The following is a 143,026-nucleotide window of genomic DNA, read 5'->3' as shown; positions in this document are numbered from 1 at the left end:
CTCAGCAATCTAACATTCCCTAAGGTAATCTAACATACATTTTGTGAACCAAACGCCCCCTAGCTAGATTTCTTCATTTTCTTCGCGTCAATTAATGACCAACCCTAGCTAGGAGAATGTCTTTATCCACCACTATTAGTAACGTGGGGTGTGATTAAGTGAAAAGAATTTATCCATCCTTAACCAAACGACAAAGGAGCATCCCTAAATCTCCATGTCATCTGTCATACTTATTAAAGGTGCCTCCAATTCACCATAAGTTTTTTTTTTTGAATGTCAATTCACCATAAGTTAATCAGCAAACAACCCAAATTAAAGAATCTTAACCAAAAAAAAAAAAAAAAAAAAAAAAAGATTATTTCCAGGCATTTAATTTGTTGCAATATTAGTCGGTTGCTGCACACAGCAGCGTATATATCTTTAGGATTCTTCTGAGTGTTAAGGATTTTGGAGGAGATTATTGTTGCTTTAGTGCCGAATCCACTAACATCAAATGAGACATTACATAAGCTAACGATTTTAGTAGTGAGAACGTGAAATAGTCCGAGCGATCGAGTGCGTATGTATACTCGAACTCATTATATTATATCCCTAAACCTACGTCGTCATCTTTCAATAGTTTAATTATAATGTTTGTTGACCATGGATGACCGGATCGGATAACCTTGCCACTTTGAGCATATAATATAAGGGTCAAATAGGTCACTAAACTGCATACTAAGTTGCAATTAGGTCATCGAACTCAAAAAAGTATAATTGAGTTCTTGAATTACACAAATTCATACAATTAGGTCTAAAATGACTTGTTTACCTAATACTTTGCTGATGTGGAGGTTATGAATTTTAAAATTAAATTTAAACAAAAAATTAATTAAAAATTAAAAAAATTTAAAAAAAGAAAAAAAAAAAAAAAAAAAAAAAGAACGGCCGGAGACGAAGAACTTCATCTCTAGCCATGGAGACGAAGACCAGGAGACGAAGGGACCTTCGCCTCCTGGCCATGGAGACGAAGGGTCTTCGTCTCTCCGGCCAGGGAGACGAAGATCGTCTCCCTGGCGGGTGAAGTTCTTCGTCTTTGGCCGTTCTGTTTTTTTTTTTTTTTTTAATTAATTTTTTGTTTAAAATTATTTAAAAATTAAAATTCATAACCTGCATAGCAGGTAAACATGTCATTTTAGATCTAATTGTATAAATTTGTGTAGTTCAGGGACTTAATTGTATTTTTTTTGAGTTAGATGGCCTAATTGTAGTTTGGTGTGCAGTTCAGTGGCATATTTAACCCTTATTCCTATAATATATATAAACATAAATGTGCAGTCCAACTATTAACTTAGGCTTTTAGTTGAGATGGAGCAAATGCTTCAATTTGGTATACCCGATAAAAAAAAAGAGACTATGGTCATGTGTTGCTTGGAGCCCACACGTGAAAGGCGTGTTGAGCATATAATATATATAAACATAAATGTGCAGTTCAACTATTAGTTTAGACTTTTAATTAGTTGAGATGGAACACATGCTCTCAATTTTAACCAGCAACGAGATCAACAAAAGTATATACTCCGTATATGATTTGATAGTGTTTGGGTGGCGATGGGCAATTTGTGGTGGTTGAATTGATGAATAACAATAACGTAAGGTTACTTCTCCATGGTCTTTGACGATACAAATACTCATATATACTCGCAAGTTTTAACCATTTGGTACAAAAACACCTACCTATGTGAATGAGGCAAAATTTTGTGTGAAACTGTCTCACAGATCATTATCCAGCAAGATGGATCAAATTGTAGATAATTGAGTGTGTAAGTATCACAATTTTAATTATCTTTATAACAATCATTTTATCTTAAATAGTATCATAATTTCACATATAAATATTATAATATTTATTATAAGTAACAGTTTATTTATTTTAAAGGGAAAATGGCACTTTTTCCCCCTATGTTATATACTTATAGCACTTTTTCCCCCTCAATTATTTATGTAAGCACACTAGCCCCCTCAATTATTTTAAAAGTGGTGGTTTTCTCCCCTAATATATTAAATTGACATTTCTACCCTTAAAGTAAACATTTTATTTATTTTACTTCTCCAACAAATTATTGCGTATATGTAGCGATTACCACGGTTCGGTTCGAACTGAACCAGACACTATAGCAATCGAATTAAAAGTTTTCAGTTATGATTCAGATCTAGAACCCAATATTTGGATTTCAATTTATTAAATTTAAGAATAAAAAAAAAACTGGATCATGAACCGACGGTTCCGGATCCCGTTCGCGATTTTGAACCGTCTTTATTTTAAAATTTTATTTTTTATTTTAAAATAGTTTAAATTCAACAATAAATGTATTTTATTTTTTCAGTTTCGAACATGAACCGCCCATTTCAGTTCGTGATTTTAATAAACTCTAAATATCGCGTTTTGATTATAAATTGTAATTGGAATATTTTGGTTTGGTTACTATAGTATCTGGTTTGAACCAAATTATAGTAATAATTTATTGGAGAATAAAAATAAATGAAATATTTATTTTAAGGGTAAATATGTCCATTTAACATTTCAGGGGGAAAAAGAGTCACTTAAATAATTGAGGGGGAAAAAGTGCTATAAGTATATAACATAGGGGGAAAAAGTGCCATTTTCCCTATTTTAAATTGGTATTATATTTTTCACAATAAATATTATAATTTCTATCCTAAATAATAAATAATTATCATAGATTCAACCTATTCGTCTTACGAATTAAGATCCGTGATTTGGTCTCACACAATTGTTGACTTTAGATCATACTTGCTTGAATTTCTATCGCATCCTTTGAATTCCTTTGCCGCTAAGCCTCATTGTTTTTTTTTTCGTTTTTTTATTTTTATTTTTTTTATTTTTATTTTTTTTTTAGTCATTGGTGTCGATCGTTTGAAATTATGCACGTGGTGGTAATTATTATTGGAAATTTCGATTTTATAGCCGCATAATTGCCATAATGATGGAAAGGTCAAATATTTTGATTTCTTATTAACTAAACAGAGTTGGTATAATTGTTGAATATTTCTATTTTATTGGCCCGTATTGACAGCTCTATATGAACATAAGAGACTGAGAAAAAAATGAAAAATAGAAACTGCACACACACACACACTAGGGTTTCTACCGTCATCCAAACACGAGATTGTGTGCACTCATGCTTGTTCGCACATTTTCACATAAGGAAGCTATTTAATTCGGAATTGCATTGATCACGATAGTGGTGTGTAATCCCCGAATTGGTGATTGATGATCTTGGAACTCGATATTGTGTTTGTCTCTCCTTAATTCTTAGCCATGACATTACAATCACATATTTTTTCACCCCATATCCTTTATTATTTTGAATATAATATTTGTTTGTGTTTGTTTGCCTATTTTCCCAATTCTAATTATTGCGGGCTTAGCTTTTGCCAGTTTCATTATCTTTGTGGTTAGATTGCTCTTACAAGATCATGCTATAGACGCCATCCAAGAAAATGACCAAAACAAATTCTTTCTTAGAATTTCACCCGAATCTAAACAACTAAGGTGATTAGAACGAAAAAAGACAAATGTCAGGTCGCTTACAAGATTATGAGGTAAGTTGTGATGATGAAATCAATTATATATGATGGTGAATTCGCTCAGTATGCTTTGTTAGCAGAAATTGAACATGAAAGTTAAAGGTTGAAGAAGTTTGATAGGGAATATTCATCGGGTATACCTACTAGTGGGTATACACCTAATCAGATCCGACTCCATGCGTAGAGAGGGACATTTTCTAACTACGTCCAACTTCGTGGGGATTCGCCCGACTCGACCTGAGACAAGGCTCTTTCTTAGCTTAATGAGTTTCTGCTCGACGATTTTTAGGCTCAGTCTTGACCCGACTGCTGGCTAGGGTTCCGCGAGCCCATATATAAGTACTAATGGACATATATATATATATATATATATATATATATATATATATATATATATATATATATATATATATATATATAAAACCTTCAACCCGACCACGCCTATTATAAGTCAGTCAAATACTCCATCACACGCACGTGGACTCCGCTTAGCCTTCAAGGCCGCCGAGTGCATGAGGAACACGTGTCACACATGCTGACTTCCCGGCATGTGTCTACCCCCCCCCCCCCCCCACCCCCCGCTCCTATAAATACCACATTAAATGCTTGTAAAAGGGAATTGTTGAGCATTTTCTCTCGAGAGTACTTATAAGCTCGGGACCCTCCAACCCTCGATCTAGACTACTCGAGCTACTATACTATAATTCCTACTCGTATTCGTATACTCGAGAGGATTTGCCACATCAACGTTATTCAAAATCCTAAATGGAAGAAATCTATGGATGAAGAGATGGCATCAATTGAGGAAAATAGAGTATGGAGCTAGTAGATCAGATCTTCCATAGAGCCACAAGCTCATTGATGTGAAATGAGTTTTCAAGATCAAATAAAGTCAAATGGTGAGATTGAAAGGTGCAAGAAATTTGGTGGCAAAAGGGATTGAACAACTACAAGGTTATGACTATGACGAGATTTTTTATATAGATCGAATAGACACAATGAGATTAATCATTGCTTTAGCAGTCCAAAAGCAAAGGAGGATTCACTAGATGGATGTCAAGTCAGCCTTCTTCAATGAGCCACTTGAAGATGTTTATGTAAAGCAACAACCTGACTTTATACAACATGAAAAAGAAGATAGTGTACAAACTCAAAAGGTTTTATATAACCTTAAGCAAGCTCCTCGAACATGGAACAAGAGAATTGATCCTATTCATTCAACAAGCAAGTTTACAAAAGTGTATCTGCTCATGGTTTATATGTAAAGGTTAACTCTAGAGATTTTTAGTTGTTATGCCTTTATGTTGATGATGTGATTTTTACATGTAATAATCACAAAATTTTATATTTCAAGAAATCAATGATGAGGGTATTTGAGATGTCAGATCTCAGCCTCATGTCTTATAACCTAGGAGTAAACACATAGACATATAATTCCAATATCATTTCTTATGAGATCAAGTTAACAATGAATGATCAAATTAGAGTATTGCAAGATTGAAGATCAAGTAGTAGGCATTCTAACAAAACCAATGAAGTTTGAGATCTACATTAAGCTAAGGAATCAACTTGAAGTGAACGTCAGTCCGAATCAGAATTAAGAGGAATGTTGGACTAACATAATAATAATAATAATAATAATAATAATAATAATAATAATAATAACATCATAATAATAATTGATAGGGGTGAGAACCCCGGCCCAAGAAAAGAGGCCCAGAAAGAATGCATGGGCCGAATCCAGGACTCGGCCCAGGTCCAAAGAGGGAGGCCCAGTTCAGAGATCGGAAGGACGGCCCAATACCAAACGGGGACGAGGAGTCGGCCCAGGTCCGACCTAGGAGAGGACTCGGTCCAGAGAGCCGTTGAGGGAGCCTTCGACGCAGTTAAGACAAGGAGCCGTTGAGGCATTAAAGGCCGGGCTCGGTCCGCCAGTTACTAGCCAAAGAGAGCCGTTGGCAGAGTCTGTAACGTCGCCCAACGGCTCGGCGCATTGAATGTACCCTTTAAGTCGGCCATCATGAGCCTTTAAGACGGTAGAGGAGGAGCCACTATAAAAAGGGCTCCTCCACCATTGTATGAGACAGATTTCAAGAACCCGGAGAGGGAATAGACAAGTACTATTAAGCATCATATTTTACTACCCTTTTGTGAAAGGTGTATCCACCAGCTTAAGGTTGTGTTGGACCTCCTTGGGCCCGAAAACCCTAAAACCATCAATAATAATAATAATAATAATAATAATAATAATAATAATAATATTATTATTATTATTATTATTATTATTATTGAATAATTCAATTTGTTTAAAGTCAGTCAATATCCTATCTTAAGAAAATCATATTTCTATGCTTGATCATATTTTCTAGTTGTCTTAAACATTAAGTCAATACATTGTTATTAAAAATTTTATTTCATGTATTAATTTAATTTTTTTACTTCTACTGTCCTATTTTATTTGTCCTACTTACTATTCATTAATCAAACTAACTTTTTTTAGTTTATTTTTTTAGTATTTTTTAAAATTATTTTTAAATTTAATTTTTTGTGTTTAATAGTATTTTTAGTGTAATTTTTAAATATATAAGTTTTATAAATTAATACTAAACTTAATATTATGAAAAATTGAATTAAAAATAACTTCAATCAAGCCTGGTTAATCGAACCAGACACATAAAATGGGATGGACAGAGTAATATACCACAAAATAATTTGTTACTCCCTTTGTCCCATTTTATTTATCATACTTACTATTCATTGGTCAAACCAACTCTTTCCTCTTTGCTTATTTTCTTTAATATTTTGGGTGTTTAATATTACTTTTAGTGTAGTTTCTAAATATAAATTTTATATATTAATACTAAACTTAATATTATGAAAAATTTGATTAAAAATAACTTCAATCTAGACTCGTTAAGTGAACTAGACGCATAAAATGTGAGGAGGGAGTATAAAATTTGGTGAAATAAATAAAATATTGGGAATGGGAAGAAGTGTGAAGTATTTTGTCTTGAAAGACTTGCAAGTATTTCCAAATCGCTGAAAAATCTGGGGCTGTGACAAATGAAAGAAAATGAGTGGATTAGGATTTAGGATTAACCATGCATTAACACCTGGCGATTACTCGCACCGACTATGCACAGCCGATCGATTTGACCGGGAATCCGGGATATAGTGACGCCATTAGCCTAGCCGAGCCGAGCCCATGCAAGCGGCTTACCTGCAGTAACCGGTCACCTAACCCGAATTTGCATTTAGACCGAATTAAAGTTTCATTTGGATTTTGGAATGTAACTCCGGTCAGATTCTAACCCTCAATCTCACCCCAGTTTGGTTTTATTTAAACACACAAGTTGTGGAAGGCCAGCTGGGATCTGAACTAGTTTTTTCTTTTTTCTATTTCTTTTTTTTTTTTTGCTCCTCTCTCTCTCTCCCTTTCTAAACTTCTCTCTAGAACATTAACAATTCTGTTGTTGAACAATTGATTGAGTGATGATTCGCATAAAGAAAGATGAGAGAGAGAGAGAGATGGGAAAAGAGGGTGTTTGGGTTTAGCAATTCTTATTGGTAACTAGCTAGCTATCATTCCAGATTTTCTTGTTTCTTGTTTCTTGTTTCTTTGATGGGTTCAGAGGTGGATGAAGTAGCACAAAGATGGAGTTTTTTGTACTCGAAGGAGACAAAAATGGCTTCCATAATTCCACACTATAGTGTCGTCTTCTTTTTTCTCTGTAAAAAGATGGAGTCTTTTAGTTTGCTGTACTTCTAAACACCTAAAGAATCCAAGCAAAAAGCATATTATATTATATGTATATATAAGGGGTGACCTGATCTGATCTAAATTTGTAAAACTGTGTTCAAGAAGTGGAACCACTTGGTACTACATACTTCACTGATCAATTATAGCCATGAAGAGATCACTTGGTAGCTCTGATTCCTTGGGTGCTTTGATGTCCATCTGTCCAACCACCGCAGGTGCTTAATTAATTCTCCAAAATTATATTCCCTATGTTTAATGATGTTCTTTCTACTCTGTTCAGTGATTTTAATGTTTCTCATTATTATTAGAAATTTGAGATGTTTTTGGTAATTGAAGCATGTGTTCCATCTCAACTAAAAGCTTAAGCTGATAGTTGGATTGCATGACTATATGCTCACATTGGTGGTTGGATTTGGTTGCGGATTTGGTTGCAGATGAGCCCGGCCATGTGTACTCGAGGGAGTTCCAGACGATGCTGGAGGGGTTTGAAGAAGAAGAATCAGGAGGAGGGGCAATGACGATGATGGAGAAGAAGAGGCGTCTGAGTGTGGAGCAGGTGAAGGCTTTGGAGAAGAACTTTGAGGTGGAGAACAAGCTGGAACCGGAGAGGAAAGTGAAGCTGGCTCAAGAGCTCGGCCTGCAGCCTAGACAGGTGGCTGTTTGGTTCCAGAACCGCCGCGCGCGGTGGAAGACGAAGCAGTTGGAGAGAGATTACGGTGTCCTCAAAACCAACTATGATTCCCTCAAGCTTAAGTTTGAAGCTCTCCAGCATGACAATGAATCTCTCCTCAAAGAGGTATATATATATATATATATATATATATATATATATATATATATATATATATATTTATATATGGAAAGAATAATATTGTTTATATATTTATCTAATTTCTATATTCTAATAATAGTTTCAAACTTTCAGATCGGCGAGCTGAAGGCGAAGCTGGACGGAGAAAATGGAGAGAGCAAAGTTACGGTTAAGGAAGAGGCGGTGGAGTCGGAGAGCGACGAGGAGGCGAAGCAGGACGAAACTGCAGAACTCAACCTCGAGGATTTTCATGGCGGCGGCGGTTTAGTCACCGCCTCACTTTTCGCCGACTTCAAAGACGGGTCGTCGGACAGCGACTCCAGCGCCATCTTGAACGAGGATAACAGCCCCAAAGCTGGCGCCGCCGCCAACGCCGCAGGCGGTGCCATCTTTATGATATCAAACGCCGCCTCTTTCTCCTCGCCGCCATCAATCAACTGCTACCAATTCTCGGAGAATCCGAAGACGGCGGCCGCCTTTCTCGGCGATGTTTGTGGGAAGGCGGCGGCGGCGTATCAGCCGCAGATGGTGAAGATCGAGGAGCATAATTTTTTCGGAGGCGAAGACTCATGCAGTAGTCTGTTCTCAGACGAGCAAGCTCCCATACTCCATTGGTACTCACCGGAAGTAGACTGGAATTGCACCTCATGATCATCATTAAGATCCCAGAAAGAAGAAATAAGAGATCGAAAAACAAATTAAATTTGTAAAAAATGAAAAATTAATCATGTGAATTATGGTGGGTGTATTGTAGAAACGAAACGAAACGAAGCTGTCTTGGTTCTTGAATTCAAAAATCATAATCATAGGTAAAGCCAAGAATGAAGATTGAAGATTGAAGAAGATGACAGAAATGGCAGGGGGAGTTCACGTGGGGCGTAGGGGTGAGTGGGCCAGGATGATGGGGGGAAGAAAAGTAGGATGGATCATGGATGGGCATTGCAGATTTGCAGGCAAGGAGGGAGGAGATGATGATTAGATCGTCATTTGAATCTCTTTTATCTTTTCACCCTCCAAACAGAAGAAACAAAGAAATCATCCCAAATTATCAAAGCTTTCCTGTAATAATGCTTATAAAGGTGGATCGTCTACACCCATGCATCCAATAATTACACCATCGTTTTTTTACTAATTTCATCTTAATCAACTAATCCTACTTTTTAATAATATATATATACTGGTTCAAATGGGGAATGCTGATAGCGCTTTCTGTGTTTGTGGTGTCTTTATACGCATCTAATGGTGAGCAACCGTTGAGCTCCATGAGAAGCACTGTGTGCACGAAATTTTTTTTCATATGGTCCGACTTTTTTTTTTTTTTTGAAGACCGAAATTGTCTTGTATTTAAGTACATTTAAATGATTTTGTGTCAATGATCTTGAGGTCTAGTGTCATAAAGTGACTTTCTCTCTCTCAAATGAGAGGTCATGGGCTTGCCTTTAGTAAGGACGGTATTGACTCTTTGTGTTTCAGTAAGATGCGAAAGTAACTATGAATAAATACTACTACATTGTAACCGAGTCACTAGTCCTCATAAAAATGATTTTATTGATAAAAGACAAAAAATATTCATATTACAACCAAAGGTGAATGTCCTAAAAAAACATACTAAAAGTTTATTGCCACATAAATCTAGTACCAAAAATTGAATTAACTCATACATTTTACTTCATTTCTTTTACATAATTTATATTCAAACAATATAGCTAGGAAATAAGATGTATGAAAAATCCTATAATGTCGATTAAGCATAGTAACATTATAAATAGCGGACAAAATTTTCTATGACGCTGTCTCACATATCTTTATTTATGAAATGAATTAAATTTTTCATAAATATACATTTTTCTTCATAAGTATTACGGAGTATAATTTTTCACATAAGTAACTCTTCAACCACTAATATTATATTTTTATTTAAAAGCATTACATTTTATTATATATATATATATATATATATATATATATATATGTGTGTGTGTGTGTGTGTGTGTGTGTGTGTGTGTGTGTGTGTGTGTGTGTGTGTGTTTGTGTGTGTGTGTGTGTGTGTGTATTACACTTAATCTTATGAGTAACAGTCAATCAATTTATCAATCAATAATTGATATTACACATTTTCTCATAAGTACATAACCCTTCAGTCCCTAAATATTACATTTTTTATTATAAGTAACAAATAATTTTTTTTTATAATTATTATTACATTTTTCAGCATAAGTATTACATTTTCATCTTGATTTGACCCGCTCACAAATAAAGTCATAACGATCTGTAAAACAGTTTCACATGAGACTCACCCTAAATAGAAATAGGTGATTGTATTTTTATAAATAACTAGAGTTTTACTTATGCGGTGATATTGATGGATATATTATGCTTGGAGCGAACCGACCCGAGGAGACGGATCCAAGGCGCCACGACCTGAGCCACCTCGGGCCAAGGTGCTGGGGTCGTGGAGGTTTCGGCCTAAGGAGCTCGGCCATGGGCTGAGCCCAGCCTGTGACGAGCTCGACCATGCTATGGACCCAGTCCGCGTGGGACCCGGTCAACGTGGAGATGTAACCACCCCTGGTTTTGGGGGTGGGGGTTGAGGGTGGGGTGTGTATAAAAATCACCCACCTTGTCTCATTAAGACATGTTCAATCTATTTATAGCGACATTGTCCTAACGAATCATTGTAATAGCCTATTTACGGCGACATTGTCCTAACGAATCATTCAATCTATTTCTAGCGACCTTATGACATCGTTCCGTTCGTTCTATCTTTTTGTTATCTACGTTCTTAATTGGGTTTAGTCATTCGGGTCCACCCCGAGTAATTAAATCCATCACATATATTGATATTTTTTTAAACACAACACTAGAAAATTTTAAATTAATTTCAATCAATTAAATCTACAAGTAATTAATTACAAATTAATTTTCTTCTAAATAGTTCTTACGTAAATAGATTATTATTCTATAACTATTTATAGAAATGTCACAGCTGGAAATTATGAAATTTCCGACCACCTGAAAGTGATCTTAAATCGAGTTGAAAGCCTTGTTCCGACCACTTTTGGTATCCGGAAAAACATTTTTTGCTATTTCCGACCACTTTTTGTTTTTTACTTGATTTAAGATCACTTTCAGGTGATCAGAAATTCCATAATTTCCAGCAGTGTGTCACAGTCAAATTATAGTTATTTTCAAAAAATATATATATATAATTAGAGATTTTTATTTACCATAGTAGGTAAAGTGCTTTCTCCCCACTTTAGAATTTGCCTAAAAAGTTTCAATGTGTATTTATAAGATCCAAGTTACTTGAGTTGTTAATATAAATTTAAAACACAAATGGGACCTACAATTTAAGGTTTAGTTTTCTTTTTTTCCTTCTTTTTTCTTTTCTAGAATGTCTAGATTAACTCCATAGAGTTTCTCAAAAAAGATATATATATATATATATATATATTTCATAATTTGAAAATGAAAAGCTTTTTTTTTTTTTTTTTTTTGGGGGTTATTAGAAGGTTGGTGGTGTCAAAAAAAAAAAAAAAAAGTTGGAAATTTCCTAATATTTTACAAAGTGGAAAATTTATTTTATGTATAATTGGTAGAGCATTTGATTTTAAAAAGTTCAAATAAATTAGGAATTAGATTCATTAAAATCAAAGTAAATAAATCTTGCTTAGGGGTTTGATTCTTTTTCCTGAATAACTAGATTTCATTAATCGGTTGGTTACCTTTTGTAACCTATTAAATATGTGAATTACATATTTTTAACATGTTTAAGGGTTTAATTGGAAGATTTTTTAGTTCAAAGGTGTAATTGCACTTTAATATATAATTAGAGGATCTATTTGACCCTTATCCCAAATAAATTTTTAAGTAATGTAATTTTATGTTTATAGGGTAACACGAAATATATTAATTACTTTTTCGAAGAAATTTATTCCTTGCAAACATATGCTTAGAAAATTAATTGAGTTAATTCTATTTTTGGTCCTAGCAAGATTTATAGGTGGTATTTCACTTCTAGTCTTTTTTTTTTTTTTTTTTAACATCACCTTTGATCCTAGTATTATTTTCATATTGTGGCATTATCATGTTTAGTTCTTTATCAAAAATAAAAATAAAAATAAAAATAAAAATCATTCAGGATGGCTACCAACTATCGGCCACCCTGACGTGCAAAACACGGAATTACCTTAATCTTTTTTTTTTTTTTTAGTATAACACGCAGACACAAAATTCTAATTTTTGTAACATGCCTGCAATTCTCTCTTACACTATACGGTTAATTAATTATTTAAATAATATTAAATATTTTATTGAAACACATGTATTGTGTTTGAATGTCACTCGTCTAATTCGTCTCGCATAAAAAACTAGAAATTAAACTTAACAAAAGTTTACTCAAACTAATATGAAAAAAGTACATCATTTTTTTTTGTTTGCATTTAATACACATTGATTTGATAAGATCATAACTAAAATTGTTGAATATGCTTTTGAATCTGAACAGGATTATTTACCAAATTAAGAGACGTCTAATTTCACAATTAAAATTTTCACAAATTGTTTATGCTAAAAAAAAAAAAAAAAGGAAAAGAAAAGAAGAAACAAAAAGACAAAGATTATAGGAGAGACATGAAAAGAAGTGAAGCATGATTGGATCCCAAATATCCTTTTCCCTTTCCAAAGCCGCAGCTTTTGGGGCATCATTACATTGTTTACTTTTTATATTAAAGTTTGCACCCATGTCAGTATTGTTTTCCAATCATACCCCTTCCAACTCGGCTTAATGTCGATTTTGCCCCTCACCTTTTCATTACTAATCCTTTTATTTTTTTAATATAATAAAATCAAATACTGGATTAGTAGATTATTACGCACAAAAATCCAGAAATAAAATAAAATCGTGTATCACTAATTAATAGAAATTCAAAAATAAAACGTTAAAGTTTAGAAACATAATTATAACATTTCATTCATAAAAGGCATGATTGAAAAAAAAAAACAAAGTATATATACAATATTAAATTGTATCTCGATAGTTAAATCAATAATTCAATATAAATATTTTGAAACATGTGTACAATTATATATATTTCTAGCATTTTATTATACCAAATTGTATTAGTCTTCAACCCGTTACATCAAATTTTATTGCTACAATAAAATAATTTGTTTCTCATAAATTAAAATTTTATTTTTTACTTTGTTTTTAATATAAATTTAACTATAATGCAAATAATATTTTTATTCCACAATAATATAACATATAACAACTATTTCATTTAATTTTTAAAATTATTATATCGTTCCGACATATGTTCCATCAATGCATTACGAAGTGCATAATACGCTTCTTTGATTAATTTATGATGTATTTAGTTTAATTTTATGAAAATTTTTATGTATTTTATGTTTTTAATTATTAATTTATATATATATATGGTATTAGTCTTGTTTTAATTGTCTTGATGAGATCTTATGTTAAATTATTTAACAATATATGTAAATACATAAAAATAAAATAAGGATACAAAAAGAATTAACAAAAAACCAAGGGCAAAATAGGAATTAAATCCTTTTACACCAAAATGCCGTTCATTTATAGTGCAACGCTGTATGACGCTGCATTGTAGACAAACGCTATTTTGGCGGAGGATTTGGCGCCTTCGTTGGAGAAGAATCTGTGCCAAATCCTACACCAAAATATTGTTTGCCGTCTTTGTTGGAGACGGCATTAATGTGCTTTATATAGGGATCTGGAGAGGATACATGCCAAGTGCTTAGCATGGTGGCCACGTATCCTCTACGCACCGGTCATGATAACGGCGATCGTAATAGTTCCATGTGGTTTGAGATTCCTAACACCTACATAAACATCATGTGACCAGACAATGCGATCGGGTTGTGCTTCTCCTTTAGTAATAGAGTCCTTTTGATTGGGAAATGGGAACCGTCTTTCCCGACCAGAAGTGGTCAGGAAGCCTATTATGGGTGAAAAATGTGTTTAGTTATCTTGGGTACCTAACTCCCGACCAAGTTCAGGTCAAACAAAACATAAGATGGTCGGATATGCTTGAGAAACGAACCTCATAGTCTCCCGTACAAATACTGATCACATGTATAAACATAGGAGTAAGGTATAATCCCTAATTCCCTATCAGTTACCATATATTCGTATACCTTTACAAAAAAGAAAAAAAATTTAAAATCTCTAATATACCTTTACCATATAAACACAACACACAAACTTACAACATTAATACATAATGATCTCACAAAAAAAATAAAAAATACATAATGATGAAATGGATAAACTCTTTTATATATACACTACAATTAGAAGAACACATTATTTTGTTCAATATATATATATATATATATATATATATATATATATATATAGAGAGAGAGAGAGAGAGAGAGAGAGTTTGGATCGAATACAAATTAAAGAGACACCAAAGTAAAAATGGGAAATTATTTATAAAAGAAAAAAAAAGTGGTGTATGTATGTGTGTGTGTATTGGAAATAGAATAATAGGTTCGGCAACAAAATATGTATAAGATAAAATTTGTATTTTTTTGATGAGTTGCAATAGTTGAGATCTTATTTTTAATGGTGGAGTCTTATAATGTTTCAAATAGGTATAGTAGTAGCAAGCATGACTAGATCCGGTGATAAATATGATGTATTTATAAGAAAGGTTTTTTTATTTTGTTTGTTTTTTTTTTTAAATAACACAAAAAATGATAAATATGTAATTGAATAAGTTTTATACATTCTTAGTTACCTTATAAAAAGATTCATATATTTCATGGGCGATTTTTTTTTTTTTTTTTTGATGCCCTCAAGGGCGATTTATTTTTCTTGATTTTAAGGAATCTAATTCGTAGTTGACGTTCAATTTTTATAAGTTAAAAAACTTCACCAAACATGAAATGGTTAACGGAATTACTATTTCCTTATTCTCTGTTCATTCAATAACACAAATATAATCAATGTTTTAATTAAATATATAAAGGGGCCGGGGTTAGTAATACGACTAGTATTAGGTACTACTAAAAGTGAAGAATCAAGTCATGAACCAATGGTAAAGGATCTCCACGTCCTCCAAATCCCCATAAAAGCAAATCGTATATCGTTTGTTCTTTAAAACAAAAAAAAAAAATATTTGCCAAAACATCGTTTTGAGTGGCTAATTGTACTGTGGACCGCGGTTCACAATGTATTATGATTCAAGTATCAAATATGCACTGCAGTTTCATTTTAACACAATTGCAATATCATTTTGATATAATTATAGTTTTGTTGGAGAATAACACTCAAATATGTGAAATGGTTATTCATTTTCATTTTGTATACACAGCAGTTTCATTTCAACACAACTACAATTTTCTTTTATTTCAATTATAATTTCATTTGATAATATAATAAAAATAATACATGAGACAATATACACTATAGGATATGTGGTTTTGGACCATGATCCATAGTATAATTGCTGGTTTTGAGTATACGGTTTTGGCAACTGGAAAATCTACCCCGTACACATCCCTGTGAATCTGTGATCTAATTCCCAGAAAGCGCACATGGAGGCTGCACAACCATCTGATCGCCATCTTTGTCTGTTATGATTAGCATGACACACATGCATGTATATATATATATATATATATATATATATATATATATATATATATTAGTTTGACTTTGTGCTTAGAACAATCTTAAATCTCCAAAATAATTGTTTTACTGAATAGATGTGTTTACAATTCAACGAGGGGATTAAATGACCGATGCTGAAATGTGGTGGCAGCTATATATGGTAGCATCTTTGGTGGGAGACAAGGTCACATAAAGAGATTCCAGTTGCTTTCTTCCCCACCTTGCCATGGCTATGGCGTATATATATCATCCATACAGTTGTTGAGGGTGAGCTCCAGGGAGAGATAGAAGTGTGGTCCCCTGTCTCCTGTGGGCTCCACTCCTACTCCACACAACCAAAGGACCTGAGTGGGTGGTGGGGGCATGTGACCTGGGTCCCACCCTGACTCCAACAACTCATCAATCCTCATCAACGTCGTCACTTCACCCATTAAATCAAATATATTTCAAGGATGCATGCAACAACACAAACAACCAAATGTCTACTCTTTTGTCTATCAGTTAATTTACGAGAATTATACTCAACTCACTTAATCAATTTTTTTGAGATTTAATTAGATTAATTATTTATATTGGTTATATATTATAGTGAAGTGAATTTAATTAAAATGATAGAGACAGGAGTGGTTGAATTCCATTACCACTTAAAAAGAGCATCCAAACAATTCCAAGAAAAACAATACAGGTAAAGATGCTTGGTCATGCCGGCAGGTCCCATGTCTTTTTTTTTTTTTTTTGGTGTATTTAGAATTTCACAGTGATTAATCCTCTTACTGAATTATAGGTTTTTTTTTTTTTTTTTTTGGAGTGGGACCCATGCCATTCTTAATTATATATTTTAAACATGATCAGGTGCCCCAAATTTGCTTAAGTAATTAAAGTAGTGCTTATTTCTCTAATCCACTTAACCTAGTCTTTGCTTTATATAATCCCCACTTTAGTCACCTTTAATCATGATTTTCTCTGTTGTTTAATTGCTCCATAATACCCCGGCCTCATCGCTTCAATTGTTTCTACTTTACGTGGTTGTTCCATGTAAGCGGTAGCTAGCTACCACCCAAGGTGGCATGTTCCTCTTTCCTCCCTCAATTTATATAATACTACCACTATCACTATTATATCTCAGAAAATTAAAGTCTAAAATATTGATGATATTAGGTATAATTATGTATTTTTTTTTTTGTTCTATTGGGTACTATTAGTATGGGTCTAATAGTATATAGTATAATCAAATATATCAGTGTTATAGAAAAATTCATACTCATATATGTATTTTCTGTCTTTACTTTTCTTTTTTCTTAAAAAACAAAAACAAAAACAAAAAAAAAAACAATTGTATAACATGTTATAGTGAAATACTTAATAGATACTTGCTCCTTATCTTTGTATTGTAAAATATAAGAATGAATAACTAGGTTTATTCGCCTTTAACATATTGTGTATATTTAATTTATTTATAAATACATATTTTTTAACACATGTATAAAATATATTAATTGTAAACACAAATTTTTTGTGTTATTTTAGATCAGAATCTACAATATAGGATGAATCTAAATCCAAGGTATAATTTGACAATCATTATTCTGTGGACCATGATCTATACAAGATGTGTAGACCATATTTTGTCTATTGTAAAATAATATACATTCAATACAACAATAATGTATATTTAATATATTAAAAATGTACATTTTTATTATGGTGCATATAACATTGTGTGGACTATAATTTGCCATAATTTGGCATTTGAATTACTAATAAAGACAAGGGGAATTTAATCCCATTTTTCCCCCCATAAAACACAACCAGCGTGACCCTCGTGAGATATGGAAGTGTCACCGTGTGAACGCATGGACAGATCCAACGGCTATTTTTCAGCAAAAGTGGCGTGGAAGGACCTACATCGTGGGATGGAAAGTGATGGAAAAAGGCGACAGATCCGCGAAACGGCGAAAACGACGTGGCGTGCGAGACAAAACCCAGATGGTGACGGAGAGTTTTTTTTTTTTTTTTTTTTTGAGTTTTATTAGATGTACTTTTAAATTATATTTTTTAAATTTTATATATGACAGGCTCTAATAAACTATTTTTTTCATGTGGATCTTAATGTAAGTGTCTATATTAAAATTTTGTGTCTGAAAATATAATTTGAGAATAAAAAATGAGAATACCAACATAGTATTTTCCTTTTGTTTTTCTTTTTATTTTTGAGGGGTCTGTCTGTGTAGCGTGTGCTACTGAAAATGTTAATAGCACCGCTATATGTGGGGTCCATTATCTACACGAACTAATACAGTGTAACTGATAAGCTACTTCTACTTTTTTATGCTGGGCCCACGCGTATGTACCATTAGCAAACTGTCACGTGTCTAGACCCGAAAATTTCCGTGTCTTCACACTATATAATATTCCTCACACAATGAACCCTATGTTACTCAATTGTTTCATCCACTTCACAACTTAAGAGGCGTTTGGTGGGAGGGATTTTAAATTCCTTTCTCACTTAATTCCCACTTAATTACAGAGATCATTAAATTCTGTAGTTTAGTTGGAAGGAATTTCAATTTCATAGAATTGCAATTCCTTCATTTTTATGGAATTAAAATCCCATGTCCACCTCTAGGATTTTAATTCCTGAGAAAAAAAGATAATGATGAGTCAAAATGACCCCTTCCTTTTTTAACCTAAAACTAATGTCTAACAACAATAATGGACATTTTTGACTTTATACTACTTATTCCCTTTCAATTCCCATGTATACCAAACATTGGAATTGAAATTCCTAGTAATTCTATTCCTGTCAACCAAACACTGGAATTTAAATTTTCACTTTATTCCCAGTAATTCAACTCCCATGGAATTACAATTCCTTTCCCACATAATTCCTCCCCTCCAACCAAACGCCCTGTTAGTGTGAAAAATTAAATTTTAATAAACAAATACAAAAATTCAATCAAAAAATTATCATATCGCAGAATAGTAAGGAATAATTGTAAAAGAAAAATGTTATGAAATTTACTAATAATTACAATACCAGAATATCTTAATAATTTTAGCAACTTGTTAAAATATCAATGTCTTCCTAAACAGCCAAAATTTAAAATACCCTATTGATTTAGGTCATGTTTGGTAAATGGTTGTTAGCTGATAGCTGATTGTGTTAATTAGAGGATATAACTAGTTAATAACATTAGCTGTTGTAGAAAAGTGTTTGGTAAATTAGCTATTAGTTGATAGTTGTTTGGTATAGTTTTTTTTCTCAAAAAACTAATTGAAAAAGTTGTTTGGAGTAATTTTTTAAATCTTAGCATTTTGGAGTTGTAAAAATCTAATTAACCAAACACTTATATTAATATTTTAACTAAATCAAACAATTAATAGTGAGTTAGTGGTCAAATAAGCTAAAATCGACCTATATGCCAATGTTTTACAAAACAGGGCCTTAGTTGAGTTTGTGATGTTACTATTTTTTAAAAAAAAATTGCAAAGAAAATTCATTAATTCAAATTGAACCTAAAATTATTCAAAATGATAGCGGGCGGAACATCGAACCGAACATTACATTTAGTAAAAAAAAAAAGCAGCGATAGCAAGGACATGTACTACTGTGTTCGCTGAACTGGAACTACAAGTTCTGATTCATAATTAAAAAAAGCTAAAATTCTATTTTCTAAAAAGATACGTGAGCCTTGTTTCTTATTGAAATTTTAATAAAATACATACACGATTTAATTTTGATAAAATTAAGTGCAAGTTTAAAATTATTTTTATTTTGTAGTTTAACTTTAAAATTTAAATATTTGATATAACTATTCAAAAAAAATCCAAAAACTTACAAAAATAAAAGTTAGAATTTACCTAAAAAAAGTTTGAACAAACAGTTTCAATTTGCCATTTTCAGAATCGTGAACCGCGGATTTAGAACTAAAATAAAATCAGAACTAAACCATGGTAACACCTACTCATGATAATCTTAGAGTCACACATAATTATCACTCGTTCGTGTCTCAATTGGAAAAAGATTATGGCCCTGTTTGATAAAATAGTTAATATGAGTGTTTAATTAATTAGTTTTTTTGTAACGACTTATTGATTCAAAATGCTAAAATTTAAAAAGTTGTTCAAAGTAATTTTTTCGATTACTCTTTTGAGAAAGTCATTTTCGCATCGGAAACTATTATAGGAGAAGTTCGAATCCGTTCCGTTCAGATATTGATTTACATGTAATCAGCTATCAGCTAATTTACCAACCACTTTTCTACAACCGATTAATGCTATCAACTAGTCAATTTCACTAACTCAATCAACTAACAGTTATTTACCAAACACGCATATTTAAAAATAGTACTCCGTAGTATATTAGCTATTATAAATAATTAGTCAATGCATGCTATTACAATTGCATATTTAGCCAGCCATGTATTTGCTAACCTGCACTAGTTATCAAACTAACCCGCAAACAACTATTCTGCAAGTTTTAAATCCCATTTCAATAAAATAAAATGTGTAGTATAATTCATAAGTCAAAAGTAACGATGAAATTTTTGTTCAAGGCCAAATTAAATCATATGTATTCAGTTTAAATTAAGACTAAAATGCTCTCATAGTATTATAAACTTATTTACTATTTAAAAAAAAAAAGGTTTGGTGTTATAATAATGTATTGGCTGTCTTAGATTCTTCCCATTGAAAATAGCATTATGTTCACATGCAATGATCGGCCGATTTGCTAAACATTCATAATATGATGCCGGAACATATGTGGACATGAGACCCTTAAAAAAGTTGTTGTTTTTCCCATATAATAATAATTACAACACTAAATTATATGTAAATAATATCATTGAAAATATATAACATATATAAATGTTGTATTATAAAGATAGAAAAACCTCTTGGTCTCATTCAGGGACAGCTTTAGGCTCTGCATGTAATACAAGCACAATTTATTTAAATATCTATTATTCGAAATAATCAAAATATTAGAAATTGAAGTTAAGTAGATAATGGTTTCGAAGTTGCATTGAAATTTCATGGGCCTAATATGCTAAGATATTACAGATCTTAATTAATGTCGTATTAGTAGAACCTAATCCTATGTTTATTCCTCAGAATCCTATATCTTTTGCAATAATTGAATTTTCAGCAATTTATTTATTTATGCAAAACTAAACTAGGTGGTTTTCATTTCTGGAAAACAAAACATAAAAAGCTATTATTATGGCTGGCCATGTGTCATGTGTGTTACACCTTCGACAAAATGAGATTCTCTCGGCCACATTTTGTTCCGTGTTTCCCTTTAAATATCGATTACTTTTAGGCAAACTTTTTTGTTTTAAATTTATAAAATTTCAAATTTTGAATCAAGGAGTTATTTCTATGTAATTTCATAAATATAAATAGAAGAATCTTACATTAAATATTTAATACATGAAAATTGAAGTTTAGCCCAAAGTGATTTAGAACTTAGAAGTGCAGAAGAAAAAAGAGGAGTTGTATTACATGTATTTTATATTTTACTATTTTCTGTTTTGGTGATGAGAGAAATCTCTAATCACTATTTGAATGTGTGTACTGAGAGGTAAATCAAGTTAGGTGCCACGAGCTCGACTGAGACCGGGAGGGTCACAAGTGATGAGTTATCAAAGTGCAATTGTTATATCGTGGACCAGAGTTGACAGTGTACTGTGGATCCTGTTCCAATATACATAAATTAACTTCATAATGTTCAGAATTTATGTTAATAATGCACAGAATTTATGTTCATAATACAAATACACATAAACATGATATAATGAACATGAACTATGTACATTATAAATATGAATTCTGTGTATTATGTTAAGTGTTTATGTGTATGTATGTGTATTACAAATATAAATTCTGCACATTATGAACATAAATTTCTATACATTATAAAATCAAATTATGTATATTCGACCAGGGTCCACGATATAAATTGCCATCAAAGTGGTGGTGGTCGAAAGGCAAGGCAGCCAGGATTGTTTGTGATGAGGCAGATAATGACCCAGGGAGTGTTTGAAGGAGGGCCAGCCCACCACCTAAAGCTCACTTTCAAGCCATCACAGCACAACCACCCTACCAAAACAACGGCTCTATTTTACCTCCTAGACCCAAAACTCCTTTATATCATGGATCATGATTCACCTTACATGACAAATTTTGATCCAAACAATATTCAAATTATATGTTTGTAATTAATATTTTATGTACTTTCAGTTAATAAATTATGTGTCTACTGCAATTAGTGGAGGGAATTAGAAAAATATATAGGGAATTCAAGTCAAGTCCCCTGGCCTAACTAAATGGTTCGTTGGTAGTCATAAATGTATAATATATATAGTTGCATGAGGATCAAACTAAGGATGATGAAGAAGAAGAAGAAGTGGGGATGAGAAAAGGCAGAAACCCCTTTATAGAGGAGTCACATGGTTGGCAGAAAGTAGGCCCCAAAATACAAATCAAGCCAAAACTTGGCATCTCCATCTCCATCTCCAAAGTTAGCATAAAAAGAGGATGATCGACAAACAGGAAACGGCTTTTGTATCCACCCAACAGACCATCTCGTTTTTCATCCCGACAGAACATTTAAAAAGATTCAGTAACTCAGTAGACAGGATCACATTTAAAAAGATTCAATAGCTCAGCAGACATGATCAAATGTTGGTGCGCACAAGAATCATAACATTATTAACGACGAAAATATTTGTCACAAAAATTACTAAGCAATTTCCTTTGAAGATAGAGTCGCATAAGTGCCAAAAATAAACAGGGATTAATTGGGTCCCACATTTCGCAATCGCAATGCTCTTCATGTCTTAAAACTGGGTCCCACTCTCCACTGTTGGGTCGTCACCCATGTTTGACTCTCTCCGCTCGGATCACTGTGAATATCACGACCCGAAACCGGGAGTTCAAGCCGCGCTCCATTAGCCAGCCGTTATTACGGAGCTGAGCCGATCTCGCTTCAAGCCACACCGTGTTGTGTCTACTGTCTACGTCGTATTTATGCCCATAACATTTTCCTTTTCAGAATAAAGAAAAATGTATATATCGTATTTTATTATTAATATATGAATTAACACAAGCTTACAACTATTTTGTGACATCATATACTCTTAATTAATTCGTTTACGAATAATTAAGCTAATATTTGATCCCAACGTTGTAACAAAATTGAATTGAGAAAAGGGATGATTAATGAGTCTACAGAAATTAATCAGAGTTAAAAATTACTTTGTATAATTTTGTACTGATTTCAGTGATTTGTATTCCCTTAATAATATAGCAAATTTATATTTATTCAATTAGAAGTAACCTAGGAGACTTTTATGAAACTCCAATTCCAAGTGCCTTGTTGCCCAGAACTAACTTTCTTTATTTATTGATACAGTTGCCACTGGTATTGTGGGGGTGGGGGAATTAGCTGGTCAGCCTTAAACTGCTCAGGTGCTTACTACAATTAACATATGTATATGACATTAACATATTATGTGTCTTTAATTAACAATTTATGTCTATGTAGTTAATATATTATGTGTCATTAATTATTTATAGGCACATAATCCATTTAGTGCATACATATAATATGTTAACGACAGACACATATTTTGAATGTAATTTTGAATCAGAATCTACAATACAAGAGGTGGACCATGGTATAATTTGCCTAGTACTACCAAAGCAAGTTGACCCGTGTGCTAAGGTTCAAGTAACTCTATTTTTCCACCCCATCCGGGTTAATTGGGCACAATTTTTCTTGGGAAAATGGCACTTTTCCCCCTAAGTTATATACTTATAGCACTTTTTCCCCCTCAATTATTTATGTAAGCACATTAGCCCCCTCAATTATTTTAAAAGTGGTGGTTTTTCCCCCTTGATATATTAAATTGACATTTCTACCCTTAAAGTAAACATTTTATTTATTTTATTTCTCCAACAAATTATTGTGTATATGTAGCAATGACCACGGTTCGGTTCGAACTGAACCGGACACTATAGCAATCGAATTAAAAGTTTTCGGATATGATTCAGATCTAGAATCCAATATTTAGATTTCAATTTATTAAATTTATGAACCAAAAAAACTGGATCATGAACCGTGAACTGGCGGTTCCGGATCCGGTTCGCGATTTTGAACCGTCTTTATTTTAAATTTTATTTTAAAATAGTCTAAATTCAACAATAAATGTATTTTATTTTTTCAGTTCGGAACATGAACCGGCCATTTCGATTTGCGATTTTAATAAACTCTAAATATCGCGTTTTGATTCTAAATTGTAATTGGAATATTTTGGTTTGGTTGCTATAGTATCTGTTTGGTTTGAACCAAATTATAGTAATAATTTGTTGGAGAAGAAAAATAAATGAAATATTTATTTTAAATATTTATTTTAAGGGTAAATATGTCCATTTAACATTTTAGGGGGAAAAGAGCCACTTAAATAATTGAGGGGGAAAAAGTACTATAAGTATATAACTCAGGGGGAAAAAGTGCCATTTTCCCATTTTTCTTTTTCTTGCAAAAAATTTCCAACAAACAAAATCATGATTCATGAATAAACAAAAACAAATTATAAATATAAAAGACACTAACAATAAATACGTTAAAATCATGTCTAACCTCGAAATTTTAAAATCCAAAATACACTACAATATTAATGTTCGAAATTCATATGGATGGTAGGCAACATCAATCAAATTGGTCAGGTTGTTGACTTGGTAATAAACATAATATTACAAGTTTAACTTCCAGCAAAGCAGTCTATTGACCTTCTTGGTTTGAGCCGATTAGTTATGGACAACCTAAGTAGGTTTACACCTTTGTAGTTATTTATCGGATATAGTCACAAGTTGACATTTATCAAATGCATACTTTCAGATAATAATTGTAGATTTATCTCTTTCACTAAAAAAAATCATAGCAATTCATTACAGACATTACTGCCTAGTTGCGTACACTTTAGAAAATTCACTAAAAAAAATCATATCAATTCATTACAGACATTACTGCCTAGTTGCGTACACTTTAGAAAATTCAGTTGAAACGAGAACATCAGTATCACCATCGTCACCTATAAAAAAATTTAGAAAATCAAAACATATTAATAATGATAATTAACTCTAAAAATATAAGAAATAATATATTTTTTTAATTTAAAAGGGCTTGCATGCCCTGCGTGGTCAATACTTTTGTGGCCCTAAGGTTAATCTTATCCCTTAAATAATACTCTCATTTTCAAAAATAAGTCCTACATTCACATTATCAATTTTGCATGCAATTCCTTCACTATTTTTTCTACATCTCTACAATACTTTCTCACTTTTAAAAGTATTTCACTTTCATATCGCAATAAATTAATATATTTTTTCAATAAACATATACATATATAAAATAAAATAAATGTACAAAGCTGCAATACACCGAGAAAAAAAAAATTATATGCAGCCACATCAACTTGAAAGTGTGCCTCTTTCAGTGTTAAGGACAGCCTAACCTAGTAACCTGTCCTATCGCGGACAGGCGCGGACCAACCCGTAAATTTTGACTCAGTTTGACACCCCTATTGACACGATCTACTAGCTAGCCGTGTCCGGGACAATACAGTTATCGCTAAAAGCCTAAAAACCTTCCCTTGATGTGCAAGTACATAAAATGAAGCATGCAACAAGCTAAGAGACTTTTGTTGATCACATCCATGAAGAAATAATGGGTGAAGAAAACTTGGTGAATTTGGAGGCATATGTTATCTAGGCTAGAGATGAGGGGTTGATATATAGGATAGGAAGAGTCGAAGAGAGCACCATAAACATAAAGAATTAAAAAAAAAAAAATGACAATACAAGACAAATGATTAACTCAGCACCTAAAAATGGACCCAGTTGAATTTTCAAGAACTTACTACATATGGGACACGAAAAGACTTGGTTGATCGAACTACAAGTGATTATAACAAGTTTGTTTCATTCAGGGCCATGTGATATGATGCTGACTCAATTTTAACATTCACAATCCCCCTCTTCCATACAACTTGCCTTCTTTTAATTTTGATTAAACATGTCGCCCTAACCCATCAATCATTCCTATTTTACTCACACTTCAAATTCCCATTTAATTTTGCAACACCTTAGCACATATATAGTTTCTAATGAAAAATCAGAATAATTCCAATGTAGCATCTTGGACCGACTAACGGACCACGTAAATATTAATAGAATAATGAATTAAGTATATATGAGTCCAAAAATATAACATCGATCAACTCAAATATCTATATAGCCCCATGACGGTTGCTACTGAGCCATCCAACACCACATAAAAACATTGAGTCATATTCTCAGTTGTCGTGAAAGCTACTGCTCATACCTCTTTTCATTCTCAACACTCCAAAACCTAAAATTATATTGTTAAGCATCAAAGAATATAATAATATAGGTAGGTTTCATTGGTAGCCGTAAAAATTTTACAACTTCTTTATTCGAATCCTCTAAGGTGTAGAGCTGAGGAATCTAATGACACACAAATCAAATTACTCATCTGATCTCTCACCAATTCAAACCCAAAAGGAATCTTGGACTTCCTTATATACAAGAAAGAAATTCTGTTAGTATGTATGGACCAAGGGAGTTGGATGAGACAATTCATGTGCCCACCTATTTAAGATGCATGGTAACAGTCATCACACTACTTAGTAATTGACGAGTTCCTGTAGTTTTAGATCAGATTAGATAGCGGAGTAAAATAGAAAGCTTCAATTGGGAGGGAACAATCGTTATACCGTGCACCAGGGCGCACATAGCAATGTGCGTCCCGCGTCTCCTAAAACAACGTCGTTTTGTTAATTGCAGGTATAAAATTCTGTGCATTCTATTATATAATTTTGTACATTCAAAACATGAGAATTTTCAGTTATAAAATTCTGTGTTTCCAGGTATAAAATTCTGTATTTTTAGGCATAAAATTCTGTACATTCTATTATATAATTCTGTACATTTAAAATATGGATATTTTTTTTAAAGAGCTAAGAGTTTATGTATATTATGTTAAGAGTTTATGTATATTATGTATTATGTTAGATTATGTGTATTATCCTTTTAAAAAAAATTATGTGTATTCAGTCATAAAATTCTGTATTTTTAGATATAAAATTCTGTGTATTCTATTATATAATTCTGTACATTCGTAACATGATTTTTTTTTAAGGAGTTAACAACAGACACGCGAAAAGGTACAAAATGACGTCATTTTGGGCCAAGGCGCACAACGCATTGTGCATTTGTGCGCCCTGGTGCACGGTATAATTTGCGGCAAATTATGCCCTGGAAACGTGTTCACCGAGAATGGTGAACACAAGACCAAACGACGTCGTTTTTAGGCAAAAAAAATAAAAAATTCGCGGATGTAGAGTTAACGGCGCGAGTTGATCAAATTATGAATTTTCTGTTATGAGATTATGAATTTTCATAAAATTCATAATCTCATAACAGAAAATTCATAATCGCATAACAGAAAATTCATAATCGCATAACAGAAAATTCATAATCGCATAACAGAAAATTCATAATCGCATAACAGAAAATTCATAATCGCATAACAGGAAATTCATAATCTCATAACAGAAAATTCATAATCTCATAACTGAAAATTCATAATCTTATAACAGAAAATTCATAATCTCATGGTTCCAAAGTGAATGTGTAGGCATGGTTCCAAAGTGAATGTGCAGGCATGGATTCATAATTTATAAACGTCCGTGATTTCGGACGGGAATGTGTAGGCATAGTTCCAAAGTGAATGTGCAGGCATGAATTCATAATTTATGAATGTCCGAAATCATTGTTCACCTCAAATTAAAGTGAAACCGCAAAATGTGAAAATGAAGAAGAAAAGTCACGCAATTAATTAAAAAAAAAAAAAAAAAAAAAAAAACAAAGAAGAAAGAAAGAAGATAACGGTGTACTAACACCGTTGGAACCGTGTTCACCATGAATGGTGAACACGGTTCCATGGCATAACGCTCCATAATTTGCCGGGAGGGAAATTCTCATGTAAAATCAATTTGAGGCTATACTCAATTTGTGTCCGAATGGGAAATGAAATTGAATGGGCTATGCTCATTTTGGGCTACACTGAATCTGGGTTTAATTTTAAAGTAAATATAGAGGAATAAAAAGTTTAGATCACACTGCCATGGCTGTTTTCAATCATTATTGGTCCACACAAGTTGTATGGACCATATTTTGTATACTATAAAATAATGTACATTCAGTACAAAAATAATGTACATTCAATATAAAAATAATGTACATTATATTCAGGGGATGTACATTACTTGTATACTGAGTGTACATTATATTATATAATGTACATTCAGTACAAAAATAATATACATTTAGTATATTAAGAATGTACTTTTTGTAATGGTCCATACAAAATTGTGTGCACCATGGTCCATACAATAATTTGCCGACTGTTTTCGCCCAAATTTAGACAAAGATATATAGTTAGATAGGTATGGATGGTGATGGGGTTTGGATCTAATGAGCAACAAGAAAGGCCCAAGTTAAGCCTAGGAGGAGGTAAGGATCAAATTATATCATGCACCGAGCTTCTAAACGATGTCGTTTTGTTTAATGAAAAAAAACGGTACTCGTTTCGCGCCGTTCTGCAAAAAGTAACTATGTTATTCAGTTTCATTTTGTATACACTGCAGTTTCATTTCGATATAACTACAGTTTCATTTGATATTTGTACACTCAAATATGTGAAAATGTTAATTAATTTAATTTTATATAGTTTCATTAAAACACAACTACATTAACATTTCGATATAACTACAGTTTCATTGCACAATATACACTCAAATATGTGAAATATTATTCAGTTTCATTTTATATACACTACAGTTTCATTTCAACACAACTAAAGTTTCATTTCAATTCAATTGTAGTTTCATTTGATAATATAAAAATAATACGTGAGGAAGTGTCAGTTTAGATACATTGTAGTTTCAGTTGATAATTAATACACCAAATATGTGCGCCCCGTTAACTGTAACGGCGTCATTTTTGGACCGCGGTCCACAGTATAATTGCTGGAGCTAAGGGGAAAATTATATCGTGCACCAAGACGCACAATGCATTGTGCGTCCTGACCCAAAACGACGTCGTTTATATAAGTTGGGGGAGTTGACGCGACAGAACCGTTCCGTCTGTCCAATCCCGTTACTTTTTTTTTTTTTTTTTTTTTTTTTTTTTTTTGTGTTTATGTGTATTATGTTAAGAGTTCATGTGTATTATGTTAAGAGTTTATGTGTATTATATTATGAGTTTATGTGTATTGTGTATTATTTATTATGTTAAATTATGTGTATTACATGTTAGGAGTTTATATGTATTTTGCTATACAATTATGTGCATTGTGCGCCCTGGTGCATGATATAACGATTGGAGCTAAGGAAAAGAGAGAAATTATATTGTGGATTACTTGTAATATACTACTATAGATAGCTTTCAAAAAAAAAAAAAAAAAATACTACTATAGATAGATTGTCAAATTAACAAACTTAAATATCTGCCTAAGTAGTTACAGGAGCATGACGGGTTAACAATGTCAATTATACGATTTTTTCAAATTTGTTTCTTTAGATTTTTCAAAAGTTAGATGGTCTAATTACTATTACCTACAATGGATAATGATTTTGATGAGTTTATTGACCCATGGCTTTTGTTATTAAGCACTCACGCTTAGATGATTAAACTTGTTTATCACATGTAATAAAGTGAAATTTAAGCAGTAAAAATGACACAAGATTTTTATGTCAAAATCCAAAACGAAAAAATTACAGACATTTTTCGATTAAGTCAAGCCAAAGCGGGTTCCATTATTTGTTTTCTAAAGTTATATATATATATATATATATATATATATATATATATATATATATATATATGGTTTAGCTCATAGAAACCATCAATGGAGGCCATTCTTTGTGATGAAAATAAGGTTCAAAACACACAATTTATATACTGAATATTCGCATTTTGCATATTTAATGTTCACAATTTACTTTTATAAATTTGTCAACATTCGGTAAGTAAATTGTGTATTTTGGACTCGGATAATCCACCTTGTAATTAAGATGATCCCGGGTGCATAGAATAATTTGTCAACTTATTATAACCCCAATAAATTTATTTAATTAATCATCTATTTTCTCGTATAATTAGATTCTAATCTTGACAAATTTTGCACAGCTAAATTTCAATATCAATAAATAGTTTATTTAAATGAATGTAACATGAGACAATATCCTAATACACAAAACATTAATATTTTGTCATTCCAGATAGTGGACCAGCGCGCTTTCTCTTTGACTAATCTATCATTTAATGTAGGATCATATCTTTCGCCCAAGAATAACAATCTTAACCAAATCTTCGGCTGCTTAGTTTAGTTTAAAGGCCCTTTAATCATACCGAATAGCCAATGGACAATGGTTGGACGTTGGCTGTTAGTACATAGTCCGCTACACTTCCAAAATTATGGATGTACTATGTACAATGTACATGTACCCATAAGTTAACCTATAATTAAAATATACTAGTAAATAATGATGGATATATTATTGAAAACGGTCCAAGAATGGAGACTCGAGATCTAGGAGTACAGAGCCTGAAGCCTAAGGAGAGGGATCGGACCTCGAGGCACAAGATGAAGGATTGAGATTAGACGACCCGAACATGGGTGGCCCGAACCTAGGAGCGCCGACCCGAGGCTTAAGTCCCAAGTTCGGGGCTTGGCCTTTGCGGTTAGCGCCGGATGACTCGTCGTCTCGCCTCAGAGCCCGTCTTCGAGATCAATTTGGTGAGATTTGACCCAACCCGCGACTCACCGTGTAGGCTCTGATCCGGTCATGCAGCCCACCACAAAGTTAATTAAGTTGGTTGGATTTTCCTTAGCTTGTATAAATAGCATTTGTCCTAATTTAGACAAATCATGTTCTATTCTTACAAACTCCTTGTAATATTCTTACATTAATCCACTCAATATTGTCACTACAACTCTTCTTGTTTACTATTTTACACATTTAATTTATGCGAGTATAGTTGATTCGTATAAGATGTTTAAGACTTGTTTGGTAGGTTGTAGTTGTAATTCAACTAGATCCTAATTCTTTGGGTCAAATTACCTATGAAGTCCCTAATCTATCGTGTTTTGTTTAATTTAGTCATTGTATCTTTATTCTATTCAATTTAGTCCACTAGTTTAAAAAGTGGTGAAATTAAAGACAATAGTTAACGGTGTAAATATTTCCGAGGACTTAGGTTACGTGGCGTTGACGATATTTATATTCCTACTCATATATTACTTTATAAATATTTAAAATTAATTATTTTTACCACCAATATTTAAATTAGTATGTCCAAAATAAATAATTACAATCATGTTCCTAATAAGATTTGGACAATTGTCCTTAATTTCACCACTTTATAAAGTAGAGAGACTAAATTGAACAGAATAAATGTACAAGGACTAAATTGAACAAAACATAATAGTACAGAGACCTCGTATATAATTTACCAATTCTTCGTGGAGCACAATTACATAATTGTTTGGTTGAAAATAATATTCCCTCTATTTGTGGAATTGAAATTCATAGGGCTCCCCTATGAATTTCAATTTGCACGGTGGTGGATGGAAAGGAGAAAAAAAAAAGATGATGAAATTACATCATTACTCTTGATTTTATTATTATTATTATTATTATTATTATTATTATTATTATTATTAAAGCATTTTAGTCATTTTAATTTTCTTTCAATTTTTAAAAATTATATTCATGCCTACCAAATAATTTAATTTATATTCTTATTTTATTTTCACCTTTTTTTTTTCTACAAAATTACAATTCATTTTTCCCTAATTTCTTACTTCTAACTAAACACCCTATAAAGGTTCTAGATTTATTTTCCACTGTGTACGTTTGACTTGCTGAACTATGAATTTACGTTATGCAGCACGGCAGTAGATAGGTTGTATAACGTGAAAGCATCAAACACGTGGGCAGAAATTATTATTATAAGAATAATAAGAAAATTTACCATGTCAAACCTTAAAATATTATATTCACCTGTCAAACCTTAAAATATTATATTCACCAATGCAACTCAACTACTCAAGTTAATTAGGTACCACAAGGTTATAAATTCTTCATGAATAATTACTTAGACTAGTATATCTCGTTATGATTCTTTATCAACTAAAATTACAAAGTGAAATTTACCTAGTGCATACTATCGGATAATAGTTGAAATTTTTTTTCATCACTAAAAAATATTGTATTCACAGAATGTAAAGTAGTGTATGTATATTTGTAATTTTTTTTTTTTTTTTTTTGAGTACGTATGTATATTTGTATATAATTATTTATAAATTGTGTATGCGGTTTAAACATGTATTGTGTTTTACTTTTAAAATATGAACCTTTTTTTTTATTATTATTTTTACGTTCGTATACCATTATAGTGCAGTATTTTTCAAAAAATAATAATGCAATAATTTTATTTGTATTTTTTAGTGTCGGCCGTCCAACAAACATACACGCAGAAACGTGCATGGAAGGATCCAATTAACAATTATCTAAGGTGGATCACGGATTATAGAGTTAATAATAATGAAAATATTATTATTTCATTAATAAATATTATTAGTACATTAATTAAAATAACATCTTTTGTAGTTTGTTCAATGGACAGACCACGTGCTCGGAATGTCTTTTGAAGCTCACCACATATTTCAAAGTTGAACAGATTATGACACGTACACCAGCCTCTTTACCTATTTAATTGTTTTGAGCAATAGAAATACAATTTATACACACAATTATTAATAACAAATTGTATAGTTATTAGAAATAAAATGTACACAATATCATATTTCAAGCCATCTGGATTTTAAAACAAATTAAAACAAAAAAATTCAACTCAGTTTGCAAATGCCCCAAATTTATGGGATAAAATTAGCCTTACTTGTCCCCAACCCAATGTGAGATACACAAAAATTTATATCATGGACCAAGTTAAACAGTATTATGGACTATAAACGGAAACAACGAGATACACAATTTAAATTTTTAAAGTATAAAATTTCATAACACAAGACAGATATACATGTGTATATTTATTTATTTTTTAAATCTGATTAATTTAGATACATAATTTGTGTTCATAGACACAGAATTTCACAGCACAAGACACAGAAATTTATAACATATCACTACTACAGGAATGATATACTACGTCGCTTAATAGAAGGCGGTTTTTTAAATAACCGCCTTCTATTATGTTTTGTTATACTACGACACATAAAAGACGTCGGTTTTCTAAATAACCGCCTTCTATTATATACTACGGCACATAATAGACGGCGGTCTTTAAATAACCGCATTCTATTATATACTACGACACTTAATAGACGGCGGTCTTTAAATAACCGCCGTCTATTATATACGGCGTCACTTAATAGATGACAGTTGTTAAATAATCGCCTTCTAATATATATTTACGTCACTTAATAGACGGCGGTTTTAAATAACCGCCTTCTAATATATATTTACGCCACATAATAGACGGCGGTTTTAAATAACCGCCGTCTAATATATATTTACGTCAATTAATAGACGGCGGTTCTTAAATAACCGCCGTCTAATATATATTTACGTCACTTAATAGACGGTGGTTGTAAATAATCGCCTTCTAATATATATTTACGTCACTTAATAGACGGTGGTTTTAAATAACCGCCTTCTAATATATATTTACGCCACTTAATAGACGGCGGTTTTAAATAATCGCCTCCTAATATATATTTACGTCAATTAATAGACGGCGGTTCTTAAATAACCGCCGTCTAATTTATATTTACGTCACTTAATAGACGGCGGTTGTAAATAACCGCCTTCTAATATATATTTACGTCACTTAATAGACGGCAGTTTTAAATAACCGCCTTCTAATATATATTTACGTCAATTAATAGACTGCGGTTCTTAAATAACCGCCTTCTAATATATATTTACGTCACTTAATAGACGGCGGTCGCCGTGTAAAGGTGTGATACTCCATATTTTTTTGGGCATTGTACGAGGACCGTATGTGCATACGACTAATTTTATTAAATTTTCCTAAATCAATATTATTCATTAAGCTTAATAGTTTCTTAATCCAAGAAAACCTAGTATTTTCTAATTATATACATGTTCACATATATTATGTTCCTACATAGCATAATTAACCATTTCCCTTATGGTTTGATGGTATCTGGTATGGACCTTCAAAAAGGTAGGCCCGGGGTCGATTCCCATCCCAAGCATGGGTTGGAATATTGTTTATAAATATGATCCTCCCTGAGCCCCACTGAACCCTGAGCTGCGCTGCGCGGAACCCGCTGTGATCTGGTGGGTGACACATAAATGAGATGAACCAAGCGACCCCAGGAGCCATCGAATATATAATGTAATTTTATTTTATTTTCTTTTAAGGTGAAAAATATATGTATAGACGGCGGTTCCTCAAGACAACCGCCGTCTATACATATATATAGACGGCGGTTCCTCAAGACAACCGCCGTCTATACATATGTATAGACGGCGGTTCTTACATTGAACCGCCGTCTACTCATATGTATTGACGGCGGTTCTTACATTGAACCGCCGTCTATTCATATGTATAGACAGCGGTTCAATGCCGTCTACTCATATGTATTGACGGCGGTTCTTACATTGAACCGCCGTCTATTCATATGTATAGACGGCGGTTCTTATATTGAACCACTGTCTATACATATGAATAGACGGTGGTTCCTCAAGAAAAGCGCCGTCTATACATATAATTATTGAGATTACACGACATACATCGTGAGATTAGACGTCGGTTAGCAACTGCCGTGTTTTAGAAGTATACACGGCGGTTCAAATAACCGCCGTAGAAAGTTTTTATTTACAAAGGCGGTCACTTACACAGCACTTCAAGAACCGCTGTGTATTTATAAAAATAACCGCCGTGGTAAGTGTGTTTTGTAGTAGTGTTATGACACAATTACTAATTTGTTTTAGGTACGTAATTCATACTCTTAAGTTACATAATTCATACAAAAGCTCACAACATAAGACACACACACACACACACACACACACACACACACACACACACACACACATATATATATATATATATATATATATTAGGATCCACGGTAAATAACCCTGGTCAATGATATAAAAATGGGAAATACACGTAAAATTAGAGAAACCTTTTTAGGTTATATATACTAAATTATACACTCCGTAACAATTAATATTGCCAAGATTCTAATCAAAATTTAAAATATGTCAGTATAATCATGTACATTGATAACTTGTAGTTTTGTACATTTTGATTTCTTTCTTGTTAATGATAAAATGTTTTCAAAATTACACTATTTCCTTTTTAGTAACATAATATTCTTTAACTTATTATTATTCTTAATTTGACTTATTATAAAATATTTGTTCAACATTTTAATAATAATATAATAGTAATAATGGCCATTTGATTTTTATATTATTACTATATAACATTTAAATTAATATACACTAAAGGAACTCGTAACATTTAAAAAAAAATTATTTTCTAATCTTTTTATGACTATTTTCTTCTTTGTGGTAAGAATTAAATATAATAATAGCGAGATAATTAGTTACTGTGTCCGATGGTGGAAGCTCTGGGTGTATTGCAATAAGTCAGTCTAGTAGCCTTTAAGAGGTAGGCTTTCTTATCCGTTCATCCCATCAAACGATTAGCTTAGATTGCACAATAAGCATGTCAAAAATTAGATTGGATTGGGATGATTTCCCCGAACGTGAAGCATGAGAATAACAACACACATAAAACCAAAGTCGGTTGCGTCCCACACGGTGTAATGTCATGTCATATTGTCATGTACGCTAACGCATAACGTTTGACTCATCCCCCGCCTAATTTCACACGCACTACACCATAATATTGGACCGACGAACCATCCTCGAAACTCGAAACCGAACACACCCCCACGTTGTACTCCTCCCACTCTGTCGCTATAAATCTTCTGTTTCTCATCTTCTGCCAAACACCCACACGTTTGAACCCAAAACTTTCTAAAACAACCAAAAAAGTTTCACTTTAATTAGGAATCGGAAAGAAGAAGAAAATGGCGTGGTCTGAAGCGGAAGCGTTGTGCAAGAGCCACCCGGAGCACAAGCAGCCGGCGGGGGTCTGTTCGTGTTGCCTTCGAGAACGCCTCTCCAAGATCTCCGGCGCCGTTATGGATTCCTCCACCATGTCGTCTCCGGCCGCCGCCGCCGCGCCCTACAACTACTCCTCCGCCTCCTCTTCTTGTTCTTCCGGCTGCGTTTCCCCTCGCGGCCACCGCCGGATAACCTCCGACGTGGCCGGCCGGTTCTCGTTTATTACCGTCGGCGGAGGTGACGGCGGGTTGAAGAAGAGCAGATCCATCGCTTTCGCTGCGAGACGGCCGGCAAGAGTGCTCGCCGGCGGGAAGAAGAAAGAAGGGTTCTGGTCAAAGCTGATTAAATCCACGGGTAGAAGGACCAAGAAGGCAATCTAGTCAAGATAGATTGAAATCTGTGTATGAATTTGGTGAAAATTAACGTTTGCTCCTTGTTATTAGGGATCAAATAATTAATATGAAAAAACACGCACAAACTTACAATCAAGTTTTTTTCACTTATTATTATTCCATCTTTTCATATTTATCTCAATTTTAGCTATTTTATATTTCGTAAACATTAACCCGCCCTGCAGAAATCATTTTTATTTCCACAATATAAGACAAAATCAATTAGTAAAATCTTAACTCGCATAGTTATATTTTCTTGATGGACATTAAATTCTTACGCAATAAATATTTATTTAATTCAAAGTAAATGACATGTATATTTATGAACATTTATTAGTTTGAAATTGTAATATCAGTTATAATATTATATTAGCCATATATATATTCGAGTATTATTAACTCTATTATGTTCTATGCTCTCATTGTAGCTGTCAAATTTTGAATTTTAATTTTTTCTCTTAAATACTGTCATCTGAATCAGTGTCTTAAAATCGTGCAATTTTTTTTTCTCTCTTAATGAGAATATATGAAGTTGAGGAGTCGTTGTGGACCCGGTGGTGGTGAGTGGTGACCAGAGAACATTCAAAGTATACGAATCTATAGAATTGATTACATAATCTTCGCCTCCTTTGGTGCCGCAATCGATAGGAATTGTCCAGGCAATTTAACTCATTTTAGCAAAGACTCTTTCTTTGCGTGGGTTGAACGATAGCGGTCAACCAAAGGCATTTCATATTCAAGTTTGAATTTTTGATAACTTTAGGTGATATTAGTTGAATTACCATTTCAATTACACATTTATATTTGTATTATTCTTCCAAAAGCTGAACCCCAACCCTAAGGGCCCCCCACACCCCGACCCGACAGAGTATTTGAGAGGATTTATATTTGTATTATTAATAGACTTCTATGATGACTAAGATCACATATTGGTTTATACCCTATAGTTCAAATATAATTTCTTTTTCGGTATCATACTTTAATTTAGAAAATCTACAGTCATTACCTGAAGGTTCAAGCTACTTAGAACCACGGAAAAATTCAGAACCATTACCTGAAAATTGTGACTACTTAAAACCTTGTCATTCAAGCTAACAACCTGACTAGCTGAATTAGAGTTGCCCTATTTACAATATTAAAGCCTCTTTTACTTGAATAGTGACGTGATTAGTGATGACAAAGACAATAAGTTCTATAGATTACAAAAATTGCATGTTGTATTAGGCTTATGTGTATTTACATTAGGTATATGTCACTTGCAGAATTGCATCGCAAAAGAAATTAAAGCACACACTACAGCTCTCTGATGTGCTGACTATCTGTATTAATCTCATCAGTCATTGTCTTCCATCAACCAGATTGAGTCGTCTTATCCGTTTTACACCTTGTTTTAGTACAAAATTTTAAATTTTGAAAAATTTCATCGATCAACAACAATATTGAGCTTGTCTCATAGAAACATAAAATGCAGGCTAAGAAGAGACTAAATGAAGATATCAACGAGTTAATTCTTAATTGAGATAAAATACAGTTAACTTGTAGTGTTTTATTCTTTTCTTAGAGATGTAAAATAATTACATTAGATTTTGACTAATTTATACTTCTCCTATCTCAGTTTATATGTTTTAATTTGTTTACTATTTATAATTTTTTTTTTCGGTGAGGAAAGAGAAGCGGCGCCTCAGGTTAAGAGATTCCACGAGATCTGGCCCCTCCCGCGTCACGAACCAGTAGAGGGATGAGACTTTCCATCGCTTCTGTGAACACCCAAGTACCCTAATTATTAGCTTGTGCGAGATTAGCCAAGAAGTCTGCGCAACTTGTTACTATTTATTAATCAATCAATCAATTAAATTAAACAAACTCTTCAATTCTTTCTTATTTATTCTCTTTAGCATTTTATAATAATTTTTAAATATATAAATTTTATATACTAACATTATATTAAATAAAATATTTTAAAAAAGTAATTATAATTTATTTAAGCCTAACTACGTTAACGCAATATATTATATAAAATGGGATGAAAATAGATCAATTTATTATCCAATGTCATATGAGATAATTGTTGGTTGTGAATAAGTCGATTTACCATATATATATATATATATATATATATATATATATATATATATCATATGAAAAATAGAATTTAATTTATAGAAAATTAATTCCAAACAAAGTTTGGTACGAATCTAATTAAAATTTATTTATATAAAATAAGTAAATATAAAAATAAGGGTTTTATAATTTGAGTACAAACCTAACGAGAAGAAAGAACAATGAAAGATCCCTGTTATGTGTAACACCTTCCGAGAGTGCTAGGAGTGTCTCTCATGATAAAATGAATAACAACTTTAATATGGCGTTTGGTTGGAAGGAAGGAATTAGGGGGAAATGAATTGTAATTCAGTTGTAAAAGAATAATGTGGGAATAAAGTAGAAATTCAAATTACGTTGTTTGGTAGGGAGAAATAGAATTATTGGAATTGAGAAGAAAAGAAGTGGTATAAAGATTAAAATACTCTTGTGTAATAATAATAGTAAATAACCAGGGGTAGTAGTGTCATTTCATTTATTTTTCCTTTCTCGCATCCATTGAATTGTAATTCATAGGGGTACCCCATGAATTGCAATTCAACAAAATGAGGGAATTGCAATTCCCTCCAACCAAACAATGTAATTTAAGCATCTGTTGAATTTCAATTTCAATTCAACTACAGCTAAATTACAGTGAACCAAACGACGCCAGGTAAGTTTGAGTACAGTGAACCAAACGCCCTGTAAGTTTGGGTAAGTTTGAGTACTCAAACAATAACAGGCGAGCAACAGAAAAAACAAACATAATTTTATGATGCATGAAAGAGGCTAGAACCTTTATACTATACAATTCAACTTTTTTTTTTTTTTTAAAGGCTCTTGTATGTATATTAGTGCAAATCCACTTACCAAACCAATGTGAGACAAGTGTTTTTACAAAGTCTTTTCACCTCTATTTTCTAACTCAAATGAACTTATGTTGAGAATCAATTTCTCATTCATACATTATCCGTTTTGAGCGTATAATATATCGATTTCTTCGTCTTACTACAAAGAGTGCAAATCCACATCAACCCGACCAAAATCAAAAGTGAACTACACATATATTTGAACCCCAAAATTCCAACAATAACTTATTTCATTAGTAAAGTTTAAACACGAGATTTAATTAAAAGATAATGTGACGTTTAAGTTTAGAAACATTCCATTTGCATGATGCAACAACTAATAAAGCTAGTTGTTAATTAACAAACATCCCATTGCCCATGAAATTAAACAGCAGAAATTGCGGTTGCATGGAGCTATAAATATTGGTTATTTATATGTCAAATAATTTAAGCACCAAACAATTAAGAGGAAAATTATTATATATATAAATAAGCAATTAAGCATGATGTACTCGGTGAGAAGCATGATGGATGATGCAATAACTATATTCCAATACACAAAATGGGTAGCATTTTGGGTAGAGTATTGGGCTATATTTCTGGGTGTGATTTTGAGTGAAGTTTGGGTTTTGTTGAAGAAGATGATAGGCAGTGCAACAAGGATTGATGTACTCTGGCCTGTTAACATTTGCAGAAGATTATGGAGGAGATTACAGTGGGCCATTCTTGTGTGGGAGATGGAAGCCATTGATCCACAGCTTATTATCACGTCTGATGAAACACTTTATCAATCCCTCTTCTCGTGACAACAAAATATCGATCATCACCTCCGATCCTGCCCGGGACTTTGGTGCAGTATAATGGTGTCAATAGTATCAAATACAATTAATTATTTCATTATTATTATATATATATGTGTAATAGTATGATAACAAATTCACGTGCCCTACTGTAGGGGCCAAAATGGGTGATGAGTTTTCTCATTACCAAAACACAGCAGAAAATGACTAAGCGCTTATGTATATATTATCTGGCAGATTTATTTTCTAAGACAAACAATTATAATACATACTTTATGTATATTCCGCATTAAGAGATAGAAGGCACAAATAACGGGAATTAATTGAATTGAACTGAATGGAATGGAGTATATTTAATTATTTATTCAGTTGTTTTCTTCCAACGTTGTATTAATCTAGACCTCCTCTTCCAGGTTAATTTCATCTTAACTTTGCCCAGATTTCATAATTTCACAGGTGATTTTTTTTTCTTCCACCCTTAAATTCATCTTTTTTGTTTTTGTTTTGTTTGGTTTTTTTCTTTTCCTTCAATTTATCGTGTGTAATATATGTATATATCTTTTTCTTTTTGCATGGATGATATGTTTTCATGTCAGATCTTATATTATTATGCCATTGAATTAATCCATCTTAGTAAGAGTAATTAGATTCATTGATTTACAGTTAAATTTGTGAGCATACATACATTCACCTAACATACAGTGCAGGATTGCCTCAAAACTTCATTTCCAATACCGTCAAAGTTTTCATGTATTTAATGATCAGACAACTGATCGAATTAATTGGAGGAGCCAATTTTTAATTTCTTTCCGTTTTTAGATGGATAATTTTTGTTTATTCCACCATTAATTAATTTTTTTCCACCGTACTTTCCGTCCCTAAGTTATACAATAATCGTAGAATTCATACCTAATTGTTGATTATTCTCACTTTTCATCCCTAAGTTATCGTTGGCGTTGCATTTTTCGTCCCTTTACTAACAAAACATTAGCGATGAAATTTGCAACTTTAGTATAGCTTAGAGACGAAAAGTTAATAAAATGATGAAAAGTGTAACACCAATAATAACTTAAGAGCGAAAAGTGAGTACGGCTAACACTTAATGACGAATCCTAAAATTACATATAACTTAGGAACGAAAAGTGCAATTTTTTCTTATTATTATTGTTACTATTATTACTATTGGAAGTCATTTCCACATCAATTTATAATGTCATATATTAAAAAGGGTCAAATGCACCCCTGAACTTTATACAATAAGTCGATTAGGCCCCTTAATTTTTAAAAGTTGTAAACTTATAATTAAGTCTATCAATTTGATAATTTCATGCACTTAGACCCAACAACAGGTTAATTACTTGTAATAGCAAGTAAATTGCTGATGTGACATTTTTCAATTAAATAATAATAAATAATTAATATAAAATTTTAAAGAATAAAAAGATGATAGACACTAGAAAGTATTTAAAAGTGTGTCACGGACGTGCCAAAATGACCTTATTTTCCTCACGAAAAATATTTTCTGTTGACTGAATTTTACATGTTGATCCAAACACCGGAATTCGGAAAAATTTTCTGAGTTTCCAAACATACCTTTAGTCAACATCAATTGAATCGCTTATGATTCGTATTTATGTGTATGCAAATGCAATAATACTTTTGAGAGATGACTCCTTAAATGAGGTCAGACCAAGATTTGTCTGAATTAGTCTTACTACGGGTGTGGATATCAATGTTGTATGACAATAGCCACGCAAATCAAACGTGTAATAAGGCCACTACTTCGTTTGCTTGCTTGTTTCACGTCCAAGTGTCTAATTAAAAGAACATATATACGTATATACCAACTTTGTTCTTGAATTGATGTATCTTTAATTTTGCAGTTTTGTTCTTAAGATTCACGTAGTAGTAGTAGAATAAAACACGAAACAAAAGAGAATTATATATCGAAGGAAGATCAGAGAAAAATGGGGTTCTGGAGATTATTGGAGGTGGCATCTATGCCAATATTGCAGCTGCTGATAATAAGTGGATTAGGTGCTACGTTGGCCACTGATTATATCAAGATTCTCCCTGCTGATGCTCGACGCTACCTTAACAAGGTAACTTAATTCTAATCAATTCTTCATCACATACATTTAGTTTCAGATCAGAGGTTATATACATTTGAAGTGTTCAGCAGCTTAATTACATTTTTTTTTTGTTCTTCAGTGACCTAATTGTATTTTCAGGTTACGTTAAGTGGCCAATTTGAATCTTATTCCTATGTATATATATATAACACTGAAAGATCAGATCAGATGGTAATTGCTGCATTGTTTGATGTTATGTGATTGCCCGCAGGTAGTGTTTGTGGCATTTACACCATCCCTCACGTTTGCAAGCTTGGCAAGGACGGTCAAACTTGAAGACATCATTTCATGGTAGCATCATACATACATCCATACATGCATCTCTATCATATCATTCCCAGGAAATAAAAAGGGCGGCAACCCCAGTCATGTTGGTCCGACTGTAAACTTGATAACTCTATTGGTCTTCTTAATTGGTTTGAGTCTGTCAGCTATGGACAACCTAAACTAATTTACCTTTTAGTGGTCCTTTGCTCGGCAAGGGTCACAAAACAGGTTCACCCCAACCAAGTTGATCAGGCTGTTAACTTGGTAACGCCTATTGGAAACCTAGGGCTAGTTTACTTTGTCGACTAGGGTTCCGAAAGAAGGGCTGACTATTCAAATTCAAATTCTGGTGTTCAGGTGGTTTATGCCGGTTAACATTGGGTTAACGTTTCTGGTGGGAACAATTCTTGGATGGATTGTAATAAAACTACTGAAACCAAAACCACATTTGGAGGGTCTCATCCTTGCTTCCTGTGCAGCAGGTATCCATTATCATATCTACTAAAAACTTTAATTGTATTTCACATTAAACTTTGTAATTATAGCTGGTTTGATTTATGTCATTGTTTATATAACTAAAGGAAATCTGGGAAATCTTCCATTAATCATTGTTCCTGCAATCTGCGCTGAGGAAGCAAGCCCCTTTGGTGATAGAGCAATTTGTTCCAGGCTTGGTTTGTCATATGTATCCTTCTCAATGGCGGTCAGCCTCTCATCTCTCTTAGCTTTATTCACTGTTGGAAATTATGGAATCACCTGAAAGTGATCTTAAATCAAGTCGAAAGCCTTGTTCCGACCACTTTTAGTATTGGGAAAAACCTTTGTTGCTATTTTACTTTCGACTTGATTTAAGATCACTTTCAGGTGGTCGGGAATTCCATAATTTCCAACAGTGATTATATTTTTCAACTCAACCACAATATAATTTATGTATGTATATATGGTCATCATCATCTTGCATGAATGCAGCTTGGAGGTTTCTACATATGGACTATTGGTTACCATATGATACGAAGCTCTGCCAAGAAACTGGAAGCACAAGAAGCATTATCCAAGGCAATTAAGGAAGCAAACAACGATGTGGATGCAGATCTCAGGGCTCAACTCATTCACAACACCAATGACCCTGAAAACCCGAATAATGTAAGCACACGTACTCTCTGATCTTACTGCTGGAAATTATGAAATTTTCGACCACCTGAGAGTGATCTTAAATCAAGTCGAAAGCAAAAAGTGGTCGGAAATAGTAACGAAGGTTTTTTTGGATACCAAAAGTTGTCGGAACAAGGCTTTCAACTTGATTAAAGATCACTTTCAGGTGGTCGGAAGTTTCATAATTTCTAATAGTGTCTGTATGTAAAGGTTTAGTATGTATTTAGTCTGGGATGGCCATGTTTCGTTCTAAGAATTTTAGGTGCAGAATGGATCTGGGAAAGCGGGTAGGGATCAGCGAAATAACAATCAAGACGAAGGGGCATCGTTCTTGAGCCAAACGCTGGAGTTTCTCCATACAATCTTGGAGGAGCTATTGTCTCCTCCAATTGTGGGAGCTGTAAGTTAATTGTTTTAATTTCATGCTTCACTTTACTTAATTGGTTTATTTTAGGGTATGTAGTTTGTTGGAAATAATTGTTTTTGCATATGTATATGTACATGTTTTGCAGATTTTTGGACTTATATTTGGAGCAATAACATGGCTTAGGAATCTATTGATTGGTGACAAAGCTCCCCTCAGGGTCATCCAAGATTCCATCCAATTACTTGGGTACATAAAAATTTTGTCCACAATCTGTCACTCAAGAACCAGTTATCTCATTTATAACTTATTCCCAATGTAGGAACGGAACAATACCATGTATCACTCTTATCCTAGGTGGAAACCTGATCGAAGGTAAGGTGTTTTGAATTTGTTGAAGGGTGAAGGAAATGTTAATTTGAAGAGATATAAACTTATGAACAGGATTGCGCGGCAAAGCGTTGGTGCCAAAGCAGATAATCATAGGAATAATCTGCGTGAAATTTGTGTTTTGTCCCATAATTGGGATCGGCGTGGTTCAAGGCGCTGCCGAGTTAGGGCTCCTTCCAGACGATCCACTCTTCCTTTTTGTGCTCATGCTTCAGTTCACTGTTCCACCTGCCATGAATCTTGGTACAATAGCACAACTGTTTAATGTAGGAGAAGCTGAGTGTTCTATGATGTTCTTGTGGACTTATGTTGCAGCAGCTTTTGCACTCACAATATGGTCAACAGTGTTCATGTGGATCTTGACATAACCCCAAATTTATTTTCTAATTCATTGTATTTTCATGTATGTAGACAATAAATGAGATTAGGATTTTATAAAATAGGATGTCAAAAAGTAACAGATATCCTGTGTTTTATTTATTTATTTTTTTGGTCCTTTTCAAAATTTTGGCCCATATTCTTTTTGAAATAAATAAATAAATTATTATTGTAGAGGTGTGGCAAATTATGCCCTGAAAACGTGTTCACCATGAATGGTGAACATGGGTCAAACGGCGCCGTTTTTACGTTAAAAAAAAAAAATCGCTAATGTGGTATTAACTGTGCGCGTTTGGTCAGATTATGAATTTTTTGTTATGAGATTATGAATGTATTGTAAATTCATAATCTCATATTCTCATAACAGAAAATTCATAATCGCATAAAAGAAAAACATTTATTAAATTATGAATTTTCTGTTATGAGATTATGAATTTACTGTAAATTCATAATCTCATAACAGAAAATTCATAATCTATGAATGTTGAAGAAGCTTGCGCTACAGAGGAGCAGCCATGGTTACAGACGGGAATGTGTAGGCATGGGTCCAAAGTGAATATGCAGGCATGATTTCATAATTTATGAATGTCTGAAATCATTGCTCACTTCAAATTAAAGTGAAATCGCGAAATGTGAAAAATGAAGAAGAAAAGTCACGCGATTAATTAAGGAAAAAAAAAAAAAGAAGATAACGGTGTACTAACACCGTTGGGACCGTGTTCACCATAGATGATGAACACGATTCCATGGCATAACGATTGGTTAGAATGCAGTATAGAGTCAATATTGTCTTCAGCCACTAGACCACAAGATCATTGACAATAGTTGTTATCAGTTAGTTGATTGCATTAATTAATGATTTAAAGGGTTGATAGCATTAGCTACTTACAAAACCCCATTCATTTCTGGTGAACTCTTGGCCTACAATACAGAATTCGCAGTGGGTTGAGAAGAAGAGTTCCACAAAAGCACGTTCGTCTATTACAGCTGCAACACCGCCTTTAATTTACTGGGACCATCCGTTAAAGTTTTAATTGTCTTGATGTATGTATAGTGTGCTCACAAATCTTCTGTCACGTTAAAAGGAACAAGTCATGGGGTCGTTTGTTGGTAATTGCGAACAAACGAACCACATTGGTAACCAATGGGGTCGTTTGTTGCAAACAAAGTATCAATTTCTTTGTTCTTCATTCCACCCTTAAATTCATCTTTTTTGTTTTTGTTTTGTTTGAGTAAATATATGTATATAAATATTTTTCTTTTTGGATGGATGATTTACGAACGTAAGATTTTTTTCTTAATCACAAGTGATATACTGATATGTTTTCATGTCAGAACTTAGGGTGTGTTTGGTTGATGGGTTTTGCCCATAGGAATGTATATGAAAGTGATTGTTATTGTTTGGTTGATAGGTTTGTAGAACACTATTATGGGTTTCGAATACCCCCATCAAATGAAAAATTTATACCCAAATAAAATAAGGGTTTCATTCCCTTATTCATTTTCAAGCACTACTATTAGTAACCATTCTCATTCCACCCCATTACCAAACATGTTAAATACTTACACCAAAATGTCTTACCATTATCAAGTATTTGATACTCATTCCGATTCCGATTCTCATGTGCGAACCAAACACACCCTTATTATGCGTAAGAGTAATTAGATTCATTGATTTCCAGTTAAATTTGTGAGCACACTATACATACATTCACCTAACATACAGTGCAGGATTGCCTCAAAAGTTTATTTCCAATAATACCGTCAAAGTTTTCATGTATTTAAATGAATTCGAGGAGCCAATTTTTTATTTCTTTCTGTTTTTAGATGGATAATAATAATTCTTTGTTTTTTCCACCATTAATTAATTTTTTACACTTTTAGTTCCTAAATTATACAATATTTGTAGAATTCCTACAAAATTGTTGGTCATATTTCGTTCCTAAAATTAGAGACGATCCCTATTTTTATTCTTTCAAAAGGCTGAACCCCAACCCTAAGGGCAACGATCCCTATTTTTATTGTTACTATTATTAGTATTGGAAGTCATTTCCACATCAAGTTATAATGTCATACACTAAAAAAATAAAAATCAAAATAGACTTCATTTTATAATTTGACAAAATTAACACATTTAATTTTGTCAAATAATAAAATTTATACATTTCTTATTAATTATTTTTAATATTTAGTGTTGTTACGAATAAGTAATACCAGAAAACTAACCAAAGAAATTAAAGCATTATATTTAGTTGAGAAGGGAGCTTCACTCACAATTACTAGTACAGTAGTAGTAAAGGTTTTTTTTTTTTTTTTAAATCACGCGATTAGTTTTATAAATATTATAAAATTAAACATTTGCAATAAATATAAAAATTAATCCATATTAACTTTACTAATTAAACTAATCTTAATGGATGACTAAAACCAATCATTACTTTTTTGTATAGGCCCCACTATTTAATTTATATATATACATATTTTCTTGAAATTTTCCAAATTTGAATAACTCATAATGAGGATTACCAATTTAAGAATAGGCAATAATGAATTAATTTTTTTTTCTAATTAAGTATTATATACTCATTCGTTCCATTTTATGGATCGAGTTCAATTAACGAGACTTCACTGAAATTATTTATAATTTAAATTTTCATAATATTAAGTTTAAAATTAGTGTGTAAAATTTATATATTTAGAAACTACATTAAAAGTATTACTAAACATAAAAAAAAATCAAATTTAAAAATTTTAATAAAATACTAATAGAAACAAGCAAAGAAGAAAGAGTTGATTTGACCAATGAATAATAGGTAGGAGATATAAAATGGTACAAGGAAGTAATAAATAATACTCCGTATCACTTTAGAGTTAGAGTTAAATCATATTTTTCTTCTTACTTTCGATTAAAATCAGATAAAAATGGGGTTCTGGACATTATTGGAGGTGGCATCTACACCAATATTGCAGCTGCTGATAATAAGTGGATTAGGTGCTACAATGGCCACTGATTATTTCAAGATTCTCCCTGCTGATGCTCGACGCTACCTTAACAAGGTAACTTAATTCTAATCAGTTCTTCATCACATACACTTTGATTCAGATCAGAGGTTATATATATATATATATATATATATATCACTGAAAGATCAGATCAGATGGTAATTGCTGCATTGTTTGCTGTTATGTGATTGCAGGTAGTGTTTGTGGCATTTACACCCTCCCTCACGTTTGCAAGCCTGGCAAGGACGGTCACACTTCAAGACATCATTTCATGGTATGTAGGATCATACATACATCTATCATATCATTCCCAGAAAATAAAAAGGGCGGAGTCAACCTCTCCAAGTTGGTCAGGTTGTTAACTTGGTAACCACAATGGCTTATTGGTTTTCTTGGTTTGGGCCGTTCAGGTATGAACAACCTAGGTTAGTTTACCTTGTAGTAGTCGTCCTTTGCCTGGCTAGGGTCACAAGGCAAGTTCACTCGTTCACCCCAGCGGCCCATCCAAGTTGGTCAGCTTTTAACTTGATAACTACAAGTGGTCTATTGGCCTTTTTGGTTTGAACTGATGACAACTTAAATTAATATAATTTACTTAGTAGTAGTTCTTTGCCGGCTAGGGTTACAAGGAGGGTTTATCCCATCCAAAAGAAGGGCTGACCATATATATATGAGTGTGTGTGTAATTCAAATTCAAATTCTGTTGTTCAGGTGGTTTATGCCGGTTAACATTGGGTTAATGTTTCTGGTGGGAACAATTCTTGGATGGATTGCAGTAAAACTACTGAAACCAAAACCATATTTGGAGGGTATCATCGTTGCTGCCTGTGCAGCAGGTATCCATTATCACATCCACTAAAAACTTTATATTTCATATTAAACTTTGTAATTACTGGTTTCATTTATGTCATTGTTTATATAACTAAGGAAATTTGGGAAATCTTCCATTAATCATTGTTCCTGCAATCTGCGGTGAGGATGCAAGCCCCTTTGGTGATAGAGCAACTTGTTCCTCTCGTGGTTTGTCATATGTATCCTTCTCAATGGCGGTCAGCCTCTCATCTCTCTTAGCTTTATTTCTGTTTTACATTATTATAATTTATGTATGTATATATGGTCATCATCATCTTGCATGAATGCAGCTTGGAGGTTTCTACATATGGACTTTTGGGTACCAAATGGTACGAAACTCTGCCAAGAAACTGCAAGCACAAGAAGCATTATCCGAGGCAATTAAGGAAGCAAACAACGACTTGGATGCAGATCTGAGGGCTCAACTCTTTCACAATAGCAATGACGACCCTGAAAACCCGAATAATAATGTAAGCACACTCTCTGATCTGTATGTAAAGGTTTAGTATTTAGTCTGGCGGCCATGTTTCGTTCTAAGAATTTTAGGTGCAGAATGGATCTGGGAAAGCAGGTAGGGATCAACAAAATAGCAATCAAGACGACGTGTCGTTCTTGAGCCAAATGCTGGGGGTTTTCAACACAATCTTGAAGGAGCTAATGTCTCCTCCAGTTGTGGGAGCTGTAAGTTGTTTTCATACTTGGCTTATTTTAAGGTAGTTAGTACGAAATAATTGTTTTTGCATATACATATGTACATGTTTTGCAGATTCTAGGACTTGTGTTTGGAGCAGTAACATGGCTTAGGAGACTATTGAATGGTGACAAAGCTCCCCTCAGAGTCATCCAAGACTCCATCCAATTACTTGGGTATGTACCACTATAATAATAGTCAGAATGTTAAATTCTTGCCCACGATCTGCCACCCAAAAACCAACTGAAAAACTACCCAGAATGTTGAATCCCTCACAATAATAACTTGTAGGAACGGAACAATACCATGTACCACACTAATCCTAGGAGGAAACCTCATCGAAGGTAAGATGATGTCCTTCCCGTAACTGTGTTTTTTGTTTCTTTGTTGAAGGAAATGTTAATTTGAATATATGAACTTAACAGGATTGCGCGGCAAAGCGTCGTTGTCAAAGCAGATTATCGTAGCAATGATCTGCGTGAAATATGTGTTTTGTCCCATAATTGGGATTGGCGTGGTTAAAGGCGCTGCCCATTTAGGGCTCCTTCCACCCGATCCACTCTTCCATTTTGTGCTCATGATTCAGTTCACTGTTCCACCTGCCATGAATATTGGTACGTCCAACACTTCAACTCCTATTCACAACTAATTTTCGCTCCAGCCCACACTCGCTTAACTCACTGGTTCAATAGACAGTATTTGAAAAAAGAGATCAAGATTCAAACTTCGCCAGCTACAGTGCAAGAATTATGCCCAAAACGGGCAGATCCCTTGTATTTGGGCCTGTATGCTGAGCCCATTAAGTCATCATGATTTACATCCTCCCGAATGCTCTGTCGAGCTAGGATGTGGAGACCCTTGGGGTTAAAGATTCAATTTTTTGGGAGAAAAAACTAATTTTCGCTCCGTTTGATCGAATGTGGGTGCAGGTACAATAGCACAACTGTTTGATATAGGAGAAGCTGAGTGCTCTGTGATGTTATTGTGGACTTATGTTGCAGCAGCTTTTGCACTCACAATATGGTCAACAGTGTTCATGTGGATCTTGTCATAAGCCCAAATTTCATTTGTAATTCATTATATTTTGATATTAGGATTATAGAATAGGATGTCAAAAAGTAACAGATACCCTGTATTTTTTTGGTCTTTTTTCAAAAATATTATGTCAAAGATACACTAAATATTATTGTGTCATTATAGAATAGGATGTCAAAGACAGACTACTGCTATATATATATATATATATATATGTGTGTGTGTGTGTGTGGGTGTACATACAACTTTATGCTGTCATGATTCATAGTAATCATTCAGTACGCACCTTCATCAGTACTTCTTGAAGAACCCCCTTCAAGTTGCCTTCTTTTGGACCGACATTTTACCGAGCTTTCCTTTTCATCGACGAACGAAAGGAATGTCTGGAGGCGTGCTGACCGCGATGAGCTTACGCTGGAAGACGGCTCGGGCTCATCGTAGTATTGCATGAACTGGCGTATTACGAGAACAAGGTACACCAGCAGGGCTAAAAGGCATGCAAATCCGCACATAAAGAAGAGACCCGAGAAGCTCTTCAGTTCAAGCCGGTTCACTTCAAGCTTTGTGTTTTGCGATGTACAAGCGCTCCTCAACAGCCATTTGTCGTGGATCCTTTGAAGCTCCCCATTCTCCGACAGTTTCAGAATCACGGTTGACAGGTCGACCGCCAGAGGAGAGTCCTTCGGGAAGGCCTTACGTTAAGAAACAAAGGCTTTCAGTTCAAGACAATTAAAGCATGTACTCCATCTCAACTAAAAGCTGAGTGGCGCTGAGATTCGAACCCATGACCTTTGGTCTGGCTGTGCTCCATCTCAACTAAAAGCTTAAGCTGATAATTGGATTGCACATTAATGGCTATATGGTCAACAAAGACCATTAGACCAAGATATGTGAGGAAATAAACAGCGAAAGATATATATAGAGGCTACTTACAAAACCCCATCCATTTCTCGTGAACTCTTGGCCTACGATACAGAATTCGCAGTGGGTTGAGAGGAAGAGTTCCACAAAAGCACGCTCGTCTACCACAGCTGCAACACCGCCTTTACTGGGACCATCCTTTAAAGCTTTAGCATAATCTTCGGTCACGTTAAAAGGAACAAGCCTGGATTCATGAAACCCGAGTTCCTCAATCAGATAATTGCGAACAAACGAACCACGTTGGTAACCAATCGGGTCATTTGTTGTTAACAACGTATCAATTCCTTTGATTGGGGAAAAAAGATGTTGAACCGTGAGGATTGAGGTAAGGCTCGCAGTGTAACTAGAGTTTATTATTAAAACCACAAATAGCCATATCATAAGGACAAGACGGCCTAAGCAGCTGATAGTGTTTTCTCCTGCATGGTTACAAAATAGTCTCAATATAAAGCTTTAAAAAAAAAAAAGTCGCATAAGAATCTAACACAAACAAGAAAATCCACTCACTGTTGGCAGAGAAGAACGTTGAAATGCCAAACCTGAAATAGAAAATTCACAACACGTTACTCTAAAGTTTCGATGGTCCATCTCAGTACAGAATGTATTTCTTGGACACTCACCAAAAAATAGTTTCGATTTGCTTTCTAGGAGGTCCACGAAAATCATCATTCATTCTGTGCTCCAAAATCCAAACCGCTACCCCAATCACAAGAAAAAACAAGCCAGTGAGACACCATAGCATAGGAGAAAATGGCCTAAGAAAAGCCCAAGCATTAGAGCCCCGCTCTCTAAACGGTGCGACCACAACTAGGCCCGACTCAATATAAGGTTGAGTGAAATCAACCATTAATGTCCGATTAGTTGTGATTGCAATGCTACCCACAGCTGCACCATAAACCTGAATTGACAGTACTCATAGTTAAGTGTACAACAAAGCCCAACGAACAATAATATTGCTACAAAAGAATCTTTTTTCCCTAAACTCACCCCTTCAGTGATTCTGTGCACAAGTTCTGTATCGTCTGCATCTTCAACGGGGACAAATTTGTACGGTACAGCATATGGCAAATAGTTTAGCGCAGTTGTGAAGACCTCAATACAGTACCCTTTGAACATATCAGTACCTGGTACTTGTTCCACAAATTCATTAAATCCAGCTCGGATAGGGACTCCAACTTTCAGTGGCTTCCCATAGTTCGGAAAGACCCACCCTCGAGGCTTCTGAACTGTGTCTCCCGTCCAGACTACAGGATTTAGCTCTTGAATGGAAAGTTTACGACTTTGTGGATAAGGGTAGAGAGAGTCAGAAGGCACTTTCGATAACCCAGCGTAATTAGACCAGTAACCAACTTTCTTGGTTCCAGTTCCAATCACATTAATAACTTCAAACGCAGGGTGAGAGAGTTCCCTGTCCGGGGTAAAGTTGAATAGCCCCGTCACCCCAGTTATATTGGTCTTCAAAATGTTGTCGAGCAATAACTTCCCTCCATCAAAGACGTTCATAGAATGAAGATCTAACCCCGCTCTATGTGTATCTAGCATATGATCTATAGAAAATGAAATGTTTCCACCCTGTTTAAAGAACGCATCAAGAGCACGAGCAAGTAGCCAGACAGTGTCGTATGCATATAAACCATAAGTGCACATCCCTAAAGTGATATTACTATCAATTCTTTTGGCCAAATCGCTCCACCTAGAAACAAACTTCCTCTTTGCTTCTGAATCTGGAACATATGCGCGTAATGTAAGAGTTCCTTGAATACTGTCCATTACATCTGACGAAAGGGGACCTTTTGTGTCAAAGATAGTGGAGAGCCAATGCGTAGCAATCCACACATATCCACTTTCTGTCATTCCTAAATTCTTCGCCAGAGAAAATATATCCAGTCCCCTATAAGGATAAGTGTGAACAATAATAATTCTTGATTCCGTTAAAGCCACCTGAACTAACATATCCCTTATTTCATCCAATGTTGCTTGAGGTTTCAGAGCCGCTTTAAAAGATATCCGACATCGCCTCATAGCCAGTTTATCCGCTAATGCAGCGATTCCACTCCTTCCATATTCATCATCTACATATATAGCAATCACCGCTTTCCATTGATAGAATTCAACAATCGATGCTATAGCAGCCATCTGAAACATATCATTTGGCGACGTTCTGACAAAGAATGGGTACTGAAGTGAAGTGAGAGCAGGATCGGTGGCAGAGAAAGACAATAGAGGGACATGGATCTCATTCGCAATGTGGGAAATCACATGAGCTATGACCGAAGATTGGGGGCCAATTATGGCCACGGTGTCAGTCTCCAAGAAGCGTATAGCTGTTCATGAAAATGCTTCTCATCAAATTCTAAAAGCTAGTCAACTTAATTCACAAATATATATATTTGCAGCGAATTTAATTACCTTCAACTATCCCCATCAATCCACTAGAATTGTTATCGAGGATCGTGACATTCAACTTTGTTCCTCCAAGAACAGCCGGATTAGAATTGATATCTTTTACTGCAGTTTCTATTACCAATTTCGTAATTTTACCAACGTCAGACCTCAACGTGAGAATACACCCAATGTTCAAAACACTAGGCCTTGCAGAAAGAGTTGAGTTAACTCCTTCACACAAATACCCACAGTACAAAACTGGCAATATCAATGCCCAAAACAGTTTCATGATGAATTGAGTTATCAAAACCCCAGATTCCACCCTGTTATGCACAGAAAGTAATTATAATTCAAAGTTCAAACTTCAAGAACAAGCATTAGTACGATACAGAGTAATAATGAAATTAAACATCAATGGAATATCAAAAACATACAATTAGCTAGAATACAAGTGCAGGCGTTATTCAAATAATCAAAGCTCAGAAATTTCAGCTCAAACAAACAGGAAAAAAAAAAATTGTAAATTTACAGGATAAACAAATGAGCATACCTATCTACACAGCACTGGGAGAGTTTTAAAGACTTCTCATAATTCAACAATGAGTGAAAGAAAAGAAAGGCATATTCTCTGTATTCAATAGAGCAGACAAAAGTACTTAATAGTTGTAGAATACCAGAAATGAAAGGTTTAAAGCTCAAAACTATTTGAGAAGGGGATAAATCCAGGCATGTAGGGACTAGAAATAGCCCTACACAAAATGAAACCTCCTTTTCTTTGCAAAACAAAACAACCACATCTATTAAAGCCACTCCTTGCAAAATGAAATTTCCTATATCCTACCAACCTCCATTAACAAATAGGGAGTTTTAAACTTTTAAACTTTAAAGTGACATACAAGGGTTTCCAGAAATGTGCAGAAAAACCAATTCTTTTTCCACGTCGCAAGAAAACAAGGATGGAAAAGAAAAGCAAACAGATGAGCTTTCAAGGTAGGACGGTGAAGCGTAGAGTAGAGTTGGGTACTTTTACGGGATTGTCTTCTTTACTCCCCTTTTCTTTCTTGAAACTCCATGAGATTCCTGGTTCGACTAAACTTAATATGGGTTCCCTCCTGTTTGTATAGAAAGATGAAATTGACAGTTCTGTGAATGTTTGATACAGACAGGATTATTGTTCATATTTGCTTTGTCAGTGGAATATGATACTGCAAAATAATGACGGATTGACAACAAAAGCAATCCAAGCCACTCTCGCTATGTGGTTTTAACTTTTCTTAAGAAATTAACTATTTTTTTTTTTTTTTGAAGACAGAAATTAACTATCGTTAATGGAGTATCTCCCAAATAGGAAAACATGAGTTCGATCTTCAGTAGAAACAATATTAACTTTTTATGTTTTAATAGATTGAAAAAGTAATAATGAACATATATTATATTGTAATAGAGTTAATAATATTAAAAAAATTATCGTTAAAGAAAATGTTGGAGAATTTTTGTTATTTTATTTTTAAAGAAAGAGAATAAAGCATTGCATGGAATTCGTGGCAGAATAATATAAAGCGGCAACTACTCTTATTCTTACCGGATAATATAAAAATTGCATTTTGGTTATTTAGTTATATTTATGGTACGTATTTAGTTTTTGGATTATATGTGTGATTATATTTAACTCTTAAATTATGTGTAAAATAATGATTTTAGTCTATAGAGATTATTTCTATTATCGATATGTCTCTTAATGAAGTGGTTAATTTGATTATTCAATAATTAAAGTCGGCATTTTGTTCATAACTTAAAAGTTAAAGATGATCTTGTATATAACTCATAAACTAAATTTGTATCACAAATATAATTGGACAAACAACTATGATTTAACCTATATAATTAAGTGATTTGTTGACAAAGAGAGTATTCAAATCACACAACAAATTGAAGTGAGAATTACCTCGCAATGTCCTTAGCTTGTTTGACAATCAGCAGTTAGTGGTTAGTGTTAGCGAATTTGATCAGTGAATTATATCAACGGTTGGTAAAAAGATATTTGAAAAGTTAATTGTTTAGATTAACATGAAAGATGACCTAAGGATATAATAATAATAATAATAATAATAATAATAATAATAGTAATAGTAATAGTAATAGTAATAGTAATAGTAATAGTAATAGTAATAATAATAAGAATTGTTTTTTAAAAAATTAAATAAAAAATAAAAAAATATAATTAATCTAATCATATTAACTATTTGGTGGATTTATTGACAAAAAGAGTATTCAAATCACACAACAAATTGAAGTGGGAAACTACCTCGCAATGTCCTTGTTTGGCAATCAGCAATTAGCTCTTTAATATTAGTATAAATCTAATATTTTATGCCCTAATTTTTATTTGCTCTCTCTTATGTCCCGTATTTGGTTTCAATCATACTTATACAATTATTTTATTGACAATTATAATCAATCTTGATTATATTATCTTGCATTTGTAAATTTAGAATTACCTATTTAAATACGCAAATTTAACATTCAATTATCTATGCATGAACAATTCTCATATAATCTTGTCTTGATATACTTTAAAGTACTTATTTAAAAAAAAAAAAAAAACATTGGACATCATCCTAATCGTGCAATGTGTATAAAAAAACTAGTAATAAAATATGATTGGGATCCATGTTGCAAGGCATAGGCAGTAGAAGTTGATGTTGGTGAATGCAAAGAAGCTAATTAAGTGTCTTTAATGGTGTTTGTTTGTGCCTAGAAATTTATATATATAGTACCCTGATCTCTTTGGGTCTTTTGGGTAAGTTTAAGGCACAAACACTTCACATATACGTATGGACCACGACAAAGTACATAGACCAAGACCAAGACCAAGACCATGGTCCTACAAGGGGATGGACTAGTCGCTCTCTAATAAAGGACAGTGGACACCATAGAACAGTGTCTTGTTTAATTTCTTCATAAAAAGGGTAAAATTAAAAATATCATTTATAAGGATAAAATTTCAAACGAATTGAATGGACCAATGATTTGCTAATTACAAAATTTTGAATTTCTCTCTATAGACATGTCTATTAGCTTTCTTGGTTTAAGAAGATGAAAGATTTAAAATAGTAACAAATTAAATTTGTATAAGTGTTTGGAAAATAACATTTCCTTATTGATATAAATATCAGCATACCACACCCTTACATGAAGATTATGGAGACATAAGTCAACCTCTACAAATCACACTCAAAAACTAGGATTAAAGTCATATCCAAAGTAGTTGACACATAATTAATTTACTAATTAGTGGTATTTGGTTCAAAAATTGGAATTAAATTCGTTTATATTAGAAGTATTTTTTACTAGAAGTTCATAGTAATATCGTTAGTATTACCTTTTTTTTTTTTTTTTTTTTTTTTTTTAACTTCAAGTTAGGGGTGTAAACAAGTCGAGCCGAGCTCGTTAATGGAAGCTCGGCTCGAGCTCGAGCTCAAGCTCAATCGAACTCAAGAACTGATGCTCAAGCTCGAGCTTAGCAATTTTCGAGCTGCTCGAGCTCGAACTCAATCTTGAACTCGAGTTCGAGCTTGATTTTGAACTTTTTAATTGTTATTTTTATATATTATAATTATATTATATATTATACGGCTCGACGAGCTACGAGCCTAGAATATCTAGGCTCAGCTCGAGCTCGATTATTAAACGAGCTGTTCGAGCTTGATTTTGACCAAGCCGCTCGCGAGCGGCTCGGCTCATTTACACCCCTACTTCAAGTTCTTAAAAAAAAAAACAAATACTTTGCATTGTTTCATATAAATAGTTTTGTTTGTAGGTACTATTTATTACTGTTAGTTCAAAAAATATTTTTATTGGTTATATCATTTAATGGAAATTGATTGATATTGTTTTTATGTATAATATACTCTTTTTTGGCAATATATTTTTATTTATTTATTTTTGCAATACATCAATTTATTTATGATTTATAAAAATATATTATATATTATAAAAATATTTGTAAGAAAAGTATAAATAATATATTAATAGAAGTTATGAAATTTTTGTAAGAGTGCATTTAATTTAAAATTTTAATATGAAAAAGTTTTTAAGAAGTATTGCTTCGGTGTACAAACCCACAACCTCCAACTTGCCAACTTGTCAAAGTAGGGATGGGCGTCGGTTCGGTTTGAGTGATATCCGAATTTTATTTAGATATCTAAAAATTTTGGGTGATGTTTTTGACACTCAATATTTGAACTAAATTTAATTCAGATATGTTTGGTTCAAGTGAAATTATTTTGAGTTTATTTCGGGTTAGTTTGGCTAGCTATACCCAAAATTTTATTTTTATCAATTTTGAGTTCTTTTTAATGATTTTATTATTTTTGCATTTATATTTTTTGTATACTATCAAACTAAAAATAAAACAAAATACTAATAATTAATTAAGAGACTTTTGAAATTTAATATATTATTAATTATGGAATACATTTAAAACTAAATATATAATTTATATTTATAATAAAATTTCGATTAGTTCATATTTCGACAAGTATAGATAAAATTTTAATATCCGATATTCGAAAAGAATTTATATTTAGATATAGTAAATTTAACTATTAAGGTTCACTCGAAATTTAAAATTTAAAATTTAATTCGGGTTTTGGATGTTAGTTCGGATAATTCAAATTACGCCACCCTTACCGACAAGCTACTCTATATCTTATATATCAAATGGTAGGATGCTCTACTTTATTCAGGTGAAAGGTGCTGACAACAAGGTAGTGGAGGAACACATGTATGGTGTAAATGAAAGGAAAATTAATATCATAATTAAACTTGTCAAGTATTTGGAGGATTCTTTGCATTATATAAAGGGCTTCATGTCTCAGCTCATTTTAGGCATCATCCTTGATTCACTATATATAATCTTTCTAGTCCCATGGCTATATTACTTGGACTATAATATTTATTGTTTCAGCTGCTAGTTTGGATTGTTAAATCACTATTTTCATATCTACATTTTGCACTTTCATACCTCATTTAATTTATAGTGGACTTTGTGTCAACAAAACTATCAACTTTAAAAGTTTTTATAAATACACTCAATATTTTTTAAAGTACTATTCTGTTACAAGTCTTGTAATACACACCTTAAGTTTGATTCTTATCATTTTTAAATGAAAAAACGAAGTGTTAAATTGATGAAAGCTATCAGAAACGTTTACTTAAATTAATAATATAATACTCCTTTCTAATAAAGTATGGAATCACGTGAAACACGGCTAACTTATCAAAGTGTCTTTATTACTATTTTATTCATAAATCTGATGGAATATAGTTAGGATAATAAATAAAACAACACACACAACAATTTGGGGGAGAAGAAAGCATTGCAATTCATAGCAGAATGATATAAAATGTGGCAACTAACTGCTCCCTTATGCATACAGGAAAAGTAGAATAATAAAAATTTATTGTTAAATTTAAAAATTAAATTATTTTGATTTATCTATTGTGACTCTATGAGAGGTTCATGGAATACATGATATAGTCAATAATGATGGAAGGTGTGGATTGGATCTTTTATACGTGCATGAAAATTAGGATATTTATTTATACAATGGCTCTAGAAGAAAGGTTATGTGAATTTAAGATTACTCTAGTGAAGCTACATTCTTAATATATTAAAAGTAATTATTTCCATTCATCACTTTTTTTATTGTATATACTAATATACCGAACAAATAATGTTGACCCTTGAATGAGATGAGATTCGAACCTAAGATCTTCCTTATAAAAAGTAACAATCATTAAACCATAAAATTTGGTACGTATTGAGCGATCAGTTAAGTTTATAATATATACTCTGTATATATGTATATGTGTATATGTGTGTGTGTGTGTGTGTGTGTGTGTATATATATATATATATATATATATATATATATATATATAGAATTGCACTCAGGTGCGCATGAAGTGCCTAGGAAGGAATATGCGAACTAATCCGCGCGCGACACGTGTCCAGATTTAATGGATTAAAAAACGCGGTGACATTTTCGTAAATAATTGAACATCGAAGTGCAAGTAAAATGTATTATAGGTGCGAGTAAAATTTATACTGAGCATCAATACGAAGTGCATCTATAGTTATAAGTAGTTGCACCTATAGTTATAAGTAAGTGCACCCAGGTGAATGAATGGTTGCGGGAAGTGAATGTTAACAAGACAAAATTACATGCACTTATAGGTGAAAGTAGGTGCACCTATAGTTATAAGTAGTTGCACATATAGTTATAAGTAGGTGCACCCAGGTGAATGAATGGGTGCGGGAAGTGGATGTTAACAAGACAAAATTACATGCACTTATAAGTGAAAGTAGGTGCACTTAGGGGGCGTTTGGTTCAGGTTATATAACATAACCAAGGGAATGTGACATTCCAAAGCTCACATTCCGGTGTTTGGTTCATATTATCTTAGGGAATCTGACATTCCCAAGGAATGTCATATTCCCTCCACATAGGATTTTGAAGGGAATGTGATTCCCTTCAAAATCTTAGGTAATGTAAGATAACCTTGGTTATCTTAAGGATATTATAGTGTGTGTAAAAGATAACCCTAAACCAAACATGATTATATTACATACCCCAATTTTAACCAAACACAGGTATCTAACATTCCCAGTAATCTAATATTCCCAGCAATCTAACATTCCCTAAGGTAATCTGACATTCCGTGAACCAAACGACCCCTTATAGTTATAAGTAGTTGCACCTATAGTTAGGTGAATGAATGGTTGCGGGAAGTGAATGTTAACAAGGCAAAATTACATGCACTTATAGGTGAAAGTAGGTGCACTTGCAAGTGATTTTACTTACACTTTGATGTTCAATTATTTACGAAAATGTCACCGCATTTTTTTAATCTATTAGATCTGAACATGTATCGCACGCTGATTCGTTCACATATTTCCTCCTGGACACTTATTCGCACCTGAGTGCATCCCTATATATTTATGGACCTGATTCATGTTGATGGTGTGCGTAAATTTAAAGCACAAACACCTCACATATACGTACTGAGCAGGACAATAATGTCCGCGGTCCTACACAAAGATAGACTACTCCTCCAATACAACGTTAGCTTATGGAAATTAGGGAAAGGGAGGCAAATTATGATGTGGAACCGTGTCCACCTTATATGGACAGAGTTTTAAAATGGTATCGTTTTGGTGAAAAATGACGTCGTGTCAGTTAAAAAAAAAGTTGACTTTAATTAAAATTTGTTGTTTGTCGGGCTTGGTTTGTACGAACGTTTCTATGTTTTAATGAAGTTATGTGGTTGTTTGTTTTCAAAAAAAAAAAAAAAAATTGCTTTCTTTCGTCGTTAACGACGTTTGTCTTTAGGAAGTCTATGTTCATAATTACTAAAATCTGTGTTCTATAATATAGAACTCTATGTTCATAAATTTTTAACTTCATATTCACAATTATTGAACTCTGATCTATATTCACAATTATAGAAGTCTATGTTCATAATTACTGAACTCTATATCCATAATTATAGAACTCTATATTTATAATTATTTTTAAACTTCATATTCACAATTATTGAACTCTATATTCACAATTACTGAATTATATATTTACAATTACAGAACTCTATGTTCATAATTATAGAACTCTATGTTCATAATTTTTGAACTCTATATTCATAATTCTTGAAGGATGATAAGTGTCGAAGTTATATAATTTATATTGCTCATAATTTTGAAGTTATTATTATTACTATGTATGTGGGAAAATGGACGGACCATGGTTGCAAATTCCACATTTCAAATCATTAAGTGAAAGAAAATGTTGTGCTAATTGCAATGAGTGGGTTGTTATGAGCAAATTATTCTGGTGTGTACCTTGCATTGTAGATCTTGATTTAAAAATAATTTTTAGATTCTGTATCTGTAGTTGATAATTTTTGTATATGTAACTATCATATTATGTATTTATGTGTTAGCAATTATTAAGTAAGATTCTGTATCCATAGTTAACACATTCTGTACCTGCAGTTGATAATTTCTGTACCTGTAGCTATCATATTATGTGCCAACAATTATCAAGTTATTTATTTACATATACAAAAATTTGTTAATTGTATGTACAAAATATGTTAACTAAAAGTACATAATCTTTGTATCTGGATTCACAATACAATATGAACCCATATTACTGGTATAACAATCGGTTGTTATGTGGAAGGAAAATGTAGCTGCTCTTTTACATGTAATAATTAAGGGAGAATTTGGAAGTTAAACAAGTATGATGTCAAGTGCGACAAAAAATATAAAATGGAAGCATATTCTATTATTCTTTTCTGGAAGGAGCTAATTTTCCTTTTCAAAGAAAATTAGCAGTAATTTTGTTTTTTTTTTTTTTTCACCTTTACGACAGAATCAGGAAAAAAAAAAAAAAAAAGCATGATAAGATTGACGTCAATTATTTTGTGTTTAATTTTTAATTTTTATTAAAATAATTAATTTCACTTTTTGTCTCACCATTTTTAAAATCTTATCACTTTTAGTGCATAACTTTAAATTTTGTCAGTTTTGGTGCATAATTTTGTTATATTTATCAATTTTAGTCTTTCCAACTAAACGGCGAAATATTGTCAGATTTTATATTTTTAGAGGTAAAATCGTCATCCCAAGTACGGAGGACAATTTCAATCCGCCCCGCGGATATCCACTCGAATCCACCCGCGTGGGTCGAGTTTTTTTGGGTGGTAGCGGGTTGTGCGGGTGTGGATCTTAAAAAAGTAAATCTGCGGAGGGTCGGGTTGGATTCAGGTTCTATGTACAAAACTCGTCTAGAACCCCACCCGACCCACCATGTAGTTATTTATAAGAGTTTCTATAACTTCATGTAAATTTTTACTATTTTTATATTTAAACTACTAAGTTTATTTTTAAAAATTAAAAATTTAGTTATTATATTTAAATATTTTTATTATTTTATGTTTTAGTTTAACTAATAAATTTTATTATTTTATTATGTGTAAGTAATTTAAATATTATTTTTTTACAAAAATTAATAAGATTATAAGTGGTGGGTACCCGCACTCGGTGAGGGTGGAGGTGAGTTTTGAAAAAGTCCACCTGATGCGGGTTAAGGGTGAGGTGAGTGGAGAAAATATAAGGTCGGTCGGGTGATGGATGTAGCCCTCCCCAACCCACCCTACCCATTGCCATCCCTAATCCCAAGTTAATAAATTGATATAGGCCATGTTTGGTAAAATAGTTAGCTATAGGTCAATTTTGACTTATTTGACCACTATTAGTTGTTTGACTTGGTTTAAAAATCAATATAATTGTTTGGTTAATTAGCTTTTTGTACTCCAAAATACTAAAATTCAAAAAGTCACTCAAAGCAACTTTTTCAATTAGCTTTTTGAGAAAAAAAAATTACATCAACAGCTATCAGCTAACAGCTAATTTACCAAACACCTTTCTAGAATCAGCTAATGTTATTAACTAATTATACTCTCTAATTAACCCAATCAACTAACCGCTAACACCTACCAGCTACCAGTCATTTATCAAACAGGGCCATAAATTTGATTTAAAACAAAAATTCAATATTGATAGAGCAATTGTCTAAAATTCTGAATTAATTTGAGTCTTGTGAAACAAAAACCTTAACAACTACCCACTCTGATAATTTGTTTTGCATCTTATATATACCAGCGTTGCAAAAAATCAATCGGCGCCTAGCATATCACTATAATCGATGGTCTAGGCGGCCGACTAGGCGCTAACCGCCTAAGCCTCCTAGGTCGCCTAATATGTCGATTAGCTATTGTTTTTTTTTTTTTTTTTTTAAATGAGTTATTTCACTTAAAATGATATCGTTTTGGGCAAAATAACTCTATAAATTGTTTAAACTCTAGATGTTTTTTAGGTTACTATTTAATATTTTATTATAAGTTAATAACCGATTTGGTCCTCTGACTATTGTGAAACTACCAATTTGATCCTCGACTATAATCCTTACTCAATTAAGTCCTTAACTATTAAAATCTTACTCGATTTAGTCCTCCGTTAAAATTTTATCCACAAGCTATTTAATAATGTAATTTCACATTTCTCTTTAATGATCAATATTTCGGCAAAATGTGGGCGCAGGATTGAAGGCTTGAAGCCATGAAGCCTCTGTTCTACCATTCCAGGTTAGATATATATGGAGTAATGTCAACATGAATATCAGATTATTAAATTGCTACTTTTGCATGCATTGTATCAAGCTGATGACTCATTTATATATGTATGCATCTAACTAAGCATTCTTGTCTGCAAAATTTTCCACAACTCACGAAGACAGCTTACAATCATCACACTGCTTGGCTACTCCGCAGAGCTTGGCAACTGCTGCTTCCTTGTTTATGAGTATGTAAGAACACGCCCCGTAATTTAAATTCACACATCACGCCGGAAAAGCCATCCAATTCCAGAAAATCATACATTCTTCATTCAACATTCAAAGCAAAGAGGAGCGAGCCACCATGTCGCAAAAAATCCACATCCATTGAAGCTCCTCTCCGGTCACCGTGAAACATGGAGAGACCAAGAAGGAGAAACAGGGGAACTCGTCCTGCCTTGAACTGGAAGCTTTGGAGGCCAGTTGTGGTGGCCACCGGAACAAAAACCAACTGGGAACTCCAAACAACAACCACCGGACGGAGGAGAATCAGTCGCGCCCATCAAATTTGTTGTTCGGTGAAGTCGCCGTCCAGAGGAAGCAACGTTCATGTCTCGTCCGAGAAGCACGCACTTGTCAGCAATGGGAGGGAACACCAGGAGACGTTGAAGAAGATAGAGAAATGTGAAATTACATATTTGCCCTTTAATTTAACAGCCTATGGATGGAATTTTAACGAAGGAGTAAATCGAGTAAGATTTTAATAGTTAGGGACTTAATTGGGTAAGGATTATAGTTGGAGGACCAAATTGGTTATTAACTCTTTTATTATTAACAATTAAATTATTAAATAGTTTATAATTATCAAGTCTTAAAAAATTTAAACAAATTTTTTAAATGTAAAAAATAAAAGAGTTAAATGTAAAAAATATACGGGCACCTAACGATTTTTTCAACCATGATATATATACACATGCATACCAAAAGGCCGGTTTCAAATTTTGAGGTAAACTATACCATGGACCACTGTATACCTTGCATTGTAGACACTGGTCCAAAAATAATCTTCCAATTTTGTATCTATAGCTGACACATTCTGTACTTATAGTTGATAGTTTATGTACCTGTAGCTATCATATTATGTGTCAACAATTATCAAATTATTTATTTACATGTACAAAAACTGTTAACTATAAGTACAAAATGTGTTAACTGAATGTTCAAAATTATATTATGTCTAAGCAATTATCAAGTTATTTGTTTATATGTACGAAAAGTACGTGTTAACTATAGGTATAATGTGTAAACGGAAGGTACAAAATTTTGCATCAAAGTTCACAATGCAATATCAATCCTGGTCCATAGTATAATAATTGAAATTTTGATAAAAGATGCATGTAGCATGCATTTAAAATATAATCTTATATGTACTCTACTATATATTATACACATACCCTTATATATACGCATGAAAATTTGATTCTCTCTATATAAATTATTTTGCATGCATCTTATATATTATACACATACCCTTATATATACACTACTAGCTAGATAGCTAGCTTGAAGTAATCAAGTGGCGTATTGCCATAATGAAGTGCAGCAGCAAAGCTAAAAGGCATGCAAATCCACACATTAAGAAAAGCCCTAAGAAGCTCTTCACTTCAAACTGCTTCACTTGAAGCTTTGTGTTTTGCGACATGCAAGCCCTTCCCAGCAGCCACTTGTCATGGATCATTTGAAGCTCTCCATTCTCTGACAATTCCAGAATTGCAGTTGACATGTCAACTGCCAGAGGAGAGTCTTTGGGAAAGGCCTAATTTTTAATTTATTATTAACAAATCAAGATCGAGTAAGGTAGGTGCAGTGATCGAGTGAGTAAAAAGTTGAAAAACAAAAAGAAATGATAGATCGAGCTGAGCTGAGCTACTTACAAATCCCCATCCGTTTCTGGTGAACTCATCGCCAACGATACAGAATTCACAGTGGGTTGAGAGGAAGAGTTCCATATAAGCACGGTAGCCTACGACAGCCACAACACCGCCTTTTTTGGGACCATTTCTTAAAGCTTTAGCAAAATCTTGTATCCCGTTAAAAGGAACTAGCCTGGATTCATGAATGTGGAGTTCTTGAATCATATAATCGCGAGCAATTGAACCGCGGTGGTAGCCAATGGGGTCATTTGTTGTTAACAAACTTTCAATTCCTTTGATTGGGGAAGAAAGATGTTGAGCCATGAGGATTGAGGTAAGGTTGGCTGTGTAACTAGAGTTTATTATTAAAACCACAAATAGCCATACCATAAGGACAAGCCGTCCTAAGCTGCTCACAATTCTAAATGTGTTTTCTTCTGCATTATATATAAGAAAATAGACTCAACATAAAACTTACCAAAAGATATATCCAATCTAAAGTCTAAACAAACAAAAATCCACTTACTGTTGGCAGAGAAAAATGTCAAAAAACCAAACCTGCAGAAATGGAAAATTCACAAATTGAATAGTAAGATTTGTGTTCTGATTGTCTATTTCAGTACAAATTAAATATATATATTTCTTGGATACTCACCAAACAATAATTTCAATTTGCTTTCTACGAGGTCCACGAAAATCGTCATTCATTCTGTGCTCCAAAATCCAAATCGCTGCACCAATGAGAAGAAAAAACATTCCGGTGACACACCACATCGTAGGAGTAAATGGCCTAAGAAAAGCCCAATAAGCACTAGAGCCACTCTCTCGAAATGGTGCCACCACAACTAGGCCTGACTCCATATAAGGTTGTGTAAAATCAACCATTTCTATCCGACTAGTTGTGATTGTAATGATACCCACACCTGCATCATAAACCTGAATTCACACAACGCAACACATATATAGTTAAGTTTACAACAAATCAAAGCCCAATAATTACTTTGTTTCGCAAACTAACTCACCCCTTGAGTGATTTGGCGCAGGAGTTGTGTATTGTTAGATTCTCCAAAGGGGACAAATTTGTATGGTACAGCATATGGCAAATAGTTTAGTGCAGTTGTGAAGACCTCAATACAGTACCCTTGGAACATATCAGTACCTGGTATTTGTTCAACAAATTCATTAAGGCCGGCTTGGATAGAGACCCCTATGTTCAGTGGCCTCCCAGAGTTTGGAAAGACCCACCCTCGAGGTTTCTGTACTGTTTCTCCAGTCCAGACCACGGGATATAGTTTTTGAGAAGGTAAACGACTTGACGGATAAGAGTCGAGAGAGTCAGGATGCACTACTGATAACCCAGAGTCATTAGACCAGTAACCAACTCTCCTCATTCCACTTCCAATCACATTAATAACTTCAAACGCAGGGCGATAGAGTTCCCTATCCGAGGTAAATTTGAATAGTCCTGTCACCCCGGTTATATTGGTCTTCAAAATGCTGTCCACCAATAACTTCCCTCCATCAAAGACGTTCATAGAATAAAGATTAAAGTCCTCTCGAGGATCTATAGAAAATGAAATGTTTCCACCCTGTTTAAAGAATGCATCAAGAGCACGAGCAAGCAGCCACACAGTGTCATAAGCATATAAACCATAAGTGCACATCCCTAAAGTAGTATTACTATCATTAATTCTTTTGGCCAAATCGCTCCACCTAGAGACGAACTTCCTCTTTCCTTCTGAATCTGGAACATATGTGCGTAATGTAATAGTTCCTTGAATATTGTCCATTACGTCTGGAGAAAGGGGACCTATGGTGTCAAAGATAGTGGAGAGCCAATGCGTAGCAATCCACACATACCCACTTTCTGTCATTCCTAAACTCTTCGCCTGAGAAAATATATCCAGTCCCCTATAAGGATAAGTGTGAACAACAATGATTCGTGATTCAGTTAAAGCCAGCTGAGATAAGGTATCCCTCACTTCTTCCAATGTTGCTCGAGGTTTCAGAGGCGCTTTACAAGAGATCCGACATCGCCTCATAGCCAGTTGATCGGATAATGCAGCAATGCCACTCCTTCCATACTCATCGTCTACATATATAGCAATCACTGCTTTCCAGTTATAGTATTCGACAATTGATGCTATTGCAGCCATCTGAAACATATCATTTGGTGACGTCCTGACAAAGAATGGATACTGAAGGGAAGAGAGAGCAGGATCAGTGGCAGAGAAAGACAATAGAGGGACATGGATCTCATTCGCGATGTGGGAAATCGCATGAGCTATGACTGAAGATTGGGGCCCAATTATGGCCACGGTGTCGGTCCCCATGTAGTGTATAGCTGTTCATGAAAATTCGATCGATAAGATAAGCTAGCTAGCTAGCTACTCAACTTAATTCACAAATACATATATATATTTGCAGTGAATTTAGTTACCTTCAATTATCCCCAGCAATCCATTGGAGTTGTTATCAAGGAAGGTGATATTCAATTTGGTTCCTCCAAGAACAGCTGGATTAGAATTGATATCTTCTACTGCAGTTTCTATTACCAATTTTGTAATTTTACCGACGGGAGACCTCAACGTAAGAATACACCCAATGTTCACAACCCTAGGCCTTGCAGAAAGAATTGAGTTAACCCCTTGGCCTTGGGGCAAATACCCACAGTATAAAACTGCCAATATCAATGCCCAAAACACTTTCATATTGAATCAAACCCCAGATTCTACCCTGTTTCAATTCGCACAGAAAGTAAATATAACTCAAACTTCAAGAATAAGCTAGGAAATCAAACATCAATGGAATATCAAAATCATAGCATAGCCCAGATCAGAATATTATAAGTGTAGGAGTTATTCCAGTAATTCAAAGCTCAGAATAGGCAATTCAATTTCAATTCAAACAAACAGAAAAAAGTAATGAATTGGAAGTTTACAGAATCAACGAATAAGCATATCTATCTACACAGCACGGGGAGAGTTAAAAGTCTTATCATAATCCAATAAACACTACTTTTAATGTACTCCCTACTTCCCTAGCTTTTAAGCATAAATTACAATCAACAATAGTACCTTTCATACACTAAGCTAAATATTTCAAAAATATGAATTTTGAGTCAACGGAATCAAGCATATAAAATGGGACAAAAAAAGTGCATGCTTGAATATAATGATAGGAAGTGTATGCATGCATGCTTTATGCTTACCTGGAAAAGAAGAAGTTGATATTTGGTGTATGTTTGAGTGATAATATATATGATTGAAGAAGTTGCCCAGAATTTATAAACTTATCCAACAATGGAGGGCATCAACGTACCCTCATCTCATCACTTTTAGTCCTCTGCGTAAATTTGAAGCACAATTACGGAGCAGGACAAAGTACAACCGAAGACAAGGGACCTCTGCTGGAATTAACTCATCTCGAAAATAAATTTTAAAAAATTGAAGAGACGAAAATATCCTTACCTAAAATAGTGTTTCACCTAAAAGTCATCATATCGGAAGGACCAAAAACATCCAAAATATGATAATTTGAAGTATTAAATAAAAAAAACAATAATTTGAGATTAAATTCGAAATTGTCATCAAAGACAAGGGACCTCCGTTGCATTTAACTCTTTTACAATACATGTATTACAATTTTCTTCATAAATAACTATTAACCTCTAATATTACATTTTAATTTTAAAATATTATATTTTTTCTCAAAAGTATTACGTTTTCTCTAATAAGTAATAATAAATTAATTTATCATTTATTAATATTTTATTTTTCTTATAATTAATTGTTCAACTCCTAAATATTACATTTTGATTTTAAAGTATTATATTATTTTTCTTCAAAAGTATTATACTTTTCTTTATAAGTAACAATTAATTTATTCATCATAGAATTAATATTACATTTTTCAACATAAGTATTACATTTTCATATTGATCCGACCTGTTTCACAAGAGACTCACTCTTTTACTTCTTGTTAACTTAGTTGGGTGGACTATAATTTTGATTCAATTTTTTCTTTCTAATCAAATTTTTGAAAATATAACGAGAATTTTACCGTTTAAGATTATATTTATTATTACCTTTTTTTTTTTTTCTTTTTTCTTGTAGGGGAAAGAAGAAGATAGGAGAGAAAAGTGGTAGCTAAACAAGGACTAGATGCTGTTGTCTTTACAAAAGTGGAATGAGAGCTCAGGGAGAAGCAACTCTATATTAGGAGATCGATCGAGTCTAGTCGACTTGGCCTAAAAATATAAGAAATCCTTCTATCAAGAATATAACACAATAATTTATATTCGTATATATGTCACTTTATAAATCTAACAAGTGTTACCATATATAGAAAATATTTCTCTCTTTATTTAGAATAAAAAAATTTACATTTCGCTCTTAATAATCATCCAAACCTAAATCTTTAAAAAGAACAAATATATACTTTAAATTAAAAAGTGTCAATATTTTTTTTTGCTGCATATAAATTTTTAAAATCTCCGATTTTATTTGAATTTAAATTTACCTGAACTCATCTATTTTACAAAAATCAATCAAGTCTATTCACTCCCCTCCCTTCTAGACTTGAATGATCCCAACAACCTCTCGACCCTCGGGGCCAACATTTCATGATTTGAATCACATCCAAATACACATAAAATATTGAAACAGACACAATAATGGAATTTGAATTCAGTGGTAGAATTCAAAACCCATGAACCAAACACCCCCTCAGTATTTTTAATTTAACTGTTTATTAAGAAGCATATATATTGAGAAGTAAGTTGATGTAAATATTAAGAGATACAAACCTAATTCATGCAAAAGTATTAGACAATTAAGTATTTTGGTTGAATGCTAGAGTTGTTCACACACACATAACGTGCGCACATACATATACATACATACATATAATGTTACTTAAAGATAAGTAATAAATTGATATAGGTTTGATTTAGTTTGAAAAAGCGTATGAAACACGTTAAGAAATTTTACCGTCACATGAATAAAAAAAAATTAATATTGATAAGTAATTGTTTAAAATTCTAAATTAATTTGAGTCAGTGAAACAAAAACCTTTAACAACTAACCAATCTGATCTTCTTATGTGTTTGAAAATTTGATTCTCTCCACAATTGGTAAGCATAGTAAGAAATCTGTACTTCGTAGCAACCCTTTCACACCTTTTATCAAACTATTGTGAGGCACACGAGAATTCTTCTCAGCAATGGCGTTTGTAGTCCAACGGTTAGGATAATTGCCTTCCAAGCAATAGACCCGGGTTCAACTCCCGGCAGACGCAGGTGTTTTACTATCTTTTTTCATGCTTTGTGATACTCTGTATTGAATCATTTTATTATGCAAGCAAGAAATGCATTATGCTGTTATTATTGGGCCAAAGTCAGAGCTGAAATACCCATTCTTTACTTTTTGGATCTCACACCTCCAGAGGCATTGAGATCAGAAAGAATGCAAGCAACATTTACTGGACAAAACAACACAAAGAACACATTGTTAAAACTTAAAAGATGGAAATTTGTCCCACATCGTAAACCTATTAAGCCGGATACCCCAATATAAGTGCTGAAGAAGATAAATTGGTACGACCTTGCTTGAACTGAATCTATTTTATAGGCTCGTACTCTTGAGCATGATTAACAGCTCCAATCCTTTACTGGGAAACTATTTGGCTAGTTCTCTACAACTTAGTGTGCTAACAGTAAGGATGGAGATTAGTCTTATGGATATCGATTGGAGGGATACTTTTCTGGCTTCTCCGAGGAGGGATACTTTTCTGGCTTCTCTGATCTGCAGTGAATCTTTGTAATCTGCTTGCAAGTAATGAAGGGATACAAAAGAATTTTGTGTACATAAGGATGATATTTACTGAATTAGGTATCTTGTCATTAAAAATCAAAATAAAGAATAAACTTTATTTTTTTTTTCAATTTTATGACGTCATTACTGATGTATTTATTCGGATATCAGTAATTTTTTATTTTTATTTTTAGAATTCATGAACATCATTGAAAGTTGGTAATTACCAACAACATTTGGTACGTCGGAAAAGTATATCGATAATTTCTTGTTTGGTAATGATGAATTTATTTAATTTGAAATATTATTTCAATTTAAAATAAAAATAAAATAAATGATGCTAACCCTTCAAATATTTGGTTGAAGAATATTTATTATTATTAGATATAAGGTGATGATGTTATGGAGAAATATCTCCATTACATTGTGTATGTGGAAATGCAATTATACTTGTCTAAATATTTTAAATTTAGGTGAACTTTTAGAAATATAAAAAATCTACAAATTAGACTAATTGTATGAAATATGTTAGTTTAATTTAGAGATTCAATTGCATTATCGTGTGCTTCGATGACCTATTTAACCCTATTCCAAAATTTATGTATCTTTATATATATGTGATACGAGTTGAGTATTTCATAAGTATTACATTTTCGTTCATAAGAATTATAATTTCCCTCATAAGTAACATCTTCAACCCTTAAATATTACATTTTAATTTAAAACTATAAAATTTTTCATAAATATATCATATTTTCTTCATGAATAAAAATCAATTTATCTCTAATTATTAATTCATTTAAAAAAAATCGCACTTTTGGTCCCTCAATTGTTCTCCAATCTGCAATGTGGTCCCTCACTATCAATTTTATGAAATTGGGTCGCTCAAATTTTTAAAACGTAGTCAATGTGACCCTCCGGTCAAATTTCTCTCAAACTAGAGTTAATACCATGGACACTTTGGTAATTTCACAATAGCCTTAGTTACCTCCATTCTCCTCCCACGCCATTTACACCCAAATTCATTTCAATCCTAGCTTTACCCCCCATCTGCAATTAACATTTTTTACCTCCAAATCATTGATCCTACTGCTGCGAAGAAGACGACGAGGCACGGGCACGAGCATGACTAGTAGGAGAATTAATGGCTCCAATACAACTCCTACGTGTAAGTATTCGAAGCTCACCTATGCTTTATTTTTTTGTAGTTGAAAAGTTGATTTTTGTCTTGTTTGTATTACTTAAAGAGATTCCAACATGTGCAATGTGTTGGGTTCGGAGATTATTTCTTAGTGGAGACCAGTTCTACTTTAATAAATGTACATATCCGAACTCGAACCAGGGTTCTATATTTCTTTTCGCATGTGCAATGTGTTGGGTTCTGGGGTTATTGCTTAGTGGGGGCCAGTTGTAATTCTAGGTTACTTTGTTGTACCCACATGGGGACTATAGGTAGTGTACTGATTGTGTTTTTATTGTACTGTGAATAAACCTTTTTTTTCTTTCTACAAAAAACTGTTGTTAGTGTTTTATTTTGTTCAAAACCCCAACATATAATTGGCAATATTATTATGGCAAATTAAGATATGGTTTAGCTTGGTGTCTGTTTACTCTTATAGAAGACTGATTGATCAGTTTTATCAACAGACGCACTGCTCTAAAGATCTGTTAAAGGGAGATGTTTCCAAAATGCTGAACGCGGTATGTGATGACAGTTTTGGAAATAATATCAACGGATCAGCTTGGAAGGTGACCGAATCTGAAAGATTTTATTCTTCACAAAATACGTCCTACCATCTACAATCAAAGATATTTTTGGAGAGTGTTCTTACCAAGGAAGTATAAGTATCCTCATTCGATCAAGAATTAGGGTTACGTGTTTAAAAGACAAAAACACTCCATGCTATACAGGAACACACATCTTTGATTATCATGTCTCTTCTCAAGATATTAAGTTCTTGGTGATTATGATGAAGAACTTGAGAAGAATTAACGTTGCTTAATCGAAAGGATGCGAAGATCACTCAGTTGTGGGAACAACGTGGGACTGCGTCATTGAAGCGGACTGCATCAGAGTTAGCTCTCCAATTGAAGGGATTTCATTGGACTTCTGCATGCGTGGCTCTCCGACTTCAACAATTCACTAAACCTTTGTAGACTGGGTACGTACCTTGTGTGGGGCACTTGGGTGAGATTGTTGTTTCTCTACCTTTGTACATTGGATTATGAGTTAGTGGGTTGGATGCCTCAGTGATCGTCCCCCAGATGTAGATACACACTGTATCAAATTGGGTAAACATCGTATGTGTTGATTTATTTTCTGCATTAGTCTTTCACTCTAAACCAATCCGCTTTCTAACTGGATGGCTGACAAATCAAGTCTCTGAATCAGTCAGTCCAGTATATCAGTTGATAATTTCTTATAATAATCTTAATCTGAGGAAATGCAAAATTACAACTGTAAAATTGACATTTAATTTAAATTACTACTTTTTAGATATTGGTAAAGATTCATATGTGTTTTAATATAAAACTGCTTATTGGTGGTAATTTGGTATGGAAGCCAAAAGTTGAGTATATGGATGATTTTGTGGAGTATTTTGATCATTTCAACAGTGATGAGGAAGTTTACTGGATTTAAGGAGGATGGACAGATTGATTTGGAAAATCATAATGTTGAAAGTGAAGATGATCTTGAAGGGTAGCTTGAAGAGATACCAGTTGAAACACAAGTGCAATCATTTGTACTTGATGAAATGGTAATTGGATGTTCAACATTTAGCATTTTATGTTGGTTGTTTACTTATTATTTCTGAACTTACTGACCACTTCTTTGTATAGGGATCTCAGGAGGTAATGGGATCTCAACCATCACAACCACTTCATAACCAGGTTTCACAAGAGTCTACTTTTATTGCTTCACAAGTTTCTACTTCAAGTGTTGCTGAGAATATTCTGACAATTCAGTGATATAGAACTCTAAATGCACTTCAAAGATTGACCAGGAACAAAAAATGATGTATGTGACCATAAGGGAACAATGATGTATGTTTTTTTGTTTCAGCAAAACAATGAAGTTGATTGCTGTATTTTGTAGGTCAATTTGGCAGTTTGACAGCAAAATAATGAAGTTAATGCACTATATTTTGTAGTCTTGTCAGTGATTGCTGTATTTTGTAGTATTGTTAGTTGGCGATTTGGTAGGCAGTTTGGTAGGCATGATGTTGATTACAAGTGACCATGTATTTTAGCTCAATTGGTCATTTGTTCTTTTGGTAGTTTGCCAGTTAATGTAAGGAACAAATGCAGTTTATGAAGGCAGTTTATTTTGCTCATTTTGGCAGTTTGCCAGTAAATGTAAGGCACAAAGGTTTTGGCAGTTTTATTTATTTTGCTCATTTGCTCATTTGGCAATTTTGCTTATTTTGCTAAGTTGCTCATTTTGGTAGTTCATTTCTTCAATTTTTCCTAGCACATTTGGCAGTTTTTCCATATTCACTTATAGTTCACAAAGGCAGTGTAAGACAATTCCATTGCAGTACAATTAACCAAAGTGTAAGACAAATCCAGTACAATTAATCAAAGTGTAAGATAAATCCATTACAATTAACCAAAGTGTTTACAAACTACTCAAAACCAATACAAACTACCATTAAGTTACAAATAGTTCCTAGTTCAACTGGAAAAACTTTTCATTTGGATCAACACTTCTCATCTAATGCCTGAAACAAAGAAAACCAACAACAATTCCAATTCCAAATCCATACAAAAATTGAAATTTGGAATCCAAATTCTTCTTCTTAAGGTTGATATTTTTTTCATCAATAACAGCTTGAAGCCTTTGCATTTTACTCTCCTGCTTATCTAACCTCTTCAATAGACCTCGAATCACTTTGGACACACGCTCAGAGACATCGGAGTCTAACCATTGAAAATACATATAGTTCCCATTCCCCTAACATTCACAATCAATTAACAAAGTCAAATTAAGTATTCTAAAACCTAATAACAGCAAAGTAAAATCGTTTAACATGCTTACACACACTCCATAGCGTGGGCATGCTCTAAATCGCTTTCGAGGGTTGGCATAACTCCAGGACATCCTTACCGGAGCGACTTTTCCGCACCAACATCGCATTTCTGGAATCCATTCTACTGACCCGCCGGAGTTGTTTGAAGACATGATCGTGTAATTGGCTCGTCGTCCTCTTCGCAACAATATGATAAATGGGTACTGTAATGGCAGCTTAGGTTAAAAAATTGGGGGTGAAATGTTGGGGAAATAAGGCTATTGTGAAATTAGGTTCTGCATTTGGGCGTAAATGCTGTGAGAGGAGAATGAGGATAACTAAGGTTATTGCAAAATTACCAAAGTGTTCATGGTATTAACTCTAGTTTGAGAGAAATCTGACTGGAGGGTCACATTGACTATGTTTTAAAGATTTGAGGGATTCAATTCATAAAATTGACAGTGAGAGACCACATTGCAGATCGAGGAACAATTGAGAGACCAAAAGAATGATTTTTCCTTTTTTTTTTTTTATTTTTTTATTTTTTATTATAAGTGTTATATTTCTATATGAATCCGACCAGAAGTCCTATTGAAGCATTGTATGATCATTAGAACTTTTTGAAAAAAAAATATTTCACTTTTTTAATGGTTTTTTATTTTTATTTTGAAGTCACAACAAACCCAAAAATAGAGCACAAAAGTATTACAGAGTAATTTTTTTTTTCTTTTTCTTTTAAATGCTATATTTCTCTAAAGAAAATTAGTATCTAATTGTTAGTATTTATATACATGATAGTCTTAACATAAAGAATCATAAAATTGGAATGTAAATTAATTGCACATAAAGAATCATAAAATTGGAATGTAAATTAAAGCTTGCAATTAAGTAAAAGTTAAATTGGAATGTAAATTAAAGCTTGCAATTAAGTAAAAGTTATATAGAGTGTTTGTATAGTCAAGGTACTAAATTAACATTTTTAAAAGTCAAAGTGTTGCAATTAACACAACTCCAATAGTCAGTGGACCAAAATTGAAAATTTCTCTTAATCAAAATTATAAGATCACTAGACGATTTTCTTTAATATCTTAGGCATCAACTTTAAAGCCTAAAAACAATTATGCAACAATGTGATAAACAATTTCAAGTATACTCTCAGAAAAGTTGATTGAGACAGAGCCTCATTAAAAAACAACTCCTTAGACAGAGCAACGTTTCAAGGAAACTAGTAGCACATTGGCCACTTCCTGAGAAATTTTCGCCCGGTTCATGTTTTCTCACACTAAAGGCATAATTGACGGGTAATCTTTCCAAATCTTTAATAGTTCACATATGGAAAGACTTTTAATCTCAAGTGAACATTCTAGACGGTCTAGGGTGTTTGGACATAATGCACTACCGTATATAATTCCACACACAAAGTTCACCTTAACAAGGAATTATTATAATTCCTAACTTATGCAATTTCTAAAGACATAATTAAATCCACATATCTAGAAAATATAATGTTATGCTAGTGTACAGTACAGTTATGTATGAAATTCAATTAATAAGCTCATATCCAAATAAATTGTACACCATAATAACAATTTAAAATGAGCTAATAAATGTTAGAAATATACAAATCAATACATGTAACCTAACCTTGATAGTGGAAGCATATGATCGAGCATCTCCGGCCATAATTGTAATCTCGATCTGTTGCATTGCTTGAAGAACGGTAAGGAATTGAGTTTTGTCTACCACTAATCTCCTGTAGTAACTAGATGTTGTAGTTGTGAGGCTGCAACAGGAGCAATGAGAGGGCCATTCTTAAATAGCATACATGCCATCATTATAGGGCTAAGTAACGAAAACCGTTACTTTCGTTTCAAACCACAACATTATAACCATAAATGACCTATTAACTTGCACCATTAATAGTGACAAAATAGAAAATGTTACAAGATACACATACCAAAATGTTTCAAATTTTGATAAAAGATGCATGTATGTAGCATATATGCATTTAAAATCTTATATATACACTACTAGCTAGCTAGCTATTCAAGTAATTAAGTGGCGTATTGCCATAATGAAATGCAGCAGCAAGGCTACAAGGCATGCAACTCCGCACATTAAGAAAAGCCCTGAGAAGTTCTTCACTCCAAACTGATTTACTTTAAGCTCTGTGTTTTGCGACATGCAAGCACTTCTCAGCAGCCACATGTCTCGGATCCTTTGAAGCTCCCCAGTTTCTGACATTTTCAGAATTGCAGTTGACATGTCAACTGCCAGAAGAGAGTCTTTGGGAAAGGCCTAATTTTTTTAATTTATTATTAATTAACAAACAAAAAAGACTTAATCAGTACTGTACTGTACTATATATAGATATGATCAAATCATCAAGCTAGGATAGCAGATAAGTTACTTACAAATCCCCATCCGGTTCTGTTGATCTCTGGGCCTACAGTAACGAATTCACAGTGGGTTGAGAGGAAGAGTTCCATATAAATACTGTAACCTATCACGGCGGCAATGCCACCTTTTTTATTGGGACCATCTCTTAAAGCTTTAGCACAATCTTCCATCTTACAAGGAATGAGCTTGGATTCCTGAACGTGGAGTTTTTCAATCAGATAAGTACGAGCACTTGAACCAGTACCACGAACGAAACCAATGGGCTCATTTCTTGCTACCAAACTTTCAATTCCTTTGATTATGGAAGAAGGATGTTGAGCCACGACGATTGAGGAAAGGTTGGCAATGTAATTAGAGTTTATTATTAAAATCACAAGTAGCCATGTCATAAGGACAAGGCGTCCTAAGGTGGTCACAATTTTTTCTTCTGCACAATTACAAATTATATATAAGAAAATAGTCTCAACATAATATAATAAAGCTTACCAAAACCAAAAAAAAACAAAACTTACTGCTGGCAGAGAGAAATGTCAAAAAACCAAACCTGAAATGGAAAATTCACAAATGGATGTTAATGAGATCGAGCAAGTATAATTAATTTCTTCAATACTCACCAAATAATAGTTTCAATTTGCTTTCTAATAGGTCCGCGAAAATCATCATTCACTCTATGCTCCAAAATCCAAATTGCTGCCCCAAGAGTAAGAAAAAGTATTCCGGTGACACACCACATTGTAGGAGTAAATGGCCTAAGAAAAGCCCAAGTTCCAAAGCCCCTCTCTCTATATGGTGCCACCAAAACTAGGGTTGAATACATAATAGGTGGAGTAAAATCAACCAGTTTTATCCGGTTAGAGTGGATTCCAATGAGGCCCACGGCTGCATCATAAACCTGAATTGACACAGCACATAAAAATTTACTCCGTAGTTAAGTTTACAACAAATTAAAGCCAAATAATAATAAATTAAAAAAACCTTTAATTAATTTGTTTCCCAAACTCACCCCTTCAGTGACTTGGCGCACAAGTTCTGTATTGTTTTCTTCTCGAAAGGGGAAAAATTTGTATGGTACATAATATGGCAAATATTTTATTGCAGTTGTGAAGACCTCTATACAGTACCCTTGGAACATATCAGTACCTGGTACTTGTTTAACATATTCATTAAGGACAGCTTCGATAGAGACTCCTACTCTCAGTTGCCTCCCAAAGATTGGAAAGGCCGCCCCTCGAGGTGTCTGTATTGTTTCTCCTGTCCAGAACACAGGATATAGTTTTTGATTGGATGGTAAATGAGTGGGTGGATAAGAGTAGAGAGAGTCAGGACGCACTACTGATAATCCAGAGTAATTAGACCAGTAACCAATTTTCTTGGTTCCAGTTCCAATCACATTAATAACTTCAAATGCAGGGCGATAGAGTTCCCTGTCGGAGGTGTATTTGAATAGCCCTGTCACACCACTTATATTGGTCTTCAAAATGTTTTCAAGCAATAACTTCCCTCCATCAAACACATTCATAGAATAAAGATTTAAGCCCCCAGCTCTATGTATAGGATCTCTTGAAAATGAAATGTTTCCACCCTGTTTGAAGAATGCATCAAGAGCACGAGCAAGTAGCCACACAGTGTCATAAGCATATAAACCATAAGTGCACATCCCTAAAGTACTATTAGTATCAATTCTTTTGGCCAAATCGCTCCACCTAGAGACAAACTTCCTCTTTCCTTCTGAATCTGGAACATATGTGCGTAATGTAATAGTTCCTTGAATATTGTCCATTACGTCTGGAGAATGGGGACCTATGGTGTCAATGATAGTGGAGAGCCAATGCGTAGCAATCCACACATACCCACTTTCTGTCATTCCTAAACTCTTCGCCTCAGAAAATATATCCAGTCCGCTATAAGCATAAGTGTGAACAACAATAATTCGCGATTCAGTTAAAACCAGCTGGTATAAGGTATCCCTCACTTCTTCCAATGTTGCTTGAGGTTTCAGAGGTGCTTTATAAGAGATCTGACAACGCCGCATAGCAAGTTGATCTGCCAATGCATCAATGCCACTCCTTCCATAGTCATCATCTACATATATAGCAATCACTGCTTTCCAGTTATAGTATTCGACAATTGATGCTATTGCAGCCATCTGAAACATATCATTTGGTGAGGTCCTGACAAAGAATGGATACTGAAGCGAAGAGAGAGCAGGATCAGTGGCAGAGAAAGACAATAGAGGCACATGGATCTCATTTGCAATGTGGGCAATCGCATGAGCTATGACTGATGATTGGGGGCCAATTATGGCCACAATGTCGGTCTCCATGTAGTGTATAGCTGTTCACGAAAATTAGATAAGCAAGCTAGCTAGCTAGTCAACTTAATTCAAATACATATATATTTGCAGTGTATTTACCTTCAACTATCCCCTGCAATCCATTGGAGTTGTTGTCGAGGATGGTGATATTCAACTTGGTTCCTCCAAGAACAGTTGGATTAGAATTGATATCTTCTACTGCAGTTTCTATTACCGATTTTGTAATTTTACCAACGTCAGATCTCAACGTGAGAATACACCCAATGTTCACAACTCTAGGCCTTGCAGAAAGAGTTGAGTTATCCCCTTGGCCTTGGGACAAATACCCAAAGTAGAAAGCTGCGAACATCAATGCCCAAAACAGTTTCATAATGAATTGAGTGATCAAAACCCCAGATTCCACCCTGTTTCACACACAAAGTAAACATAAATCAAAGTTCAAGATAAGAATTAGTATGATACAAAGTAGTAAGGAAATTAAACATGAATGGAATACCAAAATCATACCATTGGCCAGCATACAAGTGTAGGCATTATTGTTCAAATAATTCAACAGCCAATTTCAACTCAAACAAACAGAAAAAGTAGTGAGGTTTACAGCTTCAACGAATAACCATATCTATCTTTTTATTTAGCCAAACATATGCCTAAAATAAGACCAAAGGAGTAATATTTTATTCATAGTTGAGATTAAAAAATAATAATAAAACTCCCAACAATTTGGGGAAAAAAGCATTCTATTGCATGCTATTCATTCATAGGTACAGAATGATAGAAAGTGTGTGGTTGCTTACCTGGAAAAGTCGAATAAAAAAGGAGCTTGCATTGCAGGTGGCATGGGCGGTAGAAGTTGATATTTGGTGTTTGATGAGTATGAGCTTGCCCAGAATATATAAACATATCCACATTTCTTTTAGTCTTCCGCGTAAATTTAAAGCACAGTGCAAATAGCGAGCAGGACATAGTACAAACACCACGATCCGATAATGGATATAAGAAGAGTAAAGTGGTAACCAAAAATGGATCAGATGCTGCTGTGAGTGCTGTCTGATCAAGAGTGGAATGAGAAATTGCTAGAACCAACTCTACATTTAGGGCATCTCTCATATGGCGAGAAAAGAGGGGACAAAGAATTAGGGAGACTGGAAATTTATTCACACTAAAATATGATGCGTGTAAATATGCAAGATTTCCTTTTCACTATACCAATATCTTGTAAGTAATTATTTATATTCGCGTATAGGTTACCTTGGTCTAACAAGTATTACCATATATAGAAAATGTATGGTAACCCTTTCAAAATGATAAAGCTAAGAAAAATTAAAATGGAATGAAAGATTTTACTCGACCCTAAATCATCTTTTGTCAATAGCATTAGTACGTGGTGACTTCTCGGTGCGGGGTAATCAGTTTGCAATGCAGTTGGAAAGTTCAGGATGTTGTCACTTGATCGTCTTTACTCTAACCACCATTATTTTAGTTCATGATTCTGTGAATCATGTACTATAGATGTAGAGCAAATAATAATAATAATAATAATAATAATAATAATAAAGAATTTTTTTTGTCATCCAAAAATACACTTTCTTAAAATAAAATTTCACAAGAAAAAGTTATCAAAAGGACCAAAAGTGTCCAAAACATAATAGTTCTAGACTTGTTCACACACATATACACACGCACACACATATAATGTTACTTAAAGATAAGTTAATAAATTGGTATAGGTTTGATTTAATTTGAGAAAACGTATGATACAAGTTAAGAAATTTTACATTAATAAAACAAAAAATTTAATATTGATAGAGTAATTATTTAAAATTCAGAATTAATTTGAGTAAACAGAAACCTTAACAACTAGCCACTATGATCTTCTGTGTTTGAAAATTTGATTCTCATATAAATTATTTTGCATGCATCTTATATATACAACACGTACCAAAATTAATGGTTTCAAATGTTGATAAAAGATGCATGTATGTAGCATGCATTTAAAATCTTATATATATATATATATATATATATATATATATATATATATATATATATATATATATATATATATATATATATATATATATATATATATATATGCAGTACTAGCTAGCTAGCTTGAAGTATTTAAGTGGCGTATTAATCGCTGAAGTGCAGCAGCAAGGCTATAAGGCATGCAAGAAAAGCCCGGAGAAGCTCTTCACTTCAAACTACTTCACTTGATATTAGATTATCAGATCCTGAGGCTCGCAGCAAGAGATCTGTGCTTTGCTGCAACCCTTTGACCCCTTTTATCAAACAATTGGTAGGCATAGTAAGAAATCTGTACTTTGTAGCAACCCTTTCACACCTTTTATCAAAACCGCTTGCTAGCTACACGAGAATCCTTCTCAGCAATTGCGTTTGTAGTCCAGCGGTTAGGATAATTGCCTTCCAAGCAATAGACCCAGGTTCGACTCCCGGCAAACGCAGGTCTATCATTATTATTTTTTTTTACGCTTTATGGTATTCTGTATTGAATCATTTTATTATGCAAGCAGGAAATGCATTATGCTTTGTGGTATTCTTTACTTTTTGGATCTCACACCTGGAGAGGCATTGAGATAATGGTGGTAAACAGAGCTGTGCAGTGATTAAACTTCACCAAGATCAGAAAGAATGCAAGCAACATTTACTGGACAAAACAACACAAAGAACACACTGTTAAAAGATGGAAATTTGTCCCACACTGGAAATCTACTAAACCAGATACCCCAATATAAGTTGCTGAAGGAGATGGAAGGACACGACCTTACTTGAACAGGATCTGTTCTATAGGCTCGTACTTCTTTATCCTTGAGTTCTAAGGAGACAGGAAATCAAGCTTGGTGGATGAATTATGGCCAAGTGACTAGAGCGTGATTAACAGCCCCAAACCTTCACTGGGCGGAGCTGTAGAGGATTGTTATGGTCCCCTTGGCTGTCTGACAGGCTTCTAATCCTTTTTTGGTCAGTTTTGGCATCTGGGCTACAATGAGAGAATGGAGATTGGCTTTTTGCTATTTTGGGTTCAGCAGAAGAACCCCATAAAATATTGTTTCACAGCCTTCAAAGTTCAAAATCTGTTTTTGCAGCTTTGAGCTAGCCAGCTAGGTGTTTTGGGTTCACCATAAATGGAGATTCTGGCTTCTCTGATCTGCAGTGAATCTTTGTATCTGATTGCAAGTAATGGAAGGGATACAGAAGAATTTTGTGTACATAAGGATGATATTTTCTGAATTAGGTCTCTTGCCCATCTCTCTCCATCTTTAATGGCCATATAATGCATTACAGTATAGAATTTGTATCAAATGCTGAAATGAACCTTTTTTTTTTTTTTTTTTTTTCTCAATCTTTCTCCATGGTTTTTTCTATTATTATTGGGCCACAATCAGATCTGAAATACATGAATATAAGTTGGTTAATGAAAATGTTGGTGATGACCTTACTTGAACAGGATCTGTTCTATAGGCTGTACTTCCTTATCATTGAGTTCTAAGGAGACACACATATAAATAGTCCAAAGTGAAGCATATACAAAGACAAACATGTACATACAACTTTAATTTATGTATTCATGTGTTCATAAACTTTGGAATCCTTTTAGGTTAATAACATTAGTGGACCATATTATACACTAAACTGATATTTCAGGTTGACTAAACCAGTCACCAGTGAGTCAGCCATTGAATATGCACCTTTATCAGTCCTTCAAGAAGAAACCCGGTGGAGTTGCTGTCTTTTAGAACGATATTTTACTGAACTTTCGTTTTCATGAAGACACGGAAGGAGTGCCCGGGGGCGCGGTGAGCTTTCACTGGAAGATGGTTGATCAGCTGGGTGGGAGTAATATGATATAAACTGGTATATTGGCAGAGAGAAGTGCAGCAGCAGGGCAAAAATGCATGCAAATCCACACATTAAGAAGAGCCCCGAGAAGCACTTGAGGTGAAGCCGGTTAACTTCAAGCTCGGTGTCTTGTGATTTGCAGGCACCTTTCAATAGCCACTTGTCATGGATCCTTTGAAGCTCTCCATTGTCTGACAATTCCTGAATTGCAGTTGACATGTCAACTGCAAGCTGAGAGTCCTTGGGAAAGGCCTTGCATTATTGTATCAAGAAACAAATTAGATAGATTACCAGTACAATTAAGTTGTAAATTACTTCTGAAATAGATGAAGCTACTATACTTACAAATCCCATTCCGTTTCTGAAAAACTCCGAGCCTACAATACAGAATTCGCAGTGGGTTGAGAGGAAGAGTTCCATATAAACACGTTGATCTATCACAGCAGCAACACCGCCTTTTTTGGGACCATCCCTTAAAGCTTTAGCATAATCTTCTGTTACATTAAAAGGAATGAGCCTGGATTCATGAATGCCAAGTTCTTCAATCAGATAACTGCGGATAAATGAACCACGATGGTAACCAATGGGGTCGTTTGTTGTTAACAAGCTTTCAATTCCTTTGATTGGGGAAGAAAGATGTTGAACCATGAGGATTGAGGCAAGGTTGGCAGTGTAACTAGAGTTTATTATTAAAACCACAAATAGCCATATCATAAGGACAAGGCGTCCTAAGGTGCTAACAACCTTGACATTGCCTTCTTCTGCACGGTTATAAATTATTAGAAAATAGTCTCGACATAAAGCTTACCAATAAGAATCTAAACAAACAAAAATCCACTTACTGTTGCCAGAGACAAACGTCAAAAAACCAAACCTGAAATGAAAAATTGACAAAAGGGTTTCAAAAGTGGCCGTAAGATGTATGCTCTGATTGTTCATTTCAGTACAGAATGTATTTCTTGGACACTCACCAAAAAATAGTTTCAATTTGATCTCTAGGAGCTCCACGAAAATGATCATTCGTTCTATGCTCCAAAATCCAAATTGTTGCACCAATGAGAAGAAAAAACATTCCGGTAACACACCACATTGTAGGAGTAAATGGCCTAAGAAAAGCCCAAGCACTAGAGCCCCTCTCCCTAACCGGTACCACCACAACGTAGCCTGACTGAATATAAGGCTGAGTGAAATCAACCATTTCTGTCCGATTACTTGTGATAGCAATGGTACCCGCAGCTGCATCATAAACCTGAATTGACAGAAATCGTAGTTAAGTGCATAACAAAACCCAATATTAATTTCGCTACAAAAGAACCTTTGTTTCCAAAACTCACCCCTTCAGTGACTAGGCCCACAAGTTCTGTATAGTTTGATTCACCAAAGGGGAAAAATTTGCATGGAACAGCATATGGCAAATAGTTTAGTGCAGTTGTGAAGACCTCAATACAGTACCCTTTGAACATATCAGTACCTGGTACCCGTTCAACAAATTCATGAAGACCAGCTCGAATAGGGACTCCTACTTTCAGTGTCCTCCCATAGTTTGGAAAGACCCACCCTCGAGGTTTTTGTGTTGTTTCTCCTGTCCAGACCACAGTATATAGTTGTTGACTAGAAGAAAAACGACTCGACGGATAAGAGTCAAGAGAGTCAGGATGCACTACTGATAACCCAGAGTAATTAGACCAGTAACCAACTTTCCTGACTCCAGTTCCAATCACATTGATAACTTCAAATGCAGGGCGATAGAGTTCCTGGTCTGAGGTGTATTTGAATAGCCCTGTCACACCACTTATATTGGTCTTCAAAATGTTGTCAAGCAATAACTTCCCTCCATCAAAGACGTCCATAGAATAAAGATTTAAGCCAGTTTCTAGCATAGGATTTCTAGAAAATGAAACATTTCCACCCTGTTTAAAGAATGCATCAAGAGCACGAGCAAGTAGCCAGACAGTGTCGTACGCATATAAACCATAAGTGCACATCCCTAAAGTGATATTACTATCAATTCTTTTGGCCAAATTGCTCCACCTAGAAACAAAGTTCCTCTTTGCTTCCGAATCTGGAACATATGCGCGTAATGTAAGAGTTCCTTGAATAGTGTCCATTACATCTTGCGAGAGGGGACCTTTTGTGTCAAAGATAGTGGAGAGCCAATGCGTAGCAATCCATGCATATCCACGTTCTGTCATTCCTAAACTCTTCGCCAGAGAAAATATATCCAATCCCCTATAAGGATAAGTGTGAACAACAATAATTCGTGATTCCGTTAAAGCCACCTGAACTAACATATCCCTCACTTCATCCAATGTTGCGTGAGGTTTCAGAGGCGCTTTAAAAGTGATCCGACATTGCCTCATAGCCAGTTTATCTGCTAATGCAGCAATTCCACTCCTTCCATATTCATCATCTACATATATAGCAACCACTGCTTTCCATTGATAGAATTCAACAATCGATGCTATAGCATCCATCTGAAACATATCATTTGGTGACGTCCTGACAAAGAATGGATACTGAAGGGAAGTGAGAGCAGGATCGGTCGCAGAGAAAGACAATAGAGGGACATGGATCTTATTTGCAATGTGGGAAATCACATGAGCTATGACTGAAGATTGGGGGCCAATTATGGCCACAGTGTCAGTCTCCAAGAAGCGTATAGCTGTTCATGAAAATGCTTCTCATCAAATTCTAAAAGCTAGTCAACTTAATTCAAAAACACATATATATATTTGCAGTGAACTTAATTACCTTCAACTATCCCCATCAATCCACTAGAATTGTTATCAAGGATGGTGACAATCAACTTTGTTCCTCCAAGAACAGCCGGATTAGAATTGATATCTTCTACTGCAGTTTCTATTACCAATTTCGTAATTTTACCAACGTCAGACCTCAACGTGAGAATACACCCAATGTTCACAACTTTAGGCCTTGCAGAAAGAGTTGAGTTAACCCCTTGGCCTTGGGACAAATACCCAAAGTAGAAAACTGCGAACATCAATGCCCAAAACAGTTTCATAATGAATTGAGTGATCAAAACCCCAGATTCCACCCTGTTTCACAGGCAAAGTAAACATAACTCAAACTTCAAGATAAGAATTAGTATGATACAAAGTAGTAAGCAAATTAAACATCAATGGAATACCAAAATCATACCACTGGCCAGCATACAAGTGTAGGCATTATTGTTCAAATAATTCAAAGCTCAGAACAGCCAATTTCAACTCAAACAAACAGAAAAAGTAGTAAAGTTTACAGCTTCAACGAATAAGCATATATATCTATCTACACAGCTCTGGGAGAGTTTGTCATAAAACAATAGGGAGTTAGGGACACAACTTAATCTGGAATCTAACTCGAGTTTTATTTATTTAGCCAAACATAGGCCTAACATAAGACGAAAAGAGTAATATTTTATTCATAGTTGAGATAATTTAAAAAAAAAAATAAAAAAAAAATAAAAAAAAAAAAAAAAAAAAACTCCCAGAATTTGGGGAAGAAAAACACTGCATGGGCTATTCATTCATAGGTACAGAATGATAGGAAGTGTGTGGTTGCTTACCTGGAAAAGTAGAATAAAAAAGGAGCTTGCATTGCATGTGGCATGGGCAGTAGAAGTTGATATTTGGTGTTTGATGAGCATGAGCTTGCCCAGAATTTATAAACATATCCACATTTCAGCAGTTATATCATGAAATCGGATCCAAAATACACAATTTACCTAGGTTTACAATTTGAATATCTAGATTTACAATTTGAATTGTGAACATTTAGTATGGAAATTACGTATGCAAATTGTGGAACATTTAATATGTAAAATTATAAACATTTAGTATACAAATTGTAAACATTCAAACAAATTGTGTAATTTTGAACTCGATCCACCTTTAACCTGGCTCCACAGAATAATTTGCCTCCACATTTCTTTTAGTCTTCCGCGTAAATTTAAAGCTCAGTGCAAATAGCGAGCAGGACATAGTACTTGCACCACGATCCGATAAAATGATAGGACTAAAAAAAGTAAGTAGAACAATCAACAATGGATATAGAAGAGTGAAGTGGTAGCCAAAAATGGATCAGATGCTGCTGTGAGTGCTGTCTGATCAAAAGTGGAATGAGACATTGCTAGAACCAACTCTATATTTAGGGCATCTCTCATATAGCGAGAAAAGAAGGGACAAAGAATTAGGGAGACTGGAAATTTATTCTCTAGAGATATTTTCTTTTTAGTACTATTGACTCTATTATAAAGTAATATCTGTTCTGTATTTTTTTTGTCTATTGCGGTCCAAAAAGATCTCACCATCGACCGTCGAGATCTGATCCTGTGACATTTCCTAAGGAGAATCACAAAAATGTTATTTGAATACAAAGTGTTTGTTATTCTCTAGAGAAAATACATACATTAGGGTATAACGCATGTAAACACGCAAGATTTCTCATCTACTATATTTAGGGTTGGGCACTTCGGGTTTCGGTTTGGTTTTTTTCGGTTTCGGTTTCGGTTTCGGTTTTTCGGTTTTAAAAAAATTAAACCATTCGGTTTAAAATAGAGTTCGGTTTCGGTTTCGGTTTGAAAAGTTCGGTTTCGGTTTAGGTGAAAGTCTACTATTTGAACGTTTCTTTTTTTGCCTGACCGGTTGTTCAGTTGACTCACTTGAAGTGCCACTTGAAGTGTTTTGTTGATGACAAAATGAAAAATCATTCATCTATAGTTAATATTTGAAAAATAAAAATTACTAAAACACCAAATGTTTGGACTTACAACTTGGAGTTGGGATTTGAGGACTTGAGGAGTTAAAATTATTAATTGTTATAATATTTATATACATAAAAATTTAATTAAAATATAATCAACAATTAAAGTAATTATATAATGATTTTAATAAAATGATAATTAAAGAATATGAAACAGGTATCATAGTTAATTATTTATATATATATATATATATATATATATATATATATATGTGTGTGTGTGTGTGTGTGTGTGTGTGTGTGTGTGTGTGTGTGTGTGTGTGTGTGTGTGTGTGTGTGTGTGTGTGTGATAATAATGATAGAATTATGAAACTTTAGAATTAAATAGCAACGGTGTAATAACGGTATAATGGTATTTTAGTCTAACAAGAATGTAGTACGGATAATTTTATTCATTATATTTGAGCTGTGCAATATTTAATGAAAAATGTATACCCTTATTAGCATACAAATGTGAATATAGACATGAATGTGGATATAGCTTGGTGGGTAAAGCTCTTAGTTTATAATCAAATGAGTAAGGGTTTAAACCTCACCTTAAACATTTAATATAATATATATATCTATTAATATTAAAAAAAAAAAATAGAAAACTGATCGGGTTATCGGTTCGATTCGATTTTTAACCGAACCGAACCGATCGGTTTCACCTAAACTAGGACCGATCGGTCTTTCGAGTAGAAACCAAACCTAACCGAACCGTTCGGTTAGGGTAACCCGAACCGATTTGCTCAGCCCTAACTATATTAATACCTTGTAGGCAATAATCCATATTTACGTATAGGTCACCTTGGTCTAACAAAGTAACAAGTATACCATATATGGACAATGCTTGGTAACCTTTGAAAAGGATGAAGTTAAGAAAAAATGGAGTGAAAGATTTGAAATATTAATAAGGGAACATTGTAATTTATTCTCCTCAATTATATGTTAATTATAAATGTCACTCTTAAAATTTTAAGTGGTATAAATGCTGTTCTTGAATTGTTGAACTTGTACGTTTATATATTGCCCTTCATTGAACGGAGCTATGAGATCCCGTTATCCATACCATTAAGTAAGATAAATTTAGTAATTTTTATTTTCATTTCTTTTTTTTTTACTGCATTCTTTTTCTCTTTCTCCTTAGATTTTTACTTACGTAAGGCTGAAATTGATTTTTAATTTTCTCCAGAAAACATGTTCTCACTTATATATATATACATATAATTGAAGAACATTATTTATTTATTTATCTATAAATTCCCAACATGAAGTGCAGTAGCAGGGCGAAAAGGCATGCAAATCCGCACATCAAGAACAGCATTGAGAAGCTCTTCAAGTGAAGCTGATTGACTTGAAGCTCTGTGTTTTGTGATTTGCAAGCACCTCTCAACAGCCACTTGTCATGGATCCTTTGAAGCTCTCCATTTTCTGACAATTCCTGAATTGCAGTTGACATGTCAACTGCCAGAGGAGAGCTTTTCGAAAAGGCCTTGCATTGTATCAACAAACAAAGATCCACTTAGATAAGATTATCATTTTATCAGTACAATTAAGTTGTAACAAATTAAATTACTTCTGAAATAGATGAAGCTACTATACTTACAAATCCAATTCCACTTCTGAAAAACTCTGAGCCTACAATACAGAATTCACAGTGGGTTGAGAGGAAGAGTTCCATATAAACACGCGCGTCTACCACAGCAGCAACACCACCTTTTCTGGGACCATCTCTTAAAGCTTTAGCATAATCTTCTGTCACGTTAAAAGGAATGAGCCTGGATTCATGAATGCCGAGTTCTTCAATCAGATAATTGCGAATAAATGAACCACGATGGTAACCAATGGTGTCGTTTGTTGTTAACAAACTTTCAATTCCTTTGATTGGGGAAAAAAGATGTTGAACCATGAGGATTGAGGTAAGGTTGGCTGTGTAACTGGAGTTTATAATTAAAACCACAAATAGCCACATCAGAAAGACAAGGCGGCCTAAGGTGCTGACGAGCATCACAGTGTTTTGTCCTGCACGGTTATAAAATAATCTCAATATAAAGCTTACCAAAAGAAAAAATAAATCACATAAGAATCTAGACAAACAAAAATCCACTTACTGTTGGCAGAGTAGAATGTAAAAAAACCAAACCTGAAAGGAAGTTAAATTATATGGTTTAATATTCATAATATATACTTCATTATGAAGAAAAAAGAAGTGAAGTCAAAGCCAAAAGTGGCAGTAAGATGTATGCTCTGATTGTTCATTTCAGTACAGAATGTATTTCTTGGACACTCACCAAAAAATAGTTTGAATTTGCTCTCTAGGAGGTCCACGAAAATCATCATTCATTCGATGCTCCAAAATCCAAATCGCTGCACCAATGAGAAGAAAAAACATTCCGGTGACACACCACATCATAGGAGTAAATGGCCTAAGAAAAGCCCAAGCACTAGAGCGCCTCCCTCTAACTGGTGCCACCACAACGAAGCCTGACCGAGTATAAGGCTGAGTGAAATCAACCATTTCTGTCCGATTACTTGTGATAGCAATGGTACCCACAGCTGCATCATAAACCTGAATTGACAGAACTCATAGTTAAGTGTACAACAAAGCCCAATATTAATATCGGTACAAAAGAACCTTTGTTTCCAAGACTCACCCCTTCAGTGACTAGGCCCACAAGTTCCGTATAGTTTGTCTCACCAAAGGGGAAGAATTTGAATGGTACAGCATATGGCAAATAGTTTAGTGCAGTTGTGAAGACCTCAATACAGTACCCTTTGAAAATATCAGTACCTGGTACCCGTTCAACAAATTCATTAAGGCCAGCTCGAATAGGGACTCCTACTTTCAGTGGACTTCCATAGTTTGGAAAGGCCCACCCTCGAGGTTTCTTTGTTGTTTCTCCTGTCCAGACCATGGGATATAGTTGTTGACTGGAACGCAAACGACTTGGCGGATAAGAGTAGATAGAGTCAGGACGCACTACTGATAACCCAGAGTAATTAGACCAGTAACCAACTTTCCTGATTCCAGTTCCAATCACATTAATAACTTCAAATGCAGGGTGATAGAGTTCCCGGTCTGAGGTGTATTTGAATAGCCCTGTCACACCAGTTATATTGGTCTTCAAGATGTTGTCAAGCAATAATTTCCCTCCATCAAAGACGTTCATAGAATAAAGATTTAAGCCCCCTCTATGTATAGGATCTCTTGAAAATGAAATGTTTCCACCTTGTTTAAAGAATGCATCAAGAGCACGAGCAAGTAGCCACACAGTGTCATAAGCATATAAACCATAAGTGCACATCCCTAAAGTACTATTAGTATCAATTCTTTTGGCCAAATCGCTCCACCTAGAGACGAACTTCCTCTTTCCTTCTGAATCTGGAACATATGTGCGTAATGTAATAGTTCCTTGAAGATTGCCCATTACCTCTGAAGAAAGGGGACCTATCGTGTCAAAGATAGTGGAGAGCCAATGCGTAGCAATCCACACATATCCACTTTCTGTCATTCCTAAATTCTTCGCCAGAGAAAATATATCCAGTCCCCTATGAGGATAAGTGTGAACAATAATAATTCGTGTTTCCGTTAAAGCCAGCTGAACTAACACATCCTCCACTTCGTCCAATGTTGCTTGAGGTTTCAAAGGTGCTTTATAAGAGATCTGACATCGCCTCATAGCTAGTTGATCTGCCAATGCATCAATGCCACTCCTTCCATAGTCATCATCTACATATATAGCAATCACTGCTTTCCAGTTATAGTATTCGACAATCGATGCTATTGCAGCCATCTGAAACATATCATTTGGTGAGGTCCTGACAAAGAATGGATACTGAAGTGAAGAGAGAGCAGGATCAGTGGCAGAAAAAGACAATAGAGGGACATGGAGCTCATTTGCAATGTGGGCAATCGCATGAGCTATGACTGAAGATTGGGGGCCAATTATGGCAACAGTGTCAGTCTCCATGTAACGTATAGCTGTTCATGAAAATCATATCCTTCTGATCAAATTCGAAAAGCTAGCTAGTCAAATTAATTCACAAATATATATTAGCAGTGAATTTACCTTCAACTATCCCCAGCAATCCACTGTTACTGTCATCAACAATGGTGATATCCAACTTTGTTCCTCCAAGAACAGCTGGATTAGAATTGATATCTTTTACTGCAGTTTCTATTACCGATTTTGCAATTTTACCAACGTCCGTTCTCAAAGTGAGAATACACCCAATGTTCACAACCCTAGGCCTTGCAGAAAGAGTTGAGTTAACTCCTTGGGGCAAATACCCAAAGTAGAAAACTGCAAACAGCAATGCCCCAAACAGTTTCATAATGAATTGAGTGATCAAAATTCAAAACCCCAGATTCCACCCTGTTACGTATAGAAACTAAACATCAATTCAATATCAAAATCCTACCATTGCCCAGCATAAAATTGTAGGCGTTATTCATACAATTCAAGGCTCAGAACAGCCAATATTAACTCAAACAAGCAGAAAAATGTAGTGAAGTTTACAGCATCAACTAATAACCATATCTATCTATCTACATAGCGCTGGGAGAGTTGTAATGAGTGAGAGTACACTGGTAAGGCTTCCTCCTAACTCTGCATTTCGAAGAGCAGGAGATAGTAATGTGCGAGTGAATTTAGATAGAACTTAACCTGGAATCTTAGCCTTTTGGAAATTTACTAACACCTAAAATCGATTTCCATGATTTTGATAAAAACAATCATACAAGTTTGATTGCGAGATGTGATCGATTCTTTAAGTTCTATCAAGTACTGAGGATACTAAAATGAAATATGAAAGTTTACATGTGAGGGGGGAATTCATTTCTATTTTCTAGCCAAACAAACTCTATCTTTAGTCATTTTCTTATAATTTTTAAATTTAATTTTGTTTTTTTATTTAACTTTACCTATAATATAAATTTTTTAAAATATTATTGACTCTATTACATTGTAGTATCTGTTCATCTATACTTTCTTAATCTGTTAAAACATAAAGAGCCAACACTGCTCCTACTGACCTCTAATATTTTTTTTTGAATGCCTACTGACCTCTAATATAATTTATAAAAATTGTCATATTAGAAGTGATTTTGTGAATGGTATATATAAGGATAAATAGTATTTTCGTATGTTATTCATAAATGCAGGTGAATATAGTTGGGATAATAAATAAAACAATACATCCAAAAATTTGGGGAGAAGAAAACATTCCATGCAATTCATAGGTGTAGAATCCCATGTGGGGGTAAAGGGGGCAGTTGCCCCCTCTCACCTCTCCCTACCCCTTATTTTTATATTTATATATATATATATATATATATATATATATATATATATATATAAAAGAAAAACAGAAAAGGTACAAGAAAGCTGCCAAATGACAGCTTTGCTACCATTTGGCAAATTTCCTTGTCCTTAGCATGCTAGACACTTAAGCAATAAAATTAAATTTAAAAAAAAAAATTTATTATATGTACTTTCAAATTCTACTCTTTCATATGTACTTCATGATATAATAAATAAAGATGTGATATTTTTATCATGTGGGTCTCAGAAAATGTGTCAAACATCAAAAATTTGTGAGAGAAAGTACAAATTAAGAGTAAGAAATGAAAGTATATATAGTATTTTCTTAAAAAGAAAATTAATTGACACAAAAGTATGCCACATCATCTTGTAAATGGTAAAATTTATGGGATGAGACAACTATTTTTTTTTTTTTTGAAAGGAAAATATTTCAATAAAATCAAGCAATTAAATGTTCAATACAAGAAGGGATATTAGAAAACCAATTAAGATGACCAGTATGAGAACTAGCAGCTCTAGCCAACACGTGAGCAAGCTTATTCACTGATCGATTGATATATTGAATGGACATTGATTCAAAGTGTCGTTTAAGAGATCGGCAATACTTGAGAACGCAACCTGCATAAGAATGATCTGGTAAGTCATTATTCAGAAACTTGCATACCAACTGACAGTCTGATTTTAGAAGAATGTTATGCCAGCCTTGTTCAAGAGTCCATGAAAGAGCTTCCTTAACAGCGAAAGTCTCTGCAAGATGAGGGTCTTTAAGACAACGAATTGGTCCACTTCTCGCTGCAATGAAACCACCATTGCTATCTCGAACTATTATGCCATAGAAACCATCTGTGCCACCAGGTGGTAGAGAGGCATCAACTTCCACCATTACTGCCAAAGAAGGTATGTTTAGAGACATATTTGAATTGCTAGGCATACCTTGATTAACATAGCCATGCATCACCACTATTAGTTGTTTGGTTCTTAAAATTTGGTTGCATAGTTATTTTAGCTTTTCCTATAGCTTTACAAGTGGGGAGGGACTTTATAAACTTTTTTTTTTTTTTATTCTTAATATATTTGTGATTCATATCAAATTTTGATATTTTGTCATATAAATTTTAGAATGGGCTTTATTCTAGTTTTTTTTTTTTTTTTTTTTTTTTTTTTTTTTTTTTTTTTTTTACCTTTAATATATTGTGTGCTTTATATCACATTTTGATATTTATTTTAATTTTTTATTTAGATTTATGGGTAGCAGTTCACTTTTAGTCATTTTTTTCTCGAACATTCACTTTTGGTCCTAATATTATTATGGCATAACTATTTTTTGTCCTCTATCAACACAACAGTTTAAATTTTATTAAATATAATGACATTTCGACCTTCAGTTATGAATTTTTTCAAAAATAAATAAATAAATATACAAAATATAACATGCCAGCCTACTTTATATATATATATATATATATATATATATATATATATATATATATATATATATATATAATCAAAATGTCCTTGTATTTAACGGTATTTCAACGATTTTGTTGGTAGAGGACAGAAAATGATCATGTCACAATAAGACTATGACCAAATGAGAATATTTTGATAAAAAATGACTAAAAGTTGATTGACAACTATAAATATAGGATCAAAAATAGAATTAATTCTTTTGTCATATATATACATTTTTGAATGGGCTTTATTCTAGTTTTTTTACCCTTAATATATTTGCTTTATATCAAATTTTAATATTTTGTCATAGACATTATTGAATTCATTTAAACTTCACCCTTACTTTGAAAAATTTCTGGATCTGTCATGGCTCAGAATGATAGAAAGTGTATGCATTCTCTGGAAAAGTGGAATAAATAGGAGCTTGCATGGGCAGTTGATAATTGGTGTTTGAGTGATATGATGAGCTTGCCCACAATTTACTTAGGCTGTGTTTGGTTTGCACATGAGAATCGGAATCGGAATGGGTATCAAATATTTGGTAATGGTAATGGGTTTTTGAGAAAGTATTTAACATGTTTGATAGTAGAGTGAAATGGGAATCGTTATTAATAGTAGTGCTTAAAAATGAAACCCTTATTTTATTTGGATATGTGTTTTTCAATTGATGGGGTGTTCGAAACCCATAATAGTATTTTAAAAACCTATCAACCAAACAATAACAATCCATTTCATACTCATTCCTATAAGTAAAACTCATCAATCAAACACACCCTTTATAGTCTTCTGCAAAAATAGTGAGAAGGACAAACTACAAACACCACGATCCAATAAAATGGACTAAAAGTAAGTAAAGAAATGGATATAAATAACGTTGGGTAAAGGTAGTAGCTTTTGTGGGGAATAGAAGAAGGGAGGAGAGAAACTAAAAAAGTGGTAGACAAATATGCATCAGATACTGCTGTCTGCTCAAAAGTGGAATGAGAAGTCTGCGAGAAGCATCTTGGGAGTAACTTCAAAAGTCCCACTTCCCAAAAGGCATCTTTTGAACCAACATCAACCAAGTACAACCACAAATGTATATCTTGAGTTCAGCTCCTGTTCGATTTGAGATGTGATTCTATGACTTATCATGAAGAAATATAATTAAATTATTAATGTTTACCTACTTATCACTAATTGGTTTTAAAAAAGATATGACAACCAGATAACCAAAAAACTTCGGAGTTAAGCGTGCTTGACTTACTAGGAAATAAGCATAGTGCAGAACCGAGATCACGAGTTCGAAGGCCCAAGCTCGATTTGAGACGTGGCGTTGTGGCCATCACTCCATAGTATGGCAAATATATACACACATATATATAGTATGTAAATAAATGAAATGAAATGAAATATCTTGTCCAATAGCCACAGTGCCTCAAACCAAGTAATATATACACCTTGAGAAGGGCTGTGGAAGTAGATATTCTATTCTGTACTGCTATTACCTCTAAAAAAGGAGTTATATACAAAAAGGAAAAGTTGCTATCTGTGCATTTGTGAAGCTTGGAACCATTCATTGTGCATCTTCACAGGTACTTCTAGCTGAAACACTCTCCAACTCCCTCTTTTTTGACCGACATTTCACCGAGTTTTCCTTTTCATCAGCGAACGACAGGAATGTCTGGAGCCGTGCCGTTCGTGAGCTTCCTCTAGAAGATGGCTCAGGCTCAGACTCAGGCTTGGAGTAATGTCGCATAAACTTGCGCGTTAACAGGGCAAAGTAGACCAGCAGGGCTAAAATGCATACTGATCCACTTATTAAGAAGAGACCCCAGAAGCTCTTCAGTTGAAGCCGGTTGTCTTCGAGCTTCGTGTTCTGTGATGTGCAAGCGCTCCTCAGCAGCCATTTGTCATGAATTCTTTGGAGCTCCCCGTCTTCTGACAATTTCAGAATCGCGGTTGACATGTCAACCGCCAGAGGAGAGTCCTTCGGGAAGGCCTAGTGTTAAAGAAACAAAAACTTAAATCATATGTGTGTAATATGGCATGCTCAAAGTGTTTCCAGTCGCCAATGACCTTGTGGTCTAGTAGCACCAAGTTATTCTAACAGAGTCAGTAGTATTGACTGACTCTTTGTGCTTCAGTAGGTTGAGAAAGTAGTTATGAACAGATACTGCATTGTAACAGAGTCAGCAGTATTGACCGACTCTTAGTAGTTATGAACAGATACTGCATTGTAACAGAGTCAGTAGCTCTTAGTAGTTATGAACAGATACTGCATTGTAACAGAAGTAGTTATGAACAGATACTGCATTGTAACAGAGTTAGTAGTACCAAAAGATAGAGGCTACTTACAAATCCCCATCCATTTCTGGTGAACTCTTGGCCTAGAATACTGAATTCACAGTGGGTAGAGAGGAAAAGTTCGATATAAGCACGTTCATCTACCACAGCTGCAACGCCACCTTTACCAGGGCCATCTTTTAAAGCCTTAGCATAATCTTCTGGCAGGTTAAGAGGAACGAGCCTAGATTCATCAATGCCAAGTTCTTCAATCAGATAATTACGAGCAAAAGAACCAAGCTGGTATCCGATGGGGTCATTTGTCGTCATCAAACTTTCGATTCCTTTAATTGGGGAAGAAAGATGCTGCACTGTTAGGATTGAGGTGAGGCTGGCAGTGTAACTCGAGGTGATTATTAAAACCACAAACAACCATATCACGAGGACCATGCGGCCTAAGGTGCTCACAGTGTTTTCTCCTGCAAGGTTACAAGATAATATTAGAAATTAAAATAACCTCATTATACAGCTAAACCAGCGGAAATCCACTTACTGTGGGAAAAGAAGAGCGTCGAAAGGCTAAACCTGAAATCGAAAATTTGCAAATTCAAGTTACTGAAGGGAAGTAAAATAATGTGCAAGTTCATTTTAGTTAAGAATATATTTCTTGGACACTCACCAAAAGATAGTTTCGATTTGCTTTCTAGGAGGTCCACGAAAATCATCGTTCATTCTATGTTCCAAAACCCAAACCACTGCCCCAATGACAAAAAAAAACATTCCCGTGATACACCACATCATAGGAGTAAATGGCCTAAGAAAAGCCCAAGCACTAGAGCCCCTCTCTTTAACCGGTGCCACCACAACTAGCCCCGAGTCAATATAAGGTTGCGTGAAATCAACCATCTTCGTGCGCTGAGTTGTGATTGCAATGTCACCCACAGCTGCACCATATACCTGAAACAACAGAACCCATCGTTAAGGGCCCAACAATTGTTGGAAATTATGGAATTTCCGACCACCTGAAAGTGATCTTAAATCAAGTTGAAAGCAAAAAGTGGTCAGAAATAGCAACAAAGGTTTTTCCGGATACCAAAAGTGATCGGAACAAGGCTTTCGACTTAATCCAAGATCACTTTAAGGTGGTCGGAAATTTCATAATTTTTAGTAGTAACAATATTGATATGGCGAAACCTTTGTTTTCTAAACTCACCCCTTCAGTGATTCCACGCACAAGCTCAGTACCATCCGGGTTGTTATGGCCATCTCCAAAGGGAACAAATTTGTACGGTACAGCATATGGCAAATAGTTTAGCGCAGCTGTGAAGACTTCAATACAGTAGCCTTTGAACATATCAGAACCCGGTGCCCGTTCAACAAATTCAAGAAAGCTAGCTCGGTTAGGGACTCCAACTCTCAGTTGCCTCCCGTTGTTTGGAAAAACCCACCCTCGAGGCTTCTGTGTAGTCTGTCCTGCCCAGATTACGGGATACAGTTTTTGACTCGAAAGTGAATGATTCGGTGGAAAAGAGTAGAGTGAATCGGGAGGCACTACAGATAACCCAGAGTAGTTAGACCAGTAACCAACTTTCCTAATTCCATTTCCAACAACATTAATAACTTCAAATGCAGGGCGATAGAGTTCCTTGTCCTGGGTAAATTTAAACAGTCCTGTCACTCCAGTTACGTTGGTCTTCAAAATCTCGTCGAGTAATAACTTCCCCCCGTCAAAAATGTTCATAGAAATGTTTAACCCTCCACTACCCGCTTCTTCTAGCCTAGGATCTACCGAAAAAGAAATATTTCCACCTTGTTTAAAGAACGCATCAAGAGCATAGGCAAGTAACCGCACAGTGTCATATGCATACAGACCGTAAGTGCTCAACCCCAAACGCCTATCGGTCCCAAACCTTTTTATCAAATTGCTCCATCTCGAGGTAAAGTTCCTCTTTGGTTCAGAATCTGGAATATACGGGCGAAATGTAATAGCTCCTTCAATATTGTCCATTATAAGGGGACCATTTGTGTCAAGGTAAGTCGAGAGCCAGTATGTAGCAATCCACACGAATCCACTCTCGGCCATCCCTAAATTCTTCCCCAGAGAAAATATCGTCAGTCCCTCGGGGGTATAAGTGTGAACGATAAGAATTCGTGATTCAGTTAAAGCCACCTGAACTAACACATCCCTCATGTCATCAATCGTTGCTTCGGGCTTCAAAGGTGCTTTATAAGAGATCCGGCACCGCCTCATGGCAAGTTGATCCGCTAATGCCCCGATGCCGTTCCTCCCATAATCATCATCTACATAGATAGCATTCACTTCTCTCCATCCATAGTGCTCGATAATCGAAGCTATGGCAGCCATCTGGAACAAATCGTTCTGTGAGGTCCTAACGAAGAACGGGTACTGAAGCGAAGAGAGAGTGGGATCAGAGGCAGCGAAAGACAATAGAGGGACTCGGAGCTCGTTTGCAATGTGGGAAATCACGTGAGCTATTACTGAAGATTGGGGGCCGAGTATTGCTACCGTTTCAGTCTCCATGAACCGTATAGCTGTTGATGATAATTTATCAAATATTAACTAATGGAAATCCTTCCAATCCTTCCAATTAACCAAATACTAAAAGCTATATAGGTCTCAGAAGTGATCGAATTTATTTACCTTCAACTATCCCAAGAAATCCACTGGAATTGCTATCAAGCATATTGAGATTCAACTTGGTTCCTCCAAGAACAGTTGGATCAGAATTCACATCCTCAACTGCAGCTTCCACAGCTACTTTTGCAACTTTACCCACATCAGAATTAAAGGTGAGAATACACCCAATATTCACAACACCAGGCCTAGTAGAAGAAAGGGTTGAGTTTACCCCTTCTGACAAATACCCATTGTATAAAACTGCAAATATCAATGCCCAAAACAGTTTCATGATCAACACCCCAGATTTCACCCTGTTTTGCACATAAAAGTAACAAATTTGTATCATATGGAATACTAATTAAGGAAATTAAACATCAATGGAATGTCAAAATCATACAGTGTGGAAGAAATTCATTGTGTCTGAAGTCAAAAAATTCCACTGATAATGTAAGTAAATTTTCCAGGAAAAGAAGAACATGAAATAAAGCCTTGTTCAGATAATAAAAGCTCAGAAAAGGCAGTTTCCGACTTTCAGCTCAAGAAAACAGATAAAATAGTAAGGTTTACAGAATCAACAAAAAAGCAGATTGACCTACACAGTAGCGGGCCGGAGAGATAAATTAATGATTCTTCCTAACCCAATAAGGAGTGTAGGTTGAAGAAAGGCATATTCTTTGAAGTATCAATAGAGCAGACAAAAGTAATATGCATAGAATATCAGAAATAAAAGGTTTAAAAAGTAAAATCTTGCGTGTAGGGACAAACATTTATCATATTAAAAGTGAAAGATAGATCCTTAATGCAACGAACTTGAAACTAAAAAGAATGGAGCAATTCTTTTTCCAAAAAATAATGAAAACAAGGTAACCAAAAAAAAAAACAAAAAAGAAGATAAAGTTTCAAGAATGGCGAAGAGTACAGTGGGGCATTTGTACCAGATTATCTTCATTTCTTCCATTGTCTTTAATTTCCTGAAACCTCATGGAATTCATATGTGGTGTATATAGTTTGGATTGTCTCTTTGTCTTTGAAACAATTGAAAGGTGAAATTGTGAGTTGTCAGCATTGTGATGTAGGTCGTACTGTTCATACATGCCTGTCTTAGTTCAGTGGAATAGAAATAGTGGAGAGTGTGAAAATGATGGATTCTTATGGTGGTCATGGCCATTAAATATCTTATCAAGATTCAAGTATGGTATATATATAATTAAATAATAAATGTGTAACTTTATTAATAATTTACATTTTTAATACAAATGAATCACATCTAAAATTCACTTTATTATAAACAAATTAGAATTATTTGACTATCTCGTTTAGTGATGTAATCGAGTTGAATTGAACACGAATAATTAAAGTTTACAATATACTTTGTGAAGTTATTAGGTCTAGGGGCATTCCAAATTGATAAATTATTAATAATTAGAGTTAAACCCAAATCTCAATTTATTTATTAACTGTAACAAATTGTTAGATTAAATTATATATATATATATATATATATATATATATATATATTTTAAAAAAAAGTTGAGGGAATGATGCAATATGCGTGTACCAAATAGCAAGTGGGGAGAATATGAAATTATTATTCCGCGTAAAAGCACACACGCTTTAAAGATGGTGGTCCCAGGTCCTACATAGAAGTAGACTAAATTGTCCAATTAAATGTCAAATTGCGGAATAAGGAAACCATGATAAGAGTTGTTGGAACTTGGAAACATTTTTAGTAAAATATTTTAAGGAACTGTGTCTCAAGATTTGTAAGACGTAAGAGGATATATAATACTATATTATATACTTTTGTGGGACAAAAGGAGTCAATATTAACACGCCAATATAATGGGCATGTGTTATTTCAAACTTAATAAATATTCATTATTTGAAAATTTTAATATTATTTTTCACAATTATGAATAAATAATATGTATTACTCAATTAAATAATGATTATCTTTGTTTCAAAATAATAATAATAATAATGATAGTGTAACTAAGAAAAAATAAATATAAACTAATTACCTTTGTAAAAGATAAATTAAAATAATTATACTATTACCCATGCTAATGTGAGTCTCAAACATACTCTTAATAATTCCCAAAAAAATGTGAATCATAATTTTTATTTATTTATTTTTCTTTTCCTTGCTCCAATAAACTTATATTGTTGTACATTTGACAATAGTTTTACTCGCTTAAAATATAATTATAATCTCTTGAATAAAAAAATAATAGACATATTAATGAATAATAAATTTGTCATATTTGTAATTATGATGGGTTGAAAAATAAAATGAAAGAAAGAAAAAAAAAAAAGCCTCTTAAAAGTTTAGAATCAATATCATCAACAACACCATTAAGGAGGTCAATAGCATAGGGACCATAAAATTTCATTGGGGGAGACAATGTATTCCAACGGCGGTTTTTATTTCATCAATAAGACTGTGTTTGGAAACTCAGAAAATAATTCTTGGAAATCTTTTTTTCGGGTTTTTCATGTTTGGAAGGGATTGGAAAATCCAGTCAACGAAAAATATTTTCTATTAACGGGTGAAAACCAAGCCAATTTGGCAGAAAATGACCAACAATGTTTACGGCAAAAACCTTAAAAAAAAACGATAGCACGAGAGGAAGGGAACCAGAGAGAACTCCTTTCTTGTTTCCGGCGAGGGAAACCAGAGAAAAGTTCTCTCTGGTTTTCGATGTCTTTTTTGTGTTTTTTTTTTTTTAACTTTGTAATAATTAATATTATTTGATTTCAGAAATAAATATCATTATAAATATTTTTATTTTAAACAAAATAATTAATTATATAAAATGTTTAATTATACAATTTTACCTCATTTTCCATAAAATGAACCAAATACACAAAGACAGTTTTCTGTTGTGCTGCCAAATACGAGAAAGGAAAATGTTTTTCGAAAAATGACTAATTTTTCAGAAAACATTTTCCAAAAGTCATTTTCTTGCTTTCCACACGGACCCTAAATATTTTGCAACAAGCAAAATGATGACATGATGTTTCACCACAAATATATCATTATTTTAAGGAAAAATGACACTTTTTCCCTTGAATTATATGTTTATAGCACATTTTCTCTCTGAATTATTCATGTAAGCATATTAGCCCCCTCAATTATTCTAAAAGTGGCGATTTCCCCCCTGATATATTAAATTGACATTTCTACCCTTGAATTATACATTTCATTTATTTTTCTTATCCAACAAATTATTGCCTATACGTAGGGATGACCACGGTTCAGTTCGAACTGAACTGGACACTATAGCAATCGAATTGAATGTTTCCGGTTATGATTCAGATCCAGAACCCCAATATTTGGATTTCAGTTTATTAAAATCATGAATCAAAAAAAATAGATTTTGAACCGTGAACCGGTGGTTCGAATTGGAACAACTACTAGCATTAGTTTAAAATTAGAATTATAATAATATTTACAAATAGTGTATGTTCTTTTTTACATTTATTCTGATTCTCACATATAAGTATATATGACTGCGATTTGGTTTTGATTTTGAATCGCCGGTTCACGATTCTTGATCCAGTTTGAACTGCTGGTTCAAACTTTATTTTAAAATTTTATTTTTTGTTTTTAAAATAATCTAAATTCAACAATAAATATATTTTATTTTTTTCATTTCGCAACATCAATCGACCTTTCCAGTTCGCGATTTTAATAAACTCTAAATATCGGATTTCGATTCTAAATTGTAATCGGAATATTTCGGTTTGGTTGTGTCTGTTCGGTTTGAACGTTCAAACCATTATCATAATTTGTTAGAGAAGAAAAATAAATGAAATATTTATTTTAAGGGTAAATATGTCCATTTAACATTTCAGGAAAAAAAAAAAAATTCCGCTTGACTAATTCATGGAGAAAAAGTGCTATAAATATATAACTTAGAGAGAAAAAAATGCTATTTTTTTTTCTATTGTAAATTGTGATGGATTCTTCATAATTTACCTACATAAAATTTCGAAGGCATTTTCATGTTTTCTTGTATCAATATAATTATAATTATATTATTGGTACGATAATATAAAAGAAAAAAAACTAGCAATTAGCAAACAAATGATGATAAAATATTTATACAAACTATAAAAACGTTACATTTATATGAAGTATCTAATATTTTCATTTGAATACACTAATACAATTATATTTGTGCATTTTTTAGATTCAAAATTCTAATACAACCATTATTATTTAATAATAATAATAATAATATATTTATGACTATATTTAAAATTGTATTTATTTGACTTAGAATTTGGTCAATTAATTGTAATTAATAACTATTTAAAATTTTTTTAATACATTATTATATTGTATTAGTAATAATTTACCTTTATTCAAATTTTTGAGGGCTAAGTTTTTTTTTTTTTTTTTTTTTTTTTACTACTGACTTATTATATATTTACACATTAATGCATATGGTAACTACAAAACACATATAAATACATAAAAAAAAATTAATAAGAAAATATCAAATTTAATGAGATTTGACAAAAATTATACCAAATTTAAATTTGAAATAAAGGAAGTGGCCAAAATAATCACAAACACAATTTATGTACCAAACATACATTCTTCCAAAGAATGAGGCAAAAACAGTAGGCTGACTGGGTCGGAGGGTGGTCAACTAAAATACCTGCCACCCGAAAGCCATCCACGTGTCAAGAACCCAATGCCTCCAAATCCCCACGCTAGCTCAAAGCTGGGATCGCCACTCCAACTCTCTTCAACGTCATCCTTACGTCCATGTCCCCTTCTCTTTTCTCTTGCAACTCTTCCCTGCGTCTTCACTTTTTTACATTTGCCCTAATCTTTCCGTCTTCTTTCTTTCTATTTTCTTGTTTTTTTTTTTTTTTTTTTGGGTCACATTCTAGACAATTTTACTTTGTTTTATCAAAAACAGAGAAAATAAAGGTACAATCTTGGCATGTGGGTGTCTTTGTTTCTTTGTAAAACCCGGAAACTGGAGAGAGTTTTTTTTATCATCGTAGCTACGCAACTTCCTGGCCAAAATGTCGGTTCTTTGAGTTAGGATCGAGGCCCAAGAAGCGAGGAATGGCTTAAGGCTTACAAGAAAACTGGAAATGGATTGAATTGGTGGGTTGGTTTGGTTTGGTTTGGAAGGAAAAATGGCTACAGCAACTAGTCTGCGATGCTGCAATGCGGAATTAGATAATGGAATCTGCAAGGAGAAGAAGATAGTTTCAACAGAAGTTGAGAATCATGAGGAATCTGAGCATGGAAGGGCGGGGAAGCCGCCTAGGAATCGTCCAATGATGCATCATTCTATCAGCCAAGCAGCATTGACAGGTACCTGTATATTGGTGAGTGGATCCCTTTTTGCTGTACAATATAATGGTTCAAGTCTAATTCCTTCAATTTGGGATTTTTCAAGCTAAGTTTCTTGAAAAAAACAAAAATGACAAAAAGATATGATTATTCAGATTTTATGTTGGTTTGAAGATTAATGGAATAAGACCCAGTTTTTGCAGTGTCTGTAAATCACAAAGCTTAGATAGCTCTGTTATTGTATTGTCTTGGAGAAGGAGAAGGCAATTGATTCAATGAGATTTTCTTGGAATTATTCCATTCTTGAATGACTTTGATGACATAATTTTGCAAGAAGAGCTTATACCTTTACACATTTCATGAACTCTCATTTCTTTGTTTTATGTGGCTTTAGATCATACAAGTTTATATTTGAATATGTGGGTTGAAAATTATTGGACATATAGTATATTAGGTTAGAACCTTAGTGGGGCTCTTTAGGTAAGTGGTTACTATTGGTATGTTAATTGAAACTCATCTTTGTTCTATTTGATGTCGAGGCATTAACAGCTCAAATTATTGGTTTTAAGCCACCGGCAAGTGACAACCCTGGGGTTTTCCCTGTCTTCCGCTCTGGAAGCTGCTCTGAAATGGGACCAAAAACGTACATGGAAGATGAATACATTTGTGTAGATGATCTTCATCAGCATCTTGATGTGACCCGTAAATTTCCTTCTCCTGGTGCATTTTATGGGGTATGCCTTCGTTTCGTTTCGTTTAGTAGCACATATCACGTGATTGAACATTCGTGCTGCTTGACTTTTAATCCCTAACTTTATTTTCAGGTTTTTGATGGGCATGGTGGCGTTGATGCTGCATCGTACACTAAAATGAATCTCCTTAAGCTCATTGTTGAAGATTCTGATTTTCCATTAGCGATGAAAAAAGCTATCAAGAATGCTTTTTTGAAAGCCGATTTTGAACTGGCTGATGCTAAGTCTCTCGACAGTTCCTCGGGGACAACTGCACTAACTGCACTTATGTTAGGAAGGTAAGAAACCAACCCGCCTTTCTAGTTAGTCTTTCTATTACCATTTACCCACCCGGTGATTATTCACTAAAATGTTTTGTGATTCCAATGCACAGAACCATGTTAATTGCTAATGCTGGAGACTCTCGAGCTGTATTAGGTAAACGGGGAATAGCAATTGAATTATCAAAAGACCACAAACCAAATTGTACTTCTGAAAGGCTGAGAATTGAGAAACTGGGAGGCTCGATATATGATGGTTATCTCAATGGCCAACTTTCAGTTGCGCGTGCTCTTGGTGACTGGCACATCAAGGGCCCCAAAGGTTCAAAATGCCCGTTAAGCTCAGAGCCCGAGTTTGAGGAGTTGGTCTTGACAGAAGAGGACGAGTTCTTGATAATGGGGTGTGATGGTTTGTGGGATGTTATGAGCAGCCAATACGCAGTGACAATCGTGAGAAAGGAGCTAATGCTTCATAACGATCCAGTGAAATGCTCGAGAACACTGGTTAGGGAGGCACTCAAGCGCAACACATGTGATAATCTAACTGTTCTTGTCGTGTGCTTCTCCCCCGATCCACCCCCACAAATCGTAATCCCAAGATCCGGGAGGAGACGAAGCATATCAGCTGAAGGGATAGATCTTTTAAAGGGTGTCTTGGGTGGCATATAAAGACAATTCTAGTTATAAACAGATGAATATGGAGCCATATTTACTGTTTTGATGTTTCTGAGGGTATCTGTTCTTCATTCTTGACTTCATTGGAGCTTGTGTGTCATTTTGACCCTTAGAATTTCATTGTTCAAATTCAATAAGAAAATAATCCCCTCTTCTCTTCTAGAATAACTTCCAAGATTGTCTACTCCTGGAGTTACTGTTCACAGCGAGGCATCTTGTTAAACCGAGTAATCTCAAGATTTGCAGTCCTAGTAGTTTTCCAGACATGTTTGAGAACTAGATGGCGCAATGTTGACTGCTCCGATACAGAATGTCAGATCACTACTGTCTCCTAAAGTAATAGACTACGTTTTAGTTTATCGTTTATCATGTAATAGGAACATATAACAGCCTTTACTTCCTCAACCATCGTGTTATTATATAGACGCTAGGTAACTTGTGAAACAAAGTGTTTTGTGGTATGATGAAATTTTTATTATATACATTTGTTTATGTTTCCTCGTATTATTTGCGGGTCTCAGTGTACTAGTGTTGTAAACGAGGAATTATGCTCACTTCTTCTGAAACTGCGAAATCTCTTGCTATTTTTCATACATGACAGACAGTCTTATGCAGTTAGGATCAAGAAAAGATCTTTACTAATGGCAACGAAGAATTACATGAGTAAAGGGCATAATGAGATAACACAGACACAACCAAACAAGTATTCAAAAGACTAGAAACATAGAACTACACACATAGGACTCTGCAGAACCATGTTGTTGCAGACTTGCAGCCCAGTCTTAGTTTGATGGAGGCGGGGAGAGGGTGGGAATCGCGGGGATGGTGGTGGGCAGGGGAGGAAGGGTGAGTTTTGGAGCGGAGGGTAAGGTTGGAATGTTGGGGATTGTTGGCAGAGGCAGAGAGGGGATTGTAGGCAATGAGGGCTGAGGTAGGGAGGGGATCCCGGCCCCGGGAAGTTGGAATAGGAGGCGAGCGGCAAGGGTGGTGTGGATGCTTGAGAGGGAGAGTGTAATGATGAGAGAAAGAAGAAAGCAGTTGTTGAAAGAAGCAGCCATTGGTTTTTGTTTTGGAGAAACTGAGAGGGGGTTTGTGTGATGTTGTAGCTTGAGTTAATGGCAAAATCTTGATTGATGTGTATATATATAGGGGGAGTTGTGGGGAAGGGTTTAAGGATTTGATGAAATGGGGCTGTGAAGGAAGATGTTATTGGTCGAGTTTATTATAGTGATATTTGAGGTGAATAGAGAAACTCACAGTCATTATCCGATAGTGTATACTGGGTAACTGTAAATCCCGTTTTCTGATCCTAGTCGACAAAGGACCACAATGAAGTAAATCAGCATAGGTTGTTTATAACTGACCGGTTCAAATTGAAAAGGCTGAGATTCAAACTCGTGACCTTGTGGTTATTATTATAATTTATAATAATATTTGAATTTACAGCGATGCTGAACAATTCAGTAGGTGAACTAACTAGTGCATGTCTTCATAATCTGTTCAGCTACAAACTTTTTATTTCTCCTGTGATGTGGTCAGCAGGAGACAACTGTCTCGTGAGTCAAGCCCATGAGGAGGAGGTAAGAGGAACTTGCCCATATTCACAAGGAGGTAAGTTCGAGACTCAATATCATACTATACACTTCTAGGCATAATGAATTTATTGTAAACTCACAAATATTTGTTTGTGGTAGGGATCGAATCCCCACCCTATTGCTAAAAGTAAGTCCGCTTTCCATCCACTAGACCAACATTCAAAGGGGTTTTCTCTTTTTAATTCTTGAGTCATCAAAATGATAATGGTGATAATAATGTAGCAGTGCATTATCCTTTTCATGTGATTATAAAGGTCACCCTCGATCTATTATAATGAAAGGAGCATTCAAGTTTTTAATTCTTGAGTCATCAAAACATTTGTTTCATCCATTCTCTTTTTCTTTTCATTTGGCAATATAAAAATCTAAATTACATACTAACCAGAGTAACTCCAAGCAAAGCTGCCAGACTAAAACCAATATCTAAAGTACAAGAAATGGTGTTGGAAAGGACAAAAGAGTTTGATTGCTTTGTCCTCTCCCGCTCCTCCTCATTCTCCTTCCTTCCATCTCTCCATCTTCACAGCTCAGACACTATATTGGCGCCAAATGTTTCTGGTACAACTAGAGATAATGTATGCTTCTAGGCTATCTTGTAGAATATTCAGTCTTTCGAGAATTGAAGCTAAGGTAGGAATCAAGAGTAGGCTTGGTTATGACTTATGTGCAGGGCCAGAGCGTACAAGCTTAAAGCTTAAAGCTTTTAATCTCAGAAGCTGGGCTAGTATCCCAGTAGTTTTGGCCTTTTTGGGTCTGCCAAATTTATAAATTTTGTTCATCTTTGCATGAATCGAGCTTCTATATAGGTCGGACAATTTCTTTTCAAGACTAAGTTTAAATTCATGACATTCAAGTATATTAATGTAGCACTAAGGATTTAAGCTTAATTAGTTCATTACCTAATTTAAAAATCATAATTAGAGATAGCAATGGAATGGAATGAGAGTAAGCGTGAATAGGCAGTATACTATCAGTCTTCGTCTCTAAAATTTCGACCCCGTCTCTATCCCTATTTCCGGCGGGGAATTGAGCAGGGACAGAAATTTTTCAATTCTCGTTCCCAATTAATTCTTAATCAAAATATTAAATTAGTGTAATTTTTAATTTTAAAAACTAAAACCTAAGTCTTAATTTTAAAAAATTAACACACACACACACACATATATATACATATATACAGATTTTGGATCCGCCGAGGTTACCTTTATCAGGCGAGGTGGTGAGGCTTGATCTGGTGCGTTTATTTGGGTTTTTGGATGGATTAGATTTAGCTGAATATAATGTCTTGTGCGTGTGATTTATTTGCATGTAGGGGTGTTGTTGTCTTTTTGGTAGTGTCTTAATTAGGGTGTAATAATTAATTAGCAGATTTTATGGGCTTGTGCACTACTTAATTATGGTATTGTATCGGGTGTGTGCAATTTGTTTTCCCGTGTGTGCATTTGGCTTCAATTCTTTGTTATGCTGTGTGTGCAATTTGTTTTCCCGTGTGTACGTTTGGCTTAAATTCTTTGTTATGACGAGTATGATCAATCAGCAGTATGGTTGTGGTTTTTGTTGCATGTTGATTCCGTTATTCAATTTAAAAATTAATGAACAGAAGCTTGCGTTGTGTTATGAAATTTTTCTGTGTGCATTTTATGTGTTCGGCTTGTGCGTTGGGTCACAAATAGGTTGACAAGTTTTCAGGCCAAATATCTCTTATTTGGACTGTCAACTAGAATTGAGGCAAACTTTTACCATATTTTTATAGCTTGGTTATTGTTTTTTTACGTAAATCAATTTTGGTATGTGTATTTTAATTTTAACATGTTATGATCTATTAATTGTTGGTGTGTTGTTATTTTATATATTTATTTGGTGTTTTTTGTTGTTATGGTCTGTGCGATTGAGGTTTACAAGGGGTGTTTTTTTTTTTTTTTTTTTTTTTTTTTTTTTGGGTTTAAAATTTACACTGGGGAAAGTAGGTCTGACGTTTGTTCGGTTTAGTTTTTGGGCTTGTGCGTTGGGTTCTTAACTCAACGCACCGACTTAACTAAATGGCTGCACAGACAGAACATAACCCATAACACACTTCTATTAAGGTTGCACATACCTCTTTCCGGTTGCACCTTCATTGTTGAGGAGATATCCCACCACAAAACACTATTGCTGAATACAAATGTTTAAATACAACTCACACTCTATCAACAATAATTTATAACCGTAAATATATTATTCAACACCATAATTAGTTGATCCTTAGCATGGAATATATTCCAATCTATTCCTAACCATATCTATATCTATATATATAAAAGTAAAATCCTCCTATTTCATTTTCCCGCCCAAACTTTTATAGTAAAACTTATTTGGTAACTAAATGTAAAATAGAAATTAATTAAAATCTATTAATTGATAATATTGTTTCCATATTCACGTATTAACCTAATTGGTAAATCTATTAATTGGTTAAAATTTTTCCTTATATTTATTTATTCATTCTTTTATATTGAGTAAGTATATATAGAGATATAGATATGTATACTAACATACAACTGTTACGGCTCCAATGTTTATTCTTGCCCAGGGTATTTCTCCATTGAAGACTTGCAGAGCTATTAGATTGCAATTGGTGCGCACCTATATGAAGTCTCATAGAGAAAGGAGAGTGAATCCATAAAATCTAGAGAGTGCACTCTTCACGTTCAAGAGGTATTTTTTTTTTTCAATTTTGCTTTTTTTTTATACGACTCCAATGTTTATTCTTGCCTAGGATATTTCTCCATTGAAGACTTTCAAAGCTATTAGATGGTGATTGGTGTGCACCTATATGAGGTCCCATAGAGAAAGGGGAGTGATTCCATAAAATCTAGAGAGTGCATATTTCCCGATTAAATGGTATTTTTTTCGATTTTGCTTTTTTCTAGAACTCGTGTTGTATATGAAATTGGGAAAAAGATGCATTACAAAGCTGCTTCCTATACTGCAAAAATAAATTACAAAATAACACTTTTCTTTTTTACTTCATTGTAGGAAACTTCATGCTCATATACCAAGGGAACATGTTGGTAAGTACTGTAAGCTTTTCAAACAATGAAAAGTTTATGCCATTAAAAATTTTATGGTGATAAGTATTTTCTATATTTTCAAAAAATGCACTCATTATTTTATGTTGTAATTCCACTATGGTACTTTGGTTAAAGGATATAAAAAAATGACAACTTTTCTAGACAAATTTATTTATTGAAATCATTTTCATCTTTGAAGTCTGTAGATGATAAACAATTCATTGGTAAGTTTCATTTACAATTTTAATCTACATCTGAATTCTTTTTTTTTATTATTAACATGTTTGACGTTATTGGTAGGGTCGTTGAGATATACTCCCCATTGGATAAGATCATTGCAGGGAAGCTTTCTTAACTTATTGATTTTCTAATTATACGTGGATACAAAGTAAATTATCTAATTTTGTTATTTTTATTGTATTTTGTATATGTATTTTTTATTAAGAACTCCGTAGTTTATTTGTTTATAGGGACAATCAATTGAAAGCTACAGTGTGGGATCAACATATACCAAGGCCAAGAATTGAAACCTTTTTTTTTTTTTTTTTTTTTTTAATTCTGGCCTTGCAAATCTTATGATTGTTCTTATGCAATTGTGTAGAGTTAAAAAATAATACGAAGACTTAATCTAAACACAAGTATTTTAATTTTTCTTTATATTTGAAAGTGTTTGAATAAGGACAAGTAATGAATGTTCTTTTTGATTAGCCAGTTATGTCAAGATATGTAACTCTTTGATACACAACTCCTTTTCAATCAGGATTTTCAGAGTTTTGTGATTTTTTGGAAAGGTAAATTTATTATGTCTTAATCATTATCATAATGTTTTTATCATTTATTTTTGTACATATTTTGTTTATGATTGTCAGTTTTTTTTTCAGTTTATGTGTTGATTAGACCCCTCTAATAAAAATTATGGATATTTATGAGATGATTGGGGTAAACAATAGCAATAATTTTTTTTTTTTAAATTGATGCAGTGGCATCAAATTAGAAAATCATCTTTTTCCACTTTTTAAAATGTTTTATTAGTATAAATTGTCACACTTTAAAATGTATTTTTTTTAATGTTAATAAATAAATTAGCTTAAAATAATACATTAAAATCTAAAGGATAAGCAAAGTATAATTTAAAGTATAAAATAAAGCCAAAATTGTACATGCTTGCAAAGTGATGGAGCATTGTAATAATCTTAGTGCATCCAAATAAAGGCATCATATAACTGATTATTTCTTTCTTATCTCACATTAACAGGGCGTTTGGTTGGAGGGGAGGAATTATGTGGGAAAGGAATTGTAATTTCATGGGAGTTGAATTACTGGGAATAAAGTGGGAATTTAAATTCCAGTGTTTGGTTGATAGGAATAGAATTACTGAGAATTTCAATCCCAATGTTTGGTATACATGGGAATTGAAAGGGAATAAGTAGTATAAAGTCAAAAATGTCCATTATTGTTGTTAGACATTAATTTTAGGTTAAAAAAGGAAGGGTTAATTTTGACTCATCACTATCTTTTTTTCCCAGGAATTAAAATACCAGGGGGGGACATGGGATTTTAATTCCATGAAAATGGGGGAATTGCAATTCCATGGAATTGTAATTCCCTCCAACCAAACTACGGAATTTAATGGCCTTTGGAATTATGTGGAAATTAAGTGGGAAGGGAATTTAAACTCCCTCCAACCAAACGCCCTGTAAAGGTTCAATACTGCATATATATATATATATATATATATATATATATATATATATATATATATATATATATATAGAATGTAACTAATATATCTGAAAGTAAAATTTGAGCTCAAATTTTACTTTCAGATATATTAGTTACATTCTATATATATATATATATATATATATATATAAAAGTAAAATCCTCCTATTTCATTTTCTCGCCCAAACTTTTGTAGTAAAACTTATTTGGTAACTAAATGTAAAATAGAAATTAATTAAAATCTATTAATTGATAATATTGTTTCCATATTCACGTATTAATCTAATTGGTAAATCTATTAATTGGTAAAAAATTTTCCTTATATTTATTTATTCATTCTTTTATATTGAGTAAGTATATATAGAGATATAGATATGTATACTAACATACAACTGTTACGGCTCCAATGTTTATTCTTGCCCAGGATATTTCTCCATTGAAAACTTGCAGAGCTATTAGACTGCAATTGGTGCGCACCTATACTATAATTAAAAACAAAATCCTATTTATTTGATTTCCTGTCCAAACAATAGTAAATAGTAAAGGTAAATTAAAAAAAAAAAAAGAATGAAAAAAATGAACATAAATATTTCACAATAATATTCTACATCATCAATTAAAAATGGAATGGAAATTAGGTAAATTGGAAAAAGAAATGAATATTAATAATTTACTGAAAATTAAAAATGAAAAAAAGAAATTGAAGTTAGGTTAATTGGAAAAGGAAATGATTATTAATAATTGACTAAAAATAAAAATGATCCATAATTGACTAAAATGAAAAAGAAAATGTTCAGATCATTGCATTTAAATTTTTCACAATAATATTATACAATATAATACATCAAATCACAATTATGTCATAAATCTTTCACAATTTTAAACAATGAAATAGAAATTAAAAATAGAACGCAAATATTTTAATAATAATATTCTACATCATCAAGTAAAAGTAAATTAAAAATAAAAAGGAAATATTTACATAATAATATTCTATATCATCAATAGTAAAAGCATATTTTAAACAATAGTAAAGGTAAATTAAAAAAGAAACAAAAATTAAAAATGAAACCGGAATATTTCAATAATAATATTATACATCATCAATTAAAAATGAAACGAAAATTAGGTAAAAATATCACTGTTGAATGAGAACAAAATAAAATAAAAAGAATAATTGGCTGAAAATGAATATGACATTACAAATTGACTAAAATATAAAAAGAAATGAATACTAATAGTTGACTGCAAATAAAAAATGATCCATAATTGATTAATATGAAAAAAAATGGTTTCATCATTGCATTTTAATTAAAAATGGAGCGGAAACAAAAATTTGACGGAAATATTTCAATAGTATTTCTACATCATAAATAGTAAATGCATATTTTAAACAATATTAAGGATAAATTAAAAATGGAACGTAAATATTTCAATAATAATATTATACATCATCAATTAAAAATTGAATGAAAATTAGGTAAAAATATCACTGCATATGATATTCTAATTGACTAATTGACTAAAAATATAAAAGAATAATTTGCTGAAAATGAATTTGATATTACTAATTGACTTAAAATATAAAAGGATCGCTAATTGACTAATACTCTACTATTATATATTTTCACCCGAGTCACCTATCCTGATGGACTGAAGGTGTTAGCTCTATACGATGATGGACAGGATTGCGTTGCTACAACCAATGTCATCTACAAACAGATTTTAATAATGTGTAAATACAATCGTTGATATTATATTTTTTTAAATGACAAAATTGCTATATAGCTAGACAAATATATATATATATATATATATATATATATATATATATATGTATGTATATATATATACATATATATATATATATATATATATATATATATATATATATATATTCCATACAAATGAATTAAGATAGCAATTCATTTCTATAACTGAGTTGCTAGAGAACGAACATATTTGCCTAATTTATAAATAAAAAAAAAATACTAAACAATGATAAATAAAATATTCAAAGTTACAGAATCGCATGCGTACATCTACACATTAACGATTAATTTGAGCAATTATTTTCTCAAATTCAAACAATGATAACATCAAAACACATAAATAATCCAAAACATATCTTCAATTGCACTGTATAATATTTGATGTTCTAATTTAAATAATTATATATCAATCTAAATATTTTAAATATATTATAACAAATCCATCTTGTGCATCGCACGAGCGAAAATACTAGTATATATAAAAGTAAAATCCTCCTAACAAATTTTTCCCCCAAAACTTTTGTAGTAAAACTTATTTGGTAAGTAAATGTCAAATGGAAATTAAATAAATAAATAATAATAATAATAATAATAATAATAATAATAATAATAATAATAATAATAATAATAATAATAATAATGTTATTACCTTAAATAAATAAATTATTATACTTTCCCTTAAATAAATAAATTATTATACTTTCCTTTTGAATTAGTATTTTCTACCTATAAATACAAGAGCTTCTTCAATCAAAGAATCTCAGACTCATCTTTCTGCTTTCTTTTTGTATGAATTTTCTACATTTTTCTAACTATATTCTCACGTACTTCAATATGTTTTGCAATTTGGACATCATGAATAGCTTCATCAACGATATCTTCTTGAAGTTCGCCCAAGAGGTGACTCGCTTGGCCCACTACAACAAGAAGCCGATAATCACTTCCCGCGAGATCCAGGCCGGCATGAGATCGGTTCTTCCTGGCGAATTGGTAAAGCACGTTGTCTCTCTAAAAACACTAAAGTAGTCACCATATTTACAAGCTCTTAGATGAAATCATTTAAATCTATGTTTCATTTTTATATAATCTTAATTAGGGATTAATAGATGTAAAGTAACTTGGATTTGAGTTTAATTTCATATTATTCTTCCAAAAGGTTTAATTTCATATTATAAGTATTGTTATCTACCTTCAACTATCAGTGAATCGATTAGCATTCTCAAAAAAATAAATAAATAAATAAATAAATAAATTGTATGTCTATATCTACGTGCATTTAAGATGCAACATGTGTATGATTCATTAGGCTTTGAGGCAGGAGAACACATCTGGATACATTGGTGGATCTGTATCTCATTGCAAAAAAATATCCATACAATTAATTAATTAATATAATTACAATTATCATTATTCTAATTCAAAAAAAAAAACTAAAGAATTAATTGTAATAATGAAATTTTTTATTAATATTCTGTTACTAATTGACACAGAAATCAGACTAAAAGAAAAACGAAATTAATATTAAAAATGGACTCAAATTAAAAAAAATGTGCTTAATAAGTAAATAACTAATTTGCTAGACAGAAAATTAGGGTAAAGGAAAAAGAAAATGATTATTAAACATTGTACCAGATTGTTTTTATGATTGAAAATGAATATTACAAACGTACCAGATTGTTTTTATGACCAGAAATAAGAATGAATTTTACACACGAGAATCTATTATTAATATTCTGTTATACTAATAGGCATGGGAATCATGCCAAATGAAAAAAGGATTTAATATTAAAAATTTATTGGAAATATAACACAGTTTTCCCTACGAAAAAATTAGTAACCACCAAATGAAATATTAGGAAAAAATTATGAAGAAAAAAGAAATGGAAACAAATATTAACTCTTTCTATGAATGAAAAAAGGAAATGAATACATCCATATTTCACTTAAAATATAATCAGTAATTATATTATATTATTATAATTATATTAATTATTTATGAAGAAAAAAAGAAATGAATATGAAAGAAAAAAAATAAAATTTAGACACGAAAATCTATTATTAATATTCTATTATACTAATAGACACGAGAATTATGCCAAATGAAAAAAAAAAAATTAATATTAAAAATTTATTGAAAATATAACACCGCTTTCCCTACGAAAAAATTAGTAACCACCACGTGAAATATTAGAAAAAATTATGAGGGAAAAAAAAATGGAAATGAATATACCTCTTTCTATGAGTGAAAAAGGAAATGAATATATTCATATTTCACTTAAAATATAATCAGCAATTATATGATTATAATTATTATAATTATATTAATTATTTATGAAGGAAAAATGAAATGAATATATTAATAGTTTACTGAAAATATAATCAGTAATTATATTTTTTATAATTATATTACTTTTTAATTATGTGAAAATGAATATTAATTCTTTTTATGAACGAGAAAGGAAATGAATATTTCACAAAGAAATCTGTTATTAATATCATGTTACTAATCGACATGGAAATCAGGCCAATTAATCGACAATTATTAGAAAAATGAATAAAAAATCAATATTAATTCTTTTTATGAAGGAAAAAAAAAAAGAAATATATATATTCAAAAGGAAATGAAATATGAAGAAAAACGAATGAATATGTTTATATTTCACTAAAAATATAACACAGCTTTTGGCACAGAAATCAAACCAAAAGAAAAAAGAAATTAATATTAAAAATGGACTCGAATTAAAAAAAATGTGCTTAATAAGTAAATAACTAATTTGCTACACAGAAAATTAGGGTAAAGGAAAAATGAAATGATTATTAAACACGTACCAAATTGTTTTTGTGATTGAAAATGAATATTACAAACGTACAAGATTGTTTTTATGACCAGAAATAGGAATGAATTTTACACACGAAAATCTATTATTAATATTATTATGTTACTAATAGGCATGGGAATCATGCTAAATGAAAAAAGGATTTAATATTAAAAATTTATTGGAAATATAACACAATTTTTCCTACAAAAAAAATTAGTAACCACCAAATGAAATATTAGGAAAAAAATTATGAATGAAAAAGAAATGGAAACAAATATTAACTCTTTCTATGAATGAAAAAGGAAATTAATATATCCATATTTCACTTAAAATATAATCAGTAATTATATTATTATAATTATATTAATTATTTATGAAGAAAAAAAGAAATGAATATGAATAGAAAAAAATGAATTTTACACACGAGAATCTATTATTAATATTTTGTTACTAATAGACACAAGAATCAGGCCAAATGAAAAAAAATATTTAATATTAAAAATTTATTGAAAATATAACACCGCTTTCCCTAGGAAAAAATTAGTAACCACCACATGAAATATTAGGAAAAAATTATGAAGGAAAAAGAAATGGAAATGAATATTAACTCTTTCTATGAGTGAAAAAGGAAATGAATATTACTCATAATGAATAAATATATGAATTATTATACATAGTAGCATGGAATTAATTAGTAGGACAATTATATTAGGTAATCTAATTAATAATTTACTTTTTAAATTATATTCCCTTTTTAATAATGAATATTTTCTTAAAGTATATACACAGATTATGCTTATCAATATAGAATTAAAAGTGTATAGATGTATAATATTATTAGTACAAAATCAATTATACTTGCCTTAATAATTAATTATTAATATTATTGCCTAATAATTATGTGTTGTCACCTTTTTCGGGGTAATTATTATGGTAATTTATATACATATATATTTTTATACTTAATGTATAATATTATTGGGCACAAAATAAATATACTTACCTTAATATATATATATAGATTATTTTTAATATCATTTCCTAATTTATTAAAGGTAATTATTCTCATAATTTTTCTTTCCTTCTTTTGTGTATTATTATGGTAATGTATTTAAATATTGGAAGATAAAAAATGTTATAATTAATATAATTAATGAAATTATTATTGTAATTGCCACAATATTTGGTAATTATAAATAATATAATTAAGAAATTTGAGAAATATAAGATTTCTTCCGTAGAAATATTTGTGACAATTTCATTAAATTATAATTAATAAAATATGAAATATAATTAAAGAAATGAAATTATAAAATTAACAAAACATGAATATTTATAATTTTTTTTAAATATACATACATACACTTTTTAAATTTCTAAATATAATTTTTTAAGTATAAATCTATCAATATAAATTAAAATTAATGAAATTATATTGTAATTTTCCTATATACATATTAATAAATATTATGTGTATATAAAATATATTATACAATCATATAAGGATATGCGTCCGATTAGAGTTTATATTTGTTCATACAAAATTTAGAATTTACATTTTTATTGATTTCTAAGTACAATTCTCTTAGTTATTATTATTCATATTTTTAGAATTAATATATATATATATATATATATATATATATATTTTTTTTTTTTTGAATGCTACTAGCTCTATTACATTGTAGTATCTGTTCATATACTTTCTCAACCTACTGAAACACAAAGAGCTAATAACGCCTCCACTGAGGCTCGAACTTACAACCTTCCAAATGGAAGTCCAACCCGGGTACCATTAGACCATATATAATACAATTTGGAATAAATCAACTTAATTATATGAATTTTTCTATAAATTTATCTAAATATGTACATGATTAGAGATTATATTAACCATACAAAATTTAAATTTAAATTTTGTATGTTATGAAAATAGATACTTGACCAAATATATAAAAGTCCAACTATATTATTATATTGTACATTTTAACATTTTTTTATTTTTTATTTTAATTTTAAATTCATAAAAACAAAAAAAAAAAAACAAAAAACAAAAAAAAATTCTGTGCAACACACGGGTAAAACACTACATTTAAAAAAAATACAATTTCATAAATATCATAAATTAATTAGTACAATATCATTTATATTTATAACAATTAAAGAAAAAAATAAATAATTTCAAATATATGAACCAATGATTTCAAAATGAAACTAATATACAGTTACAAATAAATATAGCATGATTAGATTTACTTTAATTAGTTTTAATTCTCTTAATGATATGACTTTTCTTTTTCAGTTTTTTTGTGGGAGACTAAGGGAGTGTTTGAGTTGCTGGAAATTATTATTATTTTTTGAATACTTACTAATAAAAAAAATTAAAATATTTTTTACCCCCCTCCCCTCCCCCCCCCCCTCCCCTCCCCCAATAACATGTGTAAATCTTATATTTTTTTAAATTACAATTTGATAAATATTATAAATTAATTAGTAGAATATCATTTCTGTTTATAAATTATAATAATTAAAAAAAATTCTTATATGTGAACCAATGATTTCAAAATGAAATTAATATACAGTTACAAATAAATATAGCATGATTTGATTTACTTTAATTAATTTTAATTTCCTTAATGAAATGGCTTTTTTTTTTTATCAATTTTTTATGGGAGGCTAATGGAGTGTTTGGATTGCTATAAAATATTTTAAAATAAAAATTCATACTAATAAAAAATCATTTTAAAATATTTTTTTAACCCCTCATAACATGTGTAAATCTTATATTTTAAAAAAATACAATTTGATAAATATCATAAATTAATTAGTACAATATCATTTCTGTTTATAATAATTAAAGAAAAAATAAATAATTGAAATATGTGAACCAATTATATCACAATAAATCTTTAAAAATTTAAAACAAAAGAACGGAAATTAAAAATAGAACGAAAATATTTCAATAATAATATTCTACATCATCAAGTAAAAGTAAATTAAAAATGAAAAGATAATATTTCAATAATAATATTCTACATCATCAATAGTAAAGGCATATTTTAAACAATAGTAAAGGTAAATTAAAAATGGAACGGAAATATTTCAATAATAATATTCTACATCACCAATTAAAAATAAAACTGAAATTAGGTAAAAATACCATTGCATATGATATTCTAATTGATTAATTTACGAAAAATAAAAAGAATAATTGGTTGAAAATGAATATGATATTACTAATTGACTGATATTTTACGATGATATATTTTCACCTGAGTCACCCATTCTAATGGACTGAAGATGTTAGCTATAGACGATGACGGACAAGATTATGTTGCTACTACCAATGTCGTCTACAATATGAGGTTTTAATAATGTGTAAATACAATTGGTGATATTATGTTTTTTTTTAATGACAAAATTGCTATATATCTACACACAAAAAAAAAAAAAAAATTTAAAGCAATTTAGACAAAAAAAAAAAAAATATTTTTCATACAAATGAATTAGGATAGCAATTCATTCCTATAACTGAGTTGCTAAAGAATGAGCACGTTTGCCTAATTTATAAAAATACTAAACAATGATAAATAAAAGCTTCAAAGTTACAACAATGCATGCGTATATCTACACATTAGCTATTAATTTGAGCAATTATTTGTTTAAATTCAAGCAACGATAACATCAAAACATATAAACGATCCAAACTATATCTTCAATTGCACTATATAATATTTAATGTTCTAATTTAAATAATTATATATCAATCCAGATATTCTTAATATATTACAACAAATTCACGGGCGAAACCATATCTTTAATTGCACTATATAATATTTGAGTTATTACTGAAAAAATCAGTCTTTAATCACGGGTAATTGTATGTTACTTTTTTCCGAGTCACCCCATCCTGATAGTCTGATAGTTTTAACTTTAGACGATGATGGATAAAATTCCGTTACTACTACCAAAGTCGTCTAGCTATAAAGAGATTTTCAATAATGTATAATTTAAGCCATTGATATTATGTTTTTTTATATACAAAAATGACAAAATTGCTATATAGCTGATCTACATAGAAAATATATCTTCCGTATAAATAATTTATATAACTGAGTTGCTAGACAACGAGCTAATTAGCCCAATTAATACAAATTATAAACACTGATATATAAAATCTCTAAAGTTGCAACACCGAATGCGTATATCTACACGTTAGCTATTAATTGGGCAATTATTTATTCGAATTCAAGCATTGATAACATCAGAAAACATAATCGGTGCAACTCAATTCTTCAATTATATTATATAATATTTGATTTTATAATTTATACAATTGTATATCGATATAAATATTTTTAAAATTTTATAACAAATTCATTCTGTGCAACGCACGGGCGCAAATACTAGTATAGCTCTAATATTACAATTACTTATACATCCTTATGCATAGACTACTACTATATATGAAAAATAAATCTCTTTCAATCTCACCCTTTGATATGTTATGATTTAATGGATGAGATGAGGCCCCATTATCTCACTCATCTAAGTGACCTCATGGGATCCGAAGCTCATATATATATATATATATATATATATATATATATATATATATATATATATATATATATATATATATATATATCTTACTTTGTATAATAATTATTCAAAGACGAGGCCGAGTGGGGAGGAGACAAGGAGTATCCCCATCCCCCACGGAAAATTATATACATTCCTTATCCCGTCATTTTTTTCCTAAAAAAAAAATTCCTTTTTCGTTATTGTTAGAGCGGGGATCAGGGATCCTTGTGGGGACAGGACAGATGCAGTAGTGTGGAGGTTTGAATTTCATTGAAAATTTACATTAAAAAAATTTAAAATAATAAAAGGTTTGAATTGAGTCTCTTGTACATTTAACCGGTAGAATAATTGTATAACTCACGATTTATGAAGCTATAAAATAAAGTATGGAGTATATTGTTATAATTCATTAAATCACAGTAAAAACAAAACAATTTTAAAAATGATACGTTTCACACACCTTGGGGTAATTTTTTTTAAATTTTCAAATATCGTGAAAATTACCAACCGTCATGCCTACAGAACAGCCGTCAAGAAAAAAGTCAGCCCCTTCTAATATTCTATGGCTCTGAAAAAATAGGGCCCTAGTAACCCCGTGAGAAACAACAAATAGAGAAACAAGTTGTGCAAAGAATTGTTTTTTCTTCTCTCCATTTATTATTTTCCGAGCTTAGCTTTCTGGTTCTTGATCTAAGATTCTGAGGCTACCATGGGGTTTGAGAAAGACGAAGCAAGCTCATCGTCCCATGTTCTTCACATACCCAGAGAAGAAACCCCACTCTTATGCAAGAATCCGCAGCAACACCTCTCTTCCCAAACGAAGACCTTCGCCAATGTGTTCATAGCCATAGTTGGGGCGGGTGTTCTTGGCCTCCCTTACACTTTCAGGAGAACAGGGTGGGCCATGGGAGTCATCCTCCTCTTCTCCGTCGCCTTCTTGACCTACTACTGCATGATGCTCTTAGTCAATTCAAGAAGGAAGCTCGAATCTCACCCCAAGAAGGCCTTCAAGATCTCATCTTTTGGAGATCTGGGGTTTGCTGTGTGTGGGCCTGTTGGAAGGGCTGCAGTTGATGCTATGATTGTTCTCTCCCAAGCTGGGTTCTGTGTAAGTTACATGATTTTCATAGCCAGCACTTTAGCAAACATATTTAACCATGAAACTGTCACCAACCCAGACCCTAAAATCATTGGGATTTCCCCAATAGTTGTGTATGTATGGAGCTGTTTCCCTTTCCAGCTTGGGTTGAACTCAATCCAGACACTTACCCATTTAGCCCCATTGAGTATCTTTGCTGATGTGGTGGATTTGGGGGCCATGGGTACTGTGATGGTTGAGGATGTAATGGTGTACCTGCAGAACAGGCCAGTTCTGCAGGCCTTTGGGGGGTTCACTGTGTTCTTCTATGGCCTTGGAGTGGCTGTGTATGCCTTTGAAGGGATAGGAATGGTGTTGCCATTGGAATCAGAGATGAGGGACAAGGCTAAATTTGGGAGAGTCTTGGGATTCTCAATGGCCCTCATTTCTGTCATGTATGGAGCTTTTGGAATCTTGGGTTACATGGCATTCGGGGACGAAACAAACGATATAATCACCTCGAATATGGGGCGGGGAATCGTGAGTAGCATAGTCCAAATCGGACTATGCATCAACCTGTTCTTCACATTCCCGCTAATGATGAACCCAGTGTACGAAGTCCTCGAGAGGCGAGTGACCCATGGGCAGACATGTTTGTTGCTGAGATGGGGAATGGTGTTTGGGGTGAGTTTGATGGCTCTGCTAATCCCAAACTTTGCGGATTTCTTGTCACTGGTGGGGAGCAGTGTGTGCATTGTTTTAGGGTTTGTGTTGCCTGCTTTGTTTCACTTGATTGTGTTCAAGCAGGAATTGGGGACTGTTGGATTGGTGTGTGATGGAGCACTCACTGTGTTTGGCATCATTTTTGCTGTTTATGGGACTTGGTCTTCTCTGCTTGAGATCTTTGCAACTAAGGCTTAAGCTATTGTAATTATGTGAGTTGATGATTATCAGTTTTTGTTTTACATATAGCTGTGTAAAAAGTGTGCATCTTGCTCTATACAGTTGTGAAAATTGTATCATATGTTTGCAGACTTTGAATCTTGTAGTGTGGTTACTTTTTGTTTTGTACCATTTTTACCTTACACCCTGTTTCATTCCAAGAAATATAATAAGAATTCTATTTATTACTTATTATGTCCTATTTTACTATTCATTTGTCAAATGAATTCTTCTTTTTCTTTTTGTTTATTTTTTTAGAGTTAATTCCGCATCATTCCATTTCTAGTCATTTTTTAAAACATCTTATTGATCCTAGCATTATTGTGACATGATTATTTTTTGTTATTCTCTCTGTCCCATTTTGTGTTTGGTTCGATTAACGAGGCTTGAATGAAATTATTTTTAATTCAATTTTGAATAATATTAAATTTAGTATTAGTATACAAAATTTATATATTTAGAATTTAGAAACTACACTAAAAGTACTATTACACACAAAAATCAAATATGAAAATAAGTAAAAAAAAAAAAAAAAAATACTAAAGCAAATAAACAAAGAAGAAAGAATTGATTCGACCAATGAATAGTAAGTATGACAGATAAAATAGGACAAATGGAATATTTGTTAACAAATCTGTTTAAATAGTATTAAACATGAGGACACTTCAGTCTATTCCTAAGCACTCTACTACAACTTTCTCATTTATAGATATTTTCTTCAGTGTAGAAGCTTTAGGTTTAAAATTAGGTCTACAAGGTTGAGGATTTATTAAAACAAAGAGGAGCTAAGAAGATGGTAAGCACTAAGCTGAATAGACCAAAGAAAAAAAAAAATGTCACGCCACAACAGACATTTCATGAGGACTTGGTCTCCTCTAAGAAATAACCCATTCTTGAAAATAATATTTCTTATCCCCTAAATGTACGGAAATAACTCATTCTTAAAAATAACATTTATATATGATAATAAAAAGTCAAAACATACAACTATATATATCTGTTCAAAAATATTATTTCATTCCTCATATATTCAACTGCAAACGGAGCTTAAGTTCAATCAATAGAAAGAAAAAATATTATATTGAAAACCAGAAAGGAATCAAATGTTTGACCAAAGATCTGTGACTGCACCGACATTTTACTCCAATAGTTACAAAAAAAAAAAAAAAAAAAAAAAAAAAAAAAAAAAAAAAAAAAAACCAACACAAAACAAGGTTCATACATTTTACACGCCTATGTATCTATGAAATAAATGAATATGTGAAGTGTGAACCCAACACAAGCTCTGTTCACATTTAAAAAAAAAAAAAAAAAAAAAAAAAAAAAAAAACAATATGTGAGGGAAAAAAATTACACGGGCACTGTTCATTGGTTACCGATAAATGTCTCAAGCCTCTATATGAATCACAAGCCAATTTGCTACACCTACAACCCAGAAAAGAGAATGGCAATATAAGAGCGACTGAACCAGCATCGCTGGTTCCTCACATTTAAGGGTTTTAATGACTCAGAATCTTACCACCCTGTATCATAAATTACTTGATTAAAAGGCATTCCAATGATCAGAATCTCTCCTTGGTGTCTGACTCTCCAGCGAAGTCTTAAATGGCCCACTCCAATGATCAGAATCTCTCCTTGGCGCCTCACTCTCCAGTGAAGTCTTAAATGGCCCGCTTGATCCGAATGGATCAGCATCATCAAATGACGAGAAACTCTGACCATAATCAGAGTCCTTAGTGCTACGCATGGAATCAAACCTTGCGAATGATGATGATGACTCTTGAGGTGCATAGTTTCCGAAGGTATATTCAGAATCTGCTGTGCTGCGGAAGGAGTCGAACCTTGCAAGAGAATCACGTGAGGATGAGAACAAATCATGACCATAGTCAGAGTCCTTGGTGCTCCGCATAGAATCAAATCTTGTAAAGGATGCACCAGATCCAGATGCGAATAGGCCACCGTCTTGCATGTTGAAGGAATCGAATCTAGAGAAATCTTTTGAGTGCTCTTCTGAACCTTCACTGAATCTTCGTGGAGAATTAGAACTGTACATGGGTGTGCTTGGAACAGAATCTGCAAAAGCATATGAGCTCTTCCCACGGAACATGTCATCTGCATGTAGGCTGGAACCATAAGCAGGTGTGCTTGGAACAGAATCAAAGAAAGGGCTCTTTGAGGATGCATTTTCTGTGTACGAGAACCCAGCATTATGACTTGGAGTACTAGGAACAGAATCAAAGAATGGGCTTTGCTTGGAGAATGCGTCTCCAGCATGTGTTGATCCCACATTGTAACTTGGAGTACTAGGAACTGAATCAAAGAATGGGCTTTGTTTTTGTAAACCATCACTTGTAGCCATTGGTCCAATATTGTAACTTGGAGTACTAGGAACCGAATCAAAGAATAGGCCATGTTTCGGGAAGGGATCACCTGCACCTATGGGTCCAATATTGTAATTTGGAGTACTGGGAACAGAATCAAAAAATGGGCTTTGCTTAGGAAATGTGTCATCCGCATGCTTGGATCCAGTTTTTATGGGGGCTAGGCCCCAGTCATCAGAATCAAAAAGAGAAGTTTCCTTGTCCTTCACATGATCAGCATCCTGAGAACATTGATGAAACAAAGTGTAGTTTAGTTCTGCAGAACAGTTAAATGTATTGTTCTGAACATTCAAACAATGACACAAGATATGTAAATCCATTAAGCCATAACTGGACATCAACATTATTATGAGAACAGGTCATTTTCACATCAGCTGTTTGGAGTTTGGACATGTTTTATATACCTTACTAGCAACATCGTTGAAATTCCATGCAGCATCTGCATCATAGTGAGTGTCAAATGCACCCCAGTCCGATTCATCAAAACTTTTTCCCCCAGAGAACACAGATTCAGCACCACGATGTTCACTGCTCCAGTAAATACAAAGTCATACTTCTAATAGCGATGCAATAGAGTATGATTTCACCTCAAAGCATGATTAAGTAATACAAATAGAAGTTTGTTCATCTTTTTTGGTTGATGAAAGAGAAACAAGAGATGCATTAGAAGAAAAAGAGGAAAAAATAGCAGTATTACCTGTGTGGAGCATGGGGTGAACCATCAAAGCTGACTTCCTTTCTAGTTTGAGATTCATGGTACTCTTTTGAGGGGCTCTCAACATGTTTAGTCTTTGATGGACTTTCAGCTCTTTGTTCACCAGTAAGAACAGAAGCCTCATCCTCCACTGTTGATAACTTCTCTGTTCTTGCACCAGCTTCAGAGTGTGATTTTCCAGTCTCACTGTCATCCAAAGATACTTTATCCCGAATCAAGGAAGACTTCTGTTTAGGAGGAGCTATGACATTTGGCACGTCGAGGGTGAGCTCTTTTAACAATGTGAATCCTGAAGGGCATAAAATTCAAGAGCACAATCAGAAAGAACCAGCAACAAGAAAAACAATGACAAAAAAGGAAGATAAGTTGGCACATTAGAAAGGATTAAATGCCCTTAAAATTAAAAGTGACTTTTCCAGTAAATACCTTCATCTTCAAACTTATCCCAATCCTCATCCCAATCTGCTGCTCCTTCTTGGATGCCAGGTTGCCAACCTTTAGAATTTTCAGTGTAAAAATATCACAAGTTGTAGAAAACATGAAACAAAATAAAGGGTTTTGATGACACACTGTTTTTACAGCTAGACCAGCCAAATGGGAAGGGATATAAATACGAAGTTAATAGCATCTATCTGCTACAAATTTTGAAAATACCACATTACCCCCCAAGTAACTCATTGGTTGAGCACACAGCATATGTGTGAGCCCGTAAGGCTTAGTACAAGGAAAATGGAATGCAAAAAAAGATATCAACTTATGATTAAATAATCAAAGAAATCATGGGTAAAAAAAAGCAGCCAAGAGACTTTTATTATTATTTTTATATTTGATAGGTAAAACTAAAACACACTATCACGGGTAAGGCAACAACTAAAAATTATGGCCTATGTCCCTTAGAGAATTAGATCAATACCCTGAATGTTGATAATTGACATGTAACTCCACGAGATATTCTGGACACTTTCACAGCCAAAATGAAGTCACACAAGACAAAGACGGAGTATTTCATGAAGCAAATCAGAAGTTACATGACCAAGCATGTTTGAAGCAGAAAGTAAGGGCCATGAAAGAAAATCGTAATCAATTGCTTTTTGGCATATGTTAATACATTCTACCACTTCACACCTAGGAGTCATTTATGGTTTCAGAGACAGTAAAGTCTAACGTCAAATGCAGTTTATTGTACTTTGTTTCTATCAATAAATAATTTTAGTATTAAGCAACACTTAATGAAAATATTACTTGGTGGCTTACAAAATAAATATGCAACAGCTTAGGTGCCTCTAGAAAGTAAATATCCAAGCCCAATTATAAGCAAAATAATATACATACCAAATGGAAGCTCCAACAGTGAAGTAGGTTTGGCACGTAGCCCATATGTTTTGCAACGTTCATTCAACGATTTCACAAGCTTCTCAATATCTAACTGAATGTGATTGGCATGGTCCTGTTTAAGCCATAGAAAATTAAGCTTAAAGAGCTTCAACATATCTTCAAAAGTTCAGTAGTTGGTAAACCCTACCTGAATACCATCAGCTTTGCCATCTTGATCCATTTTGACAATTGCCCGATATAGCTCCATCTTTTTCTCCTACAATTTCAAAAGGTTCAAAAGCAATGCCATATTATTCAGGCAAACCTGACTAAATTGAAACTTGGGAGTGTAAACAAAAAGCTTATCCAATATCATAAACTGATAAAAAGTAAACTGAGTTGCCAGAAAAGTTTAAGAATGACGGTTGCAAATATACCTGAATATCACGAAATGTGGCCTCCTCAATGGTCAATTTAGAGGCTACGTCTCCCGACAGCTTATACTTCTCTTCATACTTTTTTGCCAGTGACTCAACCTGTAATACAACTTTGTTCTTTGAGCTCAGTAACCATAGAAATCATGGAAACGTGTGCATCCTTACGTCTTTAAAAAGTTTACCTCTTTTTTGTCACCAGAAGCCCTTTCAGTGATCTCATTTACTCTATTGTCACATCGGCTTTTATATAAAATCTAGCAGAAAACATCGTGTGAAAAAAGTAGACTGTCAGTAATATGTCGCAACTTGGAGCAGTAATTCCTCAAATACCCCAAACATAAATAGCAACACTGCTATCATGAAGACACACCAATCTTAACAGTGCATATAAGAGTATACCCTAAATAAATAAACACTGTCAAACCAGGTGAAAGAAAATACGTAGTAACTAATTAGCACTTACAAAGGAACAATACTACTGTATGCTCCACACACATCCCTTTAAATTGGTAATTTAAGAACCAGTATATAATTTTCACGCCGTCAAAACCAACTCCCTGCCCTCCACCCCCCAAAAAAATATTTGGTGAGAAGGTATTCCCAGTAAGAGAAGCTCCTGACTAGATCATCTTAAAATGGGAGAATTATCCGGAAAAATGAAAAAAGTTGAAGTGGAAGAAAGGAGGAAAATCAGAGGCACTCACAAGCTCTTGCATCTTTGTATGATAGAAATGAGTTTTTTCTTTTGCATCTAATATTTCCTTCTCCAGTTCTGCAACCTGAAATTGACATAAAATATAATGCAAATAACTATACAGAAAATCAAATGTTATCCTCAGACCTCAATCCTTCTAATATCAAGTTAACATTTATAAAAAAAAATTATAAAATCCTTAGCCTTAGCTTACCTAACCATTAAGAAGGCATAAATGCTAGATTGCACAGCAACAAGTTTAATACGGAGTAAATAAGAGATATCATCCTAACTGATAAAATCTGTTCGCACTGAATACTAAAATAATGGCTTAGCCATCGGTCAAAAGCATAGCCATAGCTCATGATTGATAACTTTACAGACTTGCTAAACATTGTCAAAAGGGAAAGGGGAGAAAGGGTAACAATTATCGACAAAAGGAGAATTATCTTAGCAGTTGATATTCAACGTTTTTAATGTGAAAAGCACATCCGAGCAATGGAACTCTGCATCGCTTTAAAGTGCAAAGTGAAGTACTGCTTTTGTATATAAAGTGACACAAAGTGGAAAAATTAAATTTTATAATCTAGAAATCTAGAATGATATATAATTATGATATATATAATGCAATTTTTAAGACAAAAATATTATAGTTGACATCATTATATAACAATACAAGCATATTGCATCCTAAATCAGACAGCTACTTTTGACAAGTGTGAAAATTCTACAATTAACATAATAAAAAATTAATAAATTCGTATTATCATAATATTCCATTATTCATCCATCAATCATTAATCATTAATATTTATCTAAACACAAGCATCATATCAGTTATCCAATGCATAGTAAATTGAGCATCATGCGTAATACATATTTTCTAAACACATCAAATTGAATGCATTAATTAATTAAGGGTTAATTTGCTTTTTTTTTTTAAAAAGCAATTGAATACATTAATTATTTAAGGTTTGATTTATTTTTATTATTTAAAAAAAAAAAAAAACAAAACAAAACAAAACAAAACAAACAAAAAACCCTTGCCTGGAGGCTGGAGAGCCCCACTGCCCAAATTAATTAATTAAACACAAATTAAATATACAGAGTATTAATTAATTAAGGTTTACTTTCAGAGAGAGGAATTTTTATTTTTTTTAAAAAAAAAAAGAATAAAAAGATCTTGTTTAGTGCTCAGAGAGAGAAGAGCATGTGAGAGAAAGTATACTTAAAAGAGGAAGAGTTGAGACAGCATTTCTGTCGTCTTCTTCTCCCCCCCCCCCCCACCCAAAACGAAGGGAGTAATGAGCGATTCGGCAAAAGTATAAGAAAAGCATACTTGCAATTCATAGCCATGAGAGATCAGTGAAGATGAGGCAATTCAGCCAAATTGCGAAACAGTTGGCTGCCAAAATGTTTAATCAGAGACTTTACTCTTTAGAGTTCAATTGGAGGCAATTCTCAAGCTTAACTTTGTTGACCTTGCTTAATATTCAAAAGCATGCTTAGGGTTGCACTTTTTGAGTCACTCAGCTTCGGTCCACTTTCGAACATTTCAGCGCTTTGCTGAAGCAGAGCACAATCCCGATTCCCCTCAATCACGATTGCTTCATCACTTAAGCGATGAAGCAATTGCTTTTGACAAGTGAGGTTGATGATTACATAATTTGTGCTGTATCGAGAAACTGGTAATGCTAAAATGGAAATACACTACATTTCATTTAATCACATCAACTATTCCATATCTTGCTTAGAAAAAAATTTGTACTATTCAACATATTGCAGAGGTTTAGCATGATAAGTGAATGAGAAACACAAACAACTCAAGGACCTAGAAGTGTCATCTGCATGCATTGACAGAACTTCCCCCTAAAGAACACTCCTAAGCATATAATTCTAGTGCACATTCACAGCTTCACAAAATCCAAAGATTTCCATGGACCCAGGAACTTAATTTGCTAGTTTAAAAGAACTAAACCAGTAAAACTTAAAATTTAAAATTATTACCTTCTTCTCTGCATCAGTTGCCTCCTTGAACTTTGAGGTTAAAGAGCTTTGTTCCTCTGTACTAAGTTGGTCAACAAGATGCTTCTCCAGTACAGGAACTTTGGGCTTTTGTTGAGTAGGCTGCTTAGCTTCATCAAGATGAGTAATGGAAGCTGGACGTGGCGGCTTTCCTAGAGGAGCAGATGCAGCTTGCTGTGGTCCTTTTACCCCTTGCGGTTGCTGCAAACCTGACAAGGACAAAAAAGGTTATGATGTATTTTGGAGATGAAGAATATTGGTAGATGACAATTATGACATCAAGGAGGGAGGAAGAGTGTATACCAGGAGTATGTTTCCAAGCTGCTCCAGGATATGCTGCAGCAGGTTTACCAGAAGCAAGTGCCAATGTTTCATCCAACATAATACTACTTGGAAGGACAGAAGGAAGAGGACGGCCTTCCCTGTATCGCTCCATAAGGTAGAGTGCAATACAAAACTCTCTCAGAGACAGCATGCTGTCATTGTCTTGATCAGATAAGTCCCACACCTGCCTTAAGACCTCTGTCAAACCCAAAAATGCACTTACTTAGACTGCAATTCCCCACAGATCAATCAGAGGACTTTAACAACAAATTAAGAACCTCATAAAAGATCTACAGAAAATTAACTGCTCTTTAATGTAGAATACCTACACAACATATTACTACTAGTTAATGGTGTGGAAGGTCCAACCCACAGAGATAGAGCAAGGATTGTATATTGAAGAAAAAAGATAAATGCAGCATTGGGTTGGAAAAAGAGTGAAAGGCAAGGATGGCTAGAATAGGTCAACTTGTCTAAACAAATAACCTGGTGGCCATAAAAAGAAGTACGGAGTAACTTAAGACATCTATTTTTCACATTAGTTCAATTTGTACAACATAGTCCCCTCAGCATGTCAATAGCATGTAAATCATGAGTCAAAAGATCCTCTTTTATCTGGTGGAGCCATATGAATAAAATAGAAAATGCATAATAGGCACTTTTATATTGAAATTTCCAATATCTTTCCCCTACCATCACCTTCCAATAATGCAGAAAAGAAGCAACAAATTGCTTCATTTCTTAGAAGAAAAACCAAAGTTCTTCAACTTCAGTGAATTTGAATAAAATAAAACTAATACTAGTATACACAGAAATGCACCAGCTACATTATACTTCATTAATAAAGGCATGCCACATGCAATAAGTAGATTAAAACTGCCCAAAGTTATACAACAAAATAGAAAGAACTGCAAAATTTTAAGGACGAAAATAGAGAAAATAAGTATAATCCACCTCGAGGAAGCCTCCAACTCAAAAACAGGTTGCGGGCCTGTTCACCAGTGATTTTTCCATCTTTGTCTGTATCCACTGCCACAAATACTTTGTTATACTTCTGAAAATCAGCTTGTGTCATCTTTGGCCATGGAGACTGAGACTGGACAGAAACAGAATTTCCAGCTCCACCATGAACTATGGTGGAACTTTGCAGAGGGACCTTCTGGTTTGATTTCATTGTTGGCTGAGTTTGTTGGTATTGATGGCTCACAGATCGCTGAGAATTTGTGATTTCCAATGGATCAACTGAACTAGGCTTAATGTTTGTTTGAGATCCAGCAGATACTGGGACTAGAGCTGACGAGGCAGGTAAGCTACCAGCAGAAGATGTCAGTGGCTTGGAGTCCTGCTTTGGTAGGATGGATGTTGCTGAAAAAACATCTCCAAAATGAGAATTGGAAGCAAATCCATTTCCTGTCACTTGAGTTGCTCTAGAGTCCTTAGCTGGAGGTTGGTGACCCAGTGAAGCTGAATGATTTGAGTGAGGCGAACTACGCTGCACCAATGAAGTAGCTTCTTGTGGTTTTGATTGTGAAGATGCAGACAACCCAGATGCAGCAATGCCAAATCCATCCTGACTGTTAAGGTTGACACCCATGTTAGGAAATTGGGGAACAGCCCCAGGTTGAGGACCAACAGTCCCACCACCAAGCCAATTAGAGGAATTAGGAGGACGGAAAGCAGGCATAGAAGATCCTGCCGGCATTCCTGGACTTGAAACTCCTGATTGAGACTGGAGTGTGGTGTTAGGAGTTGGTAGTCGAGGGGTGCTTATGACTTGATTTTGTTTAGATGGAAATCCTTGTGAACCTGCTATGCCACCATTCGGAGTCGGAATTGGAGCAGCACCAGTAACAGGGGCTACTGGGGCACCAGGCTTACTGTTTGGGTGAGGACCAGATGCAACCACAACATTTATCTTGGGAGCAGGAATTTTAGCTGAAGCTGGACTGTATAATGCAGCCTTAACTATATCAGGAGTCAACTCCCGTTTACTTTGTGCCACAGTTACAAGTTTCAGAGCATTATAAAATTGTTGGCGACTAAGGAATCCTGTTTGATTTTGATCGGCATACGTCCAAATCTGTACAGAAATGATATCGGGATTGACTTTTTAGCTAAACCACTAGAAATAATATAAGTTTGAAGATTGATCGGATATGCATATAATGAATGAACAATTCTTGAACTTAGGTTATGTGTACTTGCACCTAAACTGGTCCCTTTAGCACAAATTTAAGTGGCTCATCTGAAATACTTACATAAGTTTCCCACTGCAAAACTCCTACTTCTTTACGGCAACTAAAGTCACCAAAAACTCAAAATGATTTAATTAACTAGTGCATTGATCTAAGATCCTCGAACGACTCAAATCCTAACTCATAATAATTCCAAGCTACTATGTTTATGATTCAGATGTCAACGACACAAATAATCCCATTTCCCTACTATCTATCTCTCCGATAATGTTAACTCTAGCAAGTAGCAACATAAATAAAATTTGATAAGCAGACACGGAAAAAATAGCTGGCAGTAGATTGTTAAACACTATATAAGCTCAAATGAACATACTACTATACTAGCTTATCCAAATCCAGTAACATAGATGCCTAACAGTAAAATTGGATTATATCTATCTTATTATTATCCCGTGTTGGGAGAGAGATGGCATAGGATGAACCTGAGCAAGGACTTGTTTGGGTAAACTGAAGGCTTGGAAGAAGGAAACGGCCTCATGACCACTGATTCGACCATCCCGATCCAAATCGGCTTTCTGAAAATACGCCTCGAATTGATCCATGTTGGGCGCAGCCATTTCGGTTCGGTTCGGCTCCGGCGAGTCCCTAGTCGAAATTGGGGAAGCGACTAAGAAGATAGATCTGCGCTAGCGCTATGGAATCATTTAGGGCTCAGAGTTTCCGAGGGGTTTAGAGAATCCGACCGGTAAATCGACCGACGGTGTGGTGGGTCGGGTAGATCAGTGGCGCTCAGGGAATAGGGAAATGAAAATAAGAAGAGGTGACGTCAGAGTTTTAACGGGGTGATTTTCATTGGTACGTTTAATGCTAAAAATAACTCAAGGCATTTGGTTAGGGAATATTTTTTAGACAGTGTCCAGAAGAATTTTACCATACATGAATAAAAAGTTAAAAGTGGAATGAAAATTATTACGGACTTACTAGACTAGATGGTGTAACAATAAGGATATTTGATAGTAATGAAAGGTTTACTTTTTTATAATTTTAAAGGTGAAAATTTGTTATATATAATATTGATAGGAATATTTCTTGACCTCGTTACATGTACGTATTGTATATTTACTAAGTATTCGGATTGATTAATAAGATAAATTATTTTCTATTATTTATCGACATCAAAGTCAATCGACCCGACCTGATATAGACGAGCAAGAGCTTATTTAGTAGCAATACTTGTCCATTTACTGGATCGCCCCGATCATCTTAGGGCGGGACAAACCACCAAACCTTCTCCACTTAGAACGTTGAGCCCATAGATGGAGCCGGGGGGGCAGGGGGGCAACTGCCCCTCCCCCCTCCCCTCAACCCACCTTCACCCCATATATAACCTTTGTATGTATATATGTATATATATATAGTACAATTTTTAGTATTACTATAAAAAACAGAAGAATGTTAACAAGAAGTGAGTTAGATTAGTTGGCTATTTGGTTATAATGATGGTTATGGGTTTAAATCTTGGCATTAATACATTTTCACAGTTTTTTTTTTTTTTTTTTTTTTGCTTCAACACAGTCACGTTTTTAATAGTTTTTTTTTAATATTTAATACACACACATATAACATTCTTTTATATTAATAATGAGATGTGTAATTTATAATGTGTTTTTTATTCAAATTATTTTATCAAATTAATTATGTTTCATATTTTGTTATGAATATTTTTATAAAATTTCGATGGGTTTTATTTTCTGCACATATCCAACAACATTTATTCCTATATTTTTTAGATATTTTTTTTTCAAATTATCTCTTTTGTTTTAACGTTTCGCCCTGAAAAAGAAAAATTTTGAATCCGTCCCTGATTCTTCGCCCCCCTCAACGGAATTTCTGACTCCGTCCCTGGTTGAGCCTTATCTCTTAAGTAAAATCTGATCTATTATTATCTCTTAAGTAAAATCTGATCTATTATTCTTACATATTTGTGAGAACAGCCATATTTACCACATCAAATATCTTTCTTTTTTTTTTTTTGGTACGTTAAGAGCCCTCAAAGAAAGCGATTATCTAACCAGGAGGTTAGGCATGTTTCACCACATCAAATATCTAGTTATACTTTGACTTTAAAAAGTTTAAGTCAATTAAAGATGTCATTTAAAAGGGAAAAAACTAAAAAAGTTATTTTCAACAAGTAATTGAGGATGTGCAAAATTTATTTTATTATTTTTGTCAAATATTTCATTTTGTTGTCTCGGAATAGTATATTAGAGATTAAAAGATTTTATTTAAAAAGTTTAGATAAATCAAATGTTTGAAATAATTTAAGGTGAGATTCAATTTGAGAGAACAATTATATTAGAATTAGAATGGTTAGAAGCAGGCACAGTAATGTTGGGTGGTTGAATAGCCCCCACCACATTACCTTTCAAAACAATATCAATTCTACTGGTTTTCTTTACCTTCCCAAAAACATTTATTCTGTCTGACACTTTTGCCCCGAACTCAATATATTGTGGTCCAGTGGTCCACTGGTATCAAGTTGCTCTCCTGACACCAAGTTATTCCTCTATGTGGGAGGTTGCGGTCTGTGGATTCGAGCCTCAGTGGAGACGGACTATTGACTCTTTGTGCTTCAATAGGTTGAGAATGTAGTTATGAACAGATACTACACTGTAACAGAGTCCGTAATACTCAAAAAGAAAATAGTGATATTGGATATAACGGGGTATATATCGCGATCTATAGTAAAAATTATTTACATATTTATCAGATAATACTCAAATTTTTAGGAAAAATGGCGAGTTTGGTCCCTGAGTTATAATGGTAGTGACGACTCAGTCCATGAGTTATGACAGTATCAATTTTTAGTCCCTCAGTTATGAGCGAAGTGGCGCATTTGGTCCCTGACCGTTAAAACTAACGGAAAAATTAAAAAATATTTAAAATTTTAGGGGTAAAGTAGGAAATTCACATTTTATTGACTTTCTTATATTAAACCACTTTTGTAACATTATTTTCAACTTCCTAAACATAATGATAATCAAACCATAACTTTTGAAATACAAGAAGATATCAAATTTCTAAGTTACTTTTATGAAAATTCACCAAGGGAGTAACTTGAGATTTTGTTTGTTTTTCGTTTTTGAGTAACTTGAGATTTTTAGTACGTACGGAGTAAAATTCTTTCGTAAGCTCTGCAGTAACTTAATCAAGAATCATATATCTTGACCATATATGAAAATTAAATTTTATATATACCCATCACCTCCCATATCTTCTTAAAAACAGAGTAATGAATAAGGAACCTAAGATTCAGTTATGAAAATTTTAAAAACTTTTGTAACTTCTAAAAACGACTATTGACTGCTGCATTATGAAAAAATATTACATATTAAAAATCTCAAGTTATTCCGTTGGTGAATTCCTCATAAAAGCAACCAGAGAAATTTGACATCATTTTGTATCTCAAAAGTTCTGGTTTAATTACCTTTGTCGTTGCATAGTAAAGAAAATTGAAAACTGATAGGATAGTGTGTTTCATACGTCTGAAGACAATGATCAAGGGTTTCTTTGTTTGTGCTAAGTCTTAAGTTTGTTATACGAGAGTCAGGTTCCTAACAAGTCATACTAAAGTTATTGAAATGCTTTTAGAATTGAACAATCTTGAAATAAGAGGCTAAAAAGTGACAAATAATATTGTGAAAGTGATTTTTATATAAGGAGAATAAAATGTGAATTTCCTACTTTACCCCTCAAATTTTAAATATTTTTAACTTTTTCCGTCAGTTTTAACGTTGGAGACCAAATGCGCCACTTCGTTCATAACTGAGGGACTAAAAATGGATACAACCATAACTCAGGGACCGAAACAGAATTTGGGTATAACTCAGGGACCAAAGATGCAATTTTCCCAAAATTTTATAATGCAAAGCGATATTGTTATTTTTAGCTTAAAAGATACCAGTATTATTTGATAATTAAAAAAGGAAAAATTTTTAATTTTGGTCCTGTGACGATTGGGGTCTTGTTAATTTCAATCTATAACTTTCAAAACGATCAATTTAGTACTTTAATTATTCAATTCAATTTTGGTCACTCCGGCCAAATTGCCGACTAAATATCACCGAACAAAAATGTTAATTGACTTGCTTTTGTTTAATCACAAGGACAATATGGTCATTGTACATTCAATGAACAAAATATTTGGAGTCACCATTACTATGATTTTTCCGTGCATAAATGACGGCTATGGTAGGGTGAAAATTGGCGCGTCAGGTTGTTTGGCTGAAGTAGAATGATCATATTGCCTTATTATTAAGCAAAAGCAAGTCAATTAATATTTTCCGGTGACATTTAATTGAAGTGACAAAAATTGATATAGTTAAAATATTAAATTGACAATTTTAAAAGTTATGACAAGACTTTAGTCAAAAGAATATAAACACATACCCCACTAAAGAATATAAACACATACCCAACTTGCTGCAGTATTAAGCATTTAATCATAGTTTGATTTTTGATCTCTACCCACCACGTGTAAGATTTTCGTTTTTCAATCTTTATGTATCTATGCAGTTGTGCATGGACTATATTGGGAAGTTACGTGCAATAAACTTTTCAACTTTTACCTTTTGCACTGAAAATGATTCCTCAGTTTCTTCATCAAAGCACACTACGTAAATGCCCAAGTTTAATTGGTGGTTGGCTAAAGTCACCCCCACCAAATTCATCACTCTACCGCAACCAAACCAATTATATCCCCTAACAAAAATAAATTTTGAAATTCATTTGCCTTTCCCACAGAAAAAAAAAAATGATAATCTTGCATAAAAAAAAGTAAAATTTCCTCCTCCCCCAGGATTCCTACACCCCAACCCAACAAGATAGTGAAATGATAAATCACAGTGACTTTAGTGACTCATTGGGTGGGAAGACTAATGTCTATTGCTCAAAAGGAGCCCACCACTTAGTGACTCATTGGGTGGGAAGACTAGTGTCTGTTGCTCAAAAGGAGCCCACCACATTGGGTGTAACTCTTACACTGCGGTTATCAAGGCTCAATCTTGTGTATTTGCCCACAATTTACCACCCCGAGAAAAAAATGATAATGTTACACATGCCACTAAAACACATTTGTTATTGAATAAGAAAAAATGAAAATTCTTACAAATGCATTCAACCACAATATATATGGTAAAAGTAGAAGTATTTTGATCATATCAACCGAGTTAAGAACAAAAAATGACATGCAGATATGTTTCTTTTACAAACATACATGATAATAAAAGATACTCCGTATTAAAGAAACTTCTAGGTATGTAGTGTACTTTTTTATGTTATCATAATGGTACTATGGTAGTGTGTAATATGTGTCTTTTGCCACCTAAAGAAAGTGTCTTTTGTCATTTTCATTGGGTTAAACTTGAAAATGCAGCACAAGAATTAAATACACTCTGCACCTGTTACTAGATTTGGTCAGCTAGAAGTTTCAAGAAAGTAATAAACTGCAGTAATGGAAAGAATTAACTCAATAGTGTAAGATATATACAGCCATTTAAGTTCTAAGTTCTTGTTTGGGGATGAATGAAGATTTTCATTTATTTTGTTTTCTGGCTCATTCAGAAGAGTATTGACAGCAGAAGTAACTTTAATTAGAATGCAGAGCAAGGAGAGTGATAAACAATCTATTGCAAAACTTCAAACTCTGCAGGAAATGTTTGTTTCGGAGAAAATAAGGACAGCATTACAAAAACACACAAACAGCAAAATATACATTTAGGTAAGTTCAATCCATTACAATGCAGACTAAAAACTAATAGATTGAAAATAGGAATTTATATGGAAAATTAAAAATAAAATAAAATCAGACATAAGCTTAAAACCTAAGTACCTCTGACAACAAGTATGAGCATGGTAGCCGGGACCTCTTGAAATAAAATATGAACACTATGATGACTGCATGACTTTATTTTGTTTGGCACGAGCAGGTACCTTGAATGCTTGGCACTTCCACATTGGTGTCCTCTCAACTAGAAACAGGGGCTTATCGCTGGTAGTAGCTTGGGTAATGCTCTCTTCGTTTGGAGATGAGCTTTTATATTTCAGCTCCTCTTTGGGGTTTTTGATCCCTGAAATTACAAATGCTAAGAGGTAACTTTTTCTGTTTGAATCTTCCCTTCTTTTTCCCCATATGTTCTCCGGTTGTCTCCGCTTTGTTAGTTGCTTCTCCTTCCCAGTTTTCCATCTTTGAAGACTCATCTGTACTGAATTGTAACATTTTTGCATTTTCCATCGCTGGATGGTCAGAATTATTGAATTTTGATATGTTCAGATCTAATCTAAGCATGCCTGTCTCTGGGACCGAACCCTTAGAATCCGGGAGTCCTCCAACACCATGGCCATTGCTCTTGGAAACCTGGTGTCCTTCCAAGGATGTCACACCATTAGAAACCACACCTTTTTCAGAAGGCGGCGAGGTCTTGAGCCTCTTATGTTTGTGATTCCTCATTTCAACTGCCGAGCTTTTAGAAATTCTAGGGGAACTGTTTATAGCGGTGTGCAACTTCCTGGCTAGCTCCTCATCTGTACCCGACTTTTCAATCCCTTTATGTTTATTGTACAAAGTCTGCACAGCAACATGTTTCTTAGTTTTATTCTTCTTCGACTGTCTATCCCTACTAGCGGATACCTCCTTGTTAATGTTAGCAACCAATTCCAAAGCATTCTTAGCAGCAGACACTGCTCTCGCTGCTTTCGCAGCCTTCTCTTCAGCGGTGGCTCTTGCAGCCTTCGCCACCTTAGCTGCTTCGACAGCTGCTAATCTCGATGTTTCGATAATCTCCTCATTCGAGAGACCGGGCTTACTCAAATGAGATCTCAACAGATTATTGAGACGAGTATCGAATTCACTACCAGTACTGGAACTACTAGCAGTTGATGGGGATGGGGTATAAGAATTAACATCAGAATTCTGTTTCTTCAACCCGGCTAAAAGGCGTTTTCGGGGTGGCAAAAGCACATCAGCATCCAAGTGATTAACATCACATACATTAGCTTCCATCATTCTCTACATCAACCCATAAACAACCGCTCCAGCAACTATTACACCACAAACAACATCATACCATTAGCAAAAGCTGGAAAAATCCAATTCCCCATTTCATTCAAAAAATTCATCCAAAAACTGACAAAACCCAATCAATCGCCTAATGAAATCAAAATCAAAATCAGAGAGCGGATTCAAAATTCAACTCATAGCTATAATAAACACAAACGACAAGCAAGAAACGAGCGAAACAAGAACCAAACCTATATCAAGACAAAAACCTTTTCCCCTGCGTTAACGCAGACAAAGAAATGAACACGAATTCAGCATAATCAAGGGAATTAAGGGCATGATTTAAGAGAATTATGCAAATCTCTTGGAGCTTAAGATAGCAGTACGTGTACCAATCCCCGATACCCAAATAGACGGAAACTTGAACAAGAATTGAAGCGAATGAGGATCAAAGAAAGTGGAATACCTGATCTTTTCATCTTAGAGGGGGATGAGAGCACAAGTTGTAATTAGGGTTTTCAGAGAAAGAAAGAGAGATGGTTTGTAAAAATAATAATAATAAGAAACAGTTAAAGAGAGAGAATGAGACATTA

General features: G+C 33.4%; 15 protein-coding genes and 2 non-coding genes across 30 annotated transcripts in view; 8 read left to right on the top strand and 9 right to left on the bottom strand.

The window, feature by feature from the left end:
* Positions 1-6,965: 6,965 nt before the first annotated feature.
* Positions 6,966-9,294, top strand: LOC109180589 (homeobox-leucine zipper protein ATHB-6-like). 4 transcript variants are annotated; one of them, XM_019330250.1, is made up of 4 exons: positions 7,279-7,566; positions 7,786-8,147; positions 8,277-8,623; positions 8,660-9,294. In XM_019330250.1, the coding sequence occupies exons 1-4, from the start codon at positions 7,500-7,502 to the stop codon at positions 8,811-8,813; spliced, it is 930 nt and encodes a 309-aa protein (XP_019185795.1). In that variant the 5' UTR covers positions 7,279-7,499; the 3' UTR covers positions 8,814-9,294. The 4 variants fall into 4 exon arrangements, with proteins under 4 accessions (XP_019185793.1, XP_019185795.1, XP_019185796.1 ...); XM_019330251.1 differs by having other exon boundaries at positions 8,277-8,627; positions 8,664-9,294; XM_019330249.1 differs by having other exon boundaries at positions 8,277-8,630; positions 8,664-9,294.
* A 26,782-nt stretch (positions 9,295-36,076) lies between these two features.
* LOC109180250 lies at positions 36,077-36,493 on the top strand. Its single transcript, XM_019329738.1, has one exon. The coding sequence runs from the start codon at positions 36,077-36,079 to the stop codon at positions 36,491-36,493; it is 417 nt and encodes a 138-aa protein (XP_019185283.1).
* A 4,118-nt stretch (positions 36,494-40,611) lies between these two features.
* On the top strand, positions 40,612-44,929 carry LOC109180401 (protein PIN-LIKES 7-like). Of its 2 annotated transcripts, none has more exons than XM_019329944.1 (10): positions 40,612-40,688; positions 42,116-42,334; positions 42,576-42,655; positions 42,989-43,113; positions 43,213-43,334; positions 43,601-43,774; positions 44,052-44,183; positions 44,296-44,396; positions 44,470-44,522; positions 44,592-44,929. In XM_019329944.1, the coding sequence occupies exons 2-10, from the start codon at positions 42,200-42,202 to the stop codon at positions 44,903-44,905; spliced, it is 1,236 nt and encodes a 411-aa protein (XP_019185489.1). In that variant the 5' UTR covers positions 40,612-40,688; positions 42,116-42,199; the 3' UTR covers positions 44,906-44,929. The 2 variants fall into 2 exon arrangements, with proteins under 2 accessions (XP_019185489.1, XP_019185488.1); XM_019329943.1 differs by having other exon boundaries at positions 44,046-44,183.
* Positions 44,930-47,837: 2,908 nt separating this feature from the next.
* On the top strand, positions 47,838-50,515 carry LOC109180402 (protein PIN-LIKES 7-like). The gene is made up of 10 exons (XM_019329945.1): positions 47,838-47,972; positions 48,113-48,192; positions 48,630-48,754; positions 48,846-48,967; positions 49,061-49,240; positions 49,323-49,451; positions 49,537-49,637; positions 49,753-49,805; positions 49,887-50,075; positions 50,391-50,515. Exons 1-10 carry the CDS (start codon positions 47,838-47,840, stop codon positions 50,513-50,515), a joined length of 1,239 nt encoding a protein of 412 aa, XP_019185490.1.
* Positions 50,516-50,639: 124 nt separating this feature from the next.
* On the bottom strand, positions 50,640-54,981 carry LOC109180397 (glutamate receptor 3.6-like). Of its 4 annotated transcripts, none has more exons than XM_019329934.1 (7): positions 54,827-54,981; positions 53,827-54,125; positions 52,405-53,741; positions 52,038-52,315; positions 51,925-51,956; positions 51,430-51,836; positions 50,640-51,188 (listed from the first exon to the last, which is right to left on the bottom strand). In XM_019329934.1, the coding sequence occupies exons 2-7, from the start codon at positions 54,089-54,091 to the stop codon at positions 50,772-50,774; spliced, it is 2,736 nt and encodes a 911-aa protein (XP_019185479.1). In that variant the 5' UTR covers positions 54,092-54,125; positions 54,827-54,981; the 3' UTR covers positions 50,640-50,771. The 4 variants fall into 4 exon arrangements, with proteins under 4 accessions (XP_019185479.1, XP_019185480.1, XP_019185481.1 ...); XM_019329935.1 differs by lacking the exon at positions 54,827-54,981 and adding an exon at positions 54,699-54,804; XM_019329936.1 differs by lacking the exon at positions 54,827-54,981 and adding an exon at positions 54,477-54,556.
* A 10,454-nt stretch (positions 54,982-65,435) lies between these two features.
* On the bottom strand, positions 65,436-69,052 carry LOC109180399 (glutamate receptor 3.6-like). The gene is made up of 6 exons (XM_019329940.1): positions 68,337-69,052; positions 66,919-68,240; positions 66,552-66,832; positions 66,423-66,454; positions 65,918-66,333; positions 65,436-65,799 (listed from the first exon to the last, which is right to left on the bottom strand). The coding sequence occupies exons 1-6, from the start codon at positions 68,605-68,607 to the stop codon at positions 65,542-65,544; spliced, it is 2,580 nt and encodes an 859-aa protein (XP_019185485.1). The 5' UTR covers positions 68,608-69,052; the 3' UTR covers positions 65,436-65,541.
* Positions 69,053-71,122: 2,070 nt separating this feature from the next.
* Positions 71,123-71,194, top strand: TRNAG-UCC. The gene has a single exon. It is a non-coding gene; the product is annotated as a tRNA-Gly (tRNA).
* A 6,413-nt stretch (positions 71,195-77,607) lies between these two features.
* LOC109180398 (glutamate receptor 3.3-like) lies at positions 77,608-81,543 on the bottom strand. Of its 2 annotated transcripts, none has more exons than XM_019329938.1 (7): positions 81,228-81,543; positions 80,533-80,837; positions 79,123-80,453; positions 78,734-79,011; positions 78,632-78,663; positions 78,134-78,546; positions 77,608-78,017 (listed from the first exon to the last, which is right to left on the bottom strand). In XM_019329938.1, the coding sequence occupies exons 1-7, from the start codon at positions 81,269-81,271 to the stop codon at positions 77,766-77,768; spliced, it is 2,655 nt and encodes an 884-aa protein (XP_019185483.1). In that variant the 5' UTR covers positions 81,272-81,543; the 3' UTR covers positions 77,608-77,765. The 2 variants fall into 2 exon arrangements, with proteins under 2 accessions (XP_019185483.1, XP_019185484.1); XM_019329939.1 differs by having other exon boundaries at positions 77,823-77,956.
* A 1,283-nt stretch (positions 81,544-82,826) lies between these two features.
* On the top strand, positions 82,827-82,898 carry TRNAG-UCC. The gene has a single exon. It is a non-coding gene; the product is annotated as a tRNA-Gly (tRNA).
* A 1,063-nt stretch (positions 82,899-83,961) lies between these two features.
* LOC109180396 (glutamate receptor 3.6-like) lies at positions 83,962-88,041 on the bottom strand. Its single transcript, XM_019329932.1, has 7 exons — positions 87,860-88,041; positions 87,046-87,350; positions 85,629-86,956; positions 85,266-85,543; positions 85,137-85,168; positions 84,640-85,055; positions 83,962-84,546 (listed from the first exon to the last, which is right to left on the bottom strand). Exons 1-7 carry the CDS (start codon positions 87,901-87,903, stop codon positions 84,157-84,159), a joined length of 2,793 nt encoding a protein of 930 aa, XP_019185477.1. The 5' UTR covers positions 87,904-88,041; the 3' UTR covers positions 83,962-84,156.
* Positions 88,042-90,232: 2,191 nt separating this feature from the next.
* On the bottom strand, positions 90,233-93,949 carry LOC109180400 (glutamate receptor 3.3-like). Its single transcript, XM_019329941.1, has 7 exons — positions 93,705-93,949; positions 93,108-93,413; positions 91,692-93,019; positions 91,329-91,606; positions 91,149-91,180; positions 90,644-91,059; positions 90,233-90,529 (listed from the first exon to the last, which is right to left on the bottom strand). The coding sequence occupies exons 2-7, from the start codon at positions 93,370-93,372 to the stop codon at positions 90,287-90,289; spliced, it is 2,562 nt and encodes an 853-aa protein (XP_019185486.1). The 5' UTR covers positions 93,373-93,413; positions 93,705-93,949; the 3' UTR covers positions 90,233-90,286.
* An 851-nt stretch (positions 93,950-94,800) lies between these two features.
* On the bottom strand, positions 94,801-95,244 carry LOC109180249. The gene is made up of 2 exons (XM_019329737.1): positions 95,034-95,244; positions 94,801-94,979 (listed from the first exon to the last, which is right to left on the bottom strand). Exons 1-2 carry the CDS (start codon positions 95,242-95,244, stop codon positions 94,801-94,803), a joined length of 390 nt encoding a protein of 129 aa, XP_019185282.1.
* A 1,904-nt stretch (positions 95,245-97,148) lies between these two features.
* On the bottom strand, positions 97,149-101,863 carry LOC109180395 (glutamate receptor 3.6-like). Of its 6 annotated transcripts, none has more exons than XM_019329927.1 (7): positions 101,655-101,863; positions 100,741-101,030; positions 99,292-100,631; positions 98,758-99,035; positions 98,632-98,663; positions 98,151-98,557; positions 97,149-97,794 (listed from the first exon to the last, which is right to left on the bottom strand). In XM_019329927.1, exons 1-7 carry the CDS (start codon positions 101,675-101,677, stop codon positions 97,369-97,371), a joined length of 2,796 nt encoding a protein of 931 aa, XP_019185472.1. In that variant the 5' UTR covers positions 101,678-101,863; the 3' UTR covers positions 97,149-97,368. The 6 variants fall into 6 exon arrangements, with proteins under 6 accessions (XP_019185472.1, XP_019185475.1, XP_019185471.1 ...); XM_019329930.1 differs by having other exon boundaries at positions 100,741-100,866; positions 101,655-101,862; XM_019329926.1 differs by lacking the exon at positions 101,655-101,863 and adding an exon at positions 101,458-101,612 and having other exon boundaries at positions 100,741-101,032.
* A 3,586-nt stretch (positions 101,864-105,449) lies between these two features.
* Positions 105,450-108,177, top strand: LOC109180191 (probable protein phosphatase 2C 47). The gene is made up of 4 exons (XM_019329679.1): positions 105,450-106,063; positions 106,592-106,776; positions 106,867-107,072; positions 107,168-108,177. Exons 1-4 carry the CDS (start codon positions 105,883-105,885, stop codon positions 107,721-107,723), a joined length of 1,128 nt encoding a protein of 375 aa, XP_019185224.1. The 5' UTR covers positions 105,450-105,882; the 3' UTR covers positions 107,724-108,177.
* A 2,189-nt stretch (positions 108,178-110,366) lies between these two features.
* Positions 110,367-125,486, top strand: LOC109180612 (amino acid transporter ANTL2-like). The gene is made up of 2 exons (XM_019330295.1): positions 110,367-110,380; positions 123,946-125,486. The coding sequence occupies exon 2, from the start codon at positions 123,981-123,983 to the stop codon at positions 125,268-125,270; it is 1,290 nt and encodes a 429-aa protein (XP_019185840.1). The 5' UTR covers positions 110,367-110,380; positions 123,946-123,980; the 3' UTR covers positions 125,271-125,486.
* Positions 125,487-126,463: 977 nt separating this feature from the next.
* On the bottom strand, positions 126,464-136,219 carry LOC109180536 (epidermal growth factor receptor substrate 15-like 1). The gene is made up of 13 exons (XM_019330168.1): positions 135,859-136,219; positions 134,136-135,261; positions 133,161-133,379; positions 132,840-133,066; positions 130,843-130,917; positions 130,321-130,392; positions 130,139-130,237; positions 129,910-129,978; positions 129,720-129,834; positions 128,814-128,882; positions 128,370-128,676; positions 128,077-128,200; positions 126,464-127,893 (listed from the first exon to the last, which is right to left on the bottom strand). Exons 1-13 carry the CDS (start codon positions 135,991-135,993, stop codon positions 126,835-126,837), a joined length of 3,696 nt encoding a protein of 1,231 aa, XP_019185713.1. The 5' UTR covers positions 135,994-136,219; the 3' UTR covers positions 126,464-126,834.
* Positions 136,220-141,049: 4,830 nt separating this feature from the next.
* LOC109180617 overlaps positions 141,050-143,026 on the bottom strand; it is a 1,992-nt gene continuing 15 nt past the window's right edge. The window contains exons 1-2 of the mRNA XM_019330302.1: positions 142,900-143,026; positions 141,050-142,474 (exon numbers count right to left, since the gene is read on the bottom strand). The exon at positions 142,900-143,026 is cut by the window's right edge and continues 15 nt beyond it. Coding sequence (XP_019185847.1) covers positions 141,471-142,439 — 969 coding nt within the window. The 5' untranslated portion in view covers positions 142,440-142,474; positions 142,900-143,026 and the 3' untranslated portion in view covers positions 141,050-141,470. The remainder of the gene's footprint in view (positions 142,475-142,899) is intronic.

Source organism: Ipomoea nil, unplaced genomic scaffold (assembly GCF_001879475.1).
Source record: "Ipomoea nil cultivar Tokyo-kokei standard unplaced genomic scaffold, Asagao_1.1 scaffold1026, whole genome shotgun sequence".
Classification (NCBI taxonomy): domain Eukaryota; kingdom Viridiplantae; phylum Streptophyta; class Magnoliopsida; order Solanales; family Convolvulaceae; genus Ipomoea; species Ipomoea nil.
This window is presented reverse-complemented; position numbering and strand designations above follow the sequence as displayed.

What these genes read in the sequence shown, in the direction of transcription:
- LOC109180589 (XM_019330248.1), top strand. Translation starts at nt 7,500, where the DNA reads ATGAAGAGATCACTTGGTAGCTCTGATTCCTTGGGTGCTTTGATGTCC. An exon ending in CATCTGTCCAACCACCGCAG is followed by an intron (nt 7,567 to 7,785) that starts GTGCTTAATTAA and finishes ATTTGGTTGCAG; the next exon opens with ATGAGCCCGGCCATGTGTAC. An exon ending in ATGAATCTCTCCTCAAAGAG is followed by an intron (nt 8,148 to 8,276) that starts GTATATATATAT and finishes TCAAACTTTCAG; the next exon opens with ATCGGCGAGCTGAAGGCGAA.
- LOC109180250 (XM_019329738.1), top strand. Translation starts at nt 36,077, where the DNA reads ATGGCGTGGTCTGAAGCGGAAGCGTTGTGCAAGAGCCACCCGGAGCAC.
- LOC109180401 (XM_019329943.1), top strand. Translation starts at nt 42,200, where the DNA reads ATGGGGTTCTGGAGATTATTGGAGGTGGCATCTATGCCAATATTGCAG. An exon ending in CTCGACGCTACCTTAACAAG is followed by an intron (nt 42,335 to 42,575) that starts GTAACTTAATTC and finishes GATTGCCCGCAG; the next exon opens with GTAGTGTTTGTGGCATTTAC. An exon ending in AGGTGGAAACCTGATCGAAG is followed by an intron (nt 44,523 to 44,591) that starts GTAAGGTGTTTT and finishes ACTTATGAACAG; the next exon opens with GATTGCGCGGCAAAGCGTTG.
- LOC109180402 (XM_019329945.1), top strand. Translation starts at nt 47,838, where the DNA reads ATGGGGTTCTGGACATTATTGGAGGTGGCATCTACACCAATATTGCAG. An exon ending in CGTTGCTGCCTGTGCAGCAG is followed by an intron (nt 48,755 to 48,845) that starts GTATCCATTATC and finishes TATATAACTAAG; the next exon opens with GAAATTTGGGAAATCTTCCA. An exon ending in TCCACCTGCCATGAATATTG is followed by an intron (nt 50,076 to 50,390) that starts GTACGTCCAACA and finishes ATGTGGGTGCAG; the next exon opens with GTACAATAGCACAACTGTTT.
- LOC109180397 (XM_019329934.1), bottom strand. Translation starts at nt 54,091, where the DNA reads ATGAAACTGTTTTGGGCATTGATATTGCCAGTTTTGTACTGTGGGTAT. An exon ending in TGCACAGAATCACTGAAGGG is followed by an intron (nt 52,316 to 52,404) that starts GTGAGTTTAGGG and finishes CTGTCAATTCAG; the next exon opens with GTTTATGGTGCAGCTGTGGG. An exon ending in CAAATCGAAACTATTTTTTG is followed by an intron (nt 51,957 to 52,037) that starts GTGAGTGTCCAA and finishes TTTCTATTTCAG; the next exon opens with GTTTGGCATTTCAACGTTCT.
- LOC109180399 (XM_019329940.1), bottom strand. Translation starts at nt 68,607, where the DNA reads ATGAAAGTGTTTTGGGCATTGATATTGGCAGTTTTATACTGTGGGTAT. An exon ending in GACATTTTTCTCTGCCAACA is followed by an intron (nt 66,334 to 66,422) that starts GTAAGTGGATTT and finishes TATATAATGCAG; the next exon opens with AAGAAAACACATTTAGAATT. An exon ending in CCAGAAACGGATGGGGATTT is followed by an intron (nt 65,800 to 65,917) that starts GTAAGTAGCTCA and finishes ATTAAAAATTAG; the next exon opens with GCCTTTCCCAAAGACTCTCC.
- LOC109180398 (XM_019329938.1), bottom strand. Translation starts at nt 81,271, where the DNA reads ATGCCACCTGCAATGCAAGCTCCTTTTTTATTCGACTTTTCCAG. An exon ending in GACATTTCTCTCTGCCAGCA is followed by an intron (nt 78,547 to 78,631) that starts GTAAGTTTTGTT and finishes GTAATTGTGCAG; the next exon opens with AAGAAAAAATTGTGACCACC. An exon ending in ACAGAACCGGATGGGGATTT is followed by an intron (nt 78,018 to 78,133) that starts GTAAGTAACTTA and finishes TAAAAAAATTAG; the next exon opens with GCCTTTCCCAAAGACTCTCT.
- LOC109180396 (XM_019329932.1), bottom strand. Translation starts at nt 87,903, where the DNA reads ATGCCACATGCAATGCAAGCTCCTTTTTTATTCTACTTTTCCAG. An exon ending in TTTTTATTCTACTTTTCCAG is followed by an intron (nt 87,351 to 87,859) that starts GTAAGCAACCAC and finishes CCTGTGAAACAG; the next exon opens with GGTGGAATCTGGGGTTTTGA. An exon ending in GACGTTTGTCTCTGGCAACA is followed by an intron (nt 85,056 to 85,136) that starts GTAAGTGGATTT and finishes ATAACCGTGCAG; the next exon opens with AAGAAGGCAATGTCAAGGTT.
- LOC109180400 (XM_019329941.1), bottom strand. Translation starts at nt 93,372, where the DNA reads ATGAAACTGTTTGGGGCATTGCTGTTTGCAGTTTTCTACTTTGGGTAT. An exon ending in CAAATTCAAACTATTTTTTG is followed by an intron (nt 91,181 to 91,328) that starts GTGAGTGTCCAA and finishes ACTTCCTTTCAG; the next exon opens with GTTTGGTTTTTTTACATTCT. An exon ending in TCAGAAGTGGAATTGGATTT is followed by an intron (nt 90,530 to 90,643) that starts GTAAGTATAGTA and finishes ATACAATGCAAG; the next exon opens with GCCTTTTCGAAAAGCTCTCC.
- LOC109180249 (XM_019329737.1), bottom strand. Translation starts at nt 95,244, where the DNA reads ATGGTGGAAGTTGATGCCTCTCTACCACCTGGTGGCACAGATGGTTTC. An exon ending in CATTCTTCTAAAATCAGACT is followed by an intron (nt 94,980 to 95,033) that starts GTCAGTTGGTAT and finishes ATTCTTATGCAG; the next exon opens with GTTGCGTTCTCAAGTATTGC.
- LOC109180395 (XM_019329926.1), bottom strand. Translation starts at nt 101,493, where the DNA reads ATGATAAATGTTTGTCCCTACACGCAAGATTTTACT. An exon ending in TGCGTGGAATCACTGAAGGG is followed by an intron (nt 99,036 to 99,291) that starts GTGAGTTTAGAA and finishes CTGTTGTTTCAG; the next exon opens with GTATATGGTGCAGCTGTGGG. An exon ending in CCAGAAATGGATGGGGATTT is followed by an intron (nt 97,795 to 98,150) that starts GTAAGTAGCCTC and finishes CTTTAACACTAG; the next exon opens with GCCTTCCCGAAGGACTCTCC.
- LOC109180191 (XM_019329679.1), top strand. Translation starts at nt 105,883, where the DNA reads ATGGCTACAGCAACTAGTCTGCGATGCTGCAATGCGGAATTAGATAAT. An exon ending in CAGCCAAGCAGCATTGACAG is followed by an intron (nt 106,064 to 106,591) that starts GTACCTGTATAT and finishes AGGCATTAACAG; the next exon opens with CTCAAATTATTGGTTTTAAG. An exon ending in CTCCTGGTGCATTTTATGGG is followed by an intron (nt 106,777 to 106,866) that starts GTATGCCTTCGT and finishes CTTTATTTTCAG; the next exon opens with GTTTTTGATGGGCATGGTGG.
- LOC109180612 (XM_019330295.1), top strand. Translation starts at nt 123,981, where the DNA reads ATGGGGTTTGAGAAAGACGAAGCAAGCTCATCGTCCCATGTTCTTCAC.
- LOC109180536 (XM_019330168.1), bottom strand. Translation starts at nt 135,993, where the DNA reads ATGGCTGCGCCCAACATGGATCAATTCGAGGCGTATTTTCAGAAAGCC. An exon ending in GAGTTGGAGGCTTCCTCGAG is followed by an intron (nt 133,380 to 134,135) that starts GTGGATTATACT and finishes TGGGTTTGACAG; the next exon opens with AGGTCTTAAGGCAGGTGTGG. An exon ending in GGATAAGTTTGAAGATGAAG is followed by an intron (nt 128,677 to 128,813) that starts GTATTTACTGGA and finishes TATGCCCTTCAG; the next exon opens with GATTCACATTGTTAAAAGAG.